Source organism: Rhipicephalus sanguineus, chromosome 8 (assembly GCF_013339695.2).
Source record: "Rhipicephalus sanguineus isolate Rsan-2018 chromosome 8, BIME_Rsan_1.4, whole genome shotgun sequence".
Taxonomy (NCBI): Eukaryota; Metazoa; Arthropoda; class Arachnida; order Ixodida; family Ixodidae; genus Rhipicephalus; species Rhipicephalus sanguineus.
The window spans coordinates 103,271,857-103,416,035 of record NC_051183.1 but is presented as its reverse complement, the minus strand read 5'-3'; the positions used below and the strand labels follow the sequence as shown (position 1 = coordinate 103,416,035).

The following is a 144,179-nucleotide window of genomic DNA, read 5'->3' as shown; positions in this document are numbered from 1 at the left end:
TGGCTACCTTTCCTAAATATTTGAATTAGGGTTCAGCGAAGACATACAACGGGCAACCCAAAAGAAAGCGGAGTGAGCAGGTGCTGCCATTAGTAGACGTGTCAAAGAGTTCTCCCGATAGAATAGGTTAGCACAGACCTTCACGAAACTATGCAGACGGTTTCAATGTGTACGTGGATGTAAGTGATTATATAGTAAGTGATTATATTAAAGCTAAAACAAGCGAAATGGTGTGTGAAGCCTTGCTTCCGGCTTAAAAAGCAGGCCACGCAAAATTCCGAAATGCTTCTAGAGGCTTTCCAGGGGGATTATGCGAGCGACACAGAAGTTCTTGACTGGTTTCAGCGCTCTAAACATGGTGCGATGATTGTTGAAGACCAACCTCGTTCAGGACGCTCTCCAATGCCAGAAAACGAGGAAAACATTGAAAACCCTCTCATAAAATCAACGGGCATTGTCGATCCACGATCGACGAAAATTTCAACAGAGACAGGCGTGAGTTGGAGCTTGTGCCAGCGGATTTTCAGGGAGGCTTTGCACGTGAGACGTGTTTCCGCTAAATCCGTTCCGCGCCTTCTGAAAGAAGAGCAAAAAGCCATACACTCTAATGTGTGGCCGGGCCTTAACATAGTGAGGGAAAGTGATCCACACTTTTTGAACCAATTCATTACAGGTGATGAGTGCTGTTACGGGCACAACAAGAAAGCATGCAGGCGTCAAGCCATTTGAGGACTGCCAACTCTCCCAGACAAAAAAATAAAAGAAACAGCAAGTGCGGCATAATGGGAAAACGGCGGTCATTGTGTTCTTTGATGTTCATGATATTGTCACGGGGTCGTGACGTCGACGAAGGCAGCAGTAGGCGTGTCCAAGATGAAACTCTTTATTTGGCCGGACTTGTGGTCGGGAAACGGAAAGTCAAACAACAGCAATATACACTGTACACTGATAGCGGCGAAGAAGGCAACGGCCGTCAATAAAAACTGAACATCGCTGGGATGCGCCGTCTTTTATCGAACTTTCCAGCCTTATCGCCGGTGGTCGCACAAGCTCTGGAATAGTCATGACTGTTCGCGTCATGTGCACAATCTGAACAAAATGACCTACTACAATGTGGAATCTTCCCAGACATTCTGGCGCGCTTTGGCCAAGGTGGCAACTAGACGTGCAATGGGCTGGCAACATAAAAACATAGAAAGGAGCGTATGTGACAATATTGTGCATCGGGAATTTGAAACTTCCGGCCCGACTGTTAACAAGACGTTTTATTTCGAAGTTTTAAGACCTCTGCGACAGATGTGCAAAAAAAAATCGAAGCATATCCACGTGGTGAATGATGGTGGAGCGAAGCGAACTCGCGCTGCCGCACGGCGATGACATTGGCGCGAGCGTGGTCCTTCTTGATGGAAGATATTGTGACTGGATTGTTTGAGAACCACAATCTGTTGCACACACCGCCACTATGGCCGAAACAGTTTCAAGAAAGTCCCGCTGGAAGCGCGCAGCAGCGCCTTCGGACAGAGCCCGCCTGATCCGTTTCGCAGCCACTTCACGTGCTCGCACAGCCTCGGGCTCTGCCTGACGGTACGCGTGCTTTCTCGCCGCTTCACGGTCCTTCACATTTTGAAGATCCGATTCGCGCCGCAGCCGTGCAGCTTCGGCCTCGCGGGTTCGAACGGCGGGGTCTTCTCGCCGCAGCCCTGCAGCTTGTCGAGCAGCTTCGGCCTCGCGGGCTCGAACGGCAGGGTCTTCTCGCCGCAGCCGCGCAGCTTGTCGAGCACCTTCGGCTTCGCGGGCTCGAACGGCGGAATCTGCTTCGCGGCGTCGACGTGCAGCTTCGGCCTCGCGGGCTCTCACCTCAGGATTCTGTCTGCGAGCGCGCGCTGCCGCCGCCTTCCGTGCCCTCCGTTCCGACGCCTTGTCTTCCTTCTGGCGACTCCGAGCTAAAGAGAAAGCGTGCCAAGAGGGAGCCTCATGGCGAGTTACTTCTGAAATGTTGTCTTCGGGTGTCGTTGAAAACACGAGACGTAGTAAAGAAGAAAGAATGCCACACTGGCGAACACGCATGAGAGTGTCGCTCGTCAACGTCATCTTCTTCTTCTACTGCATACCAGAACGCGCGCAGTAAAGAAGAAATAATGCCACAAAGGCGAACACGCACGAGAGTCTCACTCGTCAACGTCGTCTTCTTCTACTGGATACCAGAACGCACGCTTCTCACGAGCTAGAGGTGGCTACTACAAAGCTGCAAACAAACGGAGGATGGACAGACCCACGGCATAAGAAGCTTCGCCCCTAAAACGTCAAGAATTATGGTGATCAGGGGACTAGTTCATTCTAGGAAGCCTCGATGTGCGCGCGCCTCCTCTTCCAGGGTGGAGACACCTTTTGAAAGACTCCGCGCCGCCTGGCGGCCATATTGGTTCAGACGTGCCGGGCAGCGCGCAGAGGCTAGCGCAGGAACGGTTGTTCTTGGCGTATTGAGATCGTTCTTTGGCCGCTATGACAGGCTGCTGTGTGCCACTGTGTACTACTTTATAAGCGAAAGGCGAGCGGATGTTTCGCTTCCCTCGTAACAGCGAACGAAGAAAAAAATGGGAAGCAAAATTGAAACGCTACCGCTGGCATCCGACCGACAGCACCAAGATATACGATGTTAGTTGCTGACGCGTCCAGCATGTGGCCGCGCATTTTTTATCGCTGGTAGTGAGCGTGCTGTTAAAGAAATCTTTGCTTGTCTCGCTATAGCTGTATCGAAAAATCATCGCGAGAAGCTGTTTTTACAAAAAGGATGTTAAGCTTTGCGTTAAGCCGTGCAGAGTGAAGAGATGCTTCGGCTACCTTGCCGATAAGCTTAGATAAGCTTGGTCAAGACAAGTTAATCATAGCTCATGCTAAATAACTGGTATACTGAGAGTTAACAAAAGAGCCTTTAGAGCTGTATTACCGAGTCATGTATGTCATAGCGTCCATGACATGCATGACATGATTTATATGTTATTACTAGTCATTTATGTTAGTCAAAATCACTTACCGCGCCATATCAATATTGGCAGTCAACAAGTTTGTAAATCCGCCATTGAAGCCCCATGACTTGGTCATTTGTGTCATGCCGCAGATGACATGCATGGCATGATTTTCATGATAGGACCAGTCACTTATGATATGTATGCCTTCTTATCATGTGTCAATTTTGGTAGACACCAAATTAAAGTGGCTGTTAAGAGTTCCATGACCGGGTGATGTATGTCACGGCCTACATGACATGCATGACAAGGCTTTCGTGTTATGATCATCTGTTTTAATGAGAACTAACAGAGAATTATTTATGTTACAACTAAGAGACAATCCATCTATGTTATTCATAATCTCTTATTATGCCACATAAATTTTGGTGCTCAGCTTAATCAAGCCGTCATTAGAGCTCCATGACCGGGTCATATATGTCATGGCGTACATGACATGCATGACATCTTTTTGATGTTATTACCAGTAATTTTTTCATGTTACGCTGTTATCATGCCCTGCCAATTTTTTTATACATAAATTTAATAAAACGGCCGTTAGAACAATATGACTGTGTCATGTGTGACACGATGACATGCATGACACGATTCTCGTGTTATGACCAGTCAATAATGTTACCCATAGTCTCCTATCATGCCATGTCAGTTTTGGTACACATCTAGTTAATAAAGCGGCCGTGAGAGCTCCATGACCGGGTAATGTATATCATGGCCTATATGACATGCACAACAAGGTTTTCGTGTTATGACAAGTCATGTATATTTTCCTGATGCTCCTATCATACAGGTCACTTTCTCTATACATGAAATTGGCCAAACGGCCGTTGTAGCTCCTTGACTATTTCACGTATGTCTTGGCGTACATTAAAGGCATGTCATGGTTTTCATGTAATGAGCAGCCATTTATGTTTCTCACATGCTCTTGTCCTCCCATGTCAATTTTGGTACTCGTCAACTTCGTCAATCGGCCGCAAGATCACGAGGACCTAAGCAGCCAATGAGATAGATAGACCGATAGATGCTCTCTAAATGCCTTTATTTATCTTTATATATCTTACATGCGTTTAGTAGGTACCACTGCTCTCCGTAGAATGACGAAAAATGGCATAGTGCCTGCTTCCCTACTTCTCAAAAATTACATTGATTTATAGCGTAGTGGGTTCCTCGCAAGTGCACTTGTATTGGTTGCCAAGGAAGCCCATAAGCGCATGATCCATTTCCTCTGGGTCTCAATAAAATTCTTCGCCTCCCCGCTCTCTCTCCCATGTCAACGTATGTTATAGAGCATGGCGGGAGAGGGAAACAGCGACCGGGTGTCACCCAATGCAAATTACATAACTGGTGGGGCTCAGCCATAATTCTTCATCGTCATCAGTCGTCGCTTCAACAAAGTGCACATAATGCCTTACAGACTTGTAGCTGGTGCCTCGCTTGTCCGCAGAATGAAGAATAATGGCTTAGTAGATGCTTCCCAACTTCGCAACAATTGTGATTTATGCCGTAGTGGGTACCTTGCTAGTGTACCTGTATTAGTAGCCCCAAGAGAGCATACAACGGGCTCTAGAAACGCCGCTTTTCCAGCTTTCGCTGTGACTGTGCTGCGGTTTCAGCGCAGGCCTGGCGTTTTTTTTTTATATTCCCACGAATGAAAAGAAAAGGCTAAGAGGGTAGCATTACGATGATGTGGAGGCCGTAAGAAAGCCTTCGCAAAGAGCACTGAACGACATCAATGTTGAAGAGTTCGAGACATGCTTCAAGCATGAGCCCAAAGACTTGAGGAAAGCGTCGCAGCTAATGCAGAGTACTTTGAAGGTTACTGAAAGGATTCTGTAACTGGTTGAACAATAATTTTTATCACGAAAATGTGATTTTTTAGGGGAGAGGGGTCGTTCACCATGGAATGAATTGTGTACCTGTATTAATCGACATTGTGTATGACGTCGCCGAGTCGTGTATCTAAACGTGAAATGACGCTCGAGGCCATCAACCCTTCGGTATTGTCAAACCGGTTTGTTTTAATTCTTTGACTCCGCCCTTCACCGAAGTGTGGACAATATAAATGTGTAGACTACAAAGCGCGCTCTCACGTGCTCAACACGTGCGAAGCATGCATGCAGCAGGCAGAAAGAATGTCATGTACGTATTTCCTTTTCTCATTTATTCATGATATTATTATACTTTGTTCAACAAGCCAATCAGATGCTTAACATTTAGCGTAAATGTGTGCCATTAGCGAAGACGAAAATTTTAACCTGGCGCAAGGAACGCAGCAGGGCCACAGCGAAAGCTAGGGGAGTGGTCTGAGCGCCCGATATAAACTCTATTAGGGCACCTACTACAAGTACTGTTGCTACGTTCGCACGACACCACAACTAATCAGCATTTCGCGCTTTATCGAAGTTCCCGCTATGCGTCTGTAATGAAATGTCAGCGCGTACATAGCTGGGCGCTTTCAACAGCGAGGCGGTTCTTAGTCGAGTCTTTCGTGTCCGATGTTGGCGTTACGCTGATGATCATCTTACGGGTATTTGCCACAGAAATTCGGTAAATCCCGCTACTCACCACTGATTCACTAAATATGAAGAAGAAAACATGCTTAGGGCCGGAACCTGCTGAATCTCATTGGACACAACAATAGAAAGAAGACTGTGGGCACCGAAGGCGCGTGCATTAGTAACAAACGGAATAAAAAAAAGGATAACCTTTCTTTTTTCGTCGACACATAGTAGCGCCCGTGGCGTCTACTATGTGTCTTTGTCCGTGTGTTCTTTCGCGCTGCCCCAAACAAGTTCGACGATGAACCAGCTCGCCCAAACCAAAGTTTTGCTAGAACCTTTCTTTTGTTCGCCTAGAAGGCAGTTGTCTCGTCTCGTTTCTGTGACATTTGCGCTTTCACTATGGTCAAGCTTTCTCGTTCTCCCTAGTGAAGAAGACGCTCGACGTGAAAGTCAGCGAAAACTCACGCGGGAACGGCTAACGCACGGCAATGGCCATAATTAATAATATCTGGGGTTTTACGTCCCAAAACCACGATATGATTATGAGAGACGCCGTAGTGGAGGGCTCCGGAAATTTCGACCATCTGTTGTTCTTTAACGTGCACCTAAATCTAAGTACACGGGCCTCTGCCATTTCGCCTCCATCGAAATGCGACCGCCGCGGCCGGGATCGAACCCGCGACCTTCGGGTCAGCAGCCGAGCACCGTAACCGCTATACCACCGCGGCGGACACGGCAATGGCCAGTACAAGATTAGAGGACAGAGGATGAATGTGCCGATCTACGTTAAGGCAAATATAGATTGCCTTCCTAGAAACATTCCTGATGACGTTGTCATTGACGTTTACAAAGCTGTGTAATGAGTGGTAGGGTCAATATGCAATAAAACTATACTACCACCTCAAAGCTTCACAAAGAGTGAAGCACAGCCAAACAGAAAGACTTGTGAACCAGAAATGCGATAGCCTGACGAAGGGAAGGCCACCAGCTTCGCTGTTTCCTCAGTGTCCGCGAAGTAGAGCTGGTTGCATTACAGCGAAAGCTGTGATGAGATCACATCAACAGGCGTTTGGGCGCCGTAGTTATCCGTCGCCGCCGGTGTACGTAACCGCTATCGGATGAAATAAGACAGAAGGAAATGTGAAAAAAGATGGCTGATCCCTCCTTCATAGAAATCGGTGTAACAAGAAAGTGAAACGGCTCGTCACAGAAGTAGTAGACTGTTTATAGTGCATTGGTATATCAGAGCTCCTACAATGTCTACGGTTGCTTAGCAGATATAGCACCGCTTTTTGTGGACGCACTCACGTTGACACCTAGTCGCACATCTCCGTACCGACCACTAACGCCCATGATCACGATTTAACCTTCGCAGTAGCGGAAGTTCTTAACATATACGTGGACACAGCATATGGTGAATCCCGCGCAAATATGGCATCAACAAGCACATAATAAACACTGCTACTCGGTATGCACTCCTTCAAAGCGTCGTGAAACGCGAAGAGCAACGCTACTCGCGTCGTGTGTTCCCTTTGCCCCGGCCTTGCCGTTAATTCTCACAGGGCGAGCGGGGAACGCGGTTCGACAGCCAGGTGAGCGTCGGAGAGCTATTTTTTATATGGATGGATGCTATGAGCGATGCTTCGGCTAAAGTCGCCAACTCGCGGTGTGTTAAAGCATTGACAAAAATTGAACTTCTATTGGAAACGCGCCGAACAGAATGGTCGTAGCAACGGCGCGATTTTTTTTTCAAGCTTGGTGGCACCGATGTCACCTACCCGTTATAAAGGGGACGCTCATAGTATCCATCCATTCAAGAGCGCTCTGAGAGGAATTTGTGAAAGATAAAAGGCGAGTTCATGTAGCCTCCGTAACATGTTTTCCGGTAACTCAGTGGGCTAAGCGCCCGCTAGCCATCGTCGCAGAGCGAGAGGTCATGGGTTCGACTCTCGTCGACGGAACTTTTTCTTATAGTTTCTTTCTCTTTGCCATCTGATGGCCTTCATTTCGCTGACGCATTGCCGTGACGGAAGCACGTCAAGAAAGTGTTGGTGGACCCCAGCATAAAACACTTTCGTGTTAAACATTTACTAGGATCGGATGGGATTTGAGCGCGGGCCCTTTGCGTGGCAGTTGGTACTCTACCACAAAGCAATGCTGCTTGGAACTCCTACGCAAAAAGACCCTATGCAGGAGTCATGGCGCTCAAGGAATCACGTTAGCATATGTAATATAGCGTGTGACAAGACTAAAGTATCAGCCTGGCGTCACACTATGCAAATTTCTCAACGAGTCGGTCGTTGAATGCTTCGAATCCATTACAAAGGACTCAGCCACAATTCATCATGTCATCAGCTACAGCACAAAGTGCTCATAACGCCTTACACATGTGTAGCGGGTACGAAATACTCCAGATTTTATAAAAATTACAATGCGTTATGGCGTACTGGGTACCTTGCATGTGTACTTGTGTTAGTTGCCTCAATAGACTTTACAAAGACTCTAGAAAGGCCGCTGTCCCAGCTTTCGCTGTGACTGTGCTGCGTGTACGTTCTGTCTGATGACGATGCTCCTGATGAATTATGAATGAGCCCTTTGTAATTCACGGGTAGCTTAAAACCCCCACTCCTTACTCAGTTCACATGATGTGATGCCTCGGGGGAGAGTTTGCTTCTACCACGCCATATTACATGTTTAAATGGAACGAACGAAGCACTGGCGTGGCTCCGTGGTAGCATACTTGTTTGAATGCTGATCCAACCCAGGTTTTCTTTCTCATTATAACTGCGACAGACACCGGTGGTGGCGGCGGCTCACACATGCAGCTAAAGCGGCTGTTGAAAGCTCGTAACAGCTTACGCTGCAATTTTATTACGGGCGCCTAACAACATACTTGTAGGGTTGCCTGCTGCTATGGTGGTACAGAAGGGGCTATCCCGTACAGAGGACGCTCCCCTTTGCCTCATGACCGACGCGTCGGATGTGGCAGTTGACGGATCGTGGCAGCCGTTGGCATTTTTCTCGCACAAGCTCTCGCCCACAGAAAACCGCTACAGCACTTTCGGACGTGAACTCCTTGCTGCTTATAAGGGTGTGCGCCACTTTAGGCATTTCCTTGAAGCCCGATGTTTTTTCATCGCCACGGATCACAAGCCGTTGATGTTTGCCATCAAGTCTGCAAGCAGCAAATTTTCGCCCCGTGAGAGTCGTCACCTCGCTTACATCGCGGAATTCACAACCAATCTCAGGCATGTGCAGGGATCTGCGAATGCTGCAGCCGATGCGCTTTCTCGCCTGACAGCTTCCGTATCTTGCGCCGCAGCGCCGCCAACCGTCGACTTCAGCGCCCTAGCGTCAGCCCAAGCACAAGACGAAGAAATCGCTAAAGTTCGCCTATCCCCTGGGACACTCAAGTTTCGTGAAGTTACCATTCCGTCCTGCACCGTTCCCATCTTGTGCGACATGTATACCGGCAACCCTCGACCAGTTGTTCCGAACGATTTCCGTCGGACTGTTTTTGACTCCTTGCATACCCTTTCTGATCCTGGCATCCGCGCTACTCAACACCTTATCACCCAGCGTTTTGTCTGGCCGGAAATTAAAAAAGACGTTCGTGCTTGGACCCGTAGTTGTTTGGAGTGCCAGAAGTCCAAGGTTTATCGTCATACGTGATATGCGTACGGCTCCTTCACACCGCCTTCGGAACGTTTCGATAAAGTTCATCTGGACATCCTCGGACCATGGCCTCCATCGGATGGAAACACCTACCTGCTGAGATGCATTGACCATTTTACTCGGTGGCCAGAGGCGTTTCCCATTCCCGACGTAAGAAGCGAAACAATCGCTAAAGCTTTTGTATCGGGTTGGGTGTCACGCTTTGGCGTTCCCTCTACAATCACCACCGATCGCGGTCAACAGTTCGAGTCTGCTCTTTTCAAGAAGCTCATGGTTTTGTTGGGAATTTCGCGGATTCGCACAACAGCATACCACCCCATCGCTAACGGCATGGTCGAGCGTTTTCACCGGACACTGAAAGCATCCTTCAAGGCGCAACCCGACACGGTCAACTGGACAGTTTCACTGCCACTTGTTTTGCTTAGCCTTAGGACGACGTTAAAGCAAGACATCAAGTGTGCACCTGCCGAACTGACCTACGGTTCACCGCTCCGCCTTCCTGGAGAATTTTTCGATGCTTCAACTACCTCATCTTGCCCTGATGCAACCGAGTATGTGGTGCAGCTGCGCTCCGCTATGCGCAGTCTTTCTGTCCCACAACCTCGCGTAAAACGCCGTGTTCCTACCTACATCTCTCCTGACTTGGAAACGGCGACACACGTATTTGTGCGCCGCGACGCAGTCCCAAAGCCTTTGCAGCGCCCTTACGATGGACCTTACCGCGACATCAAGCGCCATGAGAAGCTCTACACGCTTGACTTGAACGGTCTTCATGATACCGTGTCTATCGACCGCCTTAAATCAGCCATGGTCGAGGGCCCACTGCCCCGTGGTATTCCAGATTGCGCCACACCTTCCGCCTCCGTATCCACCACTTCATCGCATTCTTCACCCCCTCCCACCGCTGCAACCAGGGAGCGTGGCTCTTTATCGTTCAGGCTCCCTCCTTTCAGCGGGCTCCTTCACTAGCGGGGGGCCATATAGCAAGCGCGCCGAGCGAGCGTGCTCGGCGCTCGGAGTCCATGTTCGCATCGTGTTGTGTGTACTGTGCGGGCACGGAGCGTGGCCTGGGAACTCGAGTTACGAGTTCTTATTGTAGACGTGCCTTTGTCTTTCTTTACTTGTGAATACGCAATATCATCACACAACCGACGCCCCGGACGTCTACAAATTATTGAACACGTATATTTAAGCAAAAGCGCTGCGAGGTGAACGAGGCAGCAGCGACGGGGCGACTGGCGTAGCTTCGGCCCGGCGGCTGTGTTCTACAACACCCGGCCGCTGTAACTCGAGTTCCCAGGCCACGCTCCGTGCCCGCACAGTAAACACAACACGATGCGAACGTGGACTCCGAGCGCTGAGTACGCTCGCTCGGCGCGGTTGCTATGGTGGTACAGAAGGGGCTATCCCGTACAGAGGAACAAGTTCCACAGTCTTTGCCTTCGTTCCCTGCCTCGCCTTCAATTTTGCTTCTCTATGTTGCGTTTTGCCGGGTATTTTCGTTTTAGACAATAGAAATTTAAAATAATTTTGGCAATCACGGTCCTGTAGTTTCCGCGCGGGAACTCTACATCGAGTCACAAATAGTTTTCCGCATCTTAAAAGACTATGACGCGACTAATTAATAATAGCATGATAATTAAATTTTTAATTATTGAACTGAGCGCACTTGTTTATGTTAGAACGTTGTAGGGCATGTCAATTTATGGCATAGCCATCTCATCATGAAAGATGAACCTAATTCGAGATATTCATCATCAAATTTTATTGCCGATATCCAACTCGACGGCACCCGGCGTGCAGGAAACGCAGCCTCTCTGTAACGTAGGGCGGCAACTACATGCGACATGAAGTGAGGAAATTTAAATCAAGGCGCACCGAAGCAGAATCTGGTCAAGAAAATCAGCAAGCATTCTAAATACACAAATAGACACCTTATTCTTTGGGACAGATGCCTGGTGCTTATCTCTTTCTTTCTTAAAATATAAACAGGCGCGACAAAGATTTTTGCGTGCTTGCGAGATGTGCCGCAGTGGCTGCGCCTGAGTTTTATGCCTCACAGAGAAAGAAAAGGTTTACATTGCGTTTTTGTGGCGCGCAGCTCGAAAGAAGCAGTTAAGAACCAAACAACACACACAATGGTAAGGCGATGCAGTAGCGCAAGTGAGATGACTAGCGCTTTTTCACGAGAAGGTACGGCCATGACACGCCTTCATTCCGATTAAGTCACTTCCCTGTCACGGGTACTTCAGGTCTGTAATAAGACAGTGGTCGCGGCTTGCGGGCGCTTGGCGCGATAAGTTTCGAAATTGTTCTTGCAACTCGATAATGAATACCTCAAATTATGTGCAACTTTTCTCCTTTATAAAACATGGGTGTGCCACAAAAAGTCATGCACTACAACTTTCTAATATAAACAACTGCCCTCAACTAATAAAAAGGCATTTAACGAGTTTTAGATGCGAAGCAGCTTTTGCTCGGGGCTGCGTCCGTCGTCGGCTGTGGCATCCGTGCTCCACACTGCGCATGCGCCTACTCTCTCTCCCACTCTTCTCCTTAACGCCTTCTCTCCTCTCCACCCCCATGCTGCAGCCGCGGCGCAGCCTCTCCTCCCACGTGATGTAGCCGCGCCGCAGCAAATACAGCCTGTAACCCACTCCCGCATCTCCCTCCCACTCTCATGTCTTTATAAGCGCGTGCGCTCGGTAGGCTTCCGTCATTCTCGCTTCGCTTCAATTTAAGGTGAGCTGTAACGTCAACGTTGGCGCCACTCGTTCACTCGGCGCTAACGGAAATCAACGCAGAAACACACCGTGATGACAACACAAAGACTAAATACAAACCTCACACACTAACGGAAACGCCGAGTGAACGTAACGGAAACGTGGTGCACGCTTTCAATGCTGCTTCGCATCCCCTCATGGTTCCCTTGTGTGGGAGATGGTGTAATTTTTTGTAGCGTTAGCTACACTTGCCTAGCCGGAGCCGATTTCGCGTGGATCCTCATGAGCCGTCCTGCGCATGCGCGAGAATTAGTGTTGTCACACAGCTGTCTCACCTGAGCCGGCATCTCACGTGCGCTCCGCCATCGCCGCACACGGCTCGCCGCTGCTGGTCTGCGCGTTCGGGAGGAGTGGCGTCATAGCCGAGGCAGAGACACTGGCGCCGGCGCACGCGCAGACTCCGCCACCACCGCGCGCGACTCGCCGCTGCTGGTCTGCGCATTCGAGAGCAGTGACGTCGTAGCCATGGCAGACACACTGGCGCCGGCGCGCGCGCCGCTATTCGGCTTCGCTGTGCAGTCGCCGCCGGACACTGCACTGGAGCACCTATGACTGGCGTTTGCAGGTGGGTAACGCCATGGAGATGGAGAGTGCAAATGCTGCTCAACGGCGCAGAAGAGCCGAGAAGCTTATCTCATCGGATCCCGAAGTAGTTGCCTGGTAATTAGCGGTTCAGCGTACGAAGAATGAACAGAAGAAGGCTAATCATCCTAGACAATCTGAAAAGCTAAGAATAATCAACTGAACCTTTGCTAACGATACGTATATCCTGGCACAGCCGAGCTAAGTCACTGCAAATTTGTTTAATATTACTCACAACAGAATGATTTCAGCTAGGGCAAAGTATTTCTGCCTTGACGTAGATTTTGTGTGCGAAAACGACAGGGGCCTTGCTATCATGTGATTTTTTTAATCTGTAGCGTCTACAAAAAATCTGCCTTTTTGTGGGGAGATCTCCGTCCACCTTACCTGTATAAGCCAGTTTCTATTTTATTTTATTGCTGTTCTGCTTACGTGCTGGCGCACTCGCATCAGTATCGATTGATCAGTCCTCGTCTCGCAGAGTAAAATAATAGCAACATTCGAAGGTACCACTTTTAAGAGTTAGTCATGGACGCGCACCGGCGCCGAACTCGTAAAGCTATTGTTGTGGGGGGTGGGAGGTTCTCCGCACATAGCGACCACTTGAATATACGTGCCAAGTCATCTTACTTACTAACCTTTAGGGCAACTGCAACGGCTTCCGTACGATTACGCGTTGAAAAGTATTGATGAGACGACATAAACGAACACAAGCGAAATATAACCAACATGCATTCCGTATGGCTTGGAAATTATAAACACTATGAACAAGCAAAGATAATGTTTTTTTTCAGCATTGCGGTAGGTAATAATTTTGCCCTGTTGGGCCACTTTCGGTCTCCTCTGTAGCGTTTGACTCCAGAAAGTGCCGGAAAGAAATGTAGTGATCGCAGCTCTGCTAGCAGTAGTACAGTTCTGCGCCTGGGCTTTCTGCGACCTACACTCTAACAGAAAAGCACGTGCTTGTGCGTCTTTCAGCCTCAGTGTGATGACCTTCATCTATCTCGCGTACACTTCGTTGCGATCATGTCACGTCATGTTCATGTCACCAGCGGCGTTCGCGCTGTCACCATGGAATAGCATTATTTATAGAGAAGTGGCGAGCACCGAGTTCTCTGCAAACGAAAGTCAAAAAGCTTAAATACCACTATCTTGCGCAACACCAAGAACTTTCTGTAGTCCAGCCTGCTTTTGCAGTGCAGCTTTAAAAAAAAGAAGTCGAGTTGTTCTGCCGGCCTACGGCGAAATCATTGCGTTCCCTTGCACGTCCTCCTTTCATGCCGTTATCACTTGACAGAACCCGCCACGGCGGTCTAGTGGTTATGGTGTTCGACTGCTGCGCGCAGGTCGCGGGATCGAATCCCGACCGCGGCGGCTGCATTTTCGAGGGAGGCGGAAATGCCTGAGGTCCGTGTACTTAGATTTAGGTACACGTAAAGAATCCCAGGCAGTCGAAACTTCCGCAGACCTCCACTACGGCGTCTCTCTTAATCATATCATGGTTTTGGGACGTTAAACCTCAACAATTACTAGAGCACCGGCCGGACATTTGGCCTTCATCTAAATGGAGGTTAAACTTATTTCGCCTCCATCTAAGTGCGGCCGCAGCTGCAGGGATTCGATGCCGCGACCTAAGGTGGAGCAGTCAAGCACCATAGCCACTAAACCACTGCGACAGGTCCAGTGCTATAGAGGTAGTTATGGCTGTAGTGCGATTGCGGCCGGGCTGGTAGCAGTGGTTGGTACCATATATGACACACTTTTGCTGTTTCGCACCTGAAGGTGCCCATTTACGTATGGGGTTGTTCCCGCAATGCCCATAGCTTCACTGTTATACGCTCGAGCAAATTTTCTGCTTTGGGCATGTTAATAGACAGCTGACTACCTAAATAATATTGCTAATTAAGCTATAACTGAATTGCAGTTTCAATGTCTCTTTTTTTTCTGGCAAGGAATTGCTACATGGCTGCACTGAAGAGCTGAACGATTTGTCGCACTTTTCCGAGTTGTGGAATAGCGCTTAAGTATGCAATGTTAAACCCGCACAGTGCCACATCTGCTCGGCTACGACGGCGAGAGTCCTAAATATCGACTCTTGTTTCGCTACACACTCTACTTCGTTGTGTGTGCAAGTGACTGCCTTGCACATTCACTTCTCTAGTGCTCAACGTTCTGTAATATGAAACCTACTTTTCTCTGTGATTAAAGCAATATTTTGCAAAAATATTTGATGACAGAGTTATTCTTTGCACACAGTCTACTCGAATCCTATGGCTAGAGGTTATAAGAGCAAAGGTAAACGGCCATCTCCTAAGAACACTTGCGGTGGAAACGCTTTGGGAATTTGACATTCACACTTGATTAGTTAAATGCACAAAGAAACAAATGAAAGAAGGGGACTTTGACACCTGGTTTTTCTTTTGTTAGATACAACGATAATGAGAACAGACATTCAAGCCAAGCAAGGTATGGGAGATGATCTTCTCTGAATGTCGCGAAGATACCTGTCGCCTAATGGATCACGTGCAATGCAGCAGCTATGACTACTAACATGTGGTTATCAAATCGCATATATTACTCGTCACAGCGGGAACACATCGCATCCAAGTAGCTAATAAACTTAGCTATTAGGGTAAAATCACGATGCACGTGTTGCTTGAGAGAAGGAATGCAGCTGCAAAATTAAAATCGTAGTGTGTTTCTCTTATGGGAACCAGCGGGCTCCAGCGATCGCGGTTTTTTCATAATCGATACCTACCCCAGCGAAAAAGCTGTGTAGTTGGAGTATTGCTGCAAACAATTATGCACACCACAGAGCAGAGGGTCTTGCGCCTTAGACACGCATCCAGTGAAGGGAAGCTCAAAGTATAGAATACTTTGTTAAGAGCCCAGGAGGCATTTATACACTGTGGCAGTCGTCCTTCCATCCCCTTTATTGAGTATTTCTGTGCATGTAGATCTTCTGACACGCGTTATCCGAAAATTGTAGGTTCGGTCCATGCCACCAGCAGAATGTCTTTTCATCCACTTTCATTTCTAAAATCTATAATATAAGTGCCACATCACCATCAAAGGCTGCAAATAGTGCCCTTCTACTGTGCTTCGCTTCATTGTCTATTGGCTGCAGTACATCGTACATAATCGGCTTGCATATACATACATACATGCATAGATACATATATATATATATATATATATATATATATATATATATATATATATATATATATATATATATATATATATATATATATATATATTGTAGAGAAGAATTGGAACGTTGTAATGGGCCGTCCTCTCCAGCGCCTTCTAGTGGGTCGCCCTCTTCGCCTCTTGTCGGAGAGCACGCCCCTCGTGCTCGTGCTCGTGAGACTCTGCGAGTCTGCGCTCTGTCGTTGTGCATCGTCGCCGTCAATCCCGCCGTCAATAAACGCCTTAACAAAGTGGTGGAGAGTGCTGTACCGTCACCGCAACTTGAGTCTCCATTCGATGCCCCTGGAGCTTCGATCCCGTACCGTGCCATCTACCATGCCGCAAGACGCCGCTCAGCAAACGCCGCCTCCTGCTCCGACCGCTTGTGCCGGTGTCCCCCGTATCCGCGACCCTCCTGTCTTCACCGGCGCGGATGGCACTGACGTGGAGGACTGGCTCGCGATTTACGAACGGGTGAGTGTTCCCAATAAATGGGACGAAGCAGGCAAGCTGACCAACTTGGTTTTCTACCTCGCGGGTGTGGCTGGCATGTGGTACAACAACCATGCATCCGATTTCCCCACGTGGTCCGATTTCAAGACCGCCATCGTCAACGTGTTTGGCCGCCCTGCCGTTCGTAAGCTTCAAGCCGAACAGCGCTTACGTGAACGAGCTCAGCAGGCAGGGGAATCGTTCACGAGCTACATCGAAGACATCCTTGACCTGTGCAAGAAAGCCGACGCGAGCATGTCGGAGTCTGACAGAATCAGGAATGTTCTGAAAGGCATCGACGACGATGCCTTCACTATGCTGCTGGCCAAAAACCCTCGCACAGTGGCAGAGGTCATTACCCTGTGCCAAAGCTACGAAGAGCTGCGCCGGCAGCGCTTGATGACCCGTCGACCGCCATCACGCGATGCTGATCTCGCAGGCTTGTCGGCAATTCCTGACCACTCCACTTTGCTCGCCGAAATCAAGTCGTTCGTGCGTGAGGAAATTGCCGCCAGGTCTCTCTACTGGCTTTCACTCCACTGTAGCATGTTGACCAGCCGCCAACTACACTTCTGCCTCCTCTCCGCCGAGCGATTCAGCAAGAAATCGCGGAGGTCATTCCCGAATACCACCAGCCGCCTCTAGTGCCTGCACCACTAAGCTACGCGCAAGCTGTAGCCAGGCCGCCCCCAGCGATTCCTGTGGCTGGCCCGCGGAGTTACGCCGAAGCCGTCGTCGGACCACAGGCCTTCGACGTGGCTGTCCCGCCTACATACGTCGACGTCGCCCCCAGGCCCCGACAGCTGCCCACAATGCACTCATTTCAGCAGCCGCCTCGTCCATCGCGTTCTGCGACATGGATGGGAACCGCGAACCGCTGGCGCACTTCCGACAACCGCCCCATTTGCTTTGCGTGCGGTTGCGCCGGTCACGTCGCACGCTACTGCAATCGCGTGCAGCCGCCTCGGGTCGCATCAACCCTGACCAGCTCATCAAGCAGCCCTTATTATGACCAAGCGCCGCCAATGTCACCGACGTCCCGCCCCGCACCATCTACCCGCCGTTCACCGTCTCCACGACGTCGCTCACTGTCGCCGATGCGGCCACGTCCGGGCTCACGCGACCAGGAAAACTAGTCGTCGCAGTCCACGAGGCAAGGGCTGCGACGCTATCGAACTGCGAAAGCCCTCAGCGAAGCCCCTCGAACGTGATTGACGTGTTTGTGGACAGTGTTCGCGCATCCGCCCTTATCGACACTGGAGCCGCCGTATCCGTTATGGACGCCAAGTTTAGCCGACTACTGCGAAAAGTGACGACGCCGCTTTCGGGGCTCTCCCTCCGTACAGCCAGTGCCCAAAGTATCCACCCAACAGCGGTCTGCACAGCTCGCGTCATTATTCAGGATGCTCTGTACGCCGTCGAATTGATCATAATTCCTGCCTGCTCTCACGACGTCATCCTAGGGTGGGATTTTCTCTCCCGCCACGACGCCGTCATTCATTGCGCACCAGCCGAAATAGAGCTCTCACCATTCTCTGAATTGGCGCCGGCAGACAGTCCATCGGCTGCGGGCAAGGTACTTGTCAAAGACGACACCAAGGTGCCTGCAAACTCGTCGACGGCGGTGTCAGTGTACTGCGCCAGTCTCTCCGACACCGTTGCACTTCTCTCGCCATCTGACCGTGTTTGCACGAGGAAAGGCATGCTGGTGCCTTTCGCGACCGTGCAAGTCACTCAGGGCAGTACGTCAATTTTTGTTATCAACCCATCTCCGTACAGTGTTATGTTGGTCCGAGGGGAATGTCTCGGCAGCGTGGAACCCCTCGAAGACGCACAAGTTATGCACGAACCAGATGAAATGCACTGCCACAGTTCCAGTACGCTCAGCGCTGTTTCGACATCTGGTTCATCACCCGCTGATGTCTTTGGTTCCTCCATTGCTGACGACCTTACACCGGTCCAGCGTTCCCAGCTTCTGGGCCTGTTGGACGACTTTCGCTCTTCTTTCGATGTCGCTCAAACTTCTCTCGGCCGCACTTCCTCCGTTACGCATCGCATCGACACTGGCGCCCAGCCGCCACTGCGGCAACGTCCATATCGCGTATCTCCCACAGAACGCCGTGTAATCAACGAGCAAGTCGACGACATGCTGCGACGCGATGTTATTCGACCATCTAACAGCCCCTGGGCGTCTCCTGTCGTACTTGTTGCGAAGAAGGACGGTTCTGTGCGGTTCTGTGTAGACTACCGACGACTTAACAAGATCACTCGTAAGGACGTGTATCCACTACCGCGAATAGACGACGCGATTGACAGCCTGCAAGGAGCAGAATTCTTTTCATCTCTCGATTTGCGCTCAGGGTACTGGCAAGTACCCATGGCTGATGACGCTCGACCGAAGACCGCCTTTGCCACGCCCGACGGCTTGTACGAATTCAACGTCATGCCGTTTGGGCTGTGTAATGCGCCCGCCACCTTTGAGCGCATGATGGATACCGTTCTGCGCAACCTGAAATGGCACACATGCTTGTGCTACCTCGACGACGTCGTTGTTTTCGCTCCGGACTTCTCCACACATCTTCAACGCCTGCGGCATGTTTTGACGCGTTTGAGCGACGCCGGCCTACAACTGAATCTAAAGAAGTGCCGATTTGCAGCACGGCAGCTGACAATACTCGGTTACGTCGTGTCCAAGGACGGTATTCTTCCCGATCCAGCCAAGCTTCGGGCCGTGACCGAGTTCCCAAACCTACGTCCGTCAAAGAACTGCGCAGTTTCGTAGGACTGTGTTCCTACTTTCGGCGCTTCATTCGAAACTTCGCGACCGTCATATCGCCGCTGACGAAGCTCCTCGGAAGTAACGGGTCCCTCAGTTCATGGTCGTCAGAGTGCGACGACGCTTTCGCGAAGCTCCGTCGTCTGTTGACGTCGCCTCCCATACTACGCCACTACGACCCTACGGCCCCTACAGAGGTACACACAGACGCCAGCGGTGTTGGCCTTGGCGCTGTCCTTGCGCAGCGCAAACCAGGGTTCCCTGAATATGTCGTGGCGTATGCAAGTCGTACGCTCACCAAAGCCGAGACCAATTACACCGTCACCGAAAAGGAATGCCTAGCGATCATCTGGGCCCTTACGAAGTTCCGACCTTATTTGTATGGTCGCCCATTTGATGTCATCACCGACCACCATGCCCTCTGCTGGTTGTCATCATTGAAGGATCCATCAGGCCGCCTCGCCCGCTGGGCACTTCGCCTACAGGACTACGATATCCGCGTGCTGTACCGCAACGGACGCCAGCATGCTGACGCCGACGCACTCTCGCGCTCCCCCTTGCCTGACGACAACACCCACAGCTCAATGTCTCACAATGCCCTTTCTTCCATCGACGTTCACACTATCGCTACCGAACAGCGCAAGGATCAATGGATCGCTTCACTGCTAGACTTGCTGACTGATCCTTCGGCAACACCATCCACTCGCGCGTTGCGTCGTCAAGCCCACCATTTCGCCATTCGCGACGACCTCCTCCACCGACGCAATTACAACGCCGACGGCCGCCAGTGGCTACTAGTAATACCCCGCAGTCTGCGTTCTGAAATATGCGAATCGTTCCACGCTGATCCGCAGTGTGCGCACTCTGGGGTATCGAAAACATACCACCGCATTCGCCAACGGTACTTTTGGCGAGGCATGTACCGCTACGTGCAGAAGTTCGTTCGCTCCTGCATCGATTGTCAGCGCCGCAAAACTTCAACGCACCAGTCACCAGCAGGTCTGCAACCTTTACCTTGCCCTGATCGGCCGTTTGGGCGCGTTGGCATCGATTTGTATGGGCCACTCCCTCTGACTTCGGCTGGTAACCGCTGGGCCATCGTCGCTGTAGACCACCTTACGCGATACGCCGAAACTGCCGCCCTCCCAGCGGCTACAGCGCGCGATGTAGCCTCCTTTCTGCTCCGCCGGTTCATGCTGCGCCACGGTCCACCCCAGGAGCTGCTCAGCGATCGAGGCCGTGTCTTCCTGTCGGAAGTCGTCGAAGCCATCCTCAAAGAGTGCAACGTTGTTCACCGCAAAACTACTGCTTACCACCCGCAGACGAATGGGCTCACGGAACGCTTTAACCGCACGCTCGGCGACATGCTCTCGATGTATGTCGCCGCCGATCACACAAATTGGGATTCCATTCTACCTTTCGTCACCTACGCCTACAATACCGCCCCTCAAAGCACCACTGGTTTCTCACCATTTTTCCTATTGTACGGCAGGCACCCGTCGCACACAATCGACACAATCCTTCCATACAAGCCGGATCGATCTGAGTGTGCGCCTATTTCTGCCACAGCCAGACTTGCTGAGGAGTGTCGCGAGCTTGCGAAGACCTTTACTACGCAGGACCAAGCAAAAAAACATCCGCGGACCAAGGCAAAAAAACATCCGCGGTGAGACCAACACTTCTGCACCCACGTTCCTACCCGGAGCACTCGTATGGCTCTCGATCCCTACCACTGCAATTGGCCTCTCTTCCAAACTGCTGCCCAAATACGAAGGCCCCTACCGTGTCGTCGAACGCACATCCCTGGTCAACTACCTCATTGAACCCATCGACCCATCTTCCGACATGCGCCGTCGAGGGCGCGACATTGTCAACGTGGAGCGCCTCAAGCCCTACCATGACCCGCTCGTAGTGACCAGCTGCTAGGTCGCCAGACGGCTCCCTTTTTCGTACCCGGGGTAATTGTAGAGAAGAATTGGAACGTTGTAATGGGCCGTCCTCTCCAGCGCCTTCTAGTGGGTCGCCCTCTTCGCCTCTTGTCGGAGAGCACGCCCCTCGTGCTCGTGAGACTCTGCGAGTCTGCGCTCTGTCGTTGTGCATCGTCGCCGTCAATAAACGCCTTAACAATATATATATATATATATATATATATATATATATATATATATATATATATATATATATATATATATATATATATATATATATATATATATATATATATATATATATATGTACATATATATATATATATGTGTGTGTATTCTATACTTTGAGCTTCCCTTCACTGGATGTGTAACAGCTTTTTGTTGCACGAAAATTTAGTTCCATACGCGTTTAGTTTTGCGAGGAAGATGTATGTCAATGTACTTCATTTACATGTTGCAGGAAAGCGCGCCAAGAACCATCATTAGAGCGATATATATATATATATATATATATATCACACACACACACACACACACATATATATATATATATATATATATGTGTGTGTGTGTGTGTGTGTGTGTGTGTGTGTGTGTGTGTGTGTGTGTGTGTGTGTGTGTGTGTGTGTGTGTGTGTGTGTGTGTGTGTGCGCAGGGCTATTGATATCCAACACTTTCTGTTTTTTTTCACTTATTTTGATGTGTGCTTCAGCCACTGTCCCAGGTGATGTGCGCGCAGACGACGACGGACAAGAAGAGACAGAGAGGCAGAGAAGGGCCCTTGTCCGTCGTCTCCTTCGCGCCGTTCACCTCGGATCATGCTACAAAAACACGGCCAGTTGTCCACCCTAATATCGATATATTTGTCGCTGTATATTACGCAGCACAAGTCATTGTATTATCTGCAAAAGACTATCGGCCGCTGTATAAAAGCACCAACATCTACGAAGCATCCAGCAATAAAAGCACAAAAATTTCAGTGCAACAGCTTTTTGTTGCACGAAAATTTAGTTCCATACGCGTTTAGTTTTGCGAGGAAGTTGTATGTCAATGTACTTCATTTACATGTTGCAGGAAAGCGCGCCAAGAACCATGTTTTGGTGTTTCTAGAACGTTTTCTAACGATACGACTTGCTAGACATGGTAAAGCTCTAATGAAGGCTGAAAGCGGCCTTGTTTGGATACTAAAGCATGAACGAGAAAGCGAATGTGTAGATACTGTCGACATGTGATATATTAGGCTCTGGTTAATATCAAAAATGGTTCTGCGGCGGTGAGTGCTTACTATGTGGCTTACTACATTTTGGGTAGTATAAATATTTTATTGACATTCGCATTAGTTCCACAGCATAATATAGCTCAAAATATAAATATAGGTTACACAAGGCGTAGTCCATATAAAGATTGACATCGAACTGAAAGACGTTACGGCACCGAGACGCCATTCTTGATAACATATAAATTTTCTTCAATAAATACACATTGCGTCTGCTTTATGATATCGTGACTTCTTGTACTGACTGTGTGGTACGGGCAGCTGTTGCACCAACTGTAGTGTCGAACTTACTTTGTTCGTCGACTGTATGTTACGGTTACATTTGGCGGAAGTATGACTGGTTACTTATGACGCCGCCTATATGACATGGTTACCTGTTGCTGCAGCTATGGCGCCCTACTCTATTTATGCGAACACCATTTCTGGTCATCTTTCAACGCTGTGACACACGCACGCAGCATCTACATTCTTGGTGTTTTTAAAACTCGGCTCAAGAATGCTTAGATGTCTTAATGCACAAGTGAGAAAATAGCAGAACTCAATAACAAGCTACCACGCGAATTGCGCCATTACGTGGAGATATGTAGGCATGCCTTCGTGGACAGAAATTCGGGCCACTGCTTACGCACCTGTGTTCACAGAACTGTGGAGCCAGCAAGACTGAAAGTTGGGCTAGTCGGCTCCACAGAATGGGAAAAACAGCGCGCAGAGGGAGGGGACGAAGAAAAGGATACACAGAACCAGCGCTTGTTCTGTGTATCCTTTTCTTCATCCCGTCCGTCTGCGCGCTTTTTTTGGTCATCCTGTAGAGCCAGCCTACTCTGTGAATGTTTATCACCAACCCAGCCGTTTAGCACAAGACATAGTGGGGATATGGAAACGGGCAGACAGGCGTCGACGCTGGCAGTCCACAAATTATATATTGTTCCGATAGCAATTATATAGACAGTCTCGGCTGATTTTTGCCGTCGCCGTCGTCAGGCACCGTATATATATATATATATATATATATATATATATATATATATATATATATATATATATATAAGCAACAAAGTAAAATTTTGCAGTAAAACATTCCGCCGCGCGGAATCGAACGGGTGACCTCTCGCTTGGCAGCGCGCGACGCTGGACGGTTAGGCCATGAACAGTACTGCCTTTCAGCCTGCTAACGGCGAGCTATTTATATTCACCATTTACTTAAGCATACTTTCTTAGTCACCACATAAATGGCGCGATGTGCGCGCGTGGCGCGCTTTAAAGGTCGTCGCCCCGCTCCTGCGAACGCCGTTGCACTTCGACATTCAGGGCGTGGTCGCCTTTGTGCGCTTATCTCGAGGAAAGAAGGGGGCGGCCGGGGGGTTGGAGCGGGACGTTGTATGCCTTGTGTTTTCCCCGCGATGTCCGTGCTGAAGTCACAGAGCGCCCGAAGGTCACTTTGCTCGCTCCAGCGGCCGCGCTTGCGAAAGAAGCGCGGTGTTCAAACAGAACTAAGTAACAACTGTGACAGTCCGCGCTCATCCTGTGTGTACCTGTGCGTTCGTTTTGTGCGTACTGCTTTATGTTTGGGCAGCATGCTTCAAGTGTCGAGCTGTGACGCATGACGGTTCGCGCTCGTCGTGTGTGCGTTCTTTTCGTGCGTCCTTTGGACTCGAGCGACGCGCTGGCAATTTCGAGCTCCTTTCCGTTCTTCGCGTTACATTCCAATTTATTGCTATTGCATTCATTGCTGCGCCGTTGCGGGGAAACTGTGACTTTTTAGATGCGAAGCATCTCTTGCTCGGGAGTATGTCTCGCGGCGTGGGTGTCCGCACTCACACTACGCATGCACAACTCTCCTCCTTCCCTCTCTCCAACAGCTTTTCATCAGAAGCCATTCAGACAGACGCGAACAGGAACAGGCGCAGCCATCTCGTGCTTTGCGTTCCTTCGCCGCATTCTGTTCGGATTCTTGTGGCACGTACTAGCAGGCTACCGGGCCCCCCTTCTAGCCAGTCAGTTGCGAGTATGTTAATGGTGCCAACGATCAGACTCTTGAGCTGCGAACTACGCGCGGCGAGTACGCCAATCTGGAGTGATGAAGTTGCTGAAGTGTCTGTATCTAGATACGCATGTTCCAGATGGTCGACGGAAACAGTATGTTCACAGTGGTTCATGAACAGAAGGAAGTATTTGGTGTGTGGTTGAGGGCTTTAAATGGGTCAGTATACGGGGACTGTAAGGGAGGCAGCAAACATCTTGTCGACAGACGCACCTGCAGTTATGTACATCAGGACTGACATACACACGACGAAATGCCGTTGTCGTAGGAAGGGGGTCGGACTACGGTGCGCATAGGGTTGTGTGTACAGTAGGTGTTGTCGGAAATGTCTGCAGGTACCGTGAGTGAGTTGCTGAACAATTCGCCAGGAACTCGAAGAGTGGTACCAAATGTCAGCTCAGCGGCGCTTACGGAGGAGTCACTATGGAGAGACGTGCGGAGGCCGAGCATAACGAAAGGAAGGCGCTCCGTCCAAGATCAAGGATTACTGGAAGTAAGGAGTGACGCCTTCAATTGGCGATGAAACGTTCGATGACTTCGTCGGCGATGGTGTGGTTTGTTGTCGCGTAAGCCCTCTGGAGCGTGACTTGCTTCAAATTTGACGTCTAACACCACGGTGGAAGTCCGCACATCTATGACCCACATCGACCAGGCAACGAATGAGCCCCACAGCACCGTGCACGCAATTTTGACAGTTCATTCGCTGGCGTACTGCGTATTCCCGTAGCACACGCGTGCTGCCACCACGCGCGATCAGCACCCAAAGAATCATGCGCTTAGAGCGAGTAGCGAGGGGAGAGATGAGAAATCCCCCATGGACGCCATTTTGTACGTCCTCTCGAATGGAACTGCTCCAGTCTGTACAACCACCGCCATCACGGGGAGCCAGAGGAAACTATTCTGGGTTGGTACCGACAGCGAAAAATGTCGCAGTTTAGCCACGAGGGCAAAGCAACCACTGCGATAGCAGCGAATTGGAATGTTATTCAAGGAAAGGGTGGAGCTCACTCCTTTAGCAAAAGAGGCGAAGTGACCTTCGTGATTTCTATCGCTTCAACGCAAACTCTCACATTGAGAGGAAATCACGCACAAAACTATTAGCCATCGTTCAACCCCCCCCCCCCCCCCCCCCCCTTGTAGAGATAAGCACGTGAGCACAGGCGACCACGCCCTGTAAGTCAAAATACGGATGCCCTCCGGCTCCTACATCCCGTGGCGGGACGAAAAGCAGCGGGGCGATGCATTTTGAAGAATCCTTGGAACACTATCGAAGTAATCATAGAATGGCTTCATTAAAAGAACTTATTGCCTCGCGAATCGTCTGTGCTAAAATTTTTAGAATCCGTCAAGTTGAGTGGAGTTACAGGAATTTTCCGGATGCTATAAGCGCTTTCTCTCTCCCTTTGTAACAGCGATTGGACTGAAAGCTACGCAGGAGTGGAGGGTGAAAAGGAGGCAAGGAGCTACGGCCGTTTGTCGGCGCGTAACATTACTTCAGCACCTTTTTTTCTTCGAAAGCGCGCCTCACATACAGTGTGTTCGCGAGCGAGCGGCCGCTATAAATATGCAGCTCACATTCCTAAATCAGCAAATGGCAGTGGACTTTTTGTTGATGGCGCGGTCATTTGGGTTTATGGAATCATTTGTCGAGGGAAGAGGGCGTGATTTCTAGATGACTTTAAGAATAATTGTACATTCCTGGCCGCGTGCTACGCTATAGTGTTTAGTTCACATGTTCTCAGGAGCTGGGACTACCGATTGGCAGAGTTTTCTGACCATGCCGAAAGAATGTTGCAAAGCCCATTTATTGCGCGCGCTTGGGACCTTCGCGCCATCTCGCGACTGTTAGTGAAGAAGTATTGGCCATGCTGAAGTACCTCCGGGATGTTCCTACCTCCGACAGTGAATGGTGCCTATAAAAAGCTCGTCATTAGTGTCTCTGAGGACGTATGCCTGGTGGCCGTGGCCTAACGCATCGCGCCGCGGAGCACGAGGTCCCCGGTTTTTTCTTGCCAGTTTTTCTTGCCATCGGTGCAGGGACCCAGGACCAACGTCTGCACCTCATCGATGCAGGGCCTGCACAACTCCAATTACTAACAGGTATGATCTCCGGAGGCATTGTGGCTCTGCTCGTCGCGTTCCCACGGATTGATATAATGGCCGTGCAATCCACCCGATACCCTCGCCCTCAGACTCTACAGCGACTTCTTCACATGAAAATTCGTTAAGCTTTCTCAAAATTAGAAAATTGGTAGATAAGCGCGTACGGCATGACCTTCATGTCAAGACGCTCAAAACATATATAGAAGCTGGTGTTCCACCGAGAGGCTTGCGCGTATCGCTGACTCTAGCTATGCATAATCTATCCCCGACTGAAATCATAACATGGTAAAACATTCTGAATTCGGCCTCACTGGATCTAACCAAATTATTAGCTGAACATTGTGAGAAAACGCTGCTGTCGCTGAGGGTCGAGGAACGTCGGGCTAGGGATATGGGTACCCTTTCCGCAACACAGGCCACTGAACTAGTTATTTTCGAAAGAAATCTAACTGATAATATAGCCGCTATGAAATCTAAAAAACTAACTCACGATGGCATTACATCACACAGGGCATCAACTCACACAGACACGCCACCTGTACCAGCATTCGGCTGCCACAATAAAAAACCAAACTCAACAAGCTTGCCCAGACATCAAAAAGATTATAGGAATGCGGGCGAAAACATCATCAACTTATCCGACACGGAACTCACCACGGATGAGCGCTCAGTATTGTCTCGCGGACTTACATTCTGTCGAAACAATGGAAGATACGCAGAATTTGCACTATTAAGGGACCTTGATAATTTTGCACGAAATATACGCTTAGCAGAATTCTTCTCCAACCAATCACAGAATAGAAAACCAGAATTCCATCAAGCCACAGGGAGACAGTGGACTCCGGACGCCCAGAGAGACAAACACTTAGATATATACATTGAAGCGGTACAAAGTGATATTATAGAAGCTTATAAGGCTAGTAAACCCGGCACCTCTAACTTGTCTAGAAAGGAGCAGGAATCACTTTTAGCGCTAGGCAATCGTGAGGACATTGTTATAAAACCAGCTGATAAGGGCGGTGGAATAGTCGTTCTCAACAAAGAGGACTACATCAAAGAAGGCGTACGGCAATTGCAGGACAGGAAATTTTATAAGCCCCTTGATTATGACCCAACAAAACAGCACAAAGAATTCATTACTGCGACCCTCCAGGACCTCGCAAAACAGGGTGCAATAGACATCAAGCTCTGCCAATCACTCATTCCCACTCGCTCCACACCTGGACGTTTCTACATGCTACCAAAAATACACAAAAAAGGCAACCCTGGAAGACCTATAATATCAGGAACGGGGACACTTTCTGAACCAATATCTAGCTACATTGATTTCTTGATTAGGGACTTTCCGCCTCGGCATCCATCGTACCTTCTTGACACAAACCACTTCTTGAGAGAAATTGAAAATCTTACAATAATGGAAGGTGCTTTTCTCGTCACACTAGACGTCACGTCACTATACACAAACATACCACATGATGATGGCATTCAGGCTCTTGTGAAATCCTACAGAGAAAATGCACCGGCCTCTTCTCCGCGCCCGATTGTCCTTGAAACTCTAGCCAAGATCGTCCTCGAATTAAACAGCTTCAAATTCGACAACCAATATTTTCTTCAAATAAATGGAACAGCGATGGGAACAAGAATGGCGCCGAACTATGCCAATATATTTATGCACGAGATCGAAACCAGTTTTCTGTCAACATATCCCACGAGCCCCGCCTTCTATAAGCGGTACCTGGATGACATTGTCTTATTTGGACGGGCACAGAAGAACAACTAATTAAATTTATTGATGCATTTACCAACGTTCATAAAACATTTCTTTCACGCATACTTATTCTAGAACTGAAATTAACATTCTTGATGTTAACGTAAGGGTGGAAGGGGGTAAACTGATAACCAGTGTTTACAGGAAGCCAACAGACGCGCAACAATACCTCCACTTCAATAGCTGTCATCCGCGGCATTGCAAAACCAGCACCCCATACTCCCAGGCACACCGATTTAGGAGAATATGCTCTGAAACAAAGGAATTCAAAGAGAACACAGACCGTCTACGTAACGTCCTTATAAAGCAGCATTATCCAATGTGGAATGTAGAATCTGCGCTAAACAATGCGTTGGACAAACTGATACACCTTTTCGAATCAGATTCAACAACCACCGCTCGCATGTGAACACACTACCGAACCTCCCCCTTTCCAAACATATTAAGTCAGAAGGTCACAGTTTCGATTCCATTAAAGTAACACTACTCCAAGGAACTTTCCGCTCTCACAGAGAACGTGAACAGCGTGAAGTATACTTAATACACAAATTCAACACCGTTGAACATGGAATAAATGAACATCCGGGTGCTCTTCCTGTTTTACGTGCCTTAAAGCACAAATAGTACTTTAAATGAAACTAACATCAACCCAACAAAATACGTAGCAAAGATGCATGTGTAAGCCAATGCCTTCGGTGATCGTACCTACAGTGTTTTTCACCCTTTCATGTGTGCCGTCTTTTACCTTCCCCTGCTTTGTATTGTGCAGCGCTTGGAAAGATCAGCAATCGATCAATCTTAGTGGAAGCCCGCCCTCCCTCTTCCTTCTTGCCCCAACCTTTTTTTTTTCCCTTCTGTAGATCATTGAACAGAAGTCGCTAATGTCACTCAACGTGTTCGTTCTCGCTTTGGAAGCGGGCGTCGTTTGTCAGACAAACGAGCAGGCTCGGCAACAAGTCAGATGGTATACAAGACTCTTTCGGCATGGCCCAAAACTACAATACGCCGCGTCAACAGTGCTCACCGACACCCACTTAACCCCCCCCCCCTTTTTTTCCCTCCGGTGAGCCTGTTTGAATCGCACACCGGCTGTTTTTAACTTCAGCCGGCTCTTCGTCCAGCCCTACGGGACAGAATAGAGCGACGAATTTTAACGATGAGTAATAGCCGACGCATAAGTATAAGCTCTGTCGCGAAGCACTCCGCTGTCGGCGGCGGCGTGTTACTCCTCGCTCCTGATGGGCCCTAAGCAAACCTTTCCCCCTCTCGCTCCTTCTCTCTCTCTGTCACCTCCTTCCCCTCTCATTTGATGTCCATATAAACACGGAAATATGCACGTACATTTCGTCTTGAGAAAGGTCAGGCTCTGACCGAAACGTCGACGTAATAAATGAAGTGTTCTTGAAGTGCCACCACTCATACGGCAACCAAAGGCAACCACTCCTTCAACTATATATATATATATATATATATATATATATATATATATATATATATATATATATATATATATATATATATATATATATATATATATATATATATATATATATATATATATATATAATATCACGCGGTTCGGATGTCTAGGAACCTTTCAGCTCATTGCACAATCTTCTGCTAGACTTGAGCGCTAAAACGAACAGTTGACTGTATTCGAGAACCATCGCGGCCATCAGCGATAAGCTGGCATGTTCCGGGCAACATGCATAAATGCCGACGCGCCTAACCGCATATCAGATTATCGATGGCGGACGCTCTGTGCTCCGCTGTCAGTGTGCCGCGCATCTTGCTTGTATTTTGTCTTTTAATTTCCCGGGCACAGGTTAGCCGAAATAAATAGTTTCGTCTTGAACACGCCGACTGCTGGCTTCGTCAACGTCACGAGTAGGTGACATCTGGTGGAGGTGCTGCTTTATTCATGATCCGGACGCCCCGCGGAACGCTGACCCAAGCCGAGGCCGCGAAGAAGCCGACGCTAACGACAACCCGGATCGTCGAACAAGCCGCAGGCCGAAGGGCCTACAGAGAGAGTACGGCCTGCTTATTCATGGCGCAACTTTGGGAAGGTGGACACCATTTCAAAACTAAGAGATTTGGTTTATGAATTTACTAGAAAAGCAATGCACAGCTTCACCTTTCAGATCTGGTCTCATGTAACTCTATAAAACGCTGGCATAAGCGAATACGGCCGTTTCAGGGAGCATAGCAGTTTTCGTGCTATCTCTCGGCGCAGCGCTAAGCTGGGAAAGCACACCACGCATATGAGTCATCTGCTGATGATTATCGAGACAGGGCGCGCGCCAGCTCTCGCGACCTAGCCTTTATGATCGAAGGTTGCACTTCCTGCTCGAGCGACGTCTTTCGTCTTTTGTTCCCAGACCGTATTTCATCCCCCGACCAAGGACAGGTGGGGCGTTTCCCCTGTGCTTAAAAGCAGTCGATGGCAGGCCTCGCCCGCGGAACGATCTGATCACGTGCGCCCTTAGTGCGGTGGAGACGGCCGGCTCTTTTCATCTATGCTTCAGCTGGGTTTGCCCCCATCGCTAGTGCGCTGTTACTAGCGCGTAGAGCATACGATACGCGTGACGATGTTATCGATTTGTACTTTATACGCAACGTGCCGGCGACGGCAAAAACCCGCCGAGGTGGTACATATAATTGCTGTTGCAATAAAAACAATGACAATGGAAAAAACAAGAAAAGATGCTGAAAAACGTGCCGCCTAGGCGATTGCCTCCAGCACGCGCGATGTCATTGTATAGGATGGTTAATTCAGAGAAATAAAAAAAACATAAGGCAGCTTCACACAGTGGAGCCAAGCCTGAAGAAAGAGCGTAGCTGAGACACCTTCCTTCTTTGTTTGTCTTTCTCTCTTTCTTTATTTTTATCTATGATTCTTCTATCTCTTTTTTATGTCTGCTTCTTTCAATTTCTTTTTTTCTTTCTCTATTTCTCTCTTTTTATCACTTTCTGTCTTGTTCTCTGTTTTTAACACGAAAGTGTTTTACGCCGGGGTCCACCACGGCTCCACTGACGTACTTCCGTCACGGATATGACGTCGTAAAATATAAAAACTAACAGTTGTCAAAGAAAAAAAACAAGAAGAAAAAGTTCTGTCACCAGGAGTCGAGCTGATGATCCCTCGCTCCTCAGCGCGGGGCGCGAAACGATTCGGCCACACACAGCATGTTCTTCGCCATGCTAACGGCAAGCTATTTATATACACCATTTGCCGGTGACGGTACTCGGAGACCGGTGATAGAGAGCGTTTTCGTTATCACTACAGAGATGGCGTGCGGTGCTCGAAGAGCGCGCGCCTCTACAGGGCGTGGTCGGTCGTGCGCGGCTTATCTCGTGATGGCGGTGGTTCTTACGTCTTGTGCTCTCACTGCAAGTTTGTGCTGTCACCGCAAGCTATTTATATACAAAATTTACCCGTCGCGGTACTCAGAGCTAGGCGTCTTCAGCGTGTTCTTGTTATCGCTAGCGAGATCGCGCGATGAGTGCGCAAGGCGCGCTTTAAAGGTCGCCGCCCCGCGCGTCGCAGTGAAGCCCGCTTCTACAGGGGGTGTCTCTCGAGTGCGCGCTTGTCTCGTGATGGGGGCGGGTTGTACGTCTTGTCCTTTCACCGCAAGTTTCCGTTGACGATTCAGAGAGTGCGAAGGTCGCTTCGATCACTGCAGAGGCCGCTTTTGCGAATGGAGCACGCTGCTCACAGAGAAATAAGTTACAACTGTGACAGTTAGTTCGCGCTGATTATGCGTATGCTCGTTCCGTGTGCCCTTTCTGCTTGAGCAGCGTGTTGCAAGATTCTAGCTGCTTACCGTTCCTCGCGTGGCATTACAATTTGTTGCTGTAAAATTCATTCTTTGGCGCTTTGGGCGAAACAATGCACAACAAACGCTCAACTACGTTGTGAAGACACGTTTCACTTTCGTGTTATGCCTATTCCTATGAAAGAGGGATCAGCCATGTTTTTTTCTATCTGCTTCTCTATCTTCTATGTCCTTCTCTGTCTCTATCTTTTTATGTACTTATTCCCTTTATTTCGATTCATTTCTCTCGTTCTTTCTATCGCTTTGTTTCTCTGTCTCTTTTTCTCTCTCTATTTTCTCTTTCTTTCTATCTCTTACTTCATCTATCTCTCTCTCAAGTGTTTCACGTGCTCGACTTGCCCGAGCACAGCTTTCGTTTAATGTTCTCAACTGCTGTACTCGGTAGAAGGGCTTTGCCATTTCCCGTGGCGCATAGCCACCTGTGGAGTTTTGCACGACAGAGCACAAGTTACCGATAGCTCAAACAGCTTCGCTCTTAAAAGAGGAGAAGTGCCTCGCTAGGAAGTACTGTGCATTCTTGATCATCTAGAAAAGTCCTGTAACTTTTTGAATCTTCGAGAAATCGCACTGGGGCGCCGTTTGGACAATTGCAATTTGTGAATGATGACATAATTTTTTTACTCCTCTCCCATAAGGGGACATTTTCGAGTCGCCCATCAGGAACTTAATAAAGTTCATTATCTGTATCTCTGTCTTCAGGCGTATGTTCGCACAGGTGAATCTCATTATTTAAAAGCGCCATCAAGGAAACTTCATTTCATGGCAAACCTGAATGCAATCTTTTAACATACTATGTCATACAGCTGGCGGTCAGCCGTCGTCGTATTTGCTTGGCTCCCGGACGAGCCGGAAGACTCGTCAATATCCCGAAAGTGACGTTTGTGGGCCGCAGTAGGTCCGTGTACTGGAGTTCATTTTCATCTCTTAACCTTACGCTACCTCGCGCGATACTGCAGAACTGATTTACAAGCCCGTATACTGTATAGCTAAAGGTGCGCATAGGCGCAGCATCTTTTGAGAGTATTAGGAGTTATCCAGTACAAATGGGTCGACGGAATAATGGCTAGCTCAAACGACATCGACCTGCAGCCGTAATGAACGACCAAATATCCCGCCTTTTAGCAAATGTAGGCGAGAGATTTTGTGCACTGTTTGGGCAGGCAAAGAATGAGAACAGCTATTGACCAGAGCAGTTCATGCTCGGAAGCGGAGCCATACAAAGAACGAGAAGAATATTATTGCGCAGGTAACGAAGGTAACCATGAATAGGACGCGACGTGGCTGCAAGTTGAACAATATGTGGAAGCGCCAAGCGGGACACAAACACACATTCAGATATGTGCGCGACCACTCCCCATCTTGTGAGTTTTGTGTCATTCCGTTTTTGTGTTATGTCATGCGAGTGTTCGCTAGCTGCTAGAAGGTACCTCCTCCACGTCTGTGGACTGTTCAGACAAGCGAGCCACCCTTCGCTGCGGGTCACCGGGCAGAATAAAGGAAACAGCCCCACTTTACAGCTATAAGAAAAGCGTGAAGTCGCGCTCTGCTGTTTCGTATACAACAGGACGAGAATGGATTCGCATCACTCGAGACAGCCCCAGTGGTGCTGGCACCGGAAGAGAAACGCGTCCCCTTGCGCCTTCGTGCCCCAGCAGGGACCTCGACGTCGAGTTTCCCCGAATACGTGGCAGTGGCACCCTCAACCGCAGAGCTATGTGTCTCGGGCTAACAGAATTTTTACGGTTGGATCCTCGCCGGCTGCCCAGACCTGTGCTCTCGGTCGAGAGGGGAGGCGGGCCTGGAGCCACTGTTCGATACCATGGTTACCTCGAGTAGCGAAACAAAGGACCACACGGTCCGACTTCGTGGAACCATTTATGTGAGAGTGTGTGTGTTTCTGTCAGAGAGCGAAAGACGCCGGAAGGGCGGCAGACAGAGAAGAGGGAGCGGAGAGAAAAGACTGCGAATTGTCTGTGAAATGAGCGGGTGTGTGTTTGAGACTGAATATTGTAACCCATTTTGATAATTAAATCTAAACTTCTTTTTTCCCTTTTAAATTTTATTTCACGGTCATGTTAGGATAAGAAATATGACACATAAAACAATCCTATCGATTGCCGAGAGTTTTAGTAAGTTCCTTGTAATTAATTAATACAATATTTCGGGCCTGGTTGGGGGGGAGGGAGAAGCACTGATTCTGCACCACGGTGAAAGAATCCGAGAGGTGCGCGAACTGCGCTGTAGAGAGAGCACGACACACGTTCGTTGGAGTTGCTGGCTCTCGACGATCGATACCGTTAGTTGTTGCGGGCCCGTATAGCGCGCTGAGCAAATGCGAAAATTCGAGCACGAATTCATTTCGCGCACGCTTTCGAGAGAATGCATCACGCTCTGCAGTGCATTATATAATGGCGAGATATTGTTTTATAAAAATACAGGGTACAAGATGTGCAAGGAAAAGTTCTCGTTATTTTTTGTGCCAAAAGACGCCGATCTTCTGTACAGGTGGAAACGCCAGTGTCGATGAAAGATGGAGTCCTTCAGTCGACCGATCTTGCCTGCAAAATAGATTTCGAGCCCGTACTCGTGCGCAAAGCATGGGTGGCACACTGCAAGGAACACGTCCTGACTAACATGCCGTGAAGGGGATATCGTTAAAGGACGAGCCTGTGCCACCGAAGTTTCCCTATTGCCCGGCATGCCTTTTAACGATTGTTGCTTTAAAGCCAGTCAAAAAATTTTGGCGGAATCGCATAGGCCATATTGTCAATGGTCCCTTGGGAACCTGAAGCAATGAACAGCGCATTGAGCTATTTGGATCTTTTCCCATATGTCAACAAAGGTTTCACGTTTTGCACATTCTGCAGCCCTTGTATAGGCATGCTCGATATATCTGTCGAACGCATGCCTGCAATGTCGTCCCTGCTCTGTAAACAGCTGATCAAAAGTCGGTGCCACTACATGAATCACGCATTGTAGTGGTTTTATAGGCTTTCTAATGAAATCACATATTTTACATTCAAACGGTTTTCATACCACTGCCAATAGGCCTGACTGGCTGCCCAGGCGGCGCTGCGAAAACGGTGCTAAAAAGCGCCCCCTACGACAAGTTATTTGGTTTCGAGTAGTCAGACTGGCGGCCGCATGCAGCACTAAGCTCAGATGCGCAATGGAGCCGCCGTTGTCGGTTGTGCTGCGCTTTGGATCTCGGCCAGTTTCTGGCGTGGCTGAGTTCTTCAGGCCAAGCAATCTGCGTAAACGCAAGAAGCTCGTCAACGTCAAGTATGTTTACGACGTGCAGGAGATTGAAGGAACCATTTCGGCGCGCTGCAACTCGCAAGTGCAGCGAATCTCATACGACGTTGAACTCGAGTTAAGTTTTACGAGGCATGCTCGCGCGATTAACGACAGTGCATAAACGAAAAGATTGCTGTTGAGAAAGCCAGAATGATGTGCATTACACGACGAAACGGAATCAAGAAAAGTCCAGTGACGAAGTCTAGCCGTCGGCGGCCCGAATGAGCGCATTCGCGTCGTGTGCCGTTTTCTGCCGCATTCAGTCGCAAACACACTTTTTCCCCATGCACGGTCGTAATTTCCAACACTTGCTTCTAGGGAATTCGTCAAATTCTGCCAGCGTGTGGTGGCGGTCGAGAAGCGACGGCGCGCAATGTTTACAGCCGGCCGCTGGAAGCAGCTGCCGGAAAAATCGTGGGCACATACGAAGGGTGACTCATGGCATCGTTTTTCTCGTTTCGCACGAAATGCCGGCTGCATATCCTCGTGATCGCCGCCGGCAGCCACGGCGTGCCGTCTGGACTGCACACAGGGAATATATACATATATAAACGCGTGCACGCGCGTGCGAAAAGTAATCAGCACGTTACGTTGCAAACCACGTTTTGCTCGCGTACTCACTTCACGCGTCGGACGGCACGTATCCAGCAGTTCTGTCGCTACACTTCGTATGGCTTTCAGGGGAACAAGTAAAACCGCACATTAGGATCCTTACCCCCATGTTCGAGGCAATTAACCACGCAACAATAACGGCGGCGACCGCGCTTCGGGACCGCGCGCTGCTCAGAGCCGTCGCCCAGACCACCTGCTTTCGGCACGGTTCGTTGAAGCAGGGATGGCTCATCAAACATGTCAGACTCTGCAGGCATAGCGGACAAGTTCCTGCGTACGTTTTAAGCACTTTTTGAGCCTGAAAACTAGGCGCAAAATTAAGTAAAACGCTTAAAGCAACTGAGAACTGCGTACCTCGCCGGTCGGCGTCCATTTTTGACTACCGAAGCAACTTCGGCACACGCCACCAGGCTCCGCCACAGTACTCAAAACTCCAGCGCGTCAGCCCTATTGTGAATGCACTGAGGGCAGCAATACAGAAAATGCGTGGCAGGGCCGAGGTCCATGCTGCGCGCAGAACTTTGCGACACCCAATTCCGCTCACACAAGCTGTGTGAGTATACTATATATTGTAAGTGTGACGCGAAACTTGCAAAAGAAAACGAAAACACAAGTGGGGCGATGTTCAGGCACTTTTTACAACTGAAGAACACATTAACAACGCATGTTAGTGTCGTACAAAAGCGAATGTGGGCATCGTAGCCTGCGGGATCGATATGCTACGCGTCTACAATACGACAATTAAATTACCTTATTCAACACGAAAACTGAAGCAAAATCAAGAAGGATCGTTATCTTAGCCGCTCAAAAGAAACGCCGCCGCCCTGAAAGCGCCCTTTGCTTCGTTGTGCAACCGTACAAAATGATTCCAGTTGTGAAGAATGCGTGGAGCATGTGTCTCTTATACAAATCTACCAACTCACAGCTAATGGCATGTGGCAAGAGGACTGCAGAGGTGTTTGGCTGCGTCTCATTTCTTAGTTACTCTTATTTACCGTACTCAGAACCGCAGACTGGAGGAGCTGCCCGGTTACCTGCGTTTTTGTGACGTCCATATATACGCGCCCACATTTGTTTCAGCGTCTTCCACAGCATGAGTAGTCGGTCACCGTGGCTTTACAAAAGAGAAAATATGCAAACATAATCTCTAGCGCCCGTTTCAGCTCTCATAATTGTTCATCTACGCTATCCTTATACGCATATGGCAAGCCGATGTGTCCCCGACACGCGGCGCGCAACTTATCGCGCCATCTGTCCAGAAAGTGCGCAACCACAGCAGTGTCGTTTACCGCGTTTGGAGGCCAGTTCATACACCTCTCAATTTTTCACTGTGTTCTGCATTACTAAGCTTTCACAATACGAATGACATAAGGGCGGCGTACACTAGCATTCTTCTGGTGATGCAGATTTTATGCGAACTTCCAGCATGCGTAAAGTCACTTTGGCTCATTTGTTCGCATTGTGCCAGGCGGCAGTGAAGCTTCTATAATTTGGGTCGTCGCTTTGCCAAGCAAGAAAACAGTTCACCTTTACAGCGAAGCTGTATACCATTAGGGTTCCGTGTATTTTCAAGTCCTTCAACACATGGATAGTTTCTCCAGACTCCCCGAGGTGACGTCACAAGGCGAGAAATTCGGCCTTGTTGGTATGACATTAGGAAAATTTTTTCAGCGCAAAATAACACAAGGACGAGAATGGAGGACACAACACGTGCGCATCCACGCTGGAGCACGATGACACATATAAAACTAGCAGCTGCCTCGTACGTGCTCAGTTGACGCGCATGGCTGGTTCCCTCCGGCTCCTCGAAGGAGTATTGGTCGTCCGTCTCCTTGCGATTTTACGTACAACGATTTTACTAGAGCACATGAAAGCCAAAGCAACGAACTGTTCTTGGAGCTCCACCTTATGGTGTGCGGTGATCTGCTTCAATACTCCTTTCGCAGCCCCCCCTGGCGTTAACACGTTCATTGCAGCGTGGGTCGCCGGTGGGTCATGACCTCTGCTCCTTCTATGCGGCCGCGATGTTACGAGCATGCATCTGCTTGCGGACGCAAAAACTTCGTCACATTTGAATATAGTGGTACGATTCTTGTTTTAAGAGGTTATAAATAAACAGAAGAATACCTTTCTGGTGTTAGATGCGTGACCCACTGGCGACGCACGATGCACTGAATGAAAGCATTTTCATGCTGCGTACGACGTGACCCACCGGTGTCCCATGCTCAAGAAGTCTCCGTCATATGCTGCCGCATAGGCATTGAGAATGCGACCAGTACGTACATTTTTATTGCATTCAACGTGGGATGGCGATGTTGTTTTTAAGGAGCGCAGTGGCGGCCTACTTCTCTATTGCATTGCTCACCACCATTTTGCCGCGGCTTTTAAAGTACGTTTCAATTGAATAAGCATACATGCGTTGTTTCTGCTGCTCCTAAACATTTTAGCGTGGCTCATGGATCACCATGTCTTTTACGGACGCAAAAAAAATACAATACAGAGGAACCAAACGTGTGTTTGTGTTTTCTGGTGTCAGACACTTTAGATTTCCGCATAGCTTTGCCCGAAAAAGGTAAAAAAAGAGATAGGCGTCTTTCAAACAAGCGCAGCAAATACCCGTCGCAAAGGTAGCAGCGCCATCTCTATGGAGCCAATGAAACAGACACAGGTGCGTGGCCCTTCGGTGAGTCACGGCGCACCTGGAAGGTATGCCGAGTGGCCCACGGGTGGGTCACTCCGCATCTAAAACGAGACCTAAAGAAAACGTGTCAAAGTAGCGAAACGCTATGATTGGTTCTCCACGCCTCTTTCGATTTCGGAGGCATTTGTTCAAGCAAACCAGGTTATACTGGATCCCTCTCGGAAGCTCCGCTCTCCCAACAAAACGGCAGAGGGCGGCATAGGAAAATGAAAAAGGAGAATTGCTACCCGGCCATGCCACTGAAGTGCGTATTTTTGTGCGCAGAACGAAAACAAAGTCTCCAGCATCGTATTGAAGTTTCACCACTGCTCTTACTCCACGGTGCGTCAGATCATGCGACGAAGGATCACCGCCGTCCCTGCCGTTCTCACGAAGATCGGAGACGGCAGGGCGCTCAAATCCGATGAGGTACTGCTGATGGGCATAGGTTCGTCAAAGCCAAGCATGTCATTGTGTGATACATAAGAAGCGAGCAACTAGGACAGGGACATTCTAGACGACCCACAGCAAAGAGCCAATAAATGCGTGAGGGTACCTTTCGTCCCTACGATCACCAAGAATGACAATATAAGAATTCGTATCTTTTGTTAGTAATTTCTTGTAACCTCTTTGTCGTGTGCTAAAGATTAGCTTCAGTGGTCATTCACCTTCACAGTGTAGAACGGCTCACAATGTGCAATTTAAATCAAGTCATTGACACGCTTTCTTCAGCTATTGTGAATTACTCACGAGGATGAATTCACCGTGCTTGAAAGCAGTGTCATGGAATACCCGAAAAAGGAAAAAGTGAGCAAGAGCAGAAGTAGAAGAAATGTAGGACGAGACTCCTCTAGTCAAGTTGTTCGGAACGGCACGCACATCATTGCCAGTGAAATACTGAATTCTGCTGCGCGTTGCCAATAGAAAAGCGGATATATTGTCGATTCAAGTTCATGTTCCCTTACTTGTAAACATAGAAAGCAGCCTTCTTTGCTTACAATAGCATTGTACTGCCACACTTCACGCATCGTGAAATGCAGCAGACATCTCGACCCAACGTTTTAACGCTATAGCGTTAAAGAGCTCGTATCGCAGAAATTCCACCGTCGGCGTTGGTGTCAGCGTCGGCGCGTTGGTTGTGAGCGAAAAATCACCATCTTGTTCGTGACCGAGAAATCGAAAAAGCTTCAAACAAAATAAAAAAATTACACCATCTCCCGCTAAAGGGGACCATGAGGCGATGCGAAGCCGGAGCACTTGCACGATCGCGTTCCGTTGGCGTTCGTTGTGCATGCTACCGACCTCGCGTTGTGGAACGCGAAGAGGGACGCTACGCGCGTTGTATCTTCCATCTAGCCTGGCCGTTAATTCTCACAAGGCGAGCGGGGAACGCGGTCGACAGGCGCGCGAGGGGAGAGCATAGGAGAGGAGAGGGAAGGGGAGGGGACGCGCATGCGCTCGAGCTCATCGCGGCGTTGCGCAGCAGAGAATTTCGGCATGTCTAGCCCGCGTTTCAGAGGAAGAGTGGAAAGGGGGAGGGGAGAGGGAAAGTGGAGAGGGGAAGGGGATAGGAAAAGTGGAGAGGGGAAGGGGAGAGGGTGAGTGGGGAGGAGGTGTGTTGAGAGGGTATGCGCATGCGCAGTAAGGGTGGTCACGCCGCACACCACCACCACCACCACCACCACCACCGGATTGAGCTCCGCCTTAAGATACTTCGCATCTAATAATAAAAACGTTGGGTCCGAGTGAGCATCGAACCTGGGCCGTCTGCGTGATAAGCAGGTGTTCTACCACACAGCCACACCACTGCTTGTTTTGTTGTTGTTGTTGTCCTCTGTGCATGGCTCATACCCAATGCAGGGGATTGGCCGAGTAGAGGGTGAAGTTTGCTAATATTATCTTAAGGGTGTCGTTTCTATAAGCTATTATTAACTAATATAATAAAGTTATGTTTCAATTATAAGTCATGAAATATTTACTGAGGCAGTATTTAGATAGATATTTTTTCGACTGTCGAATGAATTCCTCAATGGCGAAGAAAACATCCCTGTGGATGTATCCCAGAGTGGTGGCCCCAAAAGAAAGTATAACCGACTCCGATACTTCCAGGCCCAGCTTTCGAAGAGGTGGTTCTATGATTTTTTTTCCTCAGTGTCGTTAACCGTCGACAGGATAAAAAGAAGTGATCGATTGTTTCCTCCTGATGGCAGAAGAGGCACAGTGGGGAAATCGCTAAACCTGCTCTATGTAAGCAGAAATTTAGGAAGCTAACGCGGCAACTTTCGTCGTTATTTCGTCGTTATTCTTGACGTCGATAAATCGCTGCGCCAGGAAAATGAGAGGTGCTTATACTCTCGAGAAGCAGTCAATGCCGAGTCTGAGAAACTTTTTCTGAACGTTAGTGAGCGAAATCTTTCTATCGTGATGTAAGACGTTAGCGGGAAAACACGAATAATTGGCGCCAACAGCGACGCCTTTGCTAAAGAATCGGCCATTTGATTTAACAACAAACCTTTGTGTCCTGGAACCCATAATAAATGAACATATTGAAGTTGAGCCGCAACTATTACCTTAAAAAGCTTTAGTATGGGCGTTTCACCAGATGCGGAAAGAGAAGAGCATACAGATAAAGAGTGTGTTATAATTGCTACTACTCTAACTGAAATACTTAACTTGCGTAAAGCTAATATTATTGCCATAAATTCGGCTAGAAAAACAGGAAGAAAATCAGGCAACCGTAATGAAAAAGAGCAGTCAAGTTCAGGACAAAATATTCCTATGCCAGCTCTTTCCTATGATTGCGATGCGTCCGTTGCAATAACATTCGTTGGTAGAGTACTTAGGTGCTCTTGTAACAGCCCATTTAAAATACCATAAGGTAGTAATTTTGCGTGGTTCGGAAAAATATCATGGTAGACAATTACTGGAGAGTTATGTTGCGTAGTCATAGGAGGCACATCACGAATTTGCACATTTAGTGAATCAATTAGCGTTTCAACAAGTATAATTAGCGGTTTGCGGAATCTGGGCCAATGCTCGGAGAAAAATAAGTCGGGATCGGAGATGGAAACTATTTGAGTATGTTTAGAAGGGGAATCGTACAACCTTAAGAAAGTTTGTACCGTAAGAAAGTTAAAACGGCATAAAAGGGGAGGCGTTCGCGCTTCCAGGTATAAAACAGCATTTGCAACGTATTTTGGAAGGCCTAAGCACAGCCGTAAAGCCTCTCACTCTAATAGAACTAGTGGCCGAAGCTTGGAGCTGCACCCAAAGTAACTTTCATGCTTCCCAAAAATACGCGTCCTGTATAGAGGTGTCACAGTACGAGATGTAATATCGCAGTAATATTGCGTGGCACAAGCGTACATTGTCATCAGGCGTCACACCATGTCAATATCATAAAGACTTGGCGGTTTAAAGACAGCCACCCATTACAAAGGCACACACATTATGCCCGTATTCCCTTAAGACCACGTAGTGGGTGCATCGCAACTTCGAAAAATTTGTCGCGCGTAATTGTTCCTGGTTTAAAGCATGCTACCCATTACATAAGGCACACACCTTAGGGCGCGCATTATGTTAAACACTCGTAGTGTTCGAAGTGCGCACTAGGGGCAGGATTACGCTACCGCGTTGAACTCTTAAAGGCGAATCTTAAGCGTCCCCCAATTTTTTATATCTAAGGGTTCATAAAGTAATATGTTTATTTTCATATACATGCAACATCTTTACAAATTGCACAGAAACATCCGTGTTGATGGTCAGCCACTTACAACTTTCATCTGCCGCTATTTGTATCAGTCTCAAAATATAGATGATGTTGCACATCAAAATATGTAAATAATAACACTGCAGCAATATTAGATTTAGGAAGGATTCACTATTAATTCTCATATCTGATACTGTTCTACGAAATGAGTACTAATGTGTAGATTAGTCATATTTATGCTATTTAACCCCTAAGTTTGCCTCAAGGACATTGAAAAAGAAACATACCTTGCGTCTAACTACCAAATGTGGAGGTATAACTAAGGCAATTAGCATGAATAACCGAAGGTTGTAGGGAATCATTGGCACCGTACGACAAATTATGCTCGCAAACGCATTTTAACTTGAGCCTTCTTGGAAGGTTAAAACTGGAAGCGACCCTCTATAAATCCGATCCAGGATAACCTTCCCTCCACGAAGCAAACGTTTAATTTCTACATAAAAGCGAGAACACAAGAATATAAATATCAGATGGTAAAAAGTTCTTGAAGGAAAAGGTTTTGGTATCTGACAACGTTTTTAGGCCCACTTGATTGCTACTTTGACCTTTAGATACTTTGCTAATCGAGACCTATCTCTCATAAAGCATCCTGTAGTGTGGTGAAAGCTAGAATGTTTGAAGAATTTAGTATGCGTAAGGCACAGCCGTCGCTGCAGTTGAAGAGTAGCTAGAATATCTCTCTGGTAATGAGTGAAAATCGCCAAGGTACACAATTTATCATTGCTCCTTTGAGAGATGTGCGTTATGAATACTTACGATTTAATGAAGCAGCGAAAATGTATTTCCAATTTGTTGCTGGCATATCTTCATACTGTTTTATGTGACACATAAAATTCAATTATTGCAGTTAATTTCGTTCGAACTCTTTTTAAGGCACCATTTTCTCATTTGAGCTACTTCTTAAAACCGGTGAAATCCTAAAATGAATCAAGCCGATACCTGCGCCGCGCAAGAGACGCACTTCCTCAGGCTTCGAGGCAGTGGAGCTCCATTAAGTGCAGGATTTAGAACTACCTCTAGACCTACACAAAAACGGAGAGAAGCAAAATGATTATGTGGATGTGGTAAAAACTGCTTCGTAAACGGCACTGAGATATCAAAGTTGAAGAGTTCCAGACATGCTTCAAAGAATGGTTAAAAAGACTTGACAAGTGCATCAAATCTAATGAAGAGTACTTTGAAAGTGGCTGAAAAAATTTGGTAAAAGGGTACTTGAATGAAGTTTTAAACGAAAATCCGGCTTTTTTTTGTCCCTTCGCATGGAGAGATTTGACATTGTGTATGAGGTGGCTTATTTGTGTATCTAAACGCGAAAGGACGCTCGAAGCCATTCACCCTTTTGTATTCTCAAAGCTGATTTGTTTTAATTCTTTGACTATCTCCTTAGCTAAGTGTAGCCAAGGTAAATGTTAGCTCATTAGCAGCCAAGCGCCACAGAGAACCTATGAGGCTTGACGTTCACGCATCTTTTTGTAGTTTCTAATGTCATAGGTAAAACATTACCATAATCGCACCAGACATCAGTCAGGCACCGAACTTCGGTTGCTTTCATGGGTGGTGTCTTATTTTTCTGTGTTGACTGAGGAAGATGACTGCGCTGGTAATGCCGGTGCCGTGGACGCTCTAGTCAGTCAAATTTATCAAACAACCAAAGCACGACCATTTCCAAAACAATTGCTAGTTCTACGAGTCGCGAACTGATGTGTTCCACAAGCACAAAACATCCGTGCAGCAGTCGGAATGTTATGTCCATATCTTCATCTCTCATTTCTTCATGATATTCATAATTCTCTTTACGAACCATTCAGTGGCCTAACGTCCTCCGTAAATGTGCGCCATAGTAAATGGAATAAAAACCGCAGCCCCACTTTAAACATGCGGCAGAATCGTAGCACAAGCTGGAGCAGTCCTTTTAGCGCCCGTTGTAAAGTCCATTGGGGTGTCCGGTGCTTCACAATTCATCACCATTCTACGCTTTATCGAAGTGCTCGCTATGCGCCCGTAAGGCTATATCCCTTTCAGCCCTGGATTTTTTATTTTGGCCGGAGACATTTTTGTGCCTGTTTTCCTAATATTTAGGACCTCAGAAGACCAAAAACGAGAAATCGAGCCAGTGGTGCAAGTATTTATGGATTAATTGGCATGGAATCAAATTTGGTCATCAGGGCTCAGTGGTGTGAAATTACAAAAATGGCTTGTTTATTTCTGCTACTCTCTAGAGTGCACAAAATGTGAACCACGTGTCATTTTTCAGCGTGATATTCCTTGAAACGGCTTCTGTACGACGTCCCGAAAACGGCGCTTATCCCCCTCATCTGACCCGCCTCGGTGTCACCCATGACTTCGGTCAACCTTTTTCTTCTTTGTGGCTTCCAGCTCCACAAAGACGTCGCAACTTTGGTGTCAATCACAGTGGAGATCATTGAAGAAGTATTTCCCCAAGAATGAGCAGTTTTGGTTTCATTTCCGAGGTGCTAGGGGAACTTTTGAGCGGTGTCGTCAATGGACGACGCCAGGGCCGAAAGGGATATGCGCGCGTACTCACCAAGGCACTTTCTTGATGCTTTAGTCGTTGAAGATATTGGTCATGAGTAATGACGGCGCCCTTTATAATGCATGGGCCACCACTCGTTACGCAGTTCCCATGATGCAATGCGTGGTGCGATTTGTATGCTGCTGCCAGGCCATATTACATGTTCTAATGTGACCAACAAAGAACTGGCGTAGCTCCGAGGTAGGATATTTGTTCGATTTCGGATCGAACCCTGCTTTTCTTTCTCATTGTAGCTGCGACGAACACCGGTGGTGACTTTGGCGAACAACACTGCCACATAAATTGGCTGTCATGAGCACGTAACAGATTACGGTATAAATATAAGCACCTATCAACGCAGCAGAAGGGTAGTCTATTTCAGTGGTGGTACCGTGGGGCACATCCCATATAGACAGCCAAGTTGCGTAGTGTGCGCCTTCCTTCCCTGCCTCCCCTATGTTTTGAGTGCCGAGCACGTTAGTAGCCCGGGCTGTCGTCTCACGCCTCATGTCTGCTGTCATGTTATACCGCTTGGCGTCACATAGGCAAAACAATGCAAAGCACAGCCGTGTATACTACAGCAAGGCGGTGTCGCAGGGAAGTGAGAGTGAGGGGAGGGAATGGAGGAGGAGATAGGGCAAGATATAGCAAAACCATGTACAGGAATACATAACTCTGTGTATTTGTATATTACAGTATAGCAAGAGGGTGGGAAAGGGGAGCGAGGGTGAGGACAGAAAGGAAGAGCAGAGGGTAAAGAGTAGCACAGGCGTCTATAGTGCAGTATATAAAGGGAGTGGGAAAGGAAAGTGAGGCTGAGGAGCAGTGATGTGATTGTGAGGAGAAGGGGAAGAAGGAGAGGGAATAGCACCACTGCCTCACAAATGAAAGTTTCCTTTCGTGCAATGCACGCTGAGCAAACGAGGGCGTCGTCCAAGGGCACGCGAATCACAGCCCCGCACTTCCTGCAGGATTCACACTGAGTGCAAATGCATACATAATTGCTTCTCTATGCTTCGTTACATGTTGGTGAGTAGACCTCCCTTTGACATACCTGTATAATGCACGTTCTTTCAGGTGATAATTTTATTTGTTCCGTTTTTTATACCTGCTGGCGCGATCGTAACCGATGTCAATTGGTCAGTTCTCGTCTGACAGAGTAAAATAACAGTACCGTTCGGAGGTACCCCCTTTATGAACTTTAAAAGGGTGTAAACTTGAGCTTGTTGGCTTCGCTTCATAGCAGGGAACAGCGGAGATACACGAGACAAGAGAGACCTGTCAAACTCTCTTGTCTCGTGTATCTGCGCTGTTGCCTGCTATGACCCCTTTATGAGTTAGTCATGGGTCGCGCTCCGGCACTAACCTATAGGCGTGCTGTAAGAGGAAGGGTGTCTGCTCACAACGACAGCTTGGATATTTGTATCAAGTCATTTTATATGCTGTCATAAATTCAGACACAGAATAGCACCAGTACCTGGGCCAGCTTTTCTATTATTTAATTCTTGCTCCACTAATTCGCGTTAGGTACCCGCGTGCCCGAGCAACGGTGTTCTTTGTCATCAAACTCAGCCATGACTGCACGCGCGCGGAGCTGTTGGTAATGTCACTGGGGGGCAGCGCTGACTACATCTCGGTAGTTGATCCCGACCATGCAGCGATGTTGTTCGGAAAACTGCTAGAAGTGTTTCTGGAGGGCGACGTTTGCTGCATCACGCGGGTTGGCCTTGGTCACGCAGCGAATTTTTGTGGCAGCTTTCAAATATTCATCTGGCGGCTGATTTCGGCTGTGCCGAGGCGTAAGCGGTGGACGCGGCAAGGCCGAGCAAGGTTGCCGCAACAGTATACGAGGAGGCCCAAGTGGTCGCACAACGTAACGACACTTCTCAACTCTTTCTTGGAGGTCGGCCACATTTAAATAATTGTCAAAAGCGCAAACACGGTCAAGACCTCCGTCAGCAAAACGAATCTTTCATGGCTTTCGGGAAAATGAAATGTCTTTTTCTTCCTCCTATTTCTTTATATTTTTAATGGGGCGTGTATACTCTTTTCCATCGACGTCCGATGGCTCTGGGGGTGTCCGGGTGGCACACCGGGTGACCGAGGTACCCGGTGTGCCACCCGGACGCAGTATTATTCGGAGTAGATGAGGACGTGTGATCGCGCAGTGAAATTAGAGACGGGGCAGCTTACTTGCGTCTCTCCCGCATAACCATCTCTCCCAAGACCGGCATATTGGAGATATTGCAATCCATTCCATCAATCGTTTGGAAGTCTCTATTGACATGTTGCGACTCCTTCAGTGGAGTCGTGCCAGACTCGACAGAAGCTCGCATCTGCAAGTGTCCCGGTGAAGGCGAACCTGAGGCCAGCTCCTTCAACTGCACCTGATGTGGAGTGGTCACGTCCTGTCTCAATGATGTTATGGCATTGGATACGAGCGCAGATACTTCTTCCTGCAACGGAGTGCAGAGCCTGTGTCCATCACTGGAGTTAGCGCTGGAGGTTTGGCCGGTAGAAATGTCCAAGGCGTGGGAAGCGTTCGTGACGATCCCACACAACAGGAACCCGCGTCTATTCTTAGTGTGAGATGGTAGCACGGTGCCTGCCAGGTTGTACCCTGGAGCCATCGAAGAGGCATGGACACCGTCGGTGAATGTTGTGATGTGTAGCAGCAGCAGCAGCGATCGGGTTACTCACTCCAACGCATAGGAAGCATGAACAGTGTTCCTTAGCACCCAGTAAGCCGATACCGACGATGACATGCTGCTCCAACCTGGATATCAGGGTTCCCTAACAATTCTCGACTGCGTCATTGTCATGGAATCACACACAGAGACAGCGCCCGTTCCTGAGCCAGCTGTTCTTGCTTGTTTTTTTTTTAGGGGCGAAGCTCCTCTTAGTCTAACCTTGTCACGTCTCCGTTGTCCGGCGCAACCACCTTTGTAAACAGCCCACGACTTCGTCTTTGGAAACATCCCAGAACGACCCATCACCGATCCTTTGCAAACATCCCACTACGATCCATCACCGATCCATCACTTCACCGACCATAAAGCCGTTATAATGAAGGAGGAACGGAAGCCACGTCTAGCTACCACTTACGATTAATGAAATTTCTTGTATAAATATATACAGTGTTTGTCACGTCTTTGATGATGTACTGGGCTATCGCTTTGATTACTGCTAGGCGAAACCACTGAAGATTTCACGGTGTAACCATGATTGCTTCAGGAGCTTCGCCCAACCTCTTCATCATTTACCCGTGGATATGCTGTGAATTTTTTTTATTCTTTTACCTTCAACACTTTGGCACACACCCACTGTGGGGGTTGGCTAAGAAATCTTTGCTTTAGATTGGCCAAGAAATTATAGCAGCTTTTGCTCGGGGCTGTGTCCGGCGATGGTGGTGGCATTCGTGCTCCACTGCGCATGCGCCTACTCTCTCTCCCACTCTCCTCCTTTACGCAGGTGTTCGGTCGCCTTCTCTCCCTCGCGCTGCAGCCGCGGCGCAGCCTCTCCTCCCACGTGATGCAGCCGCGCCGTAGCCAAATACAGCCTGTAACCCACTCTCTCCTCTCACTCCCACATTTCATGTGTATATAAGCGCGTCCGCTCGGTCGGCTTCCGTCATTCTCGTTTCGCTCCCGTTTAGATGAGTTGTAACGTCAACTTCGGCGCCACTTGTTCACTCGGCGCTAACGGAAAGCAACGCACAAACACAACGTAATGATAACACAAACACTGAATACAAAGCTCACACATTAACGGAAACTCCAAGTGAACGTAACGGAAACTTAATGTGCGCCCCCAATGCTGCTTCGCATCCCCTCATGGTTCCCTTGAGTGGGAGATTTAAAATTAGAAGAAAATTAGAATTTTTAAATGTAGAAGTTACTTTGAACAACGTTGAATAATAAACGAATTATTACCTCACTCTTATTCTTCTACTTCGCGCTAGCTACCCATGCACCTGAGCCCTGGTGTTCTTCGTCATGGCAATACTTAACTTTAATGGTAAATGCAATGACTGCCGTGGGATTACGCGTTAAACATTATTGATGAGATCAAATAAACGAACATAAAGTACTTACAGTGACTGCAAATATAGAAAACAAATCTTGCATCTCGCTCGGAAATTTTAAACCTAATGTAGAAATAGAAGTTCTGAAAACTTCACCTGTCTGAAACGTTTAAGCCGACATGTTTCATTTGCACATACCTCTCATGTAAATCCCTACTTCGCATGTGGGAACTCAACAAAAGGATGGATAGTGTTGTAACCGTATGTGTGTGCTGAAGGACACAAATCACACAATGCTTTCTTGCTTGAGCGCTTTTTTTTTTTTTTATTGGCGCCAGTATGCCCTACGGCATAAGTTAAATAAAAGGAAAGAGTTCAGATTCGCTGATAAAGGCCAGGAGCGGTCGATGCAACGGCCCGTGCGTCCAGCGCGTTAAGTCGGGTGGTCGACCGGGGCGGTAGTCAAGGCCTCGTAGGTGGCGGGTGCGAGCCTTGTGAAGGCCCGGACAGGTCCCAAGTAGGTGATCGATCGTTGCTTCTGTGGCTGGAGCAACGCAGAAGGGGCATGTCGTTGGGGGAGGCTGTGCACCTTTCGAAGATGCATTTTAGGGACTACAACATTTGATTTTTTTGATGCGAAGCAGCTTTTTCGCTGGGTTTTGTCCGTAGTTCCATTGGCGACCGTCCGCTTTCTAAAACCTACCATAGCCATCTGTAACATGATGAGCGCGCGCTCGCGGTAAGGAGAAGTCTTCTTCGTCTTGTTCTTCGACCGCCTTGATGATGATACGTGCATAGCGATTTAGGGGTCCGGTCGTATGCTGTCCTGGCTTGGCGTAACGCAGACAAAACCACGTGTGCTGGCAGGCGCTAGCGCGTTCGGGCCTGTGTAAGAGGCTAGGTAAGATGCTGTGGCCTCTCCCCGTAGACTCTTTCAGCAATCACGTGAGTACGTATTCGAACGAAATTCTGCAGATGCGCGATGAACCAACGCGTTGTATCCTAGTCAGAACGCGCTGCCACGCCTAGCGCGTTCGGGCCTATGTAAGGGGCTGGGTAAGACGCTGTGGCCTCTCCCCCTTACACTCTCTCAACAATCACGTGATGATGTCGGGGAACGAGATTCTGCAGACGCGCAATGAACCCGCGTGGCGTGCTTCAACAACAGTTCGGGACGATTAACCGCGACAGCAACTACAGTGAATTCATGGTGTGCGCTCCACATGCAAGGACGCGTTAACATCGGGCATGGTGCCCGTGATGAACGGAACTTTAAGTCGACCCATGCATTCCTTCGCATCCCCACATGGCTCCCTTTAGTGGGAGATGGTGAAATTTTTTGTTCACAGTTACATGTTGGGACACGCATGCTTCACTACGCCTTAGCGTTTTGTTAAGGAGCTGAGTATATGTGTTGTTCAAGGTAAAAATGGAGTTTGCTAATATTGCTGACCTCCGATTTTAATCGCAATCTTCCAGCGGTATTGTGAAGGGCAAATCTGTGTGCTTTTTATGTATTTCCTTAAAAATGTCAACTCGTTACGATTTGAGGGAAGACTGAGTCCGACTTCTCACTAGCTCCGCCAAGGAAGATCAGCTCAGGGCTGTCAAGAGAGCCCGCGAAGTCACCGAGAGTCTCAACCTCCCGGCTCCATCATGGGTGCGGCCCGCGGACGTTACCCCTGACGGGGCATTCGTCTTCTCAGGACCAAATAAAGTTCTTTGTCTGTCTGTCTGTCTGTCTGTCTGTCTGTCTGTCTGTCTGTCTGTCTGTCTGTCTGTCTGTCTGTCTGTCTGTCTGTATTAGCAATGAGCGTTTTAGTAACGACTCTTGTTTATTGGCAACAGCATGCTCCAATTGGCTTGTGCTAGTATTTTGTTGTCAACGAAAAAGACCTTTCATTAAAATGCAGCGGTCGTTAAGCTTCCTCTTCCGTAAGCTATTTTTTTATTGAAATAAGCCTCGCGTGATCAAAATGTTAAGGTAATTACCATGTCACAGCGTCACTAAGGTATCTGTTGCACTGAACATTAACAAAGAAAGCATCGCGCAAGGCTCATGATGCAATATTCTGGCATCTCTTCGCACTAATGCCAGATGCTCCTCGAGATGGTGCTCTAGCTCGAACAGATCTCATGTAAGGGGGAGTGCATAGTTCTAAGCTGCAAATTTCAGGATCTGTACACTATCTGACCAATGAACAGAAACGTGCGCATAATATAGATAATACAGTAGCATTTAAGGTGACTTTGAATGTTCTGAATTGAACACATTTCTGAACATTTATTTATTGCGCGCCAAGCGCTTGTTCTACTCGGTCATCATTTAAATACCAGATTCATTTAAACGCAATGAAAGACACACGAGATTGAGCGTGTTAGCTTTTCGGTCAAAAACAGTAGTGCGGCCAGTTACTTTAGCCACATTTGTATTAGCTTTAAAATACAACTTTCTGAATACATTGACGTCGAATATCTCTTTATGTTCGGCTTGTATAGGGTATACAATATAACTGCCCAGCTCAAGATGGCATTTATAAAGGTCGCCGATATGGCCTTTAACGCCTCAGCATCTACTAAGCGAATAGCTCCTGCGGTCCATAATGAGCCATATAATATGCACGAGTTAGGTTTGCTCGTATGCTCTACGTTGTGCTTGATGTGAGGGAAAGAAAGTACAATGTACGTTCATATTAATGAGAACTAGCAGACAATATGGCCAAGGAAGGTATAGGAGATATTATTTGTAATAACTGGGGTATAAATGTGACGAAAGTAAAGTGGACGAAAAGATAACTAGCCGCCGGCAGGGACCTAACCTGCGACCTTCGAATAACGCGTTCGATGCTCTACCAACTGAGCTACCGCGGCGGCCATCCCCTTGTCCACTTTATAAGGTATATGTGTGCATTTAAACCTAGTAGTCAATCTGTGCGTAGGGAACGTACGGCAGAAAATGACCACAAAGATAAAGACTCTAATGTTTGCGCTGTAGCCACGTGCGATAGGTAATTCCCTATTCAAAACGTCGCATAGCAAGGCAGCGGTACCCATCTGTGTATCATGTGCTCCGAAGACGGGTGAGCACAATAAACGCAAGGCTTAAAAACAGCGCAGATGTGCCGGACATGATGGAATTTTTCTAAACGAAGCTGCTGCCTCGCTCGCTACGGCTTTAGATGGTCCGGTGTTACATGTAGTACCGCATTTTTCTTGCAATGCAGACGAGAGATTCAAATGGCTGTTATTAAAAAAATAAACAGCTCTCATACAATATAAGGAGAACCCGCACTTGGAATTCTCATGGACGACCGCCAAATGCCTTCCACGTCAATACGAGGTCACCCTCGCAAGCTTTCGCTGTAGAGTTCCGCTGTTAAATTATTACCTTAACAAACCTGGCTTCTCATGAGCTAACATATGTGCAGTCTACAATTAACAAGAAACGATAGATCATTTTTTCTGCCATGCCCACGTATCGCCTCAATAATCAGAATGTTGTTGAAATACCGGCTGTTAGGCTGGGTTTTAAGTTTACTACTTCTAACGTGTTGCCGTTTGGAGCCGATCAGTTTGGTGCTAGCTGCAGTGCTGAAAGCGCTACACGAGCCCCGCAACGGTGGTATAGTGGTTATGGCGCTCGACTGCTGACCCGAAGGTCGCAGAATCGTATCCCGGCCGCGGCGGCTGCATTTTCGATGGAGGCCAAAATGTTTGAGGCCCGTGCACTTAGGATTTAGGTGCACGTTAAAAGAACAACAGATGGTCGACATTTCCGGCGCCCTGCACTACGGCGTTTTTCATAATCACATCGTAGCTTTGGGACGTTAAACCCGAGATATTATTTTCAAAGCGCTACCCGAATTCAAGAAACTGGAAGATTACGCTGCTAGTACTACCGACAACTTCAATAATTTTTTGTCTTTTTTTTATTTTTTAACTATAATCCTATGCCTTTTTGAATTATTCTGCCTCTTTTTTTTATTTACATCTCGTTTAGTCTGTCTCTTTATTCTTTAATATTGCATAGCGTTTACATTTCTCTTTTAAATCGATAGTGTGGCCAATCACCAATATGGGTATGAACCAGTTTCTCCTAAGCGACAAAACGAAAAGAAAATAAAACTGCCCTAGATGTGGATTGATGGCATACTGTTGAATTAGCAGCACATACGCAGTGTAAGGATAGACAAAAATGCTAGTGTATAAAATAAATACGAGGTAATAAAGAAGAAACCAGAACTAATTTGTAAATCGTACAATATTTGTCATTGGTAGCATAGGATATGATAATTGCTATAAAAATCAAATAATTTGATTACTTTGTCACTAACGAACAAGCAGGCTTGCTATGTATAACATATACTAATAATTGTTGGGCTGAACGTCCTAAAATCAAGATGTGATTATGAGGGACGCCGTAGTGGAGGGCTCCGGAAATTTCGACCACGTAGGATTCTTGAACCTTCACCTAAATCTAAGTACGCGGGCCGCAAGCACTCTCGCCTTCACCGAAAATGCGTCCGTCGCTGCAGGAATTCGTTCACGGGACCTCCAGGTAAGCAGTCGAGCACATTTAACCACTAGATCACTCTTGCGGGTTTCTTTGAATAGCAATAAAAGCATGTCACAAAATTATTGTATAGCGGTGAAAAATTATAATGGCCGAAATATTTGCTGTAAAATGGGGCGGGTGAACCACCAATACCATGTCTTCTACTGATCATGTGTCTGCTGAGTGTGTCTTTAAAATACCGAACTGTGATCACTGTCGTGGAAGAAATTTTAGGCACGAGGAAGACGCAGAAGAAGAACGCGCTAGTAGCCACAGACGCTTCAGTAATAGACGAAAAGGCAGGAGTAGGCATTTACTCCCCTTCGCTTGGTTGGTCATTTTCATTAAGACTACCGGACTTCACCCCCATTTTTGAAGCTGAACTCTTGGCAATTATTCTAGCCCTGCGTAAATTAGATTTGAACGCCCATAGCGCAATAATAATAACAGACTCCATGTCAGTATGCACGTCCCTTACAGCTTCATCAAAATCAACTGCCCTAAAGACGTTCCTGACGCTAATTCCTCCACAGCTGAAGCTCTTAAAATTATTATGGGTGCCTGGCCACTCTGGATTAGAATTAAATGAAATGGCCGACTCACTAGCGCGAGCTGCATTGAATGGCCCAGTTGTTCCTGTCCTTCCTGTAGTGGCCAGTATAACTGCGATTAGATATAGAAAATTTTCACTTCGTGCAGACGCCATAGAATCAATAACAGCTAGGACAGAATTTAGTCATTTAAAATTTCCGTGGAAGATCCAATGGTGTCCTACTAGACAATTGGAAGTATTAGTAACTAGACTACGATGTCGTGTGCCCCCGTTAAATCTATATTCACACAGGGCTGGTCTGGCGGTATCGCCCCTATGTCACTTTTGTTTAGAAATAGAATCAATAGAGCACTACTTTTTATCATGTCGCAGATACAGATTACTCAGAAAAAGACTTCTTGATAGCCCATTCGCTAACCTGGGGCTGCAATTTACAATTGACAATGTTCTTACCTTCGGTGCTGCAACTCTGGGCTTCAGCCACAGAAATGCGTTTGATGCCGTGTGTAGCTACCTTCAAGAAACAAAACGAATACGGCTTTAAATTTCCGCTTGTATAAGTATTATTATAACAAACAACAAAAAAAGTTTTGATAATATTTTCATTATCATTGTGCTTCTTCTTATTATTATTTTTATTCTAATTCCTATTCGGAACAATGATTAAAGTGTCTGATCTGTATGTTTAAAAAACTATTATTGCACTCTTTCATTGATGCGTACGTGTTTTTTTTTATATATGCATTGCTATTATTTATTTATTTATTCTTTTTATTGGCATCAGCATTCAATACTCAAAATATTATTTAAAAAAAAAAAAATTTTTTTGTAAGACAACTTCTTGGCCAATCCCCCTGAGTGGGTATGAGCCATGCAGTAGAGGCTACTACTACTACTACTACTCCATGATGTCGCAGCGCACCACCTCTGAGCTTCCCCAGTCAGCTTCCACATTAACGAAGATGAGAAAAGCTTCCGCCCGAAGCAGCGTGCCTCACATCGCAAGTTCGGAGACGATGTGCCGACTGCCGGGCAGTGTGGGTTCCATCAGCACGGGGGCGGGGTTCCTCACCACGCCGAGACTACAGGACGACTACATGACACCATCAGAGACCCAGGTGGAGAGCAGGTCCGCGTTCGGCCACGGACGATTCCAGAAGACGATGCTCCTCTGTGCACAGGTGCGTCCTCAGGAATAACTTTGAAAATGAATTCATATTCGGCGGCCGAATTCACAAAACTTTGTTTCATAAGCGCATTTTCTCATGGGTCAGCCGGCTTAGCTAATTATATGCCCCGCTTCGTTGCTGGCTGAAATACTCTCTTAGGAAAATCTTTAGCGTAAGACGCTTTTGTTAGCACGGGGCCTGGTGTTCGATTTATTCAAAGCAGGATATCGTTGCGAGGCAGGCCACAGTGTGTGGCTACGGAGTAGTTTTGTCCGTTAACATGAACCTAAATATTAGTACACGAGTGTTTTTGCATTGCAAAATGCGACTACCCTAGCCGATAATCTAACTTTCGAGCTTGGCGCTGTAGCACTTTAAAGGACCTCTGACAGCCAAAGTTTTGTTTGTGGCTAATTTACTTCAATTTGTAGCTTTGCATCTGGTAATACCGAAATTGAATCGTAAATGATCTTACGCATTGTTTAATTAATGCTAGCGTCGTTAATTGTGAACGATTTTGTGTCAGTTCGAAACGCCCGCCTGAATACGATGAGAAAATAGCTCCCCAAAGCAGGAGAGCGCCCAAGATCACGTGTACTCAACCTTTGATGTCGCTGAAAGCACATTTTTCACCCCCCCTCCCCCTCCTCCCGAGGAAAAAAGAAAAGATTTCCTGGCCGAAGCAGCCAGAACCACGTTTAGAGCAACCCGACAACACAGCGAGAGGGAGGACGAACAATCGTCCTCGCCGGGTGCCAGTCGTGGTATCGTGCGCGTCCTGCAAATCTTCGCTTACGTCACACTGGGCCTCGGTTACGTCATAAGAGTGGCGATGTCGCGAGGTGCTGCCAACTCAGATGAGAGCTCACAGTTGCTTTAAAACCAAATTAAAGTAGCTTCGAATTAACGCCCCGCACTAATAATCGACCAGCGGTGTCCCCGTGTACAGGACAATCAAACAACACAAACATCTTGAGGTTTCAATTTTGGTTTCAGGGGTCCTCTAACCGTTAAAGCAGAACGGCCGCATTAAAAGCACAATCGCGAAATTAGGCTAAGGAGGCCAGTATGTCTGCGTTCCTCACTCTAATATTATATACACAAATGTGCACCGCCGTCCATGAACTTCAACTGAAAGTTAATGTATCTCACAGCGAGAATAATGTTGGGAGCCAACAATGTGAAATTGGAGTTAGCATGGGCCACCACCCTACAGCTTGTCTTCCGCAAGTGCCGCCGCGAGCACGTTAAGCGTGCTCTTTCTGCGCTGCTGGACTGCTTTACCGGTAGCGTTCTGCGTCAGCGCATTTAATTTTTCTTTTTTTTTTTTTTGCGAACGAGCCCTACTACCCTTGTGTTTTTTAATTCATCTCACTCCTTTCCTTTCTAGTCTCTTTCAATCTCTCTCCCTTTCCCCCATGCACTACTGCTGAGGTGCCCTCCCCCGAGGTAGACAGTTGCGCGGTGTACTCCGCCCATTGGGGTTAAATTGGGGTTAGAATAAACCTGTTTAAGTTTGTTTACAGATATATCTGTCTCAGAAACAGGATTGGGTACAAAAGAATAAAAGAAAAAGAAATACACCAGTCACAGTTTACGTATGCAAAGAAACGCGAACAGCGCGGTGCGCTGTTTTCATCACGCCCTAACCCGGGCGGCAACAAAAAGATGCTAGAGTAGTTTTTTAATGTAATATGGATAACTGTAGCGGCTTTTTATTATCCTTCTGGCTACAACCGCTTCAAAGAAATACGAAACAGCATAGAACGTATGTGCCGCATTGTTCGCGTTTCTTTCCGTCCCCACTATATACATGTAATATACCAGGAAAATTTGTATATAGCCCAAAACGATGATACTTTTTTTTCCACGGGCGCAGTCCATGGCACTTTGTCTAGCGTTCCGAATTACTTTGTGAGCACCTGTACCCTTACTAATATTAATATCTGGGGATTAACGTCCCAAAACCACGATATGATTATGAGGGACGCCGTAGTGGAGGGCTTTGGAAATTTCGACCACCTGGGGTTCTTTAACGTGCACCTAAATCTAAGAACACGGGCCTCAAACATTTTCGCCTCCACCGAAAATGCAGCCGCCGCGGCCGGGATTCGATCCCGCGACCTTCGGGTCAGCAGTCGAGCGCCATAACCACTAGACCACCGTGGCGGGGCCACCTGTACCCTTTACAGAGCCCTAAAGCACCCGGAGGTCGAAATTTAGTTGCGGCTTTCCAGTTGTGCACGAGTATACAATCATGTTTCTAAATAATGCCGTAATAGCAGAATTACACGTATTTGATGACCCTAAATGTAGCCCTCGCTCGTTTAGCTTTCTGTTTCCATCGCAACGCACTTTCTTTGGCTTGTCTCGCCTTCTGACTAAGTGTTCATCCTGGCTCCGCTATGGACAAAAGCAGGAAGCGCGCGTACTTGCAGGCAGACAAATAAGTTCATTTTGCTGCTTACACGACCACATTCTACTGGTGACGTCACGACCGACTCTGGGGATAACAAAAACCCAGATTGGAATACGGAATTTTACATTTATGTGGTGACGCGGCCGCGGCACGTAGCGCTGTCTCGTTTGGCACTCTAAATTGTGACAAAATACTGAACTGTATGTGGATGTTTAGTAGAAACGTTAAAAAATATCTTAGGATGTTTAGCAGCCCTTTAAAATGTTATGTTCATTGTTTTTCGTTTGTCGCGCCTGTAACGGCTTAAGCGATTTGTAAACAGAAGCTGGCATCAAGTTGACAGGACCGGCACATGGGCGGCGGTGACTTGCTTCTGAAAAAAAAGAAACAGCCATAGCCTGTCCTTAACACACCTTTCTGTGACAAATGTAGAAATATAAAATGAAAGCAGTCCTAATTTTTTATGTATTTACAGCTTACTGCCATACAGACAATATGCCTTTACTATCGAACCCGCATTAAGAAAGTATATATAATCTTGCCCCAGTGAGGTGCCTCAAGCATCTGCTGAAGGGGCCAGCACTCGCTGACGTAACAGCCATGGCGAAGGAAGGCGGGCAGGAAGCACTCGATAAGGAACCGCCAGACAGTAACAGTGATCGCTTGTTCCACCTGACCGGCAGTACTTGTCCAAATGTGGCTGCGCCGTGCAAGCGGTGAAAACGATCTTCGATGTACACGAATAATCATTTCTTTCTTCTACAACGCAGCTGGCAACCATGCTCGCCTACTCCTACAGCTTCACACTACTATTCATCGATCTGGAACCGGTCGAGCACTGGTGCGCGTCGCCGGAGCAGTTCGCCAACCTATCCGAGCAGCTGTGGAAGGACACCGCCATCCCACGCGACTCGAACGGGGACTTCAAACAGTGCGAGCGTTACGATCCACTGGAAGCGCCAGCTTTGCCACTAGCGACGTCCACGTTCCGTCCTGGAGGCCCCGTGTCAGACCATCTGGAAGCCAGCACCCAGTCACCTGTGACAATAGACCGGACCAACGCCAGCGAGGTTCGTGTGAGAGCTTCGCCTATGGACCTGGTACCCCGGGCAGAAATGCCATCGCCCGCTGGGACATGGTCTGCGACAGGTCGTGGTACCAGGCACTCTTGAAAGCGGCGTACACAGGAGGTGTGCTTCATTATGGTTTTATCGGCTACTCTTGGATTTCGAGATGACGCCGCGAAATGCAATAACACCCGTGTATTTAGATTTATTGCCATGTTAGAGAACCTAGTTGCCTAAATTTAATTTAGGGTTTGTTAATACAGTGGGCGTAATAATCATTTGGTTGAATAAAAATAGCGCGAAAAAACGCATGACAAGGCGAAGAGGCTTACAGGGCAAGCGCATCTTCGTAATATCATGCGTTTTATCGCGCTATATGTATTCATCACGAATTACCAACTCGCTCTACAGTCTATTCTTCTGGTTTTAGGACGTCAGAGGCGCAGGATGGCTAAGAAGGAAAATGAGTACTTCCCTGCATTAGACCTAAAATTTCCTCGTTTCCGTGGAACTTTCGCTCGTTTGTCCAAGTAACTGTGAAGTTTCCAACGTTCATTAAATAAATATCTCTCTTTTAGCATCAGCCGTACTGCTAAGAATGGAGTGCCCGCTAACTCAAACGAATATTTAAAAAAAAAGATAAATTACGACCTCTAGAACAAATGCGCCAGATGCATATAAAGTGGAGTCGTGAGAACTTACAGGCGGTATTTGTGTTATTAATAATTACTATTGTGTATTTGAGCATGACGACTTTTATCACTATATCTTGAATCGATAAAGTACGTAAAGCTTAGAGTTGTAGGAAACATGCTTGGTACTTTTCTTCGAGAACTGTCGAAGGCGTACTCCTTTCGTAGACTTTTACAATATATATATATATAGATGAAAGATGTATGACTGATGCAGTACCCACTCGCCGTGCACATAATTCGCCTAAACATGCTTTCGCAATTTTTATTTTACTAAAATGAAATTGTTAGCGTAGTTAGTCCTGCTTTTAATACAAGGAAATGAGCTTGTTCCCTTTGCCTCTTTTATTTCTTGGGTCAGTTATCCTCTCTTGCGCCAATTTTTGTCTGCCGTAACATAATTCTTAAGAGAATAGAAATATTTCCAATTGTAAAAACACCTGTCGCATAAAAATAATACTGTAAAGGTTCCACGGAAGCGTATTGTCATGCAGTATTTCGTAAAATAACAAGCGCGTGAAGGAGGGGCAGTATCAGAAGGCGCAGACGGAACAGCTCCTATCCAGGGCAGTCGCTATTTTGCACCATTATGGTTTGTGTCAGCCTATCGAAATCAGCGCACATTGGAGCAATTATTTCTGACATTTTTTTCCTCTCGGCTTTGCAGCGAGTGTCTTGGCCATACCATGCGTAGGCATAGCGTCGGACAAGTTCGGTCGCCGCCCCGTTCTCCTCTGGGCTTCAGGCCTGGTGGTGTTGTCGGGTGTGGCTACCTGCCTGGCGAGCTCCTTCTTAGTCTACGCTCTCCTACGCTGCCTCTCGTCGGCTGCCTGCAGCGCCATAGAAGTGATCTCGTTTATTCTACTCTTCGAGAGCACACAGCCTGGACCGCGGGCGCCCTACTGTGCCCTGGCCATATGCTGGCCCACGCTGCTCGCTCCAATATACGTCGCCGCACTCGCCACCTTGATAAAGGTACTCGTTTCTGTATTAGTTTTAAGGCTCAATCTTTTGATACCTCATCCAACGCGAACACTGGCTGGCATCCCGCGTGGGCGTTCCGCGGAGTCGGCGCCAACACGAGTGATACAAAAAAATAACGTGATGACTTCACCATGTGACGTCACCAATCGCAAAAATTTGTGACGTCCTAATAGCGTCATCACATGACATAATCGCTTGATCAAATGTGAGCCGATCACGGAGGCAGGGCAAAACCAGGTGAGGTGCCTCCGATCCTGGAGGCAGTGCGAAACCACGTTAGATGCGGAAAGGTTTCGGGGGGGGGGGGGGGGGGCAGGATCAATACATCGACTGAAAAGAAATGGATGGTTTTCGCCTTCGAGTCGTTTTAGTTGAATGCACAAGGGATCCTGTGAATTTTTGCTTCAGTATAAAGCTCAGCCTTTTGGGGAACGTCTCCGCTTATCATCGAGCGTGACTGCCAGTGTGTAGCTCATGTGGAATGGCTTCCTGACTGATCCGCAGGCAATCGCACAATCGAGTCCCTGACACCCGCTACCATGAACATGGCAGAGCAATACACTAACAGTTAGGCCACCACCGCACGCGCTGTTCTTCGGCTGTAACGCCATCTATAGGTGGTATGCACATGACGTCATCCACGAGGATCGCTAGCGTCGGGGTCACCATTTTGAAGTTCCGCGCTCTCGCCGCACGCGCAAAAAACTCGTTGCACGCACTGTGTCCGAGATCTGTACGGCGACATGGATGACTAAAGCCCTCCGGAACAACTCGTTCACGCCGACGCACGGACAGCATGAACAGCATGCACGAAAGGACGTTCAAACTGGTGTGGCGATGGTGTTGCCACCTTGCGGATCAAGGCTCTGCGCATACCCCGTATATGTCCTTACAAAACGCTTTTCCTAGGTATCGTGGCCCCGTAGCAGCTGTACAGCAGTGTGCTGCATCAAAGCACTGGCGAGCCCAAGCAGTTAACGGTACTGCAATGTCTAATTTTAAGAAAACTGTGGCCGAAGCAATTGAAAGAAGAGGGAAGAAGCCTGCCCGCGCTGGCGCTAGCAGGAACGTTACTTCTGGTGGTGTTAGCGTGACCAGCCCAGTATTTGCTAACATCGGAACTTAAAAATAACTGATAATGCAGCATTAATGGAAGCAAACGAGGCGTCCTTTTAGACAACTGCGGTTAACATTATGCTGAAATAAGCAAGACTCTGCTGGTTAATAAAGCCCAGCAGAAAACGTGGTATCAGTTGCGATATTAATTTCGTTTAATATTCATTTCTCTGAAAATAAATAAGCGCCTGGAGCCCATTACCGAAACAAGCTGTCGATAGGCTCAGTTCAGAAGCAATTATTACAAACCTGAGGAAAATGTGTGGCTAAATGTGTGCTTGCACCCCTCTATTCATTCAATTGCAGTGTTTTATGCGTTGATCTCATCTTTGCGGTTGTTACTACCCTTGTTGATTGTTCTTTGATGTATTTTTTTTCTTTGTGTCCACTCCTGCAATGAGTTAAGCGACTCTTCAGTATTGCTAAATAAATGAGTAAAAACATAAAAGTGTCCCCGGAAGGCGTATATGATGATAGTTCATAACAAATATTTCAGGATTGGGTCATGTTCAACTTGATGGTCCTGCTACCATCGGCGCTCCTGCTGGTGACCGCTGGGCTAGTCGAGGAATCCCCGCACTGGCTGCTCGTGAGCCTGCGCTTCGAAGATGCCGAGCGCGTCGCCGTGTACGCGGCCAGATTCAACGACGAGGACACGGACCGAGTGCGGAGGCGCATCGACGCCATCCGGCACGCAGCCACCGTGAACAAACCAGGAGGTCGAGCCGCACCGCTTCTGGAGGCTGCCAAGCGATCCCTGGCGGCTACAGCTCTGTGCGGTGGAATGGCATACCGAAGTTTCGTCATGAGCGTAGCCTGGTGAGCTACTATCTAACGGCACATCCACGGGTAAACTTAAGTGAAGGGCAGCAAATGGTTCCAACCGAAGGCTTAATTCCAATCCAGTTTGCTTCATATAAGCGCATACGCTAATTATTCCGTATAAAATGAAAATCACCTGACCGACGAAGACAATAGAAGACCCGCCGCAGTGGTTAAGGTGATCGACTGCTGACCCGCAGGTCGCGTGATCGAATTGCGGGCAGGGCGGCTGCATTTCCAATAGAGGAGAAAATGCTTGAGGAACGTGTACTAACATTTAGGTGCATAATAAAGGACCCCCGGTGGCCGAAATATCCGGAGCCTTCCACAGCGGCGTCCCTCATAATTATATCGTGGATTTGAGAAGTGAAACCCCCTAAAATATTTTTAGAAGGCGATGAACTATGTCCTCAAACTTTACCTGGGAGCATTTTTGCCTTCTAGAGCGACCATTATCTCACCTGGATGTCATTTACTAATACCCATATTGTCAGATTACTCTTATCTCGAGATTCCATGCGGTATTCTGGTAACACGGTAACGTGCAAAAAGTATACAGACAAGCTAAAAGCCTTTATTATTTTGAAAACAGGCGTGTACAATTGTCAACATCTCGGATGCTACCCGGCAATTATAATATAGGGATAATATCTGGGGTTTAACATCGCAAAACCACGATTTCGTTATGAGACACGCCGTAGTGGAGGGCTTCGGAAATATCGACCACCTGGGGTTCTTTAACGTGCACATGAATCTCAGTTTATCGACCTCAAACATTTTTGCCTCGATCGAAAATGCAGCTGCCCCGGCTGGGATTCGATCCCGCGACCTTTGGGCCAGCCGTCGAGAGCCATAACCACTAGACCACCGTGGCGGTGCGATGCTACCTGGTTAAGTGATAGAAAAAAATGAGAATAATAAGTTACTAAAGCGCTGCGGAACTTCCCGAAAGCAGCACTTCCCTATATCATTTCTTTCACGTTTCTTTACTAGGTGGCTTTCGTAGTGCCAATTTTTTTCACGTATGCTTTCAAACGATAAATCAGTTGTTTGTTTGCGCACGCATAGTGTATATTTGTCGTACATCGTTATACCTTCCAGCGTACAGTTTTGCATAAATCGCCCGCATGCCAGTGCTTTTCCCATTAGGAGCAACCAAAATCTTCGCGTGGCACAGGTTCACATTGTTCCTCATTTACTACGGCGGATTGGCGACCGACAGCAAGACGGTAAGCCGCGACTACGAGCTCGCCAAGTGGGTCGTGGTGATCGGCAACGCGCCGGCGATGGCGGTCGCCTACTTCCTGGTCAAGCACCACGACCACCTTGCCGCTATCGTTCGCGTGATGTCCACGGTGGGTATGGCTCTCGCCTTCCATGCTGCTCTGGTGGCCTTTGGACTGCCGCTGCCGCTCACCGTGCTCATCATGTGGGTGAAGCTACTCCTGAACATCACCTACGTCGTTTTGTGCGTGGAAACCGTCGAGATGTTCCCGACCGAAGTGAGAAACATTCATTCTTTGCTCGTGCTTCAAAATATTTTGCGACAGTCTTCTGCGACATATTCAGTGTTAAGCGCAGAACTTTTATAGCGGGACGGGACAGCAAGCAGCGCACACACACGCGCATCCCGTCATAAATACCATGCACTGAACACTCGATATGTCGCACCAACAAATTCAGAAATCTACCCTTTCTAAATGCGAGGGGCGCTTCGCCTCAGACTATCTGTTTCTTTTCGCCTGACATACTTCTGTTGCTTTGCGCATGCATGATGTGTGAGAGTAAGTACCTGGTTTGCGTTAGTTTACAATGAGGTTAATTAGACATCCTGCAGTGTTCGTGACATGAAATGAAATTAACATTCTGTGTATTGCTCTAATTGGACAGTATTTAAATAATAGGCGATCGAGTGCCCAATACTCCTCCGTCATGTAAGAGGCATAGTGTTTTTCTTTATAAACATGTCCCGGCAACTGGGGCTGTTCAATTTAGCTATCTACGTGATAACGCATGCTTATAAAATTAATGTAGTGTCACGTCAGCAAATGCATTTTTATATTTGTGCGTGTATAGTTTCCATATCATTTTTATCGCAAGTATTATTTTTAGCTAAAGTATACTGTGATGAAAGACGCAACGAATGAATTGAACCAATACAGATATTCGCCTTTGTGCATCAGGTCTCTTTAGATCACATTTGTTGCTTAGTCTCTTTACACATTAAACGTCTCAAGCATCCTTACAACCTTTTCAAAACTGCCCCGCCATGGTGGTCTAGTGCTTATGGCGCTCGACTGCTGACCCGAAGGTCGCGGGATCGAATCCCGGCCGCGGCGGCTGCATTTTCGATGGAGGTGAAAATGTTTAAGGCCCGCGTACTTAGATTTAGGTGCACGTTAAAGAACCCCAGGTGGTCGAAATTTCCGGAGCCCTCCACTACGGCGTCTCTCATAATCATATCGTCGTTTTGGGACGTTAAACCCCAGATATTATTATTATTATTATTATTATTATTATAACCTCTTCAAAACTCACGTTAGTTTTAATGCCCCAGTGAGCCAGCTTAAATATACACTGCGCGATTACCTGATATAGCAGAGAATTGCGGACATTCACATGACTGCTTCAGGCCCTTTTTTTACCTTGATTACCCAGTATAGATTCAATTACTTTTTTGTGCTCTTCAACGAGTGGTCCAAGTATAACATATTTTCATGCTGTATGTGTGAGTTTCTAAGGCAATGTTTATTATTGGTGCTATACGTTTGGTCAAGCGAGTTCAGATATTTTTCATAATGAATCTAGTACCAGTACAACTGTTCTTATTATGTGATATCCGATGCCTGTTGCTCTTTGAAGGGTTGCATGTTCTGTCAAGCTGTCAGGTAAAATATTTTGCCTGGGGCACCAGCAACATGTGTTGTTGGTAATACAGTGGATTCTATTTCTGGTTCTGTTACTTTCTGCTTGGTTATCATAGAATGGCAGAACGGCGTTCAGCATTCTTGACATTCGACTCCTACCTACTCCTTTAAATTTACTGCTTAGATTTACTCCTTAGATTTAGGTGCACGTTAAAGAACCCCAGGTAGTCGAAATTTCCGGAGCCGTGCATTACGGTGCGTCTCATAATCATATCGTGCTTTTGGGACGTTAAACCCAAGATATTATTAAAACGCCCAGCTAAGTCACTGCGTCCCAACATTAGTAAAACAATTCTAGGGGAAATTGAAAACAAAAATATTCGGCGTGATAAAGAGAACGTTTTACGGCTTCACTGCTCTCTTCAATTTAAAGATGAATTTTAAGGTATAAAGAACTGCACAATGTTGTACATTATGTCTGCACAAATATTCCAGATGCGTAGTGTCGGCTTCTCTGGTGCCTACATGTGGGGCAGGCTGGGTGCCACTTCAGCCAGTGCCATTAAGGACCTCGAGGACCAGCTGACAGGAAGTGCCAAGGCCTTGCCGGTTGCCCTGTGTGCTCTCTGCTTGTCCCTGTCATCGCTGCTCTTGGTGACGCTAAGCAACGAGGAGTCACCTGATGCGGCAGTGATGGCACTGATGTGGAATGACGAGAGACAGAAAGAACCGAAGCACTAACGCGGTCGTGTGCCACTTAGGCGATCCTTAATCTCAATCCTCGCGTACGCCTTCTCGTCGACCACTGAGAACTATGAGCATATGTGAACTGCTTGTGTTCTTACGTATGGGTTAGATTTTATTGTGCTATTTGTAATAGATCACTAATCGATGCCAGGCTGCATTAAGGTATTTTATTTCGCAATTTTAAACGGCGATTTGTCGCGTCTTTTAATTTCAGGTACTACATATCATTGTCGTTTTTAATTTGTTTGAACTCATTGTCTCTCGTAAATAGCGATAAATGTCTGCGTTCCGATGAACTTTGGTCGGCAACGTTCATTTCATTGATTGCACGACAATTGTGAGTTCTAGCCACCTTCTTATTTCGGTTTCCGCAATAGGAGATACAAATGATCGCTGCGTGCTAAGTCTGATAATATTTCACGCTTTCCACCGGCTTTATATAGCAACCAAAAGTGTCACCGTCTACCTCCTACCCCCAGTGTATGTCGTCCCGACATTCTTAAGTGTTGGCTTCAAGTAGCACGCCCATGTTGACCGTTGGTGCAAGGGTTTTCAAAAAATTCACTTTATTCTCGGTACTTCTTGAGAAGGCAAGAGGCTCTTCTGTGATCCCCGAGCTCACCGGTTACATGCCCAAAGTATGTATGGTGCCAGCACGTTAAGGTTCCCCAAAATCGAAAAAGAGCCGCCTTGCGATGCCTGGGCATATGAAAACCGCAACTGCAAGTACGTTGCTGGAAATCATGACAGCGCCAGGTTGGCCTGAAGGGTCTCACAGACGGTCCTCGCTACTACAGACTTTATTGAACCTCGTGCCCACTTTTTTTACTGGATTAAAATACAGAACACATGCAGAAGTTTCCAATTATTCCGAAGCACAGCCCACTTTTCTTGCCCTTGTTCTGGCAGTACTCGTTGCAGCCGGAAGGATCGCGGCAATCACAACCTGCACGTTCAGGAAAACTTTGTAGTGCACAGATGATTCTTCACGGACAGTACTCAAACTTATTAGTCGGTATTTGTGGTGTCTTGTCTTGTCCCATGTGTCCGCGTTTGCACGTCCAATGTTTTAAAATGAATACGTACCAACTAGCTCAGCTCTCTGTTATTCAAGCTTACGTCAACCGCGGTGTACGTCTTTTCCCGCCTTGTCCCTTCCTGTCCCGTTTCTCATTCTTACTGCTGAAGCGCACTGTGCAAAAATCACATAAAATAATTGCAATCCACCACTTTAATTTATTTTATAATGTAAGACCACGCTTTCCCCCAAGAAGATGTGCGCTTTCTGCGCAAAAGCATACGCGCTAAAAAGTGCAGTAGATTTGTAGAAATGCGTGTTTTGTGCATCATTGTCGTAGTACGAAAACAATGTAGATTCCTATAATCAAAAGAAGGAGAATATAAGCGCTCGTTTTCCTTTATTAAACACAGCGTTAATGAAAACGACCAGTCACTGAAGCTAAGTTATAGGGTACGTTATTTGTAGTTCTTTAATTTTATTGTAGTAATTCTGATATAAACGTGAAGAAGTAAAAGAGGTCGAAAAGACAACTTGCCGCCGGTAGGGACCGAACCCACAACCTTCGGAAAACGTGTCTGATGCTCTACCAAGTGAGCTACATCCTCCCGTCTACATAATTAGTAACATAGTATTAGTAACATTTAACCAAGTAACGTTGGAATGATCCATTTATTATTATGTCGGACGCGCTGCAGCAAGAATATTAGAGAAAGAGCCCTACACATCATCCGCATACGCAAATGGCAATCCTGTTTTGTGAACTGCCGAGTTAAAGATGAACAACATATGCGGGAAAGCATCGTGTCAAGCCGAAACTGTTCGCCGTATCACTGAGCCTGTCAGTCATGCAATCCCAGTGAGTAATATTAGACTTTGGAGCTCCGTCCGTAATAATCGCACAATGACTCGGCATAATTGTTAGAGAGGGTTCCCGAATTTCTCATTTCTCTCTCTTACGACCCAAATATACACAGATAACCTGTAATGGGAGCCTAGTTGCTCTATGACAAGGCAGCATTTATTACATCCACCTTTTTTTTTCACGGCGGCGCTGTTAAAGCAGAGCTTGAATGTTGTCGCTGATGCTCCCACCATAGCGAAGCGGTTATGTGCCATAGAATTTGGGTGGGCTCCACTGCACAGGATAGGTTCACTAAATATGAAGAAGCTGTCTATAACTAGCCTAGCGCGTACGTGCGAAGCAATTACTAACATCCTAGCCTAGCATAGCCACACTTAGTATAGCAATGTATTGCAAGGTGGTAGTAAATGGAAGTGAGGGTGTGTAAGATGGAGAGAAGGAGGCAGGGTATAACATAGCACAGTGGAGTCGGGTGGAGAACGGAGGCGAGTTGGAGGTGTCAGAAATGCAGGTTGTCGTCGAGTGGAGAGGAGGAGTGGGCGAGTGGAGAGGAAGCTGCGGCGCAGGTGGTACGGCGGAGGCGGGTTTGCGAGAAGGCAATGTGCAGCCACACCGAGCGCAGGTGCTGCGCCGTTAATAATGCCGTCGTCGGCCTTCGCGACGTTGAGTCAGTGCAGCTGGCCCCTGAATTTCGCTCTGAATTTTGTCTTTAGGACATTGAGTCAGTTGAAGCCACTTATAATTTTTCAACCCACCCTAAGTTTTCGTAGATTTGAAAATAAGCTATGAAACGGAAAATGAAATGGACCAAAATCGTTCTCATGTGAACATGGGTGATACTGGTACACAAGTTTCAGCAATTCTTCGAAAAGTCTATTGAAAGGTTCAACGAGTAAATTTGTCTTAAATCATACTACGTATATGGAATGGCCGTAAAGCCTTCGAATGGTGCAGGATCAAGGTCACTGATCCACATTAAGCCAAAACTAATCTATTGTGCAAACCGATTTGGTGCTTTCGCATGGCCAGTGACTGCCGATTGGCTTCCAGGTATCTACTGCACTTTCTTTGGTAAAGTCGTCCGTTTACGTATGGTGATTCAACATTTGAAAATGAGAAAGAATCGCTGCAAGGTCATTCATCTGATAGCGCATGTCGCTACAGAACTTGAATGCACAGATGTGACATCCACTTGCAATTTTGGGGGATCGCCAACATATTCGCATGGTGATATGCCTAGGAACGCATGCGCCTTATAACAAGCGCAGTTTTAGCAAGCACATATTGAAGTGATTTGCTTGTCTACAGCGGAGCTACGTAGAAACTAGTCCTATTCCTCCTTGCTCAGTTTGGGGTACGCCGACCGGCACTCCCAGAACATGTGAGCTAGAGTGGAGGTCTGGCCGCAGGACGCGCAGTCGTCGTCGTGATATCCGCTGGTGTAAAGTTCGTGTAAAAGGGCCAGACACGGATATGCGCCGGTATGTAAGAGCCTCAAAAAAACGGCATGCGCCCTACCCCACCGCACCTCCGATACAGTTATTTCGCTCATTCGCTCATTCACGCGACGAAAAGGTAGTGCAGTGCTGGATGCTACATAAGTAAGCCGTAGAACTTCCTAGTAAAGACACTGCTGAAGACCGCTGTCGGAAGTGCATGTGTTAGTTGCGTGAGCCCAGCCAAAGTGCGGACTAAAATGTGAAGGTGCGCACTTGGCATGACAGCTGCAACTTCTTTCTGTTCATGCGTACGTTACGCCTGCGTTGTTTTGTGCATCGCCTGTGTCAGCTAGTGAGAGAGGCTGCGCGCCGTCGAGTACACGGCGAAACCAATTTCAAGTCGCAGCGGGAGGATAGAAAAAAACCTGATACATGTCCAAATGCAGCGCTCGACAGGAACGCAAAAAAGTGTCACGTTGATTGTGTTCCTTCATTATTATTCACCAAGGCACTGAGAATTTGCACATGAAAGTAAAAAATCTACTACTTCTGTCAACACTTTTGAGCGTCCATACATTATATACTACTGTCTACGCTGTGGTGGACTTATTTATTTGTTTACAACACCTGTAAAGGTCCTCAATGCAGAGTGTTACCTGGATCCTAACATCTTTCGTCATCCTTCACAGTATAATATTATTTTTAACAGCGCACCTGTTCTAGCTCGTCGTAAAGTGAGTTGAGTGTGTGACCGTGCCAGAAAACAATCACCATCATGAACGGTTATGTGCCACAGAATATAGGCAATACCCACCACTCACCGCTGGGCCTGTAATAACCCTGAGAGCGAGTACAGAGAAAGAGAGAAACCTATCACCATCATGAACGGGTGTGTGCCACAGAATATGGGCAATACCCACTACTCGCCGCTACGGCATGGCCTGTAATAACTCTAAGAACGAGTACAGAGAGAGAGATATACAAAGACATAAAGAGAGAAAGAAAGAGACGGCAAGAACGATGTAAAGAAAGAGAAAGAGATAAATTCTTGCCGCGAAAAAAATTCTTCATGAGGAGGGATTCGAACCAGTGTACCTGCGATCCGAAGGCGAGCGTCCTAACCACTCGGCTATCCAGGCACGCTAGCGGAGCATAGCATAGCCTTGTATAGTATGGTGTAGCAAGGGGTGGGTAAGGGAAGTGAGCGTGAGGAGGAGAGATGTGATCGTGAGAAGAAGGAAAAGGAGGAGGGGAGAGAGTAAAGAGTAGCACAGAAAGAAGGAGAAAGAGAAATAAAGAGAAAGGGATGTAGAAGGAAAAAGAGAGACAGAGAGAACATCAACTAAAGAGACAGTAAGAAGTAGAGAGAGAAAAAAAGAGAGAAAGAGAGACGAACCAAGAATCGCGTGGTCTAGCGAACAGATACCGCACCACCTGGCCAAGCCGCGCATGTGCAGTAGCTAAGCCACACCCATAGATGGAGACATCACGCGCAACCTCGGTTCTATAGCGCATAGCCTGGCTGCGTACTCCTGAGGAGGAAGCCGCGCATCTCGAAGCTAGACGCACCGATCGACGGGGAGTGTGAGCGGCGACGGTCTCGTGCTTCGCTGTGACAAGCTATGCGCGACTTAGTGCGAACTGCCCGCAGTTTCTTTTTAAGCTAAGTACTGCATGGAGACGTCTACTAATAGACTAAAGCAAAGGGAAGAGCAACCATTGATGCCTAATGGTGACATGTGAGAAAAGAATCACTGAATGTTGTATGTCAACTAAATATTCCGCACATATGTACTAAGGGCATTAATTTATAATTCATTCATCAAACTTGATTTGTCAAGATAACTCGGTGTCGATGTGGCCGGAGCCCTAGGGCTAGGACCTTACTGGGCATCACTGCCTGCTGTGTCAGTTAAGGCCAACTCTACGCCTTGGTGCCGACTCGCGAACAGTAAGCACTTCATTATGGAACACTGTGGGCATTGCACCAGCTTTGATCAAGCGTCTTACGCCTGTGGCAAAAGTTAGGTCGCTAGTGACCGAGCAAGTCAACATATTGTACGAGCGACATCTTGAACAACACACCGACGGATATGCTGAGAAAAATAAAGAAGCCGCTAGCTACGCGTCTTACGTAATTCCTGCTCCAAAGTGTACCGTGGCCTATCAGGTCTCACCGCGTCGTGTACTCTACAGCGTGTGAAGTATTAGCGATAGAAACAGCCTTGCAAGAATTCAACTGTCTGCCTCATCTTTCCTGCTGTGTTTTCAGACAGCCAGGCTCTCCTGCAATCACTGTACTGTGGATCCCCCTTTGAGACATTGACCGCCGTACACCATAAGCTGCTAAATAATTGCAAAAGGATGGATTTGCTACTGCAGGCGGAGATGCCACTGGAAGCCTTCCGTACAAACTTTGCGATTCATACCAACAACGAAGAATCCGCCGCACTCAAAAACAGACACCAAACAGTCTATCCTAAACCATTTTCTATTAGTATAGCCTCCAGCGCTGACAACGTGATTATGTGACCTAAAATAACTGAAGCGCCCGTCCTTGATTGCATCCTCACTGAATTAGGGCCAGCTGAAGCATACGGGTGCAAGAAATGACTTCGCACATCACCACATTGTTCGCAGTGTAACGTGTGGCATTGAACATTACTTATCAGATTGTTCTGATTTCGACGCACAACGTGGAACGCTATCAGAAAAACGGTAGCGCCAGATGTTCATGCGCTTATGTGCAACTATCATTTTTACCGCGCCAGGACGCTTTTCTCGGCAGAATGCCATTGCAAGCTTGCTGTCATCCTGTCGCCAGGTATACGTAGCTGACTTGCAGAGGCTTATAAGGCCTGCATAGACTGCGGTCATAGCCAAGCGGACGCTACGTGAAGCTCAGCTCGACTATCTTCTTGAGAAAAACCTGCGTTCTCACCTATGAGTATCACCTACGTAGAACACTTTTGTTCAGATATGATACAATTAATAAGCTGTCGTCCGCAAAAACATGGTATTTCATTCAACTTACGTATTCTTGAGTGGGCTTCAAGGCTCCTATCAATGTCTACTTGCTCAGCTCTCTTCTGAGTACCACCGTTAGTGCCGTCCGTGTCTTCATCATTTCCAGAGCTGATGTCCAGAAAAACTGCGTAAAGCATGAAATATAATATCGCAATGGGAAACGGGATTGTTTTCAAGGTATATTAAGCACTTCTTTGATCGTCACCGCATTAATTGTTGTAACAGAAAAAAAAGAAGAGGAGTTTGTTCAAAATAGCTAAGCTTTATTTAACAAAACTGAGTATCTCCGGACCACTTTATGCAGCATAAAAGGTACCAAATTTCACTAACAACCAAAACGCTTCCTTCATGTTCAATACATATTCCTGCCCAGCATTTTCCCACTGTAAGGAGTAAAACGAATTAGGGACGACCTCAAGCAAGTCAACAAGGCCACAAAGTCACATTCAAACATGAGGTTAAAGAGACCGTAAAACACCCACGTGAACTTGGAATGTCCCTATCATTTGGGTAAGATGTCCCACAAAAGTACTGGTTAGGGCATAATGGTGCAGCACTGCAGAATGAAAACGCGCACAAAATAAGGGCTGTCTTCGTCATAGCCCTTCTTCTGCGTGTGCTATTTTCGTTCCTGGGGTGCTATGCAGGATGGCCCGAGCTTCTCGGGCACACGAGTTTGCTCCGAGCTCGCATTACGGCGGTCAGGACAGGAAGACAGTGCGGAGCACGCGATAGCAGCGTTGATAAAAACGGCTACAAGAACGAGCATGGCGTCACATACGCATGTGCGGCATTTGCAGCGGTTTTCAAAGGAACGCCGCGTGCGAACGCGTGAGCGCCGCCACTAATTCAACATTTTGACAGTGTAGCGACGTCAGCGTGATTGTCGCGCTATCTTTATGCCAACTGTTCATCGTGCCTCCCATGGGCGTGCTCGTGGGCGTTTGTCCACTTTCGGGGAATTCTTTCGTTCCACCTGCAGCATGGAAATTTCCACACTCGAAGGCAACAAGGGCGCACACGCAGCACTCTCGTGCAGCTCGTATCGCTTCTCTAGAATATTGCAGACAAATAAATGGACATGTTACTGCTATACAAACATTAGGTGTCTGAAGATTTTTCTGTAGTAACGAATCGGCAGAAACAATGTCTCCACAAACAAGTAAATAATAACATTTCTCGCAGCAAATCCTACCAGGGGCGCTTGCTTCGTGGCTGTGAGTGGTACATCGTGAGCGCGGTGAAGTTGAATGCGAGACATCGTAGCCACGTGATGATATGACCTTTAGTTCTTCGTGCGTGTGTGCATAGTCTATGCGATTAAGCTGATAGATTAATCGTGCCGGTCGCTGGCGCTGCGCCTTGAGCACTGCTCCTCCGCAAGAGCAAACGCGATGGGCGGACCCGATCTTCGCCGCGGGCGTCTGTCAATCAAACTGATTGACGTGCGAACTCGGGCACAAACTCGTTGATTCTGAAAAGGCCCCAGTTCAACTCGGGACTTCCATAGTGCCGGTATGCATGTCAAGTGTCTCATGCAGTGGACGGTACTCAGCTTCTTTGCATATAAAATAATTTGGTCAGCTTGCACTACTTGTACAAGGCTGGGGCCATCGGAGGAGCTTGTGGTCACTTAGCTTCTTCGAGCTTATTACGTGGCTCGTCTACTCAGTATGCTTGGCCTGCTTCAGAGTAATGAGCTCGGTCTCAATATTTCGTGCTATTCATTAGCTAGGTCTTCATTAACACGGCAGTGGATAGTCATGTCTTAAATCGTAATGTTTTAATTAACAAAGCATTAATTAATCAGGTTTCATTATCAAGGCCATCATTAGCACGAATGTACCTAACATAATGCTAATTAGAGTAATCTTAATTACCGTGTACTTGGAGAGTTCTTAATTACCTTGGTTTAAATTACCGTACTCCTAATTAGCGTAGTGCTAATTAACATGACCTTAATTAGCTCGGTATTAACTAAGATGATACTGAAATGTCCTGTCTTGATTGTTAATGTTTTAATTACCACGATATTAATAACTCAGGTTTAATTCGGGAGGTCCTGATTAGTACAGAGGTAACTAGCATAAGCCTAATTAGCGCTATAATAGTGGCCACAATCTCGGTATTATCTTGGTTTAAATTACACGCTCCTAATTAGCGTCGTCTTAATTAGAATGGTCTCAAATAATGTGTTCTTAGCTTTACACGGTTCATTAGCATGGTCTTAGTAAGGCGTGGCTTAATTAGCTCGGCCTTAGCGTGATTTGGTTTAATCAGCTTCGTCATAGCATGTCCTGTCTTAACTAGGTATACCGCCCAGCCAATTAGCTAATCAGCCGGCCGCACCTGCTCGTGGAGCGAGCAGACGATTAATAGGAAGACGAAGAGGGCGCGCGCTGGCCGAGCAACGCGCTAGAATGTATAAGCCGACCATGGTGATTATACACGTGGCCTCGACGATTAGCTCTAGCCGCGCTGTTGTAAGGCGCTCGGTCGGAACTAATCTCGGAGGTCATGGTGCTGATTATTCTGAAGGATACTTAGTGCAGATAATAAACGCTTGCAAATGGATTCAAACGGCCCGCGAAAACATAAAAATATAGTTAGTAGAACTTTCTGTCACTTTTCTTGCATGGGGGCACTTCTGCACTCAGTGGAACGACAAACAAATGAAAGAAGGTGCCTCTAGTTTGAATACACCACCCAACCTTCTCGACCGCCCTTGACTTGACGCCGCGTTTCATCGTGACCAATGGAACGGAGCGCGCGCTCAGGGATGGATTTCACCTTATCGTGCTATTAGCTCGTTCAAAAGGGGGTGTCGCCAGAGCTCGGAAAGATACCGAGTTTCGCCGAACTCGGGCCATCCTGCATATCTCCCCTGCTCATGAATATTCCGCCGCAGCGCATCTTGTAGTGCTTCGTACATCACGATGGCCAACATCATTAGTTTGGTGTTGAGTAGCATGATGGGGTTACGTAAATGGATGACAAGGCGACAATGCTCCACATGAAGGTTATGTCGAAGTGCATTATTGTCTTGAATATGTTCTGTTTTTTTTTTATTTTTGTGACACGCTGGTCGCTAGTTCTCGGTTTGCTAACTAGCGGCGTTCAGTCCACGCAAAAGTGAATGCTGGCTTGTTAATGTTGCGGACCAAATGGCGCTACGTAACCGACAGAGACCAAGAAGAGGACCTGGTTTTGGGGAGGTATCGATGGCTGTGTTACCGTTGAGCGCAATTATCGCGCACCTAGTGCTGACCCTGTTACCTACGCTGCGCATCATGCGTACGTATGCCAGGAAAGCTGCGAGCCGCGCAGTTTTCGGTGCGGAAGAGAAGGCTGGAGCGCCAAGCTCACCTTGTGTATTCCTGCTTGGACTAGCAGTGAAAGTATGTGGTACGGAACCATCCTGTGCTGCGCGATCTTCACGGAAGGATACAAGTTAAGTCCAGAATTTGCACTTTAAGCTTTCTATTTGCTAACTGTAAAGGCGCGCAGAAGAGCACAAGCGCTTCTAGCGCACCCTGGGTCTGGAAGTTGACGACATGCATATGCGATTTTTTGTTCTCATCTCTTTATTGGCGTAGACGTGAAGTCTTTCAGAGAACGAATGTAGCATGCCAGATGTTACCTAAGATATGTGCTTGAGAAAACAACACAATATGTAGAATTGTTAAGTGAGATTGAAACGGCGAAAATGAGATAATCAGGTGTTTGCGAGATAGCATGCATGCACACTCATTTAAAATGTCAAAATTAGTAATATTGTATTGAAAATACTGCTTTGTCAACAGCCAAATCTGTCAGTGCCTCACGTCCCCACTTTTTTTACGCTTGCTCTCTTGCTGCTTACGGTATTGGCAATAGGAGAGCAAACGATTTTTGAACGCGTAAGAAAGAATTCGAGATAGTGGATTCCTTCCTGCACTAAGCGTGCACACCTTGTTTTCCTGCCATGGTTATGTAAGGTCCTGCTACAGTTTATCAACGTTAAGACCATTCAGAAACATTTTACCAGATACACTGGCAAACGCCTCAGTCAGCTGACGCCAGGCGGCAAGGGCAAATTGACACAAAGGATGGCACAGCGTACTTACCAGACAAGACGAAGAGCATAAAGACAACGTAGAGGAACCCCATCTTACTCAATTCTTCGAACGTAGTCCCATATACTGAACACTATATAGAAGAGAAGCTGTTGCTATAGGACCACATGATGCTACTCAGTCGGACGCTCTTGAACAGTATGATAGACAGTGATTCACGATTTAAACTAACTTGTTCAATGCGTAATATATTCAGAAAAAAAAAGAAGTTCGAAAATATGGCATATAAATTACATGTAGTCCGTCTGTGCATAGGCACGTGCATGGACCTGCGTAGCATAAAGTGTAGTTGACCTTAGAATAAATTGTGCTGTAGATGTTCGGTTGTTCTCCCATTAGAGATATTGCTGTGGGTATGCATCATTATGAAGTTTGTGTCGCTAGCATGTCAAAAGTAACACGAATACAAAAGAACCAAATATAACTAGAATTACCTAATCAATCAACGGCATTAGTACTCAGTTGACACAGAATAATGAGTGAGATAAGTAGGTGAAATATTTACTGCGATACTCAGTCGTGGAATATAGAAACAGAGATTTTAAAGAATTAGACACTCACAGGAAGGGATTATCACAATTTTATGCTAAGAATAACATCTGCCGGTGTTTTACGAGCCCGTACTACCCGCCGTGGTAGTTCAGTGGTTATGGTGCTTGACCGCTGACCCTAAGGTCGCGACATCGAATCTCTGCCGCATCTCACTCAGATAAAATTGTATAGACCCGTGTGCTTAGACGAATATGCACGTTAAAGAACCCCAGAGGGTCGTAATCTCCAGAGCCCTAAACTATGGCATGTCTCATAGTCATACCGTGGTTTTGGGACGTGAAGCCCCAGCAATTATTACGCGCAAGATCTAAAATATGACTATGATACACGCCGTAGTTTGGGAACTTCGGGTTGGCTTTTACTACCTTGGGTTTCTTAACGTGTGGCAATATATAGCTACAAGGCTGTTCTTTTGATTCGTCTCCATCAAACTGCGGCAAGTGTCACCGGGAACCACACCCACGCCCTCGACGTTATCAGCGGGACACTTTACTTGGCACGCAACCACGGCGCGTGCAACACTGCACTGTGATAGGTGCAATAAATGCTAATGAAGTGAAGTAGGCTTCGTTGCTCATAAGTTCACTTGCTCTACCCTTAGCTTTAAATGAGGCGCTGATAAGATAATCTTTTTATATTGCGATTGCAATTATATGGACAATCTCGGCTGATTTTTGCCGTCGTTGGCCGCCGTCATTCACCGTATATGATATATATATATATATATATATATATATATATATATATATATATATATATATATAAAAGCCACAAAGAAAAATAATTCAGAAAAACTTTCCGACGCGCGGACTCGAACGTGCGACCTCTCACTTGCCAGCGCACGGCGTTAGACGTTAGGCCACGAACAGCAACGTCTTACAGCCTGCTAACGGCGAGCTATTTATATACACCACATGCTTCAGCATGTTTTCTTAGGTAACACATAGATGGCGCGACGTGCGCGCGTGGCGCGCTTTAAACATCGTCGCTCCGCTCCTGCGAACGCCGTTGCTGTTCGCCCTACAGGGCGTGGTCGCCTTCGTGTGCTTAACTCTAGGAAAAAAGGGGCGGCCTCTAGGGTGGAGCGGGGGGCACGAAGGTTACTGCGCTCGCTGCAGCGGCCGCGTTTGCGAAAGGAGTGCGCTGTTCAAACAGAAATAAGGAACAACTGTGCCAATTAGTTCGCGTTCGTCTTTTGTCTACCTGTTCGTTCGATTCGTGCGTCCTGCTTTATGTTTGAGCATTGCGCTTCAAGTGTCGAGCTGTGACGAATCGCGGGTGCCCGCCCGGCACCCGCGATTAGCTACGGTGGCGCACCTTTGACGGAGCTGACCGCAAATGGCGTGGTAAAACTCTGTTTCTAGAAGTGGTTGTACCTGTTGAGGTTCTCAACATGACCGACGGCACTGCATGGTGTCACGGAATATGTTCGTTTACCTGAAATGCGCTATGCACTCAATTTCGTAAATGTGAAGTCATCAAGCGTTGGGTTGAATGGTGCTGCCGTGGGGGACTTTAAAAAAGTTCGTGCGACTGAAAAGTTCCTCTAACGGACGTCCATTCAAGTAGTATTTTACTGTAACGAAAATAATTAAAATCAGTCTCAAGCCTTGTAATTAATTTTTTATATTTATACAGTGGACAGGCACGGCAATAGAAATTCATTCCTCTTCGTTGACAAAACTTATTTCGCTGCAACATTCAAGGCATTGAACTGTGTGCGTAGCTCAGAGATATAGGCGAATCACACAAAACTAATATGAACTTGATTATTAAAGCTTTGAATCAGTCTTATCTTACAGCAAACGCGGTTTTATAGCCAACTTGTCTGCAAAGAAAAAAGACGAGAAGTTGTGGGCAGCTCTACGTGAATGCTGGGGAAGTGCATTGAGCGCCCTGTCGATGTGTTTCTCTTCTCGCAGCATTTTTTAGCTCCCGCACCTCGAGATCGGCTCGATACCGACGTATCGCTTGTGTTTCTGTAGCTGTCACCTTGGGATTTTCCTTACCTTGTTGCTGTTTGGCTGCTGGGTCCTGTTTCCCGGAAGGATGGTTGAGCAAACGACGTAATCGTTCCTCTGCTCGCTGTACCCTGACGGCGGAATCTCCTCTCTTTTTCAGCACTGCCGTACTCAGGCGAACGCGCGCTGTCGTTCTCGGTGAGCCTCTCCAGCGACGACCATGGCGGGAAAGACCCTCCACCAGACGGCGCCTTCCTACTGTCTACTGCGTGGGAGTGCCCCTAGCGGCGAAACCCTCGGAAAATTTCCGATGATGAAATGGTGGCGTGCTCTCTCGGTCGAACGGCGAAGCTCGGCGGCAGTTTCGCTTGGAACTGCGTGACCATGCCGCCATTCGCCTTCGGTCTATAAGTGCATTGCATTTAAAATCCGCCAGATTTCACGCATTGTGGGAATTAATTTCATGCGAAGCAGTCAGGCGGTAGCAGCCTATGATGGATTAGAGCACTGCACGGGCCGTGATTCTCGGCCCGGGCCCGGCCCGGGCCCGGGACTTGTTCAAGTTTACCCGCCCGAGCCCGGCCCGGCAACTCAAAAAAGAGACCCGGGCCCAGCCCGAACCCGAGAAAAAATTTCGCCTACCCGGCCCGGCCCGGCCCGACCCCAGATCGGGCCCGACAGAGGCCCGAGCCAATAATCTAGGTGGTGTTGCCTGAAGATAGAATCGACCGCAAGGGCGTTTTAAGCGGCAAATGTCTACGCATGCTTGGCGCATGCTTCGCTAGCAAGTATACTTTAACCTATGGTACTTTCTTGTAAAAAGGGGCTGGCTCACCGTGGAAACAGTTGAGAGGACGTAGTAGATACGATGAACGTTTGTTCGGCAATGGTGTACTGCACCCAATTTTCTAGGAATACCATCGGTATCATCAAGAGCGTTTAGTAGCAGATATTGTAGGAAGAAAAGCGATTTCCAGCATGAGTCCGGTTTTGATAAGGAGCGCAATAAAAACAGAGGGGACAAAGAACAGAGCGCTCTCTTCACCTTGTTTTTATTGCGCTCTCTATTGAAATTTATATGGACACGAAAGTGAGACAATGAATCGGTTTAGATTGATAAATTGTGCTTTTAGAAATCTAATGTCGTTAGTTTCACCAACAGAGATTCATTAATAAAGGAGAAAATCAAGGTCAACGTTTCTTTTTAAATTTCGCGACAAAATCTTACGCGTGACAACACGGATTTCAAAGCGTATTTTTCGTATTTTGGCGACTTTGGCTTGTCGAAATTTTCTGAAACTTCGTATGTTAAGTCTGTGGCTCCCCCTCGGAAGACAATGCACTTCATTTTTACGGATTATAAACTGCGTGCGATCTAGTAGACGCCGTCACAATCTATGACGCGTTTGATGCGGGAATTTCATGGTGGCGTCACCAGCCGTAATTTCGTTTTGCGCGTTTTCGCGATTCCCATACGTCTTCTCGCGGCAGGCGTGGTGATTTAGAGTAATTTGCTAATGGGACAACAATCGTTTCCTCCTTTAATGTCCCTCCAAAGCATGCTGTAACGACAAAGTCCACCCTTCTGGATGTGTAGCACGTGTATCTTCATCGTAGTAGCACCTTGCCAATCAAGAGAAGTACACGAAAAAATTCAAATTTATTAGATTTCCTGTAAATACACTAACCTAGATAAAAAATACAACGAACCGCGCGCAGCACGTGGACTTTGGAAATATGTAAAAGAAGCCGAATGGAAAAAAAGCAACTATTTGTCACAGCATTTTTTTTATATACCCCACCACTGCTATTATAGACAGTCAATAAAATTTTGTGGCAAAGTTTATAGCTTATTTGTTCGCATGTTATTGTACAAAAAATCAAATTAAAAAGAGATTCCACTTAAACGCACCATGCGCCCTTGCATCACATGTCATGCCGCGCTAAAGTTTCTTGCACTGCTTGCGCTATTCGCAGGGCCGCACATGTGCCTTGAGAAATGTGAAGGCGTCGGTAGTCGTAGTTCTTAACTTCCACCACTGGAGCAAATTTAGGATGTCTTTTTGGACCTCTGCAAAATGAAAATAGCTGTCCAGCTGATCACTTCATTTCTCTATTCCCGAACGTTGTGCCGCTCTTCATTATAACCTATAAATGGCTCTGAGGGCGTCTCCTTGCACTTTTCAGCAGTATTTGTTATGCACGTCTTGCACAGGGCTCTTTTCTGTCTATATTTTAATGGTGTATGCCTTCCTAACGATGTTGTACCTGTAAAGGTGGTCTACGCTGTTAAGACTGCACTGGCATGACTGGCAATAGGCGGACGATGAGATTGCAATCTATTTTCGGGGTTCATTCCAGTTTGGTAATAAATGTGTGAGTAAGCTTCGTGACGTTTACTCATTGGCTGCATATAATTCGAGGTAAGGGGACATTCCCCGGCATGAAATTCGTGATTCTTATTTCAAGCCAGATATTTCGTCAAGGTAATATACTTTGCCTTTAAACATGAATGTACATGTTTGATGGACTTATGCTATTCCTGAACATTCGAACGCTGCTGTGGCAGTATCAAGTAGCATTCGCACTATATAGTGCAGGGGTCTCAAACACGCAGACCGCGGACCTTTCGCTAGCGGCCTGCGGCCCGCACATGACTGTATTCGTCCTATTTTATTGCGATAGCAATTATATGGACAGTCTCGGCTGGAAAATGTCCGTCACCGTCGCCGCCATCCACCGTATATGTATAAGTATGTATATATATAGAAAGGCCACAAAGAAAAACAATTAACAAATTCTTTCCGACGCGCGGAATCGAACGGGCGACCTCTCGCTTTGCAGCCGGCCGCGTTAGACGTTAGGCCACGACAGCACCGTCTCTCAGCCTGCTAACGGCGAGCTATTTTATACACCATGTAATTCAGCATGCTTTCTTAGTGACCACATAGATGGCGCGACGTGCGCGCGTGTTGCGCGCTTTAAAGATCGTCGCCCCGCCTCTGCGAACGCCGTTGCTGTTCGCTCTACAGGGCGTCGTCGCTTTCGTGCGCTTATCTCAAGGAAAGAAGGGGCGGCCGGTGGGGTGCTTCGCTTCGCTCGCTGCAGCGGCCGCGTTTGCGAAAGGAGCGCGCTGTTCAAACAGAAATAAGTAACAACTGTGACAATTAGTTCGCGCTCGTCTTGTGTGTACCTGTTCGTTTGTTTCGTGCGTCCTACTTTATGTTTGAGCAGTGCGCTTCAAGTGTCGAGCTGTGACGCATTAGCTCGCGCTCGTGCTGTGTGCGTTCTTTTCGTGCGTCCTTTGGGCTCGAGCGATGCGCTGGCAATTTCGAGCTGCTTTCCGTTCTTCGCGTTACATTACAATTTATTGCTATCGCAATCATTGCTTCGCCGCTACGGCGAAACTGTGACTTTTTTTATTCTTTTATTTTATAAGTACGTTCTCGAGCTACACAGCCATGTAGGTCTAAAGCATCTTTTTCGTGAGGCACCACCAGCAGCCACCATGTGTTGATACATAACCGTGAAACAAAACTCTGTGTTGCAGAATTGGCGTCCAGAGTTTAGTCATATTAGAGATAGGTATATATATATATTGGTGGAAACTTGCCGCCAAATACCCTTCAGAATTGACCCATATATGAAATCTGAAAAAGGTCTTTAAAATTTCAGCGTTAGCTGACATCTGCTAGAACCTATTCTGCCCTCCCCCCCTCCCTTTCATTCCTACCTTCGTCACTATCCTGGCCTTTGCGGAAGTAAATTTTCATGAATGTGGGACACACAAAGCAGGCTGTGCATGTCCAGCTTGCGTCACATGATCTCAGGGAGCCTAGACGGAGCCACGGAACAAGAATTTCTTTATAGGGATTGTATGCAACGAGACTACGCGCAGTCTCTTCGTTTTAGTGGAGGGCTGGAACTTGCAAGAACGCTTGCCCGCCTTGGGCCTCCGCGATCGCACTTGCGATGATAAGTTATAGCTATAAATTTATTATATTACATTTATCACTGCGACTACAGAATAATATTTGAGATATAAAATAATAACGAATGCAAATAAAGCACGGAATAGCGAGATGTTAGCTATATAAGCGCCTGGTCTATTTACTTTCAGTTCGCTCGTTTTAGATAAATCAGACAGCTCCGTATGCAAGAAACGAAAGAAGATCAGTACTTGTCGCTCATAAAACTTCTCCAAATAGCTTGACCCACATAAAAAAAGGAATCGTTTTATCGAGATGAAATGTGAAACGTATATGTACGCGCAACTTATGAAGGACGCACCTGAAGGGACAGACACTTCAAGAAAAGAAAATGCGGGGGGGGGGGGGGGGGGATCGGAGATCTCTGTTCGTTCCGCGTCGTTCTGGCGGTGTTGCGTCACAAAAGTGGGCGGTCCGCAGCTCTCTTCCGCCGAGAGGAAGAGGACAGCCTATCGTCAAGCGGTCAGCGGCGAGCTTTCCGGAAGTAGACGCGTGTCGTTTCTCCTCGGCAAGGGGACCGTATATTTCAAAGCGAAGTGTTTCTCGCCTTCTAATATACACAGTTGTTATACGAAAAGATGTTGTTTTTCTTCTCAAGCTCAAACAATTTCTGTAACAGCAATAGGTTTCAGTGCTGATATTTATTGGTGTTAATTTTTCTAACCTGCTCGCTATGTGAAGTCGTGCACGCGAAAAAAAAAAGAAAAGTAGCGGTCGGCGCAGTTTTTCAAAATGTCGTCCCACCGGAATGTCTGGCTTGGCTCCCGGGTGTCGGAGCCAAGCCAGACATTCCGGTGAGACAGGGAGCTTCTGCTGGCTTTTATGAAAGGGCACCCACAGATCGCTACGCCGTCGTGCCCGCTGGGGCCGTCGTACACGAGTGAGGACCGGGAGGACACGTGGCAGTAGCTGGTAGCGCTTTTGAACTAAGAAGTCCCTGCGCGTAAGACCACAACCCAGTGGCAGGCCCGTTCATTTCGTTCGCACTGTTCGTTTCGAGAACCGAAAGCGACGCCGCACTCGCTCATGTCTTCAAACGCATCTCGCACCTCTAACCGCAAGAGAAGCACACGTCACAAGCGCCATTTTCTCAAAATCAGCTCTTGCGGCCGCCGCAACCGCTACATCATGCCGTGCGAAGCCATTTGTTCGCTCGAGAGAACGCGTGCGAACGGTCTCGCGCTCCGTTCGTTTGTAGCAGACGACATGCTCGTTATGACGCAGTATGACGTCATCACAAAATAAAAGATCAAGCAAAAGGAAAAATGGCTACGCCCCTCAGAGACGTGGTTTTTTCCGGCTTCGGCCAATCGCGTGCGCCGCCAGAATGGGCGCAGAACGAACGGCGCAGAACAGAAATCTCCGATCACCCCACTCGTTATGACGCGGCATGAAGTCACCAAAAAAGAAAACCTCAAACAACAAAAAGAAATGGCGACACCCCCCGGCCCTGAGTGGCATCTCCCGCTTCAGCCAATCAGCGCGCTTGTTCTTCCCCAGGAGAATGAACAAGCGGAACGAACAGATCTCCGATCGCCCCCCGGGTGCTGACGCCACCTTTAAAATCGTGCAAAAAAAAGCAGTGACGTCATAGCTTCTGACGGCGACTACTGGGATCTACGTACGGTTCCTAATCGGTAAAAATGAAGTACATTGACTTCTGAGAGGGCTATAGACTTAACATACCAAGTTTCAAGAAGTTTCGTTGAGCCAATGACCCAAAATTAAGACAAATACAGTTTGAAATAAGTGACGTCACGCGCGGAGATTTCGGCGCGAGATTTAAGAATGGAACTTCACCCCTGATTTTCTCCTCATGATGGTGAACCTAATTACATTCGAGTTCTCAGAGTACACTTTATCAGTCTTAACTGATTCGTGGTATCACTTTAATGTCCCTCTATGAGCTGAGCAGAGTCCAAGCCCGGCCCGACCCGAGCCCGCCACCTCAAACCCGGGCCCGCCATGAAAACTACTTTACCCGGCCCGGCCCGGCCCACGGGCCGGGCCGGGCCCGGGTTTTCGGGTAGGTCCGAGCCCGTGCAGTGCTCTATGATGGATTCATCGCTTTGGGCCAAGCTTTACGAGATGGATTGACGTCTTCGGGCAAATTGAGCAGTTGTACGCATATCGTGCGCTTACCAGACGCACTAAGTACATTGGCATGTAAAGGGTAGCTTATGGTCCGACCAAACGTCGGCACTCAAGTGAAAACAGAGACGTCAATTTCATCGACACGAAGTGCACGCTATACGTAGTGGCCGTAGCCGTATTCACTCTACGCTTGTTATAGTTTGAGAAGTGTACATTATTGCTAGTTACTTCGATATAAAAGCGGATACCGAAACTGCCATCTCGATTAGCATTGTCCTGACGTGACACCTGTATAGGGTCTTTTTCCGAAACAGTGTCACGCAACTGGCGTGGCTCTATGGTAGAATGCTTGACCGCCATGCAGACAGTGCTGGGCAGTATCGAAGATACATGTAGCTTAGATACTATCTTAGATGCTCTTTGAGTATCTTGTATCTGTATCGCGATACGTCTCTAGAGACGAGTATCTGTATCTGTATTTCCCATACATTCGATAAAATATCGTGTATCTTAAGATACAAGATACTTCTTTCGCAGCACATCCGCGCGAAACAATACTCGCTGGCCAAGCTCCAATTCTCAAGCTGGTACTGGTGCCACTAAGCCTTCTGAATAAGTCTAAGGGCAGTGACGCAGTTTTATTTTTCCGCCAGCCCTCCAGTGAGGGCAGAAGATGAGGAAGGCAAGCGCGCGGACGTCTACGCCCAGCCCACGTACCTTTTGTTTGCTCGATTTCTTTTCTTTTAGTTGCGCCAATTCCGCGACGCGTGCTCTTAGCCACTGTCCTGCGCCGCGTACTCCCCTGCGCGCAGCGTCTATCGCGCAAATTGTGATGTTGCTACACTGTCGTTATTGAAGATTGTCTTGCGTCTTGCGTCTTGCTCCGTAACTAAAGTGACGCGTCCAAGAATGGGGTTGTTTTGTGTCTCGTGCATTTTACATATCAGCGATCTGAAGGATCTCGTGGATGTAAGTTAGACTTGGATGCCATTTATTAACTTATATGCAAATAGGATTCTAACAACTTTAACACCACTGGCACTAATGCTAGGTGTAATAGAGCAAGCGTTTACCTAACAGAATATATCTTGGCGTACCGTATTTTTCACTTCCTGCTACGTATAATTAAATAATTTATGAAATCATAATTTGATTATTAGTACAAGTGCTTTCTTAGCTGTCATTTTGTATCTCATACATTACCTAGGTCTCTGTACTGTTTTTCCGGTCTGGTCACTGCAGTATGTCTTTGTGAACGCGCTCCCAAAATTAGATCTCTGCTTTATTCTTCTAACTGTCTGATTTATATTTCTACTACTGTTTACCCATTTACACGTTGCCAAGGTGATTTTGAAAACAAATATGTATTTATGTGGGCGTCCCTTGAGTTACAATACAAAACATTCTGCTTACCGCTTAGGAAAATAGCGAAATTGAGTTTGCATTATAATAATGGAAATCATTAGGAGCCACCTTAAAGATGTTTGGAAGGGGATTCAAGAAACGTTGTTTTACTGGATGCTCCGTTTCACTCATGAGCGTCCCAGCAAGCCGTTTGAGGGAATTTTCCATGGCACTGTATTTTCTATTGTCTCAACAGGTAAGTTGGCGATACTTCATCCTCATAGGTATTAAGGGCGCCGTCTGCATTTATTTATTGTGCGCCAAGCGCTTGTTCTACTCTGTCATCATTGAAATAGCAGATTCATTTAAACGCAATGAAAGACACACCAGATTAAGCCTGTTAGCTTTTCGGTCAAAAACAGTAGTGCGGCAAGTTACTTTAGCCACATTTGTATTAGCTTTAGAATACAACTTTCGGAATACATTGACGTCGAATATCTCTTTCTGTTCGTCTTGTATAGGCTATTCAATATAACTGCCCAGCTCAAGATGGCATTAAGAAAGGTCGCCGATATGGTCATTAAAGGCCAACTCCGGCGATTTTTCGAGGTCGATGGCTCTCAATGAAATTCGCTGGGTACGTTCCTTTGCACGTTTCCGTCATTAATGGCAAATTACAGGCTTGAGACATGCGCAGATTGTTTGCAAATGAATTTTCAAGATTGTCTGCAAACCCCCTCCTGGCTTCCCACAATTATTGGCAACATTGCGTCTGTGACGTCAGTATTGGGAAGGCGGCCGAAGTGACGCAGCCGAGGGCACCGCTAACTTCGGCCGCTACAGCGAGCGTCTGCTGTGCTGGCCGAAACACTGTCAGTCGCAGACATTACAGCTGATGCTCGGCGTGCTCACCTCACCACTGTGCGCCTGCTCGTCCTGGCTGTCGCAGTTTTCACACTCCGCGCCGGCGTGACCGGCATGCCTTGCACGACTTCCGGTTCGTTCGTAAGAACGTCTACGTCATACGTAGACAGTACACTTGGTTGGGTTTCGGTTTCGGTGTTGCGCTTTTTTGCTTATGTAAAATTATTCTCCAATTTGCCGAGTATTTCAGCTATCGTGCCCGTAACAGGAGCGTCTCAGGAACATAAAAGCACCATTACTTTGACATGGCCAAAAAACCGCCGGAGTTGGCCTTTAACACCTCAGCATCTACAAAACGAATAGTTCCTGCGGTCCATAATGAGTCATATAATATGCACGAGTGAGGTATATTCGTATGCTCTACGTTGTGCTTGATGTGAGGGAAAGAAAGTACAATGTACGTTCATATTAATGAGAACTAGCAGACAATATGACCAAGGAAAGTATAGGAGATGTTATTTCTAATAACTGGGATATGAATGTGACGAAAGTAAAGTGGACGAAAAGATAACTAGCCGCCGGCAGCGACTGAACCGGCGACCTTCGAATAACGCGTTCGATGCTCGGCCAACTGAGCTACCGCGGCGGCCATCCCCTCGTCCATTTTATAGGGTATATGTGTGCATTTAAACCTAGGAGTCAATATGTGCGTGGGGAACGTACGACAGAAAATGACCACAAAGATAAAGACTATAATGTTTGCGCTGTAGCCACGTTCGATAGGTAATTCCCTATTCAAAACGTCGCATAGCAAGTCAGCGGTACCCATCTGTGTATCATGAGCTCCGAAGACGGGTGAGCACAATGAACGCAAGGCATAAAAACAGCGCAGATGTGCCGGGCGTGATGGAATTTTTCTAAACGAAGCTGCTGCCTCGCTCGCTACGGCTTTAGATGGTCCGGTGTTACATGTAGTACCGCATTTTTCTTGCAATGCAGAAGAGAGATTTAAATGGCTGTCATTAAAAAAATAAACAGCTCTCATACAATATAAGGAGAACCCGCACTTGGAGTTCTCATGGACGACCGCCAAATGCCTTTCACGTCAATACGAGGTCACCCGCGCAAGCTTTCGCTGTAGAGTTCCGCTGTTAAATTATTACCTTAACAAATCTGGCTTCTCATGAACTAACATATGTGCAGTCTACAATTAACAAGAAACGATAGATCCTTTTTCCGGCATGCCCACGTTTCGCCTCAATAATCAGAATGTTCTTGAAATGCCGGCTGGTTGGCTGGGTTTTACGTTTACTACTTCTAACGTGTTGCCGTTTGGAGCCGATCAGTTCGGTGCTAGCGGCAGTGCTATTCTGAAAGCTCTACACGAGCTCCGCAACGGTGGTCTAGTGGTTATGGCGCTCGACTGCTGACCCGAAGGTCGCGGAATCGTACCCGGTCGCGGCGGTTGCATTTTCGATGGAGGCGAAAATGTTTGAGGCCCGTGTACTTAGATTTAGGTGCACCTTAAAAGAACACCAGATGCTCGAAATTTCCGGCGCCCTGCACTACGGCGTCTTTCATAATCATATCGTGGCTTTGGGACGTTAAACCCCACATATTATTATTAAAGCGCTACCCGAATTCAAGAAACTGGAAGATTACGCTGCTAGTGCTACCGACAACTTCAACCTTTTTTTTTAACCGTAATCCTATTCCTCTTTGAATGAATCTGCCTCTTTTACTTTTTATTTACATCTCGTTTCGTCTGTCTCTTTATTCTTTAATATTGCATAGCGTTTACATTTCTCTTTTAAATCGATAGTGTGGCCAATCACCAATATGGGTATGAGCCAGTTTCTCGTAAGCGACAAAACGAAAAGAAAACAAAACTGCCCTAGATGTGGATTGATGGCATACTGTTGAATTAGCAGCACATACGCAGTGTAAGGATAGACAAAAATGCTAGTATATAAAATAAATACGAGGTAATAAAGAAGAAACCAGAAATAATTTGTAAATAGTACAATATTTGTCATTGGTAGCATAGGATATGATAATCGCTATAAAAATCAAATAATTTCATTACTTTGTCACTAACGAACAAGCAGGCTTGCTATGTATAGCATATAATAATAACTATTGGGTTTAACGTCGCAAAATCACGATTTGATTATGAGGCACGCCGTAGTGGAGGGCTCCGGAAATTTCAACCACGTGGGATTCTTGAACCTGCACCTAAATCTAAGTACACGGGCCGCAAGCACTATCGCCTTCACCGAAAATGCGTCCGTCGCTGCCGGAATTCGATCGCGGGACCTCCAGGTAAGCAGTCGAGCACTTTAACCACTACACTCTTGCGGGTTTCTTTGAATAGCAATAAAAGCATGTCACAAAATTATTGTATAGCGGTGAAAAATTATAATGGCCGAAATATTTGCTGTAAAATGGGGCGGGTGAACCACCAATACCATGTCTTCTACTGATCATGTGTCTTCTGAGTGTGTCTTTAAAATACCGAACTGTGATGACTGTCGTGGAAGAAATCGTAGGCACGAGGAAGAAGCAGAAGAAGAACGCGCCTCCATGATGTCGCAGCGCACCGCCTCTGAGCTTCCCCAGTCAGCTTCCACATTAGCGAAGATGAGAAAAGCTTCCGCTCGAAGCAGCGTGCCTCACATCGCAAGTTCGGAGACGATGTACCGACTGCCGGGCAGTGTGGGTTCCATCAGCACGGGGGCGGGGTTCCTCACCACGCCGAGACTACAGGACGACTACATGACACCATCAGAGACCCAGGTGGAGAGCAGGTCCGCGTTCGGCCACGGACGATTCCAGAAGACGATGCTCCTCTGTGCACAGGTGCGTCCTCAGGAATAACTTTTCAAGTGAATTCATGTTCGGGCGGCCGAATTCACAAAACTGTTTCATAAGCGCATTTTCTCATGGGTCAGCCGGCTGCGCTAATTATATGCCCCGCTTCGTTGCTGGCTGAAATACTCTCTTAGCAAAATCTTTAGCGTAAGACGTTTTTGTGACCATGTGGCCTGGTGTTCGATCTGTTCAAAGCAGGATAGCTTTGACAGGCAGGCCACAGTGGGTGGCTTCGGAGCAGTTTTGTCGGTTAACATGAACCGAAGTATTAGTACACGGGTGTTTTTGCATTGCCGAATTCGGCTACCCTAGCCGACAATCTAACTTTCGAGCTTGGCGCTGTAGCACTTTAAAGGACATCTCACAACGAAAGCTTTGTTTGTGGCTTTTTTACTTAAATTTGTAGCTTTGCGTCTGGTATTCCCAAAATTAAATCGTAACTGCTCCTACGCATTGTTTAATTAATGCTAGCGTCGTTAATTGAGAACTATTTTGTGTCAGTTCGAAACGCCCTCCTGAATACGATGAGAAACTAGCGCCACACAGCGGCAGACCGCCCAAGATTACGTTCACTGAACCTTTGGTGTCGTTAAAAGCGCATTTTTCAACCCCCCACCCCCATCAGGAATAAAGGGATGTATTCCTGGCCGAAGCAGGCAAAACCACGTTCAGAGCAGCCCGGCAACAAAGCGAGAGGGGTGACGAATAATAATCCTCGCCGGGTGCCAGTCGTGGTGTTGTGCGCTCCCCGCAAATATTCCCTGACGTCGGCAATATTAGCTTTACACGTGGAACGTCACGCGAGGCCTCGGTCTACGTCAAACGAGTGGCAAAGTCGCGAGGTGCTACAAACTCAGATGCGCTCACGCTTACATTAAAACCAAATTAATAAACCTTAAAACAAACGTCCGGCACTAATAGTCGGCCAGTAGTGCCCCCGTATACAGGACAATCAAACAACACAGAAATCTTGAGGTTTCAATTTTGGTCCCAGGGGTCCTTTAACCGTTAAGCCAGCACAGCCACATTAAAGGACAATCGCGAAATTAGGCTAAAGAAACTGGTATGTTTGCGTTCCGCACTGCAATGCCATTTACATAAAGAAACGCCGTATTTGATGAAGTTTAACTGATGGCTTGTCAATCTCACAGCGAGCATAATGTTATGAACCAACAATGTGAAATTAGGGTCTGCACGGGCCACCACCCTGCAGCTTCTCTTCCCCGAGTGCCGCTGCGAACACGTTAAGCGTGCTCTTTCTGCGCTGATGGACTTCGTTACCGGCCGCGGTCTGCGTGAGCGTCTTTAATTTTTCTTTTTTTTTTGCGAACGAGCCCCCTACCCTATTGTTTTTTAATCCCTCTCTCTCATTTTCCTCTCTACTCTCTTTCAATCCCCCTCCCCTTCCCCCGTGCACTACTGCTGAGGTGTTCTCCCCCAAGGGAGACAGCTGCGGGGTGTACTTTTCTTTTCTCTTCCTCAATAATAATCACTTCGCCCATGTAAAATTGGGGTTAGCTTAAACCTGAACGCCCTTCCAAACTAAATTTGTTTACACATAAATCTGTCTCAGATACAGGATTTGTTGAAAAGAATAAAAGAACAAAAGAAAAAGAAATGCACATGTCGCATTTCACGTACAGGGGCGGTGGAATGAAACGCGAACAGGGCGGCGCGCTGTTTTCAACACGCCCTGACCTGGACGGAAAGAAAAAGATGCTAGAGTAGTTATTTAATGTATAATGGATAACTCTAGTGGCTTTTTATTACGATCCATGCTACAGCGGCTTGAAAAGAAATGCGAAATTGCATAGAACGTATGTGCCGCACTGTTCGCGTTTCTTTCCATCCCCGCTATATACATGTGATACACCATTAAAATTTTTACATATGCCAATACGATGACACTTGTTTCCACAGGCGCAGTCCACGGCGCTTTGTCTGGCCTTCCGAATTACTTTGTGAGCACCTGTACCCTTTACAGGGCCCTAAAGCACCCGGAGGTCGAAATTTAGTTGTGGGCTTGCAGTGGTGCACGAGTATACAATGATCACGCAGCCACGAAAATGTTTCTAAATAGTGCCGTAATAGCAGAATTACACGTATTTGATGACCTAAATGTACCCTCGCTCGTTTAGCTTTCCGTTTCCATCGCAACGCATTTTCTTTGGCCTGTCTGGCCTTCTGACCAAGTGTTCATTTTGGCTCCGCTATGGAGAAAAAGCAAGAAGCGCGCGTACTTGCAGGCAAAGAAATAAGTTCATTTTGGTGCTTACGTGACTAGATATTACTGGTGACGTCACGGCCAGCTCTGGGGATAAGAAAAGGCTCAGATTAGAAGAGGAATTGTTACTTTTATGTTGTGACGCAGCCACGGAACGTAGCGCTGTCTCGTTTGGCACTCTAGATTGTGAAAAATTCCGAAGTATATGTGCATGTTTACTAGAAACGTTAAAAAATATCTTTGGACGTTTGGCAGCCCTTTAAAATGTTATGTTCATCGTTTTTCGTTTGTCGCGCCTGTAATGGCGTGGGCGATTTGTAAATAGAAACGGGCATCAAGTTGACAGGACCTACACTTGGGCGGCGGTGACTTGGTTCTGAAAAAAAAAACAGCCTTAGCCTATCCGTAACGCACCCTTCTGTGACAAATATAGAAATATAAAAGGAAAGCAGTCCTATTTTTATGTATTGAGCGCTTACCCCCATACAGATGACAGGCCTTTACTATCGAACCCGCATTAAGAAAATATATATAATCTTACCCAGTGACGAGCCCCTGGCACCTGCTGAAGCGGCCAGCACTCGCTGACGTAACAGCTCATGGCGAAGGAGCGCGGGCAGGAAGCACTCAATAAGGAACCGCCGGACGTTATCAGTGATCGCTTGTTCCACCTGACCGGCAGTACTTGTCCAAATGTGGCTGCGCCGTGCAAGCGGTGAAAACCATTATTCGGTGTGCACGAATGATCATTTCCTTTTTCTACAACGCAGCTGGCAACCATGCTCGCCTACTCCTACAGCTTCACACTACTATTCATCGACCTCGAACCTGTGGAGCACTGGTGCGCGCCGCCGGAGCAGTTCGCCAACCTATCCGAGCAGCTGTGGAAGGACACCGCCATCCCACGCGACTCGAACGGGGACTTCAAACAGTGCGAGCGTTACGATCCACTGGAAGCGCCAGCTTTGCCACTAGCGACGTCCACGTTCCGCCCTGGAGGCGCCGTGTCAGACCATTTGGAAGCCAGCACCCAGTCACCTGTGACAATAGACCGGACCAACCGCAGCGAGGTTCGGTGTGAGACCTTCGCCTATGGACCTGGTACCCCGGGCAGAAATGCCATCGCCCGCTGGGACATGGTCTGCGACAGGTCGTGGTACCAGGCACTCTTGAAAGCGGCCTACACAGGAGGTGTGCTTCATTATGGTTTTATCGGCTCTTCTTGGATTTCGAGATGACGCCGCGAAATGCCATAACACCAGTGTATTTAGATTTATTGCCATGTTAGAGAACCTAGTTGCCTAAATTTAATTTAGGGTTTGTTAATACAGTGGGCGTAATAATCATTAGGTTGAATAAAAATAGCGCGAAAAAACGTATGACAAGGCGAAGAGGCTTACAGGACAAGCGCATCTTCGTCCTCTCATGCGTTTTATCGCGCTATTTGTATTTATCACGAATTACCAACTCGCTCAACAGTCTATACTTCTGGTTTTAGGACGTCACAGGCGCAGGACGGCTAAGAAGGAAAATGAGAACTTCCCTGCATTAGACCTGAAATTTCCTCGTTTCGGTGGAACTTTCGCTCGTTTCCCAAGTAGCTGTGGAGGTTTCAACATTAATAAATAAATAGCCTCTGTTTTACGATCAGCCGTACTATTATAAGTGGAGTGTCTGCTAACTCAAACGAATATTACAAAAAAAAGATACAATGTGATCTCTAGAACAAATGCGCCAGATGCATATAAATTGTAGTCGTGAGTACTTACAAGCGGTATTTGTTTTATTAGTAATTACTACTAATTGTGCGCCTGAACAGGAGCTCTGTTATCACTATATCTTGAATCGATAAAGTATGTAAAGATTAGATTTGTAGGCCACATCAGATATCGTGGGAATGAATAACACATTGTGTGCTGATACTTGCTTGGTCGTTTTCTTCGAGAACTGTCAAAGGCGTAGCCCTTTCGTAGACTTTTCTTTTACAATATATATATATATATATATATATATATATATATATATATATATATATATATATATATATATATATATATATATATATATATATATATATATATATATATATATATATATATATGTATATCGGTGTGGAAGACGTAGTTCTAATGAGTGTTGCAGCACCCACTCACCTTGCACATACTTCGCCTAAACATGATTTCACAATTTATTTTAGTAAAATGAAATTGTTACCGTAGTTAGTCCTGCTTCAACACAAAGAGGTGTGTTTGCGCAAAAAAGACAACGGCGTTCCCTTTGCCTCTTTTACTCCGTGGGTCAGTTATCCTCTCTTGCGCCAATTTCTCTCCGCAGTAACACAATGGTTAAGAGAATAGAAATATTTCCACGTGTAAAAAGACCCGTCGTGGTAAAATATTGGAAAGATTCCACGGAAGCGTACTGTCACGCAGTATTTTGTAAAATAACAAGCGCGTGAAGCAGGGGCAGTATGAGAAGGCGCAGACGGAACAGCTCCTATCCAGGGCAGGCGATATTTTGCATATGACGGTTCGTATCAACCCATATAAATCAGCGCACATCGGAGCAATTATTTCTTACATTTTATTCTCTCGGCTTTGCAGCGAGTGTCTTGGCCATACCATGCGTAGGCATAGCGTCGGACAAGTTTGGTCGCCGCCCCGTTCTCCTCTGGGCTTCAGGCCTGGTGGTGTTGTCGGGTGTGGCTACCTGCCTGGCGAGCTCCTTCTTAGTCTACGCTCTCCTACGCTGCCTCTCGTCGGCTGCCTGCAGCGCCATAGAAGTGATCTCGTTTATTCTACTCTTCGAGAGCACACAGCCTGGACCGCGGGCGCCCTACTGTGCCCTGGCCATATGCTGGCCTACGCTGCTCGCTCCAATATACGTCGCCGCACTCGCCACCTTGATAAAGGTACTCGTTTCTGTATTAGTTTTAAGGCTCAATCTTTTGATACCTCATCCAACGCGAACATTGGCTGGCATCCCGCGTGGGCGTTCCGCGGAGTCGGCGCCAACACGAGTGATACAAAAAAAATCACATGACGTCACCATGTGACGTCACCAATCGCCAAAATTTTTGACGTCCTAAAAGCGTCATCACATGAAATCATCGCTTGGTCAAATGTGAGCCGATCACGGAGGCAGTGCAAAACCAGGTGAGGCGCCTCCGCTCCTGGAGGCAGTGCAAAACCACATTAGATGCGGAAAGCTTTCGGTGGGGGGGCGGGGCAGGATCAATGCATCGAATGAGAAGGAAAGAATGGTTTTCGCCTTCGAGTCGTTTTAGTTGAACGCACAAGGGATCCTGTGAATCTTTCTTTTAGTATAAAGCTCAGCCTTTTTGGGAACATCTCCGCTTATCATCGACCGTGGCTGCCAGTGCGTATGTCTTGTGGAATGGCTTCCTGACTGTTAAGCCAGCAATCGCACAATCGAGCCCCTGACACCCGCTATCATGACCACAGCAGTGTGACACAGTAACAGTTAGGCCACCACTGCACGTGCTGTTCTTCTGCTGTAACGCCATCTATAGGTCGTATGCACTTGACGTCATTCGCGAGGATAGCTAGCGTCGGGGTCACCATTTTGAAGTTCCGCGCTCTCGCCGCACGCGCAAAAAACTCGTTGCACGCGCTGTGTACGAGATTCGTACGGCGACATGGATGACTAAAGACCTCCGGAACACCTCCTTCACGCCGACGCACGGAGAGCACGGACGGCATGTACGAAAGGACGTTCAAGCTGGTGTGGCGATGGTGTTGCCACCTTGCGGATGAAGGCTTAGCGCATACCCGTATACATCCTAACAAAACGCTTTTCGTAGGTATGGCGGCCCCGTAGGAGCTGTGCAGCAAGATGCTGCTTCAAAGCACTCGCGAGCCCAAGCAGTTAACGGTACTGCAAGGTCTAATTTTAAGAAAACTGTGGCCGGAGCAATTGAAAGAAGAGGGAAGAAGCCGGCCCGCGCTGGCGCTAGCAGGAACTTTACTTCTGGTTGTGTTAGCGTGACCAGCCCAGTATTTGCTAACATCGAACTTAAAAATATCTGATAATGCAGCATTAAGGGAAGCAAAAGAGGCATCCTTTTAGACAACTGCGGTTAACATTATGCTAAAATAAGCAAGACTCTGCTGGTTAATATCGCCCAGCAGAAAACGTTGTATCAGTTGCGATATTAATTTCGTTTAATATTCATTTTTCTGAAAATAAATAGCGCCTGGAGCCAATTACCGAAACAAGCTGTCGATAGGCTCAGTGCAGAAGTGATTATTACAAACCTGAGGAAAATGTGTGGGTAAATGTGTGCTTGCACCCCTCTATTCTTTGAATTGCAGTGTTTTATGCGTTGATGTCATCTTTGCGGTTGTTACTACCCTTGTTGTTTGTTTTTTGATGTACTTTTTTTCTTTGTGTCGACTCCTGCTTGGAGTTAAGCGACTCTTCAGTATTGATAAATAAATGAAGAAAAGTATAAAAGTGTCCCCGGAAGGCGTATATCATGATGGTTCATAACAAAATTTTCAGGATTGGGTCATGTTCAACTTGATGGTCCTGCTACCTTCGGCGCTCCTGCTGGTGACCGCTGGGCTAGTCGAGGAATCCCCGCACTGGCTGCTCGTGAGCCTGCGCTTCGAAGATGCCGAGCGTGTCGCCGTGTACGCGGCCAGATTCAACGACGAGGACACGGACCGAGTGCGGAGGCGCATCGACGCCATCCGGCACGCAGCCAGCGTGAACAAACCAGGAGGTCGAGCCGCACCGCTTCTGGAGGCTGCCAAGCGATCCCTGGCGGCTACAGCTCTGTGCGGTGGAATGGCATACCGGAGTTTCGTCATGAGCGTAGCCTGGTGAGCTACTATCTAACGGCACATCCACGGGTAAACTTAAGTGAAGGGCAGGAAATGGTTCCAACCGAAGGCTTAATTCCAATCCAGTTTGTTTCATATATGCACATATGCTAATTATTCCATATAAAATGGAAATCACCTAACCGACGAAGACAATAGAAGACCCGCCGCAGTGGTTAAGGTGATCGACTGCTGACCCGCAGGTCACGTGATCGAATTGCGGGCAGGGCGTCTGCATTTTTGGTAGAGGAGAAAAGCTTGATGTAACGTGTACTTAGATTCAGGTGCATAATAAAGGACCTTGGGGGGCCGAAATATCCGGAGCCTTCCACAGCGGTGTCCCTCATAATTATATCGTGGCTTTGAGACGTGAAACCCCCCCAATTATTATTAGAAGGTGAAGAACTATGTCCTCAAACTTTACGTGGGGGTATTTTTGGCTTCAGAGCGACAGTTATCTTACCTGGATGTCATTTACTAATAACAATGTTGTCAGACTTCTCTTATCTCGATCACCCGCTTTGCTCTCACAGTATTTTAGGTAGTTTTCTCAAACCGGCCACACTAGCGCTTCTTATTTATGGTATATAGATTACATTAAATCAACGTAGGTATGAAAAACAGGATTAGATGAAGGGGTGAAAAATTCATCAACACCGCTTGTCGCTGGAGCTGGCGTTCCGACAAGCGGACTGATATTCTTCAAGGCTGCAATTGAAAAGTCTGCGGTTGACAGGAACACAAGTCACTTTGTCGAAACCTTGGCTTCAGCGACACGTGGTGTTCTCGAATTTTTCCCCCCCTTCAGTCTTTCACCTTTCCCCGAACTTCTGCCTTTTTGCGATTAGATGAAGAATTCAAATTGATGAGTTGTTGTCAAGAAGTTACAGCCATCTGTCAAGAGTTTTCGTAACTACGTGAGACCAAAATAGGCATGTCAGACAATCATTCAACCATAGCATGCATCGTGGTAAAATTTAAAATTAAACATATTCGATAGCAATCTGTCTGGCCCGGTGAAATTATAAGAATAAAACGACTCACCAGGCGCGTTTTGGGTAGAGTTTTTTTTTAATATTTTAAGGAACTGACCGCACGTTTCGAGACCCGTTCAGTCTCTTCTTCAGCGGTGACTGCCCGGCCGGGCCGACTCCGAAACTAGCGCTTCATAATGTTCCCTCTCCCTCTCCACCGTCGTTTTCCCCGCCACTGTTAGTGGGTGGTCTTCACCATTTGTTCCGAAGACCGTGTACATACACGCTTGCCAGTGTCCCTGTTGACCGGTTAATGTTTCCAGGTGTCTTTTGAATATGCCAAAATTCCAAGAAAGATGAAACGAGGCTGGCGAGACTTTTTATTATCATATTGTGGTAAAATGTGTTGCGAGTTTGAATTTTGCGATTAGGCAAAAAAAAAAACTAAAAAGTGGCATGGTACGGGACTCGCAAGAACACAGGACAGAGCGTTGCTCTTTGCTGTGTTCCCTTACACGTCCCACGTCACGCTGTTTTATTGTCTTTTTATGATGCACGAACCGAGCCCAATGAGCATGCTGTTGCTATTAGATGTCGATACGTATTTTTGTGCCTCCTCCTGTTCAGCTATTAATTACTCTTGATGAAATGCGCTGCGATGAAGGAGGACATTGCAGAACAGACAGTATACGCGCAAATTCACAACTACTTTAATAGAGGTGCTTAGTCTGCCCGTATACTTTTCAAGCTTAATGCATGTTGGCGGAATCCCGGATTGCGTTTACCGTGTTACCGAAACGCGTGTTTTAGCGAAGTTTTAATTTCGCATAACTAACCTTTTACGTACGTACCTAAACGTATACATTCCCGTTTGCGCAAACCACTAAATGATCATGATAACTGCATTTAAACAATATTTAATTTAGATAATAATCAATCACCGCGTCTGCCAAATCTTAGCGGTTTTTAGAGTGTATGAGGGGTGTAGGATTGCCTGGTTACGGGACGGCGGTATCGACATCCTGTGACGCTTCATGCAACCACAATCATAGACGCGTTTGTTTTTGCCTGCCGTTTTTGAGAAAACAAATTTAAAAGGCATTTACACGAGAAGTAGAATGCACCATGTTTCTGCAATAACAATATTGTGCTTGCCTCGTTCACCTCGGCCCCGCCTGATGGCACCGCCTATCCGTCCTCTCGGTGGCTTTAAGCCTCTCACGTTCACGGATTCGGTATTCTACGTCACTGGTCACTTGATCTTTCGTTAATACGCAATAAGCAACGCGCTCGTAGATGGCACTCGCACTTCGCTTTATTAGATGCGAAGCATCTTATTGCGGAGTTCAATCCGGTGGTGGTGTGCGGCGTGACCACCCCTACTGCGCATGCGCGAACCCTCTCCACACACCTCCTCTCCCACTTCCTCCTTCCCCACTTCCCACTTCTCCACCCCCTCCCCTTCCCCTCTCCCAATTTCTCCTTCTCCACTTCCCCTCTCCCTCTCCCCTTTCCTCTCTCCTCCCCCTCTTCACTTCCTCTGTGAAACGCGGGCTCGACATGCCGAAACGCTGCTTCGCATCACCTCATGGTCCCCTTGAGCGGAGATGGTGTGATTTTTTTACTCGGTGGCTGGAGTCTCCGAAAATCGGATATCGCCAGTAGCCACGAACGAAAGTCAATTGGCGAGATAGGGTCGTAAAAGTAAAACGTATATCCGGCGAGTAGATAAGGTTCCGAGAAAGGACGTCTACGTTCTGTAAAGGACCGCGCGTGCGCAGATTCCATGCGGTATTCTGGTAGCACGGTAACGTACAAAAAGTTTACGGACAAGCTAAAACTCTTTATTATTTGGAAAGCATGCATGCACAATTGTCAACATCTCGGATGCTACCCGGTAATTATAATATAATAATATTATCTGGGGTTTAACGTCCCAAAACCACGGTATGATTATGAGACATGCCGTAGTGGAGGGCTCCGGAAATTTCGACCATCTGGGGTTCTCTAACGTGCACATGAATCTAAGTTTATCGACCTCAAACATTTGCGCCTCCATCGAAAATGCGGCTGCCCCGGCTGAGATTCGATCCCGCGACATTCGGGCCAGCCGTCGAGAGCCACAACCACTAGACCACCGTGGCGGGGCGATGCTACCCGGTTAAATAATGGAAAAAATGAGAACAAAAATTACTAAAGCACTACGGAACTTCCCGAAAGCAACAATTGCCTATATCATTTCTTTCACGTTTCTCTACTAGGTGGCTTTCGTAGTGCCAATTTTTTCACGAATGCTTTCAAACGATAAATCAGTTGTTTGTTCGCGCATGCATACAGTATATTTGCCGTACATCGTTATACCTTCCAGCGAAGTTTTGCATAAATTTGTCCGCATGTGAGTGCTTTTCCCATTAGGAGCAACCAAAATGTGCGCGTGGCACAGGTTCACATTGTTCCTCATTTACTACGGCGGATTGGCGACCGACAGCAAGACGGTAAGCCGCGACTACGAGCTCGCCAAGTGGGTCGTGGTGATCGGCAACGCGCCGGCGATGGCGGTCGCCTACTTCCTGGTCAAGCACCACGACCACCTGGCCGCTATCGTTCGCGTGATGTCCACGGTGGGTATGGCTCTCGCCTTCCATGCTGCTCTGGTGGCCTTTGGACTGCCCCTGCCGCTCACCGCGCTCATCATGTGGGTGAAGCTGCTTCTGAACATCACCTACGTCGTTTTGTGCGTGGAAACCGTCGAGATGTTCCCGACCGAAGTGAGAAAGATTCATTCTTTCCTCGTGCTTTAAAAGATGTTGCGACAGTCTTTTGCGACATATTCAGTGTCATGCGCGGAGCTTTCATGACGGGACGGGACAGAAAAGAGCACACACGCGCAAGAGCATCCCGTCATAAAAATCCTGCGCTTAACACTCGATACGTCGCACCAACAAATTCAGAAATCTACCCTTTCTAAATGCGAGGGGCGCTTCGCCTCAGACCAGCTGTTTCTTTTCGCCTGATATACTTCTGTTGCCTTGCGCATGCATGATGAGTGAGAGTAAGTACCTTGTTTTGATTCGTATACAATGATGTTAATTAGGGATCATGCAGTTTTCGTGACATTAAATGAAATTAGCATTCGGTTCTAATTTGACAGCGTTTACATCATAGGGGCGCAACGAATGAATTGAACCAATACAGATATATGATCGTTATGCATCACGTCTCTTTAGAAGCTATTTGTCGCTTAGTCTCTTTACACATTAAACGTATCAAGCATCCTTACAACCTCTTCAAAAGTCACGTTAGTTTTAAAGCCCCAATGAGCCAGCTTAAATGTACACTGCGCGATTACCTGATATAGCAAAGAATTGCGGTTAACATTCACATGACTGCTTCAGGCCCTTTTTTTACCTTGATTACCCAGTATAGATTCAATTACTTTTTTGTGCTCCTCAACGAATGGTCCAGGTATCACATTTTTAATGCTGTCTGTGTGAGTTTCTAGGGCAATTTTTATTATTGGTGCTATACGTTTCATCAAGCGAGTTCAGATATTTTTCATAATGAATCTAGTACCAGTACAACTGTTCTTATTATGTGATATCCGATGCCTGTTGCTCTTTGTAGGGTTGCATGTTCTGTCAAGCTGTCAGGTAAAACTTTTTGCCTGGGGCACCAGCAACACGTGTTGTTGGAATACAGTGGATTCTATTTCTGGTTCTGTTACTTTCTGCTTGGTTATCATAGAACGGCGTTCAGCATTCTCGACATTCGACGCATACCTACTCCTTTAAAGCGCCCTGCTGGTCGCGGGATCGAATCCCGGCCGCGGCGGCTGCTTTTTCGATGTAGCGAAAATGTTTGAGACCCGTGTACTTAGATTAAGGTGCACGTTAAAGAACCCCAGGTAGTCAAAATTTCCAGAGCCGTGCATTACGGTGTGTCTCATCATCATATCGTGGTTTTGGGTCGTTAAACCCGAGATATTATTAAAACGCCCAGCTAGGTCACTGCGTCCCAACATTAGTGAAACAATTCTAGGGGAAATTGAAAACAAAAATATTCGGCGTGATAACGAGAACGTTTTACGGCTTCACTGCTCTCTTCAATTTAAAGATGAATTTTAAGGTATAAACAACTGCATAATGTTGTACATTATGTCTGCACAAATATTCCAGATGCGTAGTGTCGGCTTCTCTGGTGCCTACATGTGGGGCAGGCTGGGTGCCACTTCTGCCAGCGCCATTAAGGACCTCGAGGACCAGCTGACCGGAAGTGCCAAGGCCTTGCCGGTTGCCCTGTGCGCTCTGTGCTTGTCCCTGTCATCTCTGCTCTTGGTGACGCTAAGCAACGAGGAGTCACCTGATGCGGCTGTGATGGCACTGATGTGGAATGACGAGAGACAGAAAGAACCGAAGCACTAACGCGGTCGCGTGCCTTTTCGGCGATCCTTAATGACAATCCTCGCGTACGCCTTTTCCTCGAGCACTGAGAACTATGAACATATGTGAACTGCTTGTGTTCTTACGTATGTGTTAGATTTCATTGTGTCATTTGTAATAGATCACCAATCGATGCCAGTCCGCATTAAGGTATCTTATCTCGCAGTTTTAAACGGCGATTTGTCGCGTCTTTTAATTTCATGTACTACATATCATTTTCGTTTTTAATTTGTTTGAACTCATTGTCTCTCGTAAATAGTGATAAATGTCTGCGTTCCGATGAACCGGCTTCGTATGACTAGTCCTTGTGCAATTGTTTTAAATCATGGCTGCCAAAACTGAACTGCTTCCAATTACATGGGCTTTCTTGAAGTTAATATTCCTTCCAAATAGTCTCGTAGTAAAATGCTTTTAGGGTTTATTTAAATGTTTGGTCGGCAACGTAAATGTTCATTTCATTGATTGCACGCAAACAATATTGAATAAAGACGGTTTTGTACGAGCATTATTTATTAAACACCCTTGACTCGGGGTGATTATCATTGTCATTGTCGTGAGTGCCGTTGATAAATTTCACTAGTAAATTTGTCATGGTCAGCGCGACATTCAGCGTTCCTTAGAAGTGAACGTATGTACACTTAGTGCTGTCTAATTTCGTCGACTGGGCTTAAGGAATGCAAGTGCGGCCGTTATTTTCGAATTTTTGAAGTTAGTAACATGCCTGCTTTCTCTGCGCCACATAAAATTTTGCGTTTTTCACACGTATACTTCAACACATTGCCCCTTTTAAAAATGGAAGTTTCAACAATTGTGAGTTCTAGCCACCTTTTTATTTCGGTTTCCGGAATAGGAGATACAAAAGGATTGGTGCGTGCTAAGTCTGATAATGTTTCACGCTTTCCACCTGCTTTATATAGCAACCAAAAGTGTCACCGTCTACGTCCTACCCCCCGTGTATGTCGTCCCGACATTCTTAAGTGTTGTCTTCAAGTAGCACGCCCGTGTTGACCGTTGGTGCGAGAGTCTTAAAAAAATTCACTTTATTCTCGGTACTTCTTCAGAAGGCAAACAGGCTCTTCTGTGATCTCCGAGCTCACCGTTTACATGCCCAAATTATGTATGGTGTCAGTACGTTAAGGTTCCCGAAAATCGAAAAAGAGCCGCCTTGCGATGTCTGGGCATATAAAAACCGCAACTGCAAGTACATTGCTGGAAATCATAATGACAGCGCCAGGTTGGCCTGAAGGGTCTCACAGACGGTCCTCGCTACTACAGACTTTATTGAACCTCGTGTCCACTTTTTTAGTGGATTAAAATAGAGAACACATGCAGAAGATTCCAATTATTCCGAAGCACAGTCCACTTTTCTTGCCCTTCTTCTGGCAGTACTCGTTGCAGCCGGAAGGATCGCGGCAATCACAACCTGCTCGTTCAGGAAAACTTTGTTGTGCACAGATGATTCTTCACGGACAGTACTCAAACTTATTAGTCGGTATTTGTGGTGTCTTGTCTTGTCCCTTGTGTCCACGTTTGCACGTCCAATGTTTTAAAATGAATACGTACCAACTAGCTCAGCTCTCTCTTATTCAAGCTTACGACAACCGCGGTGTACGCCTTTTCCCGCCTTGTCCCTTCCTGTCCCGTTTCTCATTTTTACTGCTGAAGCGCCTGTGCAAAAATCACATAAAATAATTGCAATCCACCACTTTTAATAATTTTATAATGTAAGACCACACTTTCCATCAGGAAGCTGTGCGCTTTCTGGGCAAAAGCATACGCGCTAAAAAGTGCAGTGGATTTGTAAGAATGCGTGTTTTGTGCATCATTGTCGTAGTACCAAAACAATGTAGATTCCTATAATCAAAAGAAGGAGAATGTAAGCGCTCGTTTTCCTTTATTAAACACAGCGTTAATGAAAACGAACAGTCACTGAAGCTAAGTTATAGGGTACGTTATTTGTAGTTCTCTAATTTTATTGTAGTAATTCTGATATAAACGTGAAGAAATAAAAGAGGTCGAAAAGACAACTTGCCGCCGGTAGGGACCGAACCCACAACCTTCGGAAAACGTGTCTGATGCTCTACCAAGTGAGCTACATCCTCCCGTCTACATAATTAGCAACATAGTATTAGTAACATTTGACCAAGTAACGTTGGAATGATCCATTTATTATTATGTCGGACGCGCTGCAGCAAGAATATTAGAGAAAGAGCCCTACACATCATCCGCATACGCAAATGGCTATCCTGTTTCGTGAACTGCCGAGCTTAAAGATGAGCAACATATGCGGGAAAGCATCGTGTCAAGCCGAAACTGTTCGCCGTATCATTGAGCCTGTGAGTCATGCAATCCCAGTCAGTGATATTAGTCTTTGGAGCTCCGTCCGTAATAATCGCACAATGACTCGGCATAATTGTTAGAGAGGGTTCCCGGATTTCTCATTTCTCTCTCTTACGACCCAAATATACACAGATAACCTGTAATGGGAGCCTAGTTGCTCTATGACAAGGCAGCATTTATTACATCCACCTTTTTTTTTCACGGCGGCGCTGTTAAAGCAGAGCTTGAATGTTGTCGCTGATGCTCGCACCATAGCGAAGCGGTTATGTGCCATAGAATTTGGGTGGGCTCCACTGCACAGGATAGGTTCGCTAAATATGAAGAAGCTGTCTATAACTAGCCTAGCGCGTACGTGCGAAGCAATTACTAACATCCTAGCCTAGCATAGCCACACTTAGTATAGCAATGCATTGCAAGGTGGTAGTAAATGGAAGTGAGGGTGTGTAGGAGGGAGAGAAGGGGGCAGGGTATAGCATAGCACAGCGGAGTCGTGTGGAGAAGGGAGGCGAGTTGGAGGTTGCAGAAATGCAGGTGGTCATCGAGTGGAGAGGAGGAGTGAATGAGCGGAGAGGAGGCAGTGGCGCAGGTGGTACGGCGGAGGCGGGTTTGCGAGAAGGCAATGTGCAGCCACACCGAGCGCAGGTGCTGCGCCGTTAATAATGCCGTCGTCGGCCTTCGCGACGTTAAGTCAGTGCAGCTGGCCCCTGAACTTCGCTCTTAATTTTGTCTTTAGGACATTGAGTCAGTTGAAGCCACTTATAATTTTTCAACCTACCCTAAGTTTTCGTAGATGTGAAAATAAGCTATGAAACGGAAAATGAAATGGACCAAAATCGTTCTCATGTGAACATGGGTGATACTGGTACACAAGTTTCAGCAATTCTTCGAAAAGTCTATTGAAAGGTTCAACGAGTAAATTTGTCCTAAATCATACTACGTATATGGAATGGCCGTAAATCCTTCGAATGGTGCAGGATCAAGGTCACTGATCCACATTAAGCGAAAACTAATCTATTGTGCAAGCTAATTTGGTGCTATCGCATGGCCAGTGACTGCCGATTGGCTGCCAGGTAACTACTGCACTTTCTTTGGTAAAGTCGTCCGCTTACGTATGCTGATTCAACATTTGAAAATGAGAAAGAATCGCTGCAAGGTCATTCATCTGATAGCGCATGTCGCTACAGAACTTGAATGCACAGATGTGACATCCACTTGCAATTATGGGGGATCGCCAACATATTCGCATGGTGATATGCCTAGGAACGCATGCGCCTTATAACAAGCGCAGTTTTGGCAAGCACATATTGAAGTGATTTGCTTGTCTACAGCGGAGCTACGTAGAAACGAGTCCTATTCCTCCTTGCTCAGTTTGGGGTACGCCGACCGGCACTCCGAGCACATGTGAGCTAGAGTGGAGGTCTGGCCGCAGGACGCGCAGTCGTCGTCGTGATATCCGCTGGTGTAAAGTTCGTGTAAAAGGGCAAGACACGGATATGCGCCGGTATGTAAGAGCCTCAAAAAAACGGCATGCGCCCTACCCCACCGCACCTACGATACAGTTATTTCGCTCATTCGCTCATTCACGCGACGAAAAGATAGTGCAGTGCTGGATGCTACATAAGTAAGCCGTAGAACTGCCTAGTAAAGACGCTGCTGCAGACCGCTGTCGGAAGTGCATGTGTGAGTTGCGTGAGCCTAGCCAAAGTGCGGACTAAAATGTGAAGGTGCGCACTTGGCATGACAGCTGCAACTTCTTTCTGTTCATGCCTACGTTAAGCCTGCGTTGGTTTGTGCATCGCCTGTGTCAGAGAGTGAGCGAGGCTGCGCGCCGTCGAGTACACGACGAAACCAATTTCAAGTCGCAGCGGGAGGATACAAAAAAAAACCTGATACATGTCCAAATGCAGCGCTCGACAGGAACGCAAAAAAGTGTCACGTTGATTGTGTTCCTTCATTATTATTCACCAAGGCACTGAGAATTTGCACATGAAAGTAAAAAATCTACTACTTCTGTCAACACTTTTGAGCGTCCATACATTATAAACTACTGTCTACGCTGTGGTGGACTTATTTATTTGTTTACAACACCTGTAAAGGTCCTCAATGCAGAGTGTTACCTGGATCCTAACATCTTTCGTCATCCTTCACAGTATAATATTATTTTTAACAGCGCACCTGCTCTAGCTCGTCATAAAGTGAGTGGAGTGTGTGACCGTGCCAGAAAACAATCACCATCATGAACGGTTATGTGCCACAGAATATAGGCAATACCCACCACTCACCGCTGGGCCTGTAATAACCCTGAGAGCGAGTACAGAGAAAGAGAGAAACCTATCACCATCATGAACGGGTGTGTGCCACAGAATATGCGCAATACCCACTACTCGCCGCTACGGCATGGCCTGTAATAACTCTAAGAACGAGTACAGAGAGAGAGAGATACAAAGACATAAAGAGAGAAAGAAAGAGACGGCAAGAACGATGTAAAGAAAGAGAAAGAGATAAATTCTTGCCGCGAAAAAAATTCTTCATGAGGAGGGATTCGAACCAGTGTACCTGCGATCCGAAGGCGAGCGTCCTAACCACTCGGCTATCCAGGCACGCTAGCGGAGCATAGCATAGCCTTGTATAGTATGCTGTAGCAAGGGGTGGGTAAGGAAAGTGAGCGTGAGGAGGAGAGATGTGATGGTGGGAAGAAGGGAAATGAGGGGGGGCGAGTAAAGCGTAGCACTGAAAGAAGGAGAAAGAGAGAAATAAAGAGGAAGACATGCAGAAAGAAAAAGAGAGACATAGAGAACATCAACAAAAGAGACAGTAAGGTGTAGAGAGAGAAAAAAAGAGAGAAAGAAAGACGAACCAAGAATCGCGTAGTTTAGCGAACAGATACCGCACCACCTGGCCAAGCCGCGCATGTGCAGTAGCTAAGCCACACCCATAGATGGAGACATCACGCGCAACCTCGGTTCTATAGCGCATAGCCTGGCTGCGTACACCTGAGGAGGAAGCCGCGCATCTCGAAGCTGGACGTGCCGATCGACGGGGAGGACGAGCGGCGACGGTCTCGTGCTTCGCTGTGCCAAGCTATGCGCGACTTAGTGCGAACTGCCCGAAAATTCTTTTTAAGCTACGTACAGCATCGGAGACGTCTACTAATAGACTAAAGCATTAGGAAGAGCAACCATTCATGCCTAATGCTGACATGCGCGAAAAGAATCACTGAATGTTGTATGCCAACTAAAGATTCCGCACACATGTACCAAGGGCATTCATTTATAATTCATTCATCAAACTTGATTTGTCAAGATAACTCGGTGTCGATGTGACCGGAGCCCAAGGGCTAGGACCTTACTGGGCATCACTGCCTGCTGTGTCAGTTAAGGCCAACTCTGCGCCTGGGTGCCGACTCGCGAACAGTAAGCACTTCATTATGGAACACTGTGGGCACTGCACCAGCTTTGATCAAGCGTCTTACGCCTGTGGCAAAAGTTAGGTCGCTAGTGACCGAGCAAATCAACATATTGTACGAGCGACATCTTGAACTACACACCGACGGATATGCTGAGAAAAATAAAGAAGCCGCTAGCTACGCGTCTTACGTAATTCCTGCTCCAAAGTGTACCGTGGCCTATCAGGTCTCACCGCGTCGTGTATTCTACAGCGTGTGAAGTATCAGCGATAGAAACAGCCTTGCAAGAATTCAACTGTCTGCCTCATCTTTCCTGCTCTGTTTTCAGACAGCCAGGCTCTCCTGCAATCACTGTACTGTGGATCCCCCTTTGAGACATTGACCGACGTACACCATAGGCTGCTAAATAATTGCAAAAGGATGGATTTGCTACTGCAGGCGGAGATGCCACTGGAAGCCTTCCGTACAAACTTTGCGATTCATACCAACAACGAAGAATCCGCCGCACTCAAAAACAGACACCAAACAGTCTATCCTAAACCATTTTCTATTAGTATAGCGTCCAGCGCTGACAACGTGATTATGTGACCTAAAATAACTGAAGCGCCCGTCCTTGATTGCATCCTCACTGAATTAGGGCCAGCTGAAGCATACGGGTGCAAGAAATGACTTCGCACATCACCACATTGTTCGCAGTGTAACATGTGGCATTGAACATTACTTATTAGATTGTTCTGACTTCGACGCACAACGTGGAACGCTATCAGAAAAACGGTAGCGCCAGATGTTCATGCGCTTATGTGCAACTATCATTTTTACCGCGCCAGGACGCTTTTCTCGGCAGAATGACATTGCAAGCTTGCTGTCATCCTGTCGCCAGGTATACGTAGCTGACTTGCAGAGGCTTATAAGGCCTGCATAGACTGCGGTCATAGCCAAGCGGACGCTACGTGAAGCTCAGCTCGACTATCTTCATGGCAAAAACCTGCGGTCTCACCTATGAGTATCACCTACGTGGAACACTTTTGTTCAGATATGATACAATTAATAAGCTGTCGTCCGCAAAAACATGGTATTTCATTCCACTTACGTATTCTTGAGTGGGCTTCAAGGCTCCTATCAATGTCTACTTGCTCAGCTCTCTTCTGAGTACCACCGTTAGTGCCGGCCGTGTCTTCATCATTTCCAGAGCTGATGTCCAGAAAAACTGCGTAAAGCATGAAACATAATATCGCAATGGGAAACGGGATTGCTTTCCAGGTATATTAAGCACTTCTTTGATCGTCACCGCATTCATTGTTGTAACAGAAAAAAAAAAAGAAGAGGAGTTTGTTCAAAATAGCTAAGCTTTATTTAACAAAACTGAGTATCTCCGGACCACTTTATGCAGCATAAAAGGTACCAAATTTCACTAACAACAAAAACGCTTCCTGCATGTTCAATAAATATTCCTGCGCAGCATTTTCCCACTGTAAGGAGTAAAACGAATTAGGGACGACCTCAAGCAAGTCAACAAGGCCACAAAGTCACATTCAAACATGAGGTTAAAGAGACCGTAAAACACCCACGTGAACTTGGAATGTCCCTATCATTTGGATAAGATGTCCCACAAAAGTACTGGTTAGGGCATAATGGTGCAGCACTGCAGAATCAAAACGCGCACAAAATAAGGGCTGTCTTCGTCATAGCCCTTCTTCTGCGTGTGCTATTTTCGTTCCTGGGGTGCTATGTGTTGTGTAGGGCAGGAGCGCGGCGTAACCCGCGGCGGGCCGACGGAGAGGCCGAACGACGGGAGGGCGCGCGGAGTGACGACGCAGAAACCAAGCTTCGGCGAGACTGACGGAAGACTGCTCTCCCGCGTTTATTGCAGGCGGTTTTAAAGAGGGAGAAGAAAGGTTATTGGTCCGCGAGGCACGGGTCACATGACCAGCATGGCCACGCCGGATTGGTGATAGCAAAGAGGCATGGGGGAGACCCAGCTCCACCCAGTGGCATGCACGGGGACCTTTGCTGCACTGGTGTTTCCGCGTGCCACGAGGGGTCGTACGACACAACACTATGCAGGATGGCCCGAGCTGCTCGGGCACACGAGTTTGCTCCGAGCTCGCATTACGGCGGTCAGGACAGGAAGACAGTGCGGAGCACGCGATAGCAGCGTTGATAAAAACGGCTACAAGAACGAGCATGGCGTCATGGCATGGCGTTTTTCTTTCTTCTGGAGTAAAATAGTTTTAATTGAAGTAAAGACACTAGGCCAATGCTAAAAACAAGAGTAAAGGTTTTTTTTTTCGAGCCTGGTGGCACACTTGTCACCGCCCCGTTATAAAGGGGACGCTCATAGCATCCATCCATCGATCCAGCAGCGCCGCTAAGCCTTGCTTGGGAAGCCTTCTTTGAAGGAGTGAAAAGAATTCTTCTTTTCACTTCTCACAGTCGGCGGCACCGCCCGCAACGCCCCGCCTACCTACACTGCCAACAGAGAGCACCGTGCGAATGAGAATGCGTGAAAGATATAAGGCGCGTTCGCGCAAAGTCCAGCATCCCGAGATAGTTTAGTCGGTAGGGCGTCGGGCGCTTGCCGGCGCGGCCGCAAAGTCGTGGGTTCGATTCCAACCAGGGGGATCTTTTTCTTGTTTTTTTCAATTCTCGCCCGTTGGCGTCCATTTTATCAACGTCATACCTGTGACAGATGTACTTGGTGGACCCCGGCATAAAACACTTTCGTGTTAAAAAAAAATCACAGCATATCCACGGAGTGAATGATGATGAGTGGGCGAAGCTGCGGAGGTTCATCGGTAAACCGTGAATCTTCCGTGAATTCTGCCCAGTACATCATCACCGACGTGAAATCGGGCGCGTTTATACTAAAGGTTCGATGAGTTATGACGACTTGCAGCTCACTTTAATTTTACATGTACGCTGTTAATTTTCATTGTTTAGAAAACCATTGCTTTAGAAAACATCTGGCGTCTTTCGTTAAGCAGCTGGCGTCTTTTCGTTTTGCTTTAGAAACATCTGGCGTTCTTTCGTTTTGCTTTTACAAAACATCTGGCGTCTTTCGTTGGTTTAATCAACGGCGTTTTGAACAAAATTTTTATTGTTTAATCACGCACAGGAGAAATCTCACCAGGCACTACCTTGGAGGTAAACAATGGCTGCTAATGGGAATGAGAGACAGAAGAAGTCGGCTTTTAGCTAACACTTACACTTCTACTTCTACTAAAGTTTCCTCCTGGAACATGCCATTGGCTGCTAATCGGGAATGAGAGACAGAAGAATTCGGCTTTTAGTTAACGCGCATGCTGTGAATTTTTTATTGTTCAACAACGCACAGGAAAAATCTCCCACCGGCACCACCTTGGAGGTCAAAGCGTAAGACTGGTTACGCACTACGACTACTACGACTACGACTACGAGGGACGAACGGGTGCCGCCTTAAGGAGCTTCGCCCCTAAAACGCCAGGCCTGCGCTCGAACCGCAGCACAGTCACAGCGAAAGCCGGAAGAGCGGCGTTTCTAGAGGCGATGTAAGCTCTCTTGTGGCTACTAATACTAGTACCCACTACGCCATAAATACAAGCAAGGTACCCACTACGCCATAAATCACATATTTTGTGAAGTTGGGAAGCACCTAGTAAGCAATTATTCGTCATTCTGCGGATAAGCGAGGCACCAGCTACGCGTCTGTAAGGCATTATGTGCACTTTGTTGGCGCGACGACTGATGACGATGAAGAATTATGACTCAGCCCTTTGTAATGGATTGGAAGCTTTAAACGGCCCACCAGTTATGAAATTTGCATTGGGTGACGCCCGGTAGTTATTTCCCTCTCCCGTCATGCTGTGTAACATACGTTGATGTGGGAGCGCGAGGGGGGGGGGGGGCGAAGAACTTTACTGAGACCCTGAGGAAATGGATCATGCGCTTATGGGCTTCCTTGGCAACCAATACAAGTGCACTTGCGAGGAACCCACTACGCTAAAAATCAATATAATTTTTGAAAAGTAGGGAAGGAGGCATTATGCCATTTTTTGTCATTTCACGGAGAGACGCGGTACCTGCTAAACGCATGTAAGGCATTATGCGCTTTGTTGATGCTGTGCCTGATGACGATGAAGCATTATGGCGGAGCCCTTTGTAATGGGTTGGAAGCATTCAACAACGTACACGTTGCGCAATTCGCATTTTGTGACGCCTGGTTACAGAATTCGCGTTGTGCGATGCTTGGCGCTTATTTTACTCTTCTACCACGCTATATTGCAGATGTTAATGTGGTTCCTTCTCGACATGAAGCCTGTATAGGACCTTTTTGCAAAGCAGTTTCAAGCAACGGCATGGCTCAGAGGGTGAATGCTGCGCTCCCACGCAGATGGCCTAGGTTCGAACCTCGTTCCATCCTGGACTTTTTTTCCATTTTTCTTATTTCGAGCGATAGTGGTTACGGACACCCGCGGCGGCGGCGGCGGCGGACAACTACGGCGCGAAAAACGGCCACTGAAATGCTCTCATAACAGCTTTCGCTGTAAAATGGGGCTTGGGGGAGGTTGCAGCAATAACAACGAGGGCGAAACCTTTACACTTGAAGCCAGAAGTGAAATGACGATGTACCACTTGCGCGATCTACGCGAGCGCTTTGACATCCACAGCTGTAGTGGCCTTGCAGACAGCGCTCGACGCCTGAGTGTGATGGAAAACACACGGTGAAAAATATGTATCGCGTTTTGGGTGCGTCGTTGTAAGTGCCATTAATACGGTGATGTTCTTGTCGGTGTTCTACGCCAAAAGAATGATACCAACCACAGTTTTTGTTCCTGGTGTCGGGAATGCTTTAAGGGACCGCAATTGACAGGCACGTGGGATTAGGGTGTTCAAGAAAATTAAAAGACCGTGAATTAGAGTGACATATTCAGTCATGCTTTGGAAATTTCCAGTAGGAATATACTTTTATTTGCGTTTAAAATTTACCGAAAAACGGTATTCGGCGCAACATTGCGGCAGATGCTCTTGCACTATGAAATCTTTCCGCGGAATGTACGTAGCCCGATGCTTCTATACGCACCATAGTTAGTGCTGAAAATTAGAGTAAGTATAATATCATTCACCCACCCCTCTATTATGTGTTGCATACAAGGTAAATAGAGCTGACCGGAACAAGGGCCTCTGGCTTCGCGGCTATTAGTGGAAAATGTCTATTGGCTATTAGTGGAAAGCTGGCAGTGGCCACTGCTTTTAGAGACGATAGTCTTTCTTGGGATACTTAAACGGAGAAATTTTGGTCTGTCTTTCTGTTTGTCGGCACGTCCCTCGATTCAGCCAACCGGCCAAAGTTTAACCACTTGCCCAAGGGCCAGCCATCTTAAACGGCTGACTAGGTTCATACTTGTGTACATTGATGATCAAAAAGCAAACATTACGCATATCTGAGGCGCCACATGACTAGGCAAGTATTAGGTGGTGTGTTCCTTAAATAGAAAATGCATACATACGTAATTCTAAAGACCCTAGTTTCTTAAGCTGCGCTGAAAATGAGACTGCGCGTTAAACTTGACTTCCTCCGTGCCTTCTGCACGAGCTTATTGTATTTTTCGGTTTCGGTTCTGTATTGCACTGTACGAATGCCATGGAGGGCCGCTCTGGCGTTCCTTTTACCCAGGCGGCGTGTAAATAAAAGAGTGTGTGGAGAGTACTCGTTGAGTGCGGACGTTTCTTATGCTTCAGCGCTTCGCGCCAAACCGCGTGTTCGGGCTGGCTGGCGTCCCCGCCGGTCGTGTTGGTAACCGCCGGTCTCCGCCTGCTGCTGCGCCGGGACTACCAGCCCGCAACACAGCAGTGATGTTTCCCGACGTATTTCCAGATGGCGTCCATATCTCACGCAGCACCTCTTCTATCGTCTTTAGACGACATTTGCAGCGAAGCACGCAGATACGCGGCCAATTTGTAATTCTGGCATCTGCTGTCTATCAGTGTTTAAGTGGTGGCTTGTTCCGCAAAGCTGGCCAGTGCTTGGTAATGTTAGCAAGTATGGGCCAAGGAATGCCTACTATTGGTTAACTGCCACCGAGTGATTGCTAGTGCATCAAAAAATTACCATGTGGTGGCTAACAATCGTCTGGTTTGCACTAGCTCTGTGTCGGTTAGTTACTTTTACTGTCGGCTAACAGTTTACAAGCACTGAACAGCGTCGAGAAACTCTCACTTTTGACTATCTTAAGCTATTTTTCGAGATGATTGCCTATCATTTGTCAAAAGGCAACCTGTGTTAGCTTATTGTGCTCGCTTAGGGAAACAGCGCTATAATATTTACGAAACAAACAAGGAATAATGAGTCTATCGCAGCTTTCTTTCTTTTCGTTTCGCGCTGTTTCTCTGTTTTCGGAATGCTGCTTATACGATACGCTCGTCGGCGCGCCGTGGCATGCAACACATCTCGATGAAATAGCCGCCTCCGCTCCGACGTGAGTCCCGGCGTAATGTCGGACTCGAAACTACATTCTACGTGCCATAGTACAGTTGAAGTACAAAATGAGGCCGCGCATGGACTTAGCTACGAATATCCCTACCGAAGGCAGACATTTCGGCATCTTCAGCGCCTCCTGGACTCTTGCATGAGATTGCCACGGTGCATGCGACAGGTGGGAATCTTTTTGTTTTGGCAGGTAATAAGTGACAAGTCATCCGAAAAGCAAACTATTTCAAGAAGCAATAATATGCAGCGTATATCTCTTTAACTGCAAATCACGCAAAAAATTTTGTCCAGTGACTATAGAGTGAACTAACACTGGAATGATGGCAATATGAACATCAGCTTAATCAGTGATACGCTGGTGCTTCCCCTCCTTTCAGAGCCACACTAAAGCATTGGAGGACGGTGAATGGGGGTTCAGGGCATTGGTTGTTGGGGGCATCGTTGTGCACGTTGTAGAGGAGCCATGCAGTGTCTTCACGCAAGTCACCGAAGTCCGTTACGGCGTTGAGGAACTGCGCATGGTGAAATGGTATTTCATGAATAATCTCACTGCACACACAAATGGCTATCTGAGCATGGTTGCATACCGAAGAATAACCTAATAGATTCGCGCAATGTGCGCTTATTGAACTACAGTTTTCTTTTAATTTTATTGAATTACGCCTTATCCACGGGAATACTCTAAACGAGCGGAAGGTACAGATACATAAATAAACTCCTCGTAAGACAAATGGACGAATTGCGCACGTTTAACAAGGCATGATCAAAATGAACTATAAACATTTACAGCAATAAAATCAAACGCCTTCCCTAATTGATATGTCCTCTGATGGGCACTATAGGGGAGAAATATTTTCAAACATGGGGATGCACCCACAATCACGGCAATGAATGCACCCTTGACGGTAGCCTCTCTTAGTGATATTATAATTATTACTGTTATGGCTCTGACCGAAACGCCTTTCATATAGAATAAAACACGTATTTTGCATGACAGTGGAATGGCGTAGGCAACACTTTGAATACGTCTTACAAGCTGCTCGTCGTGCGGAGTAGAACACGCATCTGTCCTGTCATTCTCTTAACATGTTTGCATATATACTGCCGATTTAAATGAACTATCCTTTCCTGGCGCAAAGACAATACCGCCTCAAGTTGTGACTGTTCTTTAAGCTTATACTGACATCTAAAAAAAATTAGGGCAATTTAGCACTTGTGGTGCCAAGCTTGGCGGGCGTGTGGAACTGAACGGTCTGCCTTGTTGCTCTTTAGTTTTTTTTCTTTCTTTCTCGCTTGCTCTTTATTTTTTATGTCTGTTTACCTGTTTATTTGCATTCCTTTCTCTCTGTGTACTTGTCTATTTCTCGCTTCCTCTTTTATTCTCCTTCTTTACATTTCTTTCTCTCTTTCTTTGATTCTCTCTGTGTTTCTTCGTCTTGCTCATGTTTTGTATATCTCGCTATGCTGCCTGTTTTTTTTCGTATTGCTTTCTTTCTGTATATTTCCCTGTCTTCCTATTTTTTCTTACTTTCTTCTCTTTCTTCCCCTCTCGTTCTTTCTCTATCTTTATTTATCCACTCGTTCTCTCTTCTATGAGAGTTCCAGGCCGGAAAAACCGGCGTGCGTCTTCTAAGAGCCAAGCGGAAAATGAAAATGAGGCAAAGAGGAAGAAGAGGACAAAGGGAATGCAATGCCGGTTCATAATGATGATCATTTTTGTTCGCGACTAACGGAGTTTTTCCGAGCTCAAACACCTCTGCTGTTAAAAGTATAATTATTACTCCGTCAACACCTTACAAGTGAGAACATCTCAACTGTCATTGCCGAATCAAGGTGCTAAAGCGCTGTTCACAATACGTTGATACGGGTCACTGGGATCCTGGTTTTAAAAATATAAAATCATCAGCGTATATAAAAGCTCCTAGTACATAATATAATTTAAAATTATCTTGGAGAAAGCTGATGGAACAGTACATAGAAGATAATAAAATAACGGCATAGAACTAGAACGACACAATATTCGAGACAAGTTGTTTGTCTTGCCTCGAGTAACATCGAGGTAATTTTCACGACAGTGGCTGAACGCTCTACGTACCAAAACAAGACAGAAAGAAATGAGTGAGGAATCACAGAGAACGGTTAGGCCTAAATTGTTGGCTATGTTGCGCATGTTTCCTACTTTCTTAAAGAAAGTTAGGGGCCCAATTCACAAAACCTCTTTGACAAGTGAGTTTTCCAATTGGCCAACAGGCTTCACTAGTTATATCTCCCGCAGCGTGATTGCCTGAAATTAATTAACACGACCGTCCGGTTAATACGACCGTCCTCCTACACGCTCGTATTAACCGTTTGCTGATCCAGGTCAATACAGCGCGCACTCGACCGTGACCACAAGATGAAATTACGCAGTTGCTGCCGGAGCGTCATAGTCCCCCCTCCGCGATCCTGAAGTGATCCTCTTGTGCGTCGAAATACTGGCGGCGCGTTTCCTCCCCGCTTAATCCACGATCGTGGAGTGCATTTGAACGCTTTCGCTGGCACATAGAACATAGGACACATGGGGCATTGTTGTGCAGTTGGACTTTATACGGAAATTCACACTGGCACCTACTGCGACGGCCACGGCAATATAGCGCGTGTAGTGTCTATAAGTGGTTGTGGGAGTAAAAGAGCCACAGTTTCGCGCAAGGGCGAAGCAATAAATCCGATATCAAGGAAAGCGGCCCGTGATGGACGCACTGCTACGCTGCAAAAACATATGCTCCTCGGCAGCAACTACCACCCAAGAAGACAGCGGAAGGGCAAGGTTCTCCCTGCGCAAATATTAGAAGAAGCGAGTGAGCTGGCCGACGACTTTTACATGCGTCCGTTGCGTTCTTCGCGCCATATCGCTGGTAATGAAGAAGCACTTATAAGCGCCTGCCGTCTCTGAGTCCTGCAAGTGGTAAAGGGTTTGTATATAACGCTCGCCGTTAGCTACCCGAATGATCTGCGCTTTGTGGCGTAGTGGTTAGCGCCACGCGCTGCGGACAGAGAGGTTGCTAGTTCGATTCCGCGCTACGGAAGCATTGTTCTGAATTATTTTTATTTGGGGCTTATATATATATATATATATATATATATATATATATATATATATATATATATATATATATATATATGTATATATATACTGTATGCGGTGCATGACGGCGGCGGCGAAAACCCGCCGAGGCTGTCCATATAATTGATATCGCAATAAACAAATGCAACCAAGCGAGGGATGCCTGTCTTCACTGCGCCGTAGAAGCTCGCTCAGCTAGGAAGTGTGACTGTACCGATAAGCATGCAAGGCCGTTTGTAATGTCTGCAATGGAGTATTATACGAGGTACCGCTGTCTTGTTGCATTCACCAGTGGTCAGACTGGGAAAAACGGGTATGCGTGGCAACACTAGCTGCCTCATGATTAACTACGGAGCTCATTTAGTTTGGCACTGGAATGCGCATCTCGTTGAGTCTCAAATTGGTAAGAAAAGGCTTCTTGGCAAATCCGTCGATGATATCTGTATCACGGCTACCTCGTGCGGTTTTTGTACCGAAAACCACACCAGGCGCCAACTCCAGCGAGACATCTCCATGGTTCTCTAGCGACGGTAGTGGGGCAGGTAGACCAGCGCGTGTGCAGTGTGCCTGACCGACACGCCAGAGCTCTCTTCTTGGCCAGCACTTTCCTCCTCATGATTCCGCTGCACGTCCCTTTCCTTGCCCCATCTCACTATATGTCCGATCTGCCTCATTTGATCTGTGCTGGGCGCTGTACTCGCTCCCTTTCATTCTGGCATGTGTTAATTGGTTGTACGGTTACAGGGGACAGTGTCAAACATACGAAACGGCTCTTGAGAGCTGCAATCAAAAAGTTAATACGCCATGGCACTTGAAAAGCTAGGGTCCTTTGATATCTTGAAGTGGGAGATATCACGCAATCACGTTGGTATAAGTGACATGCAAATCGCTTTTTTTTTCTGACGACAGTTATCTTGTCACAATCGCCGTTAGATATTTTCATGTTCGACTGAAGACATCGACTTTTGCTCTATTTGTGTGAAGACTACAGCGACGCATCGAGTGCAAGTCATTTTCTTCGAGAATACTAGGCAGGTGTGACGTCGTATTTTCACGTCTTACTGTTTCGTAATATTTTTTTTGGTTCAACTTAGCAAACATAGCAAATGTAAGTCCATGTCGGTTTATAAGTGCCCCTATATGTAATCCTTTAATAATATCTGGGGTTTAACGTCCCAAAACAACGACATCCTTATGAGAGACGCCGTAGTAGAAGGCTCCGGAAATGTCGACCACCCGGGTTCTTAACGTGCGAGCTGTTAGCTGCACCCCCATGTATACAGCCCGTTGAATTTGCAAACAGATTCCCAATATCCTCAGCGCAACAAATGTACCTGATGACGAGCTTGATTTGTTCAGTAACAGAGACTTTACAAAAATTTATGCAGTAACAACTGCTTTACAAAACTTTGTGCATGTACCTGTCTCCTCGTTAGTTATTTCGCCGGTACCGTCTCGACAACCGCCAGAATGAGCCCACACGTCTGGTTATTTTAAGTAGCTGCACCGCAACCTCATGTGTAAATCCACGAACAGGTGTCACATGACAGTTGAAAGTTAACGAAAAGAATATTCAGTCCGTCTCACCAATGAGTGATTTCGCCCAGAAAGCGCCTGACGCACCATTCTTCTAGGTATGCGTCGACGTTTCGCTTTGCGGTTCCCACAATCCTTCGCAGCACAACAATTCCCGAAAATTTCTACTGAATCATTTTTTTCAACTCGTACACCTCCAGGCAGAAAACAGTTCGAGTATAAGAAGGAAAAGACAGCCGATGCATCTACTGACCTTTGTAGCCAAGGAGTCGTTGTACTCGCTTAGTGTAAGGACTTTCGACGTATTAGAGAAAACGCCGTACGCGTATATAGGGTAATCGAGGTAGTTCTCAGGGCCACCAGTGAAATCACTATGCCTGCAAAGCTGGAAGAAAGAGTAAGGAAACATGGTTACTGACGCCTCATATGCACACTTGCGTGTAAATAAATAAGAAGATGCAGAGGAAAAAAAGTTGGAAGTGAGCGCAATCTTCGACTCAGGTGCCTTGTATTGGCACTCGCACGTGGGAGTTCGATTGGCCTTGTGTATTCCTTGGGTTAACGCTGTGTTTCGTCCCACTGCCGAATAGGGTCTCAGAAGCGACGTAGAGAGACGCGCGAGGTTCAGATCTACTCCGACAGTTGGCGCAACAATCCTAGCTGGTCACAAGAATACCCTCTCCTCTTTCAGTGAGCTAATTCAATGCATAATTATTCTTACAGTTAACTACCCCCTACCTTAAGTAAACTTGTTCTTCAATATCATATCTATTCCAAATTGCTCTTAACTTCAATCAGGATCGTCAATTGCGTATCAGTTGTATTTTCAAAACCCATAATTTTATAAAACATAGAACTCGATGATTCTGACTCAAGTTACAGTTATGTTGGATAGATAGAATCCTGGATCATACCTTTGCTTTATATATGTACCAATTACCTGTCAGGATAATGGAAATAACCGATTTCATTGAAAGAGCTTCAGCACATCGCGGAGTAGATCTCAACCGCGCGGTTTTTTGTGCAAAATGCACAAAGCTACCACAAGCAAAAAACCGCAGCATACTAACGTGGACGTGTGATGTCCAGACGCCTAAGTGAAGGATTCCAGCCGCCTCCAATTTTTTTTTTTCATTATCCATGGCGCAAAAAATGTGAATGTAGACAACTGTAAAAGTCACTCACCGCTTCTCGTCCAGTCTTCTTTACGGACAAGCACGGGAGGAAGACGCTCTCGTGCAGTGACGTCGGGTCGTCCACCATGACGTACTTCAGGGCGGACAGCTCGAAAGACAGGCCAGTGATTATCGACGGGTTAGAAAACTTCGTTTTCGCGGACACAGCAAACCAATGGGATCCCTGAAATTAGCCATAGAAGGATATGCAGACTAAGGGTGCTGTGAAAGCTGGGTAGAGCGCACAGGCATACTCGCATAGCTCGTCGCACACACTCGTAGATTGAATAGCGAGCTGCACTCACGATCAAATGATATAACGCTCGTTGAAACGCACACATGTAAAGAGAGGCAGTGAAAGCAAAAGGCAAACCATTGACCAGTGCGCTTGTTTTTGCAGCAACGCTGTATAATGGTAGGTTCTGGGGGTCGCGTCCCTAGAGAAAAGACATGTGGAACAAAATTTTCCGCCGCCCTTCTCTCCTCTCGCATTACCATCTCCCCAAAAGTTTCTCTCGCCCCTTGCCACGATACCACCGCCGATGCCTCTTTCACAATTATCGTGATACTCGGCGGCGCCACTTCCTACTAATCGCGGTGCCCTTTCGTCTGGTGACGTAGAGATCGCCGTAGTGCTGTTATCACCTTTGAACTCGTCATAGCACGGACGCGTATCGTTGGCTGAGATCAACAACATCGCGAATTGAATGTGCGCCAACACGCAAGCAAGCGCGAATGCACGCGAAAATGGCGTGAAGCCGCTGGCTCAGAATGCGCGTCCGCAGCCGCTGGCTTCTATCTTTACAACAGTAGAAAGACTGAATTTTTCTGCCCATTGTGACCGTCTGCAACCGCCTAAAGCTCAGCGTGTTCGCTTGGCGCAAGCCATGCCGGAGTTCATGGGATCTTCGCGACTATTTAAGAAAGTTCTGACAAGGTTGCGCGCCCGATAGGGGCAGGTAACATGCCCACATAGGGGAGCACCAGTGATAACTCTAGTATATCATCATCATCATCATCATCAGCCTGTCTACGCCCACTGCAGGGCAAAGGCCTCTCATATGTTCCGCCAATCAACCCGGTCCTGTGCTTTCTGCTGCCACGTTATACCTGCAAACTTCTTAATCTCATCTACCCACCTAATTTTCTGTCGCCCCCTCACGCGTTTGCCATCTCTTGGAATCCAGTCAGTTACCCTTAATGACCACCGGTTATCCTGCCGACGTGCTACGTGACTGGCCCATATCCATTTCTTCTTCTTGATTTCAACTATGATGTCCTTAACCCCCGTTTGTTCCCTGACCCACTCTGCTCTCTTCCTGTCTCTTAAGGTTACACCTATCATTTTCCTTTCCATCGCTCGCTGCGTCGTCCTCAGTTTAAGTTGAACCCTCTTTGTAAGTCTCCAGGTTTCTGCTCCGTACGTAAGTACCGGTAAGATGCAGCTGTTATATACCTTCCTCTTGAGGGATAGTGGTAGATTACCATTCATGATTTGATAATGCTTGCCGAATGAGCCCCAACCCATCCTTATTCTTCTAGTTATTTCACTCTCATGGTTCGGCTCCGCGGTTACTACCTGTCCTAAGGAGACGTACTCCTTTACAACTTCCAGTGTCTCGCCACCTATCGCAAAGCGCTGTTCTCTGCCAAGATTGTTCCACATTACTTTAGTTTTATGCATATTAATTTTCAGACCTACTCTTCTACTTTCCGTATCCAGTTCAGTAATCAAGAGCTGTAATTCGTCTCCCGCGTTACTCATCAATGCAATGTCATCAGCGAATCGTAGGTTTCTGAGATACTCTCCACTAACTCTTATCCCTAACTCTTCCCAATCTAGGGCCCTGAAAACGTCCTGTAAACACGCGGTGAATAACATTGGAGAGATCGTGTCTCCCTGCCGTACGCCCTTCTTTATTGGGATTCTGTCGCTTTCTTTATGGAGGTATATAGTGGCTGTGGATCCGCTGTAGATTTCTTCCATTATGTTTATATAGGCTTCGTCGATGCCTTGATTCCGCAGTGCCTGCATGACTGCTGATGTCTCCACCGAATCAAATGCCTTCTCGTAATCTATGAAGGCTATGTATAGCGGTTGGTTGTATTCCGCGCATTTCCCTATCACCTGATTGATAGTATGAATATGGTCTATTGTGGAGAATCCTGTACGAAATCCTGCCTGGTCCCTTGGCTGATTGAACTCTAATGTCGTATTAATTCTGTTAGCAATTACTTTTGTAAATAGCTTGTAGACAACGGACAGTAAGCTTATGGGCCTGTAATTTTTCAGGTCCTTGACGTCCCCTTTCTTATGGATCGAGATGATGTTGGCATTCTTCCAAGATTCTGGTATCCTCCCCGTCGAGAGGCACTTGGTATACAGGGTGGCCAGTTTCTCTAACATAATCTCTCCACCGTCTTTCAACAGGTCTGGTGTTACCTGATCCTCACCAGCTGCTTTGCCTCTTTGCATTCCCTTTAGGGCTTTCTTTACTTCTCCTGTCAATACTGGTGGGATGTCAGATTCCTCTGCGCTATTACTCCTTCTTACGTTATCATCCTGAATGCCTCGGCTGCTGTACAGATCTCTGTAGAACTCTTCCACTACCTCAAGTATTCTATCCATATTGTTTGTGACCTTGCCTCTCTTGTCCCTTAATGCATACATCTGATTTTTCCCTATGCACAGTTTTGTCTTCATAGTTTTGCCTTCACCTCTTGCATGCGAAGCTGATGCTCTACCACTACGCCATCGCTGCAACCACTCTAGTATATATGTTGCCACATATATAATTTCCGACGCGCTAATCAGCAGAGCAGATTATCAAGAACCGACTAATTTGCTCGTCACTATCGTTGCACTAGAAGTATGTCTTCTTTTGCTGGGCACAAGTTTGCACACTAAACCGTTATATCCCTACCGGCTTGACTTCTGTGTACTTCAGCGTCACGACCGCGTGACACTATCAATTGAGAGCTTGAAATGAAGCTGAAAATGACGTAGACACAAAATTTTTGTATGAGTACTCGCGTACGGTAACAGCACCGCTCAAGCCGGTAGAATTGTGCTGGCGTAGGCGAGAAAAAGCTCTTGAGGCATATAAATTTCCAGATAAATGAATTCATTTCTTCTTCATGGGTGCAATCGAGGGCTGGCTCACGTATGCGATTCCGCAACAATTGATAAGCCGAGCTTAAACTATTAGACGCGTTCCTTTGTACATGTAACTGTGCATACACAGGCGCATGTAATCGTGCATACATACGATGCTCGCGCGAATTAACAATTACGACAGGTCAACGTGAACACCATAGTCATATCCTCTGGTTATGTGTACTGGATGCTACACAAATCTGTCATTACTACAACGGCCTGCCTGTCCTATATACGCTGACGGGAACGCAGCTGAAAGGGCCTCTGGCGCTGTACCTGTATAGAGAGAGGCGCGACAATTCACATATAAGCTGCACCTGTACAGCATTCTGCAAATGCATTGGTGTGCTTTAGGGAACGCAATCTGTTCCGTAACAGATTGCGCTCTCTTCCGTTCTGTTCCGGCACTGTTCCGTAACAACTGCCACGCCTGACGACGCAGGCGTAGCAATTTCGCCTGCAACCGTTAATGGCGCCTAACGCTGCACCGTCAAAAGGATGCGTGCATGGACTGTCCAAGCTCGCCACGAAAAACAGCACTTCCCTTAAGAAGCCTTACATAGCGAGAATGCCACAGACGTGAGAAAAATCCGTCAACGTCCATACGAACCTATAAAGAGTACATAAAATACATCCTGCGCTGTGACAAGACAGGGCTTTAATATAGCCCAGACTAAGACCTATAGATATTCCTTCGCTAGTAAGACCGTGACCAGCTGGTCGGCAAAGCCACTGGCGCCAACCACACAAAGCAGTGGGGAGGTGGGGGTTAGGATAGTGAGGAGATTGTAGGAGAGAGGGGCATGTGAAGTTGGCGTGTTCTACGTTTGCGTACGTACATGAGCATGTGGGACACGAAGGGCCGGAGGGGTAGCGATAAAGGAATCGGCGCGCTGGAGTGATCAGAGTATTGAGTTGAATAGCTCTGAGTGTTTGTGTTTTGGCAGTGGAGAGGGAACGGTGTGGTGACGGTACAGACTGAAATGAATGTCAGAGGTTTTTGTAGTGCTGCTTCAGAGTTTCCTTGTAGAAGTGTACCTCACCCGCTATGGGTAGGAATGACCAGGGGACAACCAGCGCGCGCATATTCATCTCGCGGGCAAGCTCATCAGCGAGCTGAGTACAGGTAATCCTCGCGTGACGTGGCACCCACACTACAGAGACAGCGTGTCGATGCGGTCGCTTCGTGTCATACAAAATTCCAAGTTCACGAAGTGCCCGAGTCGTACAAGGGCTAATGTGCGAGCAGGTGCAGTAACCCACAACGTTAAAACTTTCGAAGGTTGTCGGTCCAATCTGCACCGATGGCAAATCGCTGTTTTGCCCACTTTATTTAATTTACATTGGTGTCATAAATACTAAACTATGTCTCAAAATTACAAAATAGGTATCCTATGCTTTGTTTCTACTTCAATGTCTAGTGACTTCATTATGTAGTGCAATAAATACAAACCAGCACGGTACGGTGTCGGTCATCGATCATGAGTGAATTCGGCGGCGCGGCGTTGCAGAAACTGTCGAACGCTACCCATCCCGTCGAAGTGATGGCAATGACGATGTCTGCCATGAAAGTGCTGCAAAAAGCGGACGACGTTATGATTAAAAACATCATTTATGACGGCTGCCTCCGAACTCTGATTACAGAAAAAAAACTGAGCGAGTGACAACAGCATTGGTACGGCGCGACACGTTTAACTTCTCGTCAACCCAAAATGAGCTTCCGAAATATACAATTTTTTAAATGTAATTTTTACGCTCCATGGTATGCCCCATTTGTTTGTCCAACAGGTGGTTGCGGCCAGTTATCGGCAACGCTCTTACAAATCCCCATGTTGCCGTTTATGAAGAGAAATATCTAGAACCAGGTCGCGTCAGCATATGGAGACACCGTGACGGAAAGAAACATTTATGTTTTCGAATGCCCATGGATAATGTTTGCAGTGTTTAACAACACTTTAGTTCGAAGTATATGAATGCGTGATTGTAGAATCAAAGCAATTGAACGACAATAAGAAAAAATGCACGAAGCAATTCCAAAGTCATGAGCTACGCCCTTCTCTTGCGGTATGGTTGGAGTATCATCTCCAACCAATTGTTATTTGCACGTAGCCATTTCATAATTACGTATACTTTCTATTAAGTGGTAGAGCCAATATACAAGGAACTATATTTAAGTATTTGCTCTTTCTTATAAAACTTCTGTTTAGTCATTGTTTGAATCACTAACATGTCACCCAAAGTGATAGGCCGCCAAAAATAATCTCGGAGTAAAACGAATAGTTAGTATGAAATTTGCGTGGTAGTTTCTTTCGGTCTGTGTGAGAAACAGATGCCTCTAAAATGTGAAATTGATACCCATTTCCTCGCCTTTGCTCAAACTCTTCTTCGTGAACTGTTATACATACGCTGCCACATCTGGTTATCCCCACATCATATATATGGTCTCGTCATATAGTAGGGTCAATAGGCTTCGCGAGACACCTGAACGTGCAATAATAGTCTACATTTGGTGGGGCAGCTATGCTGTATCATGCGGTACTCAGAGTGACCTTTCTACGGGCCAAGTAGTATAACTTAGAATCGTGAACACCATGCGCTAGCCGAGTAGCTCTGCCTAACAGAATGAAAAGGGCATCTCAAGCATCGCAAATCACTTGCCTATCCTGATTTTGAGAGCTGCTTATGAAGATCTCTATTCATTAAGACAGGTAAAGAACATGCCATTTTAACTTAACAAAATGCGCAGCGGGGCAAGTCGGTGATCCATACTTACCTAAAATATTCCAGTGCCACTTCTGACCAGGATAAGACAGAGAAGCGCCCGTCCTGCCACACATTTCTCTGTCCTCTCCTTGTCAAAATTTGCGTTAAATTTTTTTCAGGTAAGACTACAATTTTATGTCAATCTATATTTGCATGCGTAAAAGCATATTCCAATCTGGGTCGGTATTTAGTAGCGATGCATAATGCTTAACGGGACGCTAAAGAGCAAGACTATTTTTCTCATATTAGTAAAATACTCTTTCACTACACCCAAGACCACGCTTGTTGCGAGAAGACGCTTAGTAACCGAGAAAAGGCGCAAAAGCAAAATGTGGGTGGCGACGCCACCTTGATGTTTCCGCACCATTCGCCGTGACGTCACATGTTTTGACGGCGCCTACTTGGGACTACGTAGTTCGTAATCGGTACAAATTAAGTACATTGTCATCTGAGGGGGCCAGGGACTTAACATACCAAGTTTGGCGTAATTTTGTTGAGCCAATGGCGCGAAAAAACGAAAATAGACGTTGAAATCTGTGACGTCCCGCGGAGAGACGGCGCGAAATTTAAAAATCAAACTTTGAACTCAATTGTTTCCTCTATCAATGCATCATTGATGGCGATATTACCGACATTAAAGTTCTCAGAGCCCGATTGTCGATCTAAACGGATTCATTGTTTCTCTTTCAACCACCTCCTAAGGCCGGCTGATCCTGTTGATAGCGCCTGCAGACCATCGCTCTGAGCACTGGCACCGCGAGAAGTCCTTTATTCAGTCAGCCGGTCTCGTTCCCATTTTCATTATCGTCGACCCGATCACTGGTTCTTCTGTTGTGTACTCTTCATTTATGCGCATTTTCCGACCACGTATTGGCAAACTGTCTCTTGAACCAACTCTCTTCTACAAAATAGCTCGATTTGGCGAGCTCGCATAACAAAGGTGGGCAGCAAGCAGAAAGGATGCTCAAAGAAGCATACCTCGTCCTTTGTGTAATGTGTGCAAGGAGTCGTGCACGACATGCCAACGTCGTGCGGAAAGTCGTACATGGGACAAACAGACTGCTGCCTCCACGACCGGTTAAGGGAGCATGCGCGTAATCTAAAGAAGGTAGACGGTGCCCATCTTTCGTCCCATTGCCGAAAATGCACGTGTGTGCCGTTACTTCGTGAGGGCAATATTCTATGTAGAAGCCGGAGCAAATCAGCCCGCGAACTCTAGGAGGCGTATCACACAAAGAATAAAAGAATTGCTTGTGTATGCGACACGTCCATCTGCCTGTATAAGAGCGAGATTATGTTTTTTAATGTCACATGTCCTTAGCCTGATAAGAGTGGTCTCGATATGCGCTCGGTACGTCTGCGCAACACTGGGCTATATATTTTATTGCAACCTTTGCAATAAACCAGTTGTTAGTAGCGCATGTACTGTCTTCCCTCATGCGCTTCGTCTTTCTTAGCGCAAAAATGAAGTTATGTACTCACCAATTCGCCCACCAAAAAGTTCTTATTAAGTATATCTCTTGAACAAGCCGAGCAGAATATTAGTGTTCTTGAATACGAGTCAGCACCGTTCACCAGAACCTCTGAGAGTCCGAGTCCGAGAGAGCCCGACCGAGCTGACTATTCGTGATTTTGAGTACGAGTGAGCCGGAGGCGGGAAAGCTTTGGTGATCTTGAGTGAGAGTGATTTCGATTGAGAAGAACTTACGTGAGCACGTGTACGTGCGATCGGGATTAAAAAGATATGGTTTTTGAAAGAGTCATATTGAATTCAATTTATTTTCGGACCTACAGCTACAGAACGCCTTCGATTTTCCAATATGAGGCAGCTGCTTCCGAAAGGGTTTGGTGTGGTGTGAACTATGGCGCGATTGAAGAGGACAGTAGATAGCAGATACGATAGATGGGTGACAAAAGGTGCGCGTCAGCCACTTCGCGCAGATGGCGGAGGGTTTGCATTGAAACTACATGAGCATAAGCTTTGATATTAACTTAAGAATTGTACAGCTTTTGTGCACTATTGAATTTACGGTAGGGGTCGCTAAGCTGTCGGCATACTGCTTAGTGAGTACTACTCAGTCTAGCTTTCACATCACTTCTCTAGAAACATTGGCAGTAACAGCCCCCAAACATTTCCAAAATAGCACCAACTAGTTCAGTTTACAGCTTCTTCATCGCTGTGCCCTTTTCTTTAGCTTTTCTCGGGTGTCTCTTTCCGAGTGTTACCACAGCAACAGCGTGACCTTGGCCGTCACACTTGTGCAGTACATTTTACATGCCATTTTGCCTATACACTATCTCGCAAAGCTAGCTGATCCTAACAATAAACGCCAACATTGAAGGAAAGAAAATGAGATGGGAGGATGATATCACTTACTTCGCCACGTTTGTGAATGCCGCTTTGATGGTGGGCATAAAATGCTCGCTATAATCGTAGGGACCAAAGGCGAGGACTGTCTTGGCGCCCCGATCCGAGCCTTGTATCTCTTTCAATTTCTGCAACGCCAAAAAAAATTGACATTCAAAAACAGCAATTAACTATGAGACATAACAGATTGTCAAGCGGGCCTAATAGCTACATAGTGCCTAAGAGTGGTCGTGTTATGAAAGCAGGTGTACAAATATATAGGACTAACAGACACCTACAAATTTATATACCTGCTTTCTAAACACGACCACACTGTAGATGTTAAGCACTATTTTCCGCTTGCAGGAAGAGCGACCACGCTTACATTACCATACACATACGGGACATGAAGAAGGCAATACTACGACAGGGGGCGTAGGTGTCCATTCCTTGTCATGACTGGAGTTTTTAACTCACGCGCTGGGAAGTCAGGTCATCACTGTAAGATACCGCACACAATTGTCCCAATGCATGGAAGCCCAAAGCCATGTTCGCATTGTCGAGTGCTCGGACAACATTGGCAGATTTCACTGCTTGTTCAGTGTTTACGCCTGCGTTTCTAAGTCAATGCTAACAACCATCATAATTCCTTTTACGGCGACAGTGATGCTAGATTCTTCGTCGTGTGAAGGTCACTCATTATCGCTTTCTTTTTGCTGCAATCATTCGTAAGCATCAAAGCGGAACTTAATCTGATTCATCAAGAGCTGCTTTTCGATGGCTGATGAATTTCAACTCATTATTATAAGCAGTATTGCCGTTCGTTTGCTATGCCGTAACCTGTTGTAAGACCGCTATCGCCACTGATTAACCCAACGCATGCCACATAGTTCTTTGGTTGCGTAGTTATGCGGAAATGATTTATTTCAGCAGTGCTATTCATTTTGTGTCGTACATTATAAATACTACATTTTCTAATCAGGCTAAGTAAAAGAGAGCTAGCGATGTGTTTTAATGCTATTTTCAATTTGCTACTTTTTTCGAATCTTTCTACCCTCTAGAGAAGGCACCGAACTGAAGCACTCCAATTACCAACCAGAAGATGGCGCGAAATTAACACTACCCTATGTTATGTGCTAGCTCTTCAAAGCTATTCAGAATCCTAATTTTTCAATGCATCAGTCACCCATAGATACATTTTAGGTCTCTTGTCTTGTCTGCCTCAGATTAGGGAAGGAAGAAAAAATAATTTTCTCACACTACTTGCGCCAATAATGAACATTTTAATGCAGCCCCTGCAACGCGTCGTTTATTTATCACTGATGCTGGTGTTCAATTTCAGGTTATGCAGCGAAATAGCGTCGCCGGAAATATTCCTGGAAATACCTTAACGATTGCTTGAGGTTTGACGCAAGTAAAGATTTCAATGCGTGGGTGCCTACCATGCCCACGTCATCCGCTTATGTGCGGCCAAACCTGTAATAAACCTGCTGCCAGAGAGGAAAGCGCGGACTGATTAAAAGCACGTCATACTCGTCGATGCGTCTATAAGTCTTCAAATTATATTCATGAATGCACTGAATTGCAAAAAGAAAACAATCAGCGCCCAAGCACTCCGCAGAGATGGTTACCCAGCAAAGCTAGAACGTGCGGCCCCTGTGATTATTACGTGCTCTGATCTATCGGTCTTCTGATGAAGCTTTTTCGTTTTTCTAGCACCACATTTAAGAGATGTCTGCTTCAAACTTTAACTTTGCTGACGTTAGCTAATGTGATGGTAATAAACATTCAGTGATATCACGGGCAGCGATTCATGCTGCGGCTGGCATCATCCCTAGCTGTATATATATGCTGACAAAACCTGAAGAGAAACTAGTGCAAGTGCGGAGGCCCTTTAAGGTAGAGCATGCTAGCATTGCTGCTTCTTTCTAGTTGATGCGGACTCACGGACCGCCATATTTTCCCACCTTCTGGCCATATATAGCCATATATGGCCATCGCTCGCAGCACTTCAGGTACTTCCATGTGTGATGTACGAGTTCATTGCCATGTTTCATATATCTCCACACGTTGCAAGTCGAACGAGAATCGTTTTCATCTCAAAGATCGGTCGGTCCACAGCGGTGCCTGCATTACGTACCGTAATAATGGCTCGCGTGCTTGAAACCGTCGCATTGTAGTCGCCTTGAAAGTTGAGCACGGTGAGGAGTCCATAGTGCCTGATGCCTTCCCTCCGCAGCACGTTGAGAAAGCGGGCCGATTCATCCAAATTGTTTGGCGTAACAAGGCTGCAATACACAATGAAATGGCGTTTATACAAGCCCCTTCAAAATATTGGTACGTTCATACAAACTACACATTAAAGAAGTTCGCAATTGTGCATCAAATGATCACTGGCACCCCGTATTCAAACAAGCTTCCTTACGGTAAAACTGCACGTGAGATTCAAATTCGACGAATGGCGCCGTTTGAAACTTATTGGTGGCTATGGAATGGTGAGAGATCTGTCGATGCCGTTTTCGCGTATGTCGAAAATTATTCCTAAAGACCGGCGCGTGTACTTTGAAGACTCCTGAAAAGGTGGGCGAATAGCGTTGACGGTAGGCTGAAGTGTGTCTTATTCCTGCATGCGAAGGTACGTAACTAAACGCAGGGCCTCTGCCAGCCACTATTTTATACGTATATGGTATCAATCGATAAATCACTGAAGTGGGCACATGTGCGGGTGTTTCTCTGGCGCAAAGCACTTGCGCGACCCAACCTACCGTTCCAGTTCCCCGCTGTTAAAGGGGGCGTCGCCAAAGATTTTTGGGAGGAGTCATGGATAATTAGCTGAACACTGCTTAGCATGGCACCAAGTCCTGCAGTTATGCAGTCGATGAAACTAGACAAACAGGAAGCTATACAAATTTAGGGCAGAGTCTTGCGATTCAGTGAAGCCTGGAAGCCCAATCTTAAGACTCGTCTTCAAGCTGTCAAGAAGACAAGTGCCATCCAGTATGGCCGAGGCCCTCTAAGGTCAGCTGAACTGAGAATGCCTTATTCACAGGACAAAAAAATGACCGTCTTCAAGCAAGCGTACGATATACCCTCCAAAGATTCCATAACCTGCTCGAGAAAAGTCACGAGATCAAGGCTTACCGGAGCATCAGTCCAGCAGTTACATCCGAATAAAGGAGACACCCCAGCATTCTTCGGTATAATGATGTGCCGTCGACTTTGCTTTTAGTAGACTTGCTGCTACTACCCGCTCATTCGTATACCAGCTTTTAATTTGACTTCTGATCATTTATTCAGCCACTGTTCGGTCTAATGATGCAAACTATTGCTCTCAATGCGCATCCTTTCTTAATATGCATCCATTTCTAATCTTCGTTAAATTGCTTTATCGTCATCACTGATCGATATAGGTGCATGTCAGCTACTATTCTTTACTTCGTTGTAATTTTTTTATTATATTGCCTGCACTTTAAGTAGATAAATATCTCGATCATATCAGCTACCGATTATTTATCACCCTTTCAGTGGAACAAGTTTGTCTTACATTTTCGATTAATTTGCGCCGATGGTGATCGCGCGACAGGTCGTGGCTACGGCCAATAAAAAATTCTCATACGAGCAATTTGCCTTGTGCATGTCTGATCATGGTCAATGTCAACATGTTGTTATACAACGAGAGATGTGCAATATCGAAAGCTACAGCCGATCGGGATGTTGACATATCATTTGGGAAGACATGTGCCCAATGGCAAGCATCGCTGTCGATATAAGGTATTGCGAATGTTTTAACAGTTATTCAAGGGAATACATCTGTTATTCAAAGTAAGACCTGTTGCTGGGTGATTTCTTTGGCGTCAAAGGGAAATATATTTGCGCAAAAAAAGAAAGAACAGACTCGAGAAAAAGATGGGAGGAAGCACAAAGGTCAGGCGCTATCCAACATTTCTGCTTATACCTACTTCTTTCTCGAGTGCTTGCTTCTTTATTTGCACAAAATATATATCCGCTTGCTTGATAAAGCCACTGCTTTCCAAGCGACAACGCTGAATAAACTCAAAAACGTCGCACTCTTCATGGTGCGATATGGTATCCTGAACATTAAGGTGGTGAAGTACCATGTCGCCCAACGCTTACGTGTCTTTGTGCGGATTTCTTGAGCACAATTGCAGAGCCTTATTTAAAAGACACAAAAGAGCTTCCTGCAGGCTTTCTATTTCAGTTACATGAAGCCTAGTTTTCTTGAATTATCTGCGCGATAACGAAAGTGCTGCGGGTTGACAGATCAAGCAAAATTGAATGCTGGAACGCTTCTGAGGTGTGCTGTTACACCACAAATATTTTTACATGCGTCATTAGGTTTCAGACAGAGATGTGACGAAGGAACGCCCATGTAAAGGCGCGAAATAATACAACGTATTGTTATTCCGTCTGCTGACCCTAAGGTCACGGCATCGAATCCGGGCCGCAGAGGCCACATTTTTATCGAGGCGAAGCGCTCGAGCCCCGTGTACTTAGCTTCAGGTGCTCGTTAAAGAACAACAGACGTGAAAACCCAACAATTGTCATAACTCTTGTTGTCTTGGAATTAGGAACACTTACTATTTATGTCGAAGTGTTAAGGCTAAAATATTAAGCGTCAATTTCTAGAGTAGCCGTATGCCGTTCACCAAATGAAGCGAAGTAAGGATATGTGCGCACAGCATCACATAAGTGCGCAACAGCAAATGTTGCACTTTGTAAATGATGGCTTTCCTCTGCACAAAATGACTCTCTAAGAAGCGGACAAATTTACATCACTTGAAGTTTCTAAATTTGAACTGCGAAGCTTCTCCAACTCGGCGGAAAGTGCGTTTGTACCGAGTTTGTACAAATGCCACTACTCACCGTTACCGCGCGGCCTGTCCATCAGAACGAGTTCGAAGAGACAGACAGAAAAAAGAAAGAAACAAAGAAACAGCAAGCCGGAACAAAAGATGTAAATAACGAGAAAGATTCTCGCCGAAAATAAAGATTGCTCACGAGGCGGGATTCGAACCCACGATCAGAACGTGAGCGTTGTAACCGCTCGGCTATCGAGGCATGCCAGCAGAGCATAGCATAGCCTTGTACAGAATAGTGTGGCAAGGGGTGCGAAAGGAAAGTGAGCGTGAGGAGGAGAGATGTGATGTTGAGGAGGAGGGAAAGCAGGAGGGGCGGAGTGAAGTGTAGCACAGAACCAATGGGAAAGAGAGAAATAGAAAGAAAGAAGTGCTGAAAGAAAAAGAAAGAGAGAGAGAGAGAGAACATCAACGAAAGAGAGATGGGAAGTAGAGAGAGAGAAGAGAATATAGAAACAAAGTGGAAGCAAGCATCGCGTCGCGTAGCCACCAGATACCGCAGCCCCCGGCCAAGTCGCACATGGGCAGTAGCTAAGCCACGCCCACCGACCGGGACATCGCGCGCACCTTCCGCTCTATAGTGTGTAGCCTCGCTGCGTACTCCCGAGCAAGAAGCTGCGCATCCCGAAGGTAGACGCGTCGGTCGACGGGTAGCACCAACGTTGACGGGCCCGTGCTTCGCAGTGTCAAGCTTTTTGCGACTTAGTGAAAACTTCCCGCACTTTTTCAAGTTCTGCCATAAAAACAAATTTCACAATATATAATTATAGCCTAAAACAGGCCAGTCGTATGAATGTGATTTAATAAAGTCATTTATCTGCAATTCGTTATCGTATGTCCAAGAACGTGTTTATCTGGGCCAATTATTAGTAACAAGGAAAATTCTCCTAGAAAGTAAATTCATGAATAAATTAGGATGAGCTGCAGCGCGAACGGCAAGTATTCTAAATCAGGACAAATAATTTACCATAATCTCTAAAAATAGAAGTGTTCAATTACACGACGTCGCCAGTACTAACACGTTGGGCTAATATGGGAAGATGAGCAAGAAAAAGGAGTAACAGACCCGGCCGCGTGCGACGAAATAGTGAATGATCGCAGCTACATTAGGAGATCAAGATAGCAGAGTGCATCATAGAAGAAACAGGAGTAGGCGATTTATGTTTTAAATTATCGAAAAACTTGGAGGACACTAGAGCTTTGCTTTCAAGATTAGAACGTGATAGCTAAATCGGACGGTGTTCGTATCGCCTTCCCAATCCCTAGCATATCCTTGCTGCTTGCTGTAGAACTAAGCTGTGCCGCAAGGAACGCGAAATTGAGGACGCCCTCCGGGTCTGATATCCATGCATGCGGCGCGATGAAACACAGCCACATGGCGGGGAGATGCCGCTTCAAAGCGCGGCCTTCAGAGGATGGATGAATGGATGGATGGATGCTATGAGCGTCCCCTTTATAACGGGGTGGTGACATGTCTGCCGCAAGGCTCGAAGGAAAAAAAAAACAAACTTCCTTCTTTCATGTTAGCCGAATACCTGCGCCACCTCGCGGTTGTGTTGTCAAGACGCCGAGTAACCTCCGAGATGTGCGTACCACCAACGCTAAATGCTGTATATGAATAGCTCGCCTTGATTATGCAAGATGATGCCTGCGTGGTAGCCGAGCGGCTAAACGCCTCGCGCCACGGAACAAGGGGTCGCAGGTTCGAATCCCCGGTCCTACTCGAAGGGGAGATATTTTATGATTTTTTTTATTTCCGTCGACTTTGTATTTTTCGCTCGTGGACAATGCTGAATTTTCACTCACAACCAAGAACGCCTCCGGCGTCTTTGACACCGGAATTTCCGCGAAACGAGCTCTTTAACGCTATCGCGTTATTATGGAGCGTAGCCGGCCACGTAATACGTATTGGTAAGATAATCGCCGCTGAGTTGGAGGAACGGCGAAGGACATCGCGGAATGACACACGTTGTCGACGGCAGCAGATAGTTAGATGGGGTGATTAAATTAATAATTACGCAGGCGTAAAGCCGAATCAGCTACCACACGAGAGGGTAAATTCTAAAGTCATTATGATGGGCCGTCGTCTTACAGTGAACACAGAATAGGCCTCGCATGATGACAACGTTAGTGAGCGATATGCAGGTACAGGGATTTTGGCACGAAATTCAAGACCTGAACATTCACCTTCACTTCATATAGCGCAATTATGGCCGGCACAGTTTTCAAACAATTTACCATTCTGATCAGTATAAATGGTATGACCATTCTGTCACTGACTGCTTACAAAGACGTATATGAAAGACGTGGACAAAGGGAGAAACGGACGGCACAGGCTATGGGCCTGTGCCGTCCGTTTCTCCCTTTGTCCACGTTTTTCGCGCAGTTTTTACAGAATGCATTACCAACTCGCCCAACAGTCTGTTCTTCTAACGTATATGAACTTTACAATGTACCTTGGAAGAGTGCAATTTTCTTCAGTCAGTTTTACAAGAGTTAAGAATCAAATATATTTGATTTACTCGAAGGCGAATGAGATGCCAAACTCCATATTGCTGCGACGAGCGGCCGTCTGCACGAAGATGATAAAGCTTCGGTAGTCTTTTCTGGCGTGAATTAGGCCACCTTTTGCGTACACGTCGGTGAAGAAAAGGTAGTCGCAGTAGTCTGACGGGTACATGTTTTCAGAGGTGGCTGTCTCGCCTACGGTGCAGATTATCGCCTTCACTGCGTGCGAGGAATAGAAAACACAGAATGAGCATTTCGGAGGTAACTTTTTAAGCTGATGTAATTGTACCCACTCGAGCTTCGTTGCATTAAAACTGAAATGAGCAGTAAACACTCGCACATATTGGACGCAGCACCAAGTGGTCGCTGCACAAGGATATTCCAAAAATATATGCGAAAGCAAAAAAGCAACTTTCGGACAGAACGTCATAAGCATGAGAAGGCTATTTCTAGAATAACAAACGTACGCCGGAGCCTTCGGAAAATCTTGCAATTACTATGCCCAAACAGTAAAAATTACCGTGCGTGTAGAAAGTGTGAGGCTTAGGGCGTTACGGGCTTGCCGTAGCGACATATTAAATTAGCAACATTCCTTTGCGAACCGAAGGCACTTGTTTCTATCTTTCCCTCTACCTAGACGCCGACTTCTGAGCGCTATCGTGGTCGTCCCCTACTTTGCTGAGTACCGAAATTGGCATAAAACAACATGAGCATATCACGAACACGATTCACAGGTCATGACATCGATAACGTGAATTGCTGGCAGCGCACGACATGGAACCTTTTCCAAGGGTTACGTGTGGCACATATCCGCATACGACGACCTCTGGTATACGGGTTTGCGTATCAAGTGATTAACAGTAGGCCTGAACATCCAGTCAGTAGCAGCGATATTAGACATCGAAAATCTTAACGCGACAGCGTTAAGAAGCCCCTGTCCTAGGAATTGCGGTGCCGACGTTGACGGCGTTATCGATGAGCGGAAAGTCTTGATGTAGGCAAAGATTTCAAATCAGAGCTGGATCTGGAATAAAACACAGGCATTCTCCATGAGAGCCAAGCATTCTACAGCAGACGCATGCTACTGCTTCAAACTTTTTTGGGGAACAATTCATCGAGAATTACGATACTGCCTAATGCGAATTCTTAGCGCGGCTTTTGTTGGGGCAACACCAACTGTGTTTGAAGTTTTGGCTACCCGCAGTTGTAGCAATGTAACGTTCGTTACACATTGTCACAGAAACTGCCGTCGCTCATGTGCTACGCACACCGCTCTGTGCATTCCAGGCTCTGCTTCACACATCACACGACACGCTGTGGAAGCCGGCGAGACTTCTTGCAGTAGATGCGTTCGCATGAAGTAGTAGTTCAAAATTCTTGCCAGCCAGAACAGATTATTCTTTCGTTTTACGACGAGTGCTAATTGAAGTTGTTTTATGCATTACAAGCAAACGTCTGTTGCTATGCATATGTTGTTATGTTGTTATACGTCTGTTGTTATGCATCTGTATCACTGAACGTCTATTTGAATTCTCTTTTTGGATATTTCATTTGCCGCCCTTCGTGACGCGTCACTCGGAGCATAGCTCGGAGTCTCGTGCCCGTCTTCTTTTCTCAAGCCTCGCAGGTCAGTCCACTTTGTCGTGCCCGTGCAGGAGAGGCATGTGTTGCGCTGTCACAAGAAGCGCGAGCAGGCACAACGCATTGCAGACGCGTTCTGGCTGTCGTTCGTTCTCGCCCCCTCTATCGGTAACGCCGACAACGGCAACGCCGCTTAACGCAGGAACGTGAGCCTAAGAGCTACGCTCTAAAAGACCCCGAACGAGCGTCATGTGAGCGCAACGCCAATTGTATTTGCAGTGTTGGCTATCCGCGTTACGAAATCTGAGAAATGCTCTTTCCGATCAGACTAAGCCAGGAGGTGTTAGACTAAGATCTCGACGCCAGCAGCAGTCAGCGGGGCCGTCGCGGAAGACTTGCGGAACTAGAAGGCAGCAACATGATAAATATCAGAAAAAAGCACAGTTTTGCTCATTATTTACTCAACATTACTCACCGCCTAGGCTGATAAAATATTTCATTGTAACTTCGGCGTTCAACAAGCACGGTTTAAATATGTTTTGAAATGTAAGGGTGTACGAATACTTCGAAGAGGGAAATTTTGGTTCGAATGGAAGCGAGTAAAATCATTGGAATCAAACATTCGAAGTTTTAAATATTTGTAATACCCTATCTCACTTTTAACAATGAAGCATAACTTGGGAGTGATTTATTCATATTCCCTTAAGGCGCAACGTCCACATGTGTGGACGCAACTTGTTTTTGCCAGTTTTTTGGACTAGTCGGAAAGAAAGGGCAAGATACATTGCGCATAGCATCAATTGAACCTTCTGCATGGTCAACGTGTCTCGACTTAACCTCAATATGCTAAGTATGACCATAACCGATCACTTTGGTGAAGGCACTGATGTTCGACGGGTTGTTCGACGTGCCGCATTCCAGGACCAACGTCATAAGTAATATTTTTCTCCACACGAAATGAACGCAGCCAAAAACAAATTGCGCATGCATTTTAGGCCAACAATTTCCTTATTGTTGTATAAAAATGGAACATGACTGACTGCTGATTAATTAAATATTCAATTATCCTCTAATTAAGATTAATTAGCAAAATCCGCAAAAAACAGCATATGAATTTATTTTCTTGCTTGGAATGTAGTATTGAGTGCCTTAGAATTAGGTTGTGCGAATTTGAGACATTTGCAGACAGTACATCATAATTCGCGCCTGAAGGGGATATGCTTAGATATTGTTCCGCGAGTTTGTTAAGGATAGCCACCAAACCTCACCCAGGTACATCACTGCAAGTATTTCGTGATTGGCATGGGCCACTTCACGACTAAACACTGAGAAAGGCTGCCGTCCAGCGGGCAAGTTCTAAAGGACCTTGCGGGTTGCTGGGAGACGTGGAAGGTTTTCGTGAGGAATAGATTCAGCTTAAATTATTACATATGTAAAAACATTCCGTTGATTTGTACATATACATATTTATGGTCTCTTTGATTAGCAGTAATTGTCGGCTGTAAGCGAAAATATCAAGCAAAAACAATGGCATCTACGGGAACACTTTCCGTCAGCAATTTGAAGTATTACATTTTGCACACTCAACATAAATATCGTTGGTAGTTAAGAAAAAAAAAACAGCGTAAACCGCTTCCGGTGTAGCATTCAACAAAATATATTTGTCGAAACGCTTCTTTTCAACGCTTCGCATTTTGTGAGAATTGAACGGGGATTACTCTGGAGGGCGTTTTCGTTCACTACCAACGTTAACTTCGAGTTTAGAGGAACACTAAAGTGAGACACTGAATCGGTTTCCATTGAACAATTATTCTTTGAAAGCTCTACTGTCGCTAGTTACTCACTTATTTTTATTACCAGAAGAGAAAGTGACGCTCAGATTCTCATTTTCCATTTCGCGCCAAAATTTCAGCACCTGGTTGTGGACGTAATGTCACGGATTTCAAAATGCTTTTTATTATTTAGCAACCTTGGCGGAACAAAATTTTCTGGAAATTCATAGCATAAGTCCCTGGCCGGCTAAAGGACGATGTGCTTCATTTTGCCGATCCTGTACTATATACGCCCTAGTCGATGCCGACGAAGTTCTTCACGTGACTGCGACTCGGTGCAACAGTTGCATTGCCGTGTCACCACAGGCGTTTTCTTTTTGCGACTGAGCACGCTTACCAGGCCGCATCTAGGGGTGATACTTATTTCAGTATTGTGAAAGGTTTTTTACTAGTAACAGAAAAGTGGGGTGACTCGTTAGTACGGCTTTAGCTTGGTAATAGGTTTGCATCTAAACTGAGAATTATAAGTTATCGCGGTAACCTATAATCATTTAACGAACTATGAATCATAAGATGGAAAACGAATAATCTTCAATACGCCCAACTGACTGAAGGCGTGCCGTGTTTACTTGTATATTCGCCTATTCACTCGGCTAACCTCAGCTCCTTTTACCTATTCTTGGCTATACGCCCTTTTAACGCTGTAATAATGGACTATTTAAATGGACAATTTTATGCCTCCAGCTACCTCCATAAAGTTGTTCGCCCACTGCGTGCAGCTTTCCTCCCAAAAAGCAGCCGCCAGTATTTCTATAATTAGAAATCAGCCGCCAAAGGGACATATAAACGTGCCCTTACCTGGGCCTGGGGTATCCATTGTCGTAGTCGTCTTCACCGTGGTTGTTCTCGTAGTCCTTGTCGTTGGTGTAGATGGCGTCGTTAGATGGCTTGTCGTTGACGTCTTGACAGTGCTTGTCGTTGAAACCGTGGTTGTTCTCGTAGTCCTTGTCGTTGCTGTAGATGGCGTCGTTAGAGGGCTTGTCGTTGACGTCTTGACAGTGCTTGTCGTTGAAAACGGGCGTGCTGCGGCGAAATAAAAAGATAACAACACACATTATATTTCGCAATGAGAACGCTTTAGCTTAAATGAGTCATAACAGCGAATGTGCAGCTTGAATTGTACTAAAATGTACTTCACACGTCCCTATACATCTGCCAATGTATGAACAATTTCGAATAAAAAAGCAATCGACATTTCAGTTTTCCTTTCAGTGCCTGGTGATACGCAAAGAAGCCTAACGACACATGCGTAAGCCGATAATAGTGGGTTTGACGTGGTCATTGAGCAGTGGTTACATGTGGATTGGCCTTCTCCATGTCGGCGTCTCTTCCTTCATCCTAAATTGGTTAGCGTAACCATTCAGTTGAACATGTGCCGATTATATTACTCCTTGGGTAAGAAAACTGAGAAGACAGTGCCGAGGGGTTACCGTTGCTGTGTCGCGCCTCAGCATGCACAGACAAGAGGCACTCCCACTGAACTCACGTGGTTAGAAAGCAGGGTGAGGCAGTATTGGCCACGTATTCCTTGACGTAACTAATGCATTACGATTTGTGTGATCGTTCCTGGCAGATATATAAAAATTACACCATCTCCGGCTAAAGGGGACCATGACGCGATGCGAAGCCGGAGCACTTGCACGATCGCGTTCCATTGGCGTTCGTTGGGCATGCTACTGACCTCGCGTCGTGGAACGCGAAGAGGGACGCTACGCGCGTCGTATCTTCCATCTAGCCTGGCCGTTCATTCTCACAGGGCGAGCGGGGAACGCGGTCGACAGGCGGGCGAGAGGGGGGCAGTGTAGGAGAGGAGAGAGAAGGGGAGGGGACGCGCATTCGCTCGAGCTCATCGCGGCGTTGCGCAGGAGAGAATTTCGGCATGTCTAGCCCGCGTTTCAGAGGAAGAGTGGAAAGGGGGAGGGGAGAGGGAAGGGGAGAGGGAAAGTGGGGAGGGGGAGGGGAGAGGGTGAGGGGAGAGGGAATGTGGAGAGGGAAAGTGGAGAGGATGGCGGGAGAGGGAAAGTGGAGAGGGGATGGGGAGAGGGAAGTGGAGAGGGGATGGGGAGAGGGAATGTGGAGAGGGTATGCGCATGCGCAGTGAGGGTGGTCACGCCGCACACCATCACCACCACCACCACCACCGGATTGAGCTCCGCCTTAAGATACTTCGCATCTAAAAAGTGCACGAGCCCTTCCCTATGAATACTTCTATGCAGACTAGTTGGTTCACATATCCTTCCCCATATCGGAGAAATAGGGGCAAGCAAGAATTGGTGTGGGCGTGCGTGACGTAATGTTTTTCTTTATTTCTTTCTGTCTTTCCTTCTTTCTTCCTGGCTAGCGGCCGTTCCCTGACCGCTGTTCTTTGGCGCACTCGGCGTGGCGTCTTCCATTTTATTTCCAGCGTTCGTCAGCCTGTAGAACGGTCCAACGAAGGACCATCACGTGATCACGGAAACGCGGTCTATGTATTCAATTTTCTCGAAGTCAGAATTTTCCTGAAATGTGCAATTCCTGATATCAATCTCACGCGTTGTCCAGCAGATTGCTTTTAGTCCTCCAGCATGAAATATCGCAATGAAGCGCCCAGAGCAAGTGTACTGTTTCCCAATTGTTTTCCTTGTGTGGTAGCACGTGTTCATATGCTTCAGGTCAGTTCACATTGCACAAGCATGGGCACGTGGCGTAGTGTTGAAGGCACTCGCTTTCGTACCGCCGCGGGGACCCGGGTTCGAACCCCAGCTCTGGAAGAAGAAGAAACAGACTTTACTGAGCACAACTGGCTGGCCATTCGACCCTGAGGGCCTGAGGTGGCGGTTCGGAGTCTGGAGGGCCGCCTCCTAGCGGCGGCGGCGTCTACGGAGAAGGTACTCAGTGGCTCTTGCAGCCACGGCGGCGGCGGGAAAAACTGAGTTCGAGGCTTCATCCTGTCATCTAGTATTTCCCGCTGTTATAGGCGCGTCGTGAACGGCAGCGGTTTCACGACCGTTGTTGCCGGCACTTTCCCAGAGCATGTGGCGGGTTTGGGATATGGTGTGGAGAAGCCGTTGAAGAACTCCACACCGTCGACGTGAATAAAAACAAGGGTTTTATTTGACACTGAGTGAGGCCATTCGGGCTCTGCTAGTACTCCGATGTTCCCGTTTCTGCTCTCGGGCTCGCTGGTACTTCTTTTTCATCTTCTGTCGGCTCGCTGGCGCTCGCGATGGAAACAACATGGCGAAGCGTTGCTCTGTGCCCGCACGCTTTGCGCATTGGGTGGGGTTGGTATGAGTTCGTGTAGCAGTTGTGTCAGACAGCCGGGTTAGGCTAACAGTGTGTTCGCAGTGATGCAGTAGCTTACGCCATCACTTCGGTTTTATTTATCATGTGGTGGCGAGAATTCACGTCTTTCGATCCTATAGTGTTGCGTAATCTCTGTGAACGTTGCCAGACGATGACCCCACGACTTTTGTCATTCTTGTTGTTGCTGCGAGGCTGTCGAAGTGGTTTGATGGGGCAGACCCGAAGCCCCGTTCTCAGGAGTGGAGGCGGCGGCTACGTAATGTGCCGCGGATCGACAAGTGAGACCTCGAGCCGCAGCGTGGGCCACCTCTTTGCTCGCCAGCGAAACACCGGTGCGTGCTGGCGTCCATAGGAGGAGACCTCTTCAACTTCGGTGTTGTGAGCGCGAAGCCGAGTCAGCATCGTCGCAATCTTGAAGGACGCGAGCCGCTTCCCGCAAGACACGGCCGTGCGAGCAGCCATGGACTGCCGCGTGCAAGTCGCTGATCACGACCGCAGCGTTCGGCACCGCGAGGAGTGCTAGAGCAGCGCCTCCTGTATTTTTTCTGTGCCTGCCACGTGAGCGCCGCGGCGACCGCCGAGCCCTCTCCCATTACTCTCTCGATTTCGCCCCTAGTCGCCGCTTGGCGGCGCTGCGTTATTACCCTCTTGCAGATGACGCTCTCCGCCGCTCGCGCGCGGGCCTTTGGCGCTTTTTCTGTCGTCTGCTAAAAAGAAGCGCGAACGTTGTGCGGAGTTGTTACCATCACATTAAAAGAAGTAGTATTCATGTGTAAATAAGAATAAAGGTGAAATAAATTGTGAGTATGACTCTTACTGGAGTGATAATTCGCGTGGCAGTCACCTTGCAGACGACAAGTTTAACTCGTCGTTTGGTCGCAGAGGCAGTTGTAGGTCTGTCTGCTTCAGTGGGGATGTCCTCCTGCCTTTTCATCGGTCACTATGCGCTGCTGTTGCGTTCCGTTCTGCACTTCTAGCCAGCGAAAGAAAGAAGCAGGAGTGTCATTTCACGAGATACCAGCGAACACTGAGCTACGTGAACGATGGCTACGAGTTATCGCAAGAAAGAACTGGGTGCCGAATTCCACCTCAAATTACTCGGCCGTGTGCAGCCTACATTTTGTGGAAGCTGACTTTCGTGAAAATACTAAGAGGCGTATGCTAAAGCCCGATGCGGTGCCTAGTGTGTTTCCTCATTATCCATCGTACATGAAGAACGAGCCACCTAAGGAGAGAAGTTGCAGCAGCATACAGAAGAGAAAGCGTGATTCTTCGACGGACACGTTGGCAAGCCT

The 144,179-nt window shown here is 46.9% G+C and overlaps 2 protein-coding genes across 4 annotated transcripts in view; both read left to right on the top strand.

Annotated features, from left to right (window-relative positions):
• Positions 1 to 54,923: 54,923 nt before the first annotated feature.
• Positions 54,924 to 102,787, top strand: LOC119402280 (solute carrier family 22 member 6-B). 3 transcript variants are annotated; one of them, XM_049418564.1, is made up of 6 exons: positions 54,924 to 55,183; positions 58,361 to 58,780; positions 60,017 to 60,324; positions 61,946 to 62,268; positions 100,513 to 100,837; positions 102,245 to 102,787. In XM_049418564.1, exons 2-6 carry the CDS (start codon positions 58,726 to 58,728, stop codon positions 102,488 to 102,490), a joined length of 1,257 nt encoding a protein of 418 aa, XP_049274521.1. In that variant the 5' UTR covers positions 54,924 to 55,183; positions 58,361 to 58,725; the 3' UTR covers positions 102,491 to 102,787. The 3 variants fall into 3 exon arrangements, with proteins under 3 accessions (XP_049274521.1, XP_049274522.1, XP_037525336.1); XM_049418565.1 differs by lacking the exon at positions 100,513 to 100,837 and adding an exon at positions 63,449 to 63,773 and having other exon boundaries at positions 102,245 to 102,786; XM_037669408.2 differs by lacking the exons at positions 100,513 to 100,837; positions 102,245 to 102,787 and adding exons at positions 63,449 to 63,773; positions 65,634 to 66,890.
• Positions 102,788 to 143,826: 41,039 nt separating this feature from the next.
• The window catches only part of LOC125759480 (peroxynitrite isomerase THAP4-like), a 903-nt gene continuing 550 nt past the window's right edge, over positions 143,827 to 144,179 (top strand). Inside the window, exon 1 of the mRNA XM_049418320.1 lies at positions 143,827 to 144,179. This exon is cut by the window's right edge and continues 550 nt beyond it. Within this exon, the coding sequence (XP_049274277.1) occupies positions 143,827 to 144,179 (353 nt within the window).

Coding starts and splice junctions, on each gene's coding strand:
- LOC119402280 (XM_049418564.1), top strand. CDS start 58,726: ATGGTCTGCGACAGGTCGTGGTACCAGGCACTCTTGAAAGCGGCGTAC. Junction 60,325..61,945: donor CACTCGCCACCTTGATAAAG/GTACTCGTTTCT, acceptor CAAATATTTCAG/GATTGGGTCATGTTCAACTT. Junction 100,838..102,244: donor TCGAGATGTTCCCGACCGAA/GTGAGAAAGATT, acceptor CAAATATTCCAG/ATGCGTAGTGTCGGCTTCTC.